Source organism: Quercus lobata, chromosome 8 (assembly GCF_001633185.2).
Source record: "Quercus lobata isolate SW786 chromosome 8, ValleyOak3.0 Primary Assembly, whole genome shotgun sequence".
NCBI lineage: Eukaryota > Viridiplantae > Streptophyta > Magnoliopsida > Fagales > Fagaceae > Quercus > Quercus lobata.
Genome location: NC_044911.1, coordinates 9,906,791 through 10,050,617, shown reverse-complemented (window position 1 = coordinate 10,050,617; position 143,827 = coordinate 9,906,791). Strand labels below are relative to the sequence as shown.

The 143,827-nt window shown below is 35.2% G+C and overlaps 13 protein-coding genes and 2 pseudogenes across 18 annotated transcripts; 5 read left to right on the top strand and 10 right to left on the bottom strand.

Annotated features, from left to right (window-relative positions):
* Positions 1-7,054: 7,054 nt before the first annotated feature.
* LOC115954811 lies at positions 7,055-8,998 on the bottom strand. The gene is made up of 2 exons (XM_031072754.1): positions 8,871-8,998; positions 7,055-7,572 (listed from the first exon to the last, which is right to left on the bottom strand). The coding sequence occupies exon 2, from the start codon at positions 7,565-7,567 to the stop codon at positions 7,118-7,120; it is 450 nt and encodes a 149-aa protein (XP_030928614.1). The 5' UTR covers positions 7,568-7,572; positions 8,871-8,998; the 3' UTR covers positions 7,055-7,117.
* A 599-nt stretch (positions 8,999-9,597) lies between these two features.
* Positions 9,598-16,868, top strand: LOC115955607 (annotated as a pseudogene). The gene is made up of 3 exons (XR_004084157.1): positions 9,598-9,832; positions 9,947-10,021; positions 14,428-16,868. The product of XR_004084157.1 is annotated as a pentatricopeptide repeat-containing protein At1g66345, mitochondrial-like (transcript).
* Positions 10,029-14,071, bottom strand: LOC115956323 (annotated as a pseudogene). Its single transcript, XR_004084295.1, has 2 exons — positions 14,030-14,071; positions 10,029-13,685 (listed from the first exon to the last, which is right to left on the bottom strand). The product of XR_004084295.1 is annotated as a pentatricopeptide repeat-containing protein At5g15280, mitochondrial-like (transcript).
* Positions 16,869-18,771: 1,903 nt separating the features above from the next.
* LOC115955608 (40S ribosomal protein S28-1-like) lies at positions 18,772-21,064 on the bottom strand. Of its 2 annotated transcripts, none has more exons than XM_031073803.1 (2): positions 20,547-21,064; positions 18,772-19,262 (listed from the first exon to the last, which is right to left on the bottom strand). In XM_031073803.1, the coding sequence occupies exon 2, from the start codon at positions 19,249-19,251 to the stop codon at positions 19,054-19,056; it is 198 nt and encodes a 65-aa protein (XP_030929663.1). In that variant the 5' UTR covers positions 19,252-19,262; positions 20,547-21,064; the 3' UTR covers positions 18,772-19,053. The 2 variants fall into 2 exon arrangements, with proteins under 2 accessions (XP_030929663.1, XP_030929664.1); XM_031073804.1 differs by lacking the exon at positions 20,547-21,064 and adding an exon at positions 20,080-20,254.
* A 3,575-nt stretch (positions 21,065-24,639) lies between these two features.
* Positions 24,640-25,188, top strand: LOC115956322 (GDSL esterase/lipase At4g26790-like). The gene has a single exon (XM_031074737.1). The coding sequence runs from the start codon at positions 24,640-24,642 to the stop codon at positions 25,186-25,188; it is 549 nt and encodes a 182-aa protein (XP_030930597.1).
* Positions 25,189-27,587: 2,399 nt separating this feature from the next.
* On the bottom strand, positions 27,588-29,123 carry LOC115958525 (protein translation factor SUI1 homolog 2). Its single transcript, XM_031076935.1, has 2 exons — positions 29,061-29,123; positions 27,588-28,236 (listed from the first exon to the last, which is right to left on the bottom strand). Exon 2 carries the CDS (start codon positions 28,166-28,168, stop codon positions 27,830-27,832), a length of 339 nt encoding a protein of 112 aa, XP_030932795.1. The 5' UTR covers positions 28,169-28,236; positions 29,061-29,123; the 3' UTR covers positions 27,588-27,829.
* A 4,926-nt stretch (positions 29,124-34,049) lies between these two features.
* On the bottom strand, positions 34,050-39,274 carry LOC115954517 (AUGMIN subunit 4). Its single transcript, XM_031072384.1, has 13 exons — positions 39,053-39,274; positions 38,861-38,908; positions 38,643-38,768; positions 37,617-37,958; positions 37,357-37,456; positions 37,020-37,065; positions 36,405-36,498; positions 36,226-36,297; positions 36,030-36,088; positions 35,146-35,214; positions 35,013-35,064; positions 34,560-34,637; positions 34,050-34,484 (listed from the first exon to the last, which is right to left on the bottom strand). The coding sequence occupies exons 1-13, from the start codon at positions 39,185-39,187 to the stop codon at positions 34,407-34,409; spliced, it is 1,299 nt and encodes a 432-aa protein (XP_030928244.1). The 5' UTR covers positions 39,188-39,274; the 3' UTR covers positions 34,050-34,406.
* Positions 39,275-39,459: 185 nt separating this feature from the next.
* Positions 39,460-44,236, top strand: LOC115954538. Its single transcript, XM_031072409.1, has 6 exons — positions 39,460-39,646; positions 39,996-40,120; positions 41,878-42,047; positions 42,628-42,705; positions 43,302-43,446; positions 43,542-44,236. The coding sequence occupies exons 1-6, from the start codon at positions 39,538-39,540 to the stop codon at positions 43,953-43,955; spliced, it is 1,041 nt and encodes a 346-aa protein (XP_030928269.1). The 5' UTR covers positions 39,460-39,537; the 3' UTR covers positions 43,956-44,236.
* Positions 44,237-64,374: 20,138 nt separating this feature from the next.
* Positions 64,375-74,579, bottom strand: LOC115957267 (aconitate hydratase, cytoplasmic). Its single transcript, XM_031075469.1, has 20 exons — positions 74,138-74,579; positions 72,412-72,516; positions 71,870-72,030; positions 71,694-71,786; positions 71,074-71,259; positions 70,647-70,808; positions 70,191-70,335; positions 69,911-70,053; positions 69,748-69,804; positions 69,570-69,649; positions 69,403-69,478; positions 68,590-68,775; positions 68,430-68,497; positions 68,194-68,312; positions 67,536-67,657; positions 66,746-66,844; positions 66,166-66,645; positions 65,123-65,221; positions 64,787-65,029; positions 64,375-64,637 (listed from the first exon to the last, which is right to left on the bottom strand). The coding sequence occupies exons 1-20, from the start codon at positions 74,412-74,414 to the stop codon at positions 64,569-64,571; spliced, it is 2,970 nt and encodes a 989-aa protein (XP_030931329.1). The 5' UTR covers positions 74,415-74,579; the 3' UTR covers positions 64,375-64,568.
* Positions 74,580-84,050: 9,471 nt separating this feature from the next.
* Positions 84,051-84,920, bottom strand: LOC115956320. The gene has a single exon (XM_031074736.1). It carries the CDS (start codon positions 84,918-84,920, stop codon positions 84,051-84,053), a length of 870 nt encoding a protein of 289 aa, XP_030930596.1.
* A 2,767-nt stretch (positions 84,921-87,687) lies between these two features.
* LOC115957632 (NADH dehydrogenase [ubiquinone] 1 alpha subcomplex assembly factor 2) lies at positions 87,688-93,206 on the bottom strand. Its single transcript, XM_031075925.1, has 9 exons — positions 92,856-93,206; positions 92,186-92,242; positions 91,896-91,948; positions 91,085-91,136; positions 90,115-90,180; positions 89,973-90,032; positions 88,728-88,770; positions 88,292-88,336; positions 87,688-88,006 (listed from the first exon to the last, which is right to left on the bottom strand). Exons 1-9 carry the CDS (start codon positions 92,965-92,967, stop codon positions 87,943-87,945), a joined length of 552 nt encoding a protein of 183 aa, XP_030931785.1. The 5' UTR covers positions 92,968-93,206; the 3' UTR covers positions 87,688-87,942.
* A 6,689-nt stretch (positions 93,207-99,895) lies between these two features.
* LOC115958612 (ATP synthase gamma chain, chloroplastic-like) lies at positions 99,896-101,824 on the top strand. Its single transcript, XM_031077039.1, has one exon. It carries the CDS (start codon positions 100,438-100,440, stop codon positions 101,554-101,556), a length of 1,119 nt encoding a protein of 372 aa, XP_030932899.1. The 5' UTR covers positions 99,896-100,437; the 3' UTR covers positions 101,557-101,824.
* Positions 101,825-106,935: 5,111 nt separating this feature from the next.
* Positions 106,936-108,579, top strand: LOC115957480. Of its 3 annotated transcripts, none has more exons than XM_031075727.1 (3): positions 106,936-107,391; positions 107,519-107,576; positions 107,799-108,579. In XM_031075727.1, the coding sequence occupies exon 3, from the start codon at positions 107,810-107,812 to the stop codon at positions 108,386-108,388; it is 579 nt and encodes a 192-aa protein (XP_030931587.1). In that variant the 5' UTR covers positions 106,936-107,391; positions 107,519-107,576; positions 107,799-107,809; the 3' UTR covers positions 108,389-108,579. The 3 variants fall into 3 exon arrangements, with proteins under 3 accessions (XP_030931587.1, XP_030931588.1, XP_030931586.1); XM_031075728.1 differs by having other exon boundaries at positions 107,519-107,645; XM_031075726.1 differs by lacking the exon at positions 106,936-107,391 and having other exon boundaries at positions 107,400-107,576.
* A 16,933-nt stretch (positions 108,580-125,512) lies between these two features.
* On the bottom strand, positions 125,513-127,042 carry LOC115956076 (heterodimeric geranylgeranyl pyrophosphate synthase small subunit, chloroplastic-like). The gene has a single exon (XM_031074535.1). It carries the CDS (start codon positions 126,694-126,696, stop codon positions 125,791-125,793), a length of 906 nt encoding a protein of 301 aa, XP_030930395.1. The 5' UTR covers positions 126,697-127,042; the 3' UTR covers positions 125,513-125,790.
* A 4,928-nt stretch (positions 127,043-131,970) lies between these two features.
* LOC115958553 (3-ketoacyl-CoA synthase 11-like) lies at positions 131,971-135,387 on the bottom strand. The gene is made up of 2 exons (XM_031076978.1): positions 134,409-135,387; positions 131,971-132,937 (listed from the first exon to the last, which is right to left on the bottom strand). The coding sequence occupies exons 1-2, from the start codon at positions 135,126-135,128 to the stop codon at positions 132,152-132,154; spliced, it is 1,506 nt and encodes a 501-aa protein (XP_030932838.1). The 5' UTR covers positions 135,129-135,387; the 3' UTR covers positions 131,971-132,151.
* Between the last annotated feature and the right edge of the window lie 8,440 nt (positions 135,388-143,827).

Genomic DNA, 143,827 nt, shown 5'->3' with positions numbered 1-143,827 from the left:
TGGAGACCATTATGACGACTCAAGCAGCTCATGGACAGCTTTTAGATGGCCTTATTGCTGAGGTTGCTGCGTTGAGAGCAGATTTTTCAGAGTCCAGCAGTGCTTTTCCACCTCCGCCACCGTCTGACTCTTGATGATTGCCTTTGGCAATACATAACAGACAGGGGAAGTAGGGATTGTAGTGTAAGAGCTTTAGGGCTAATTTGTAGCTTCCATAGATTGTATTCAAGTTTTTTTATGTGATTGTCAAGTATTTGTATATTATTATATGTACTCTTCAAGGTCCACAAACATGGTTTTAATTTTATGATAATATGACCATATTCACAATGTGTGATGACTTTTATATCGAATGATCATTTGCTTTCTTTCTTTTTTTCCTTCAACTGGAATGTTGATATGCATATTTGAAGAAAAACTACAATCATTGAAATGATAACAGAAAGGAACCTACCTCGTTATATGCATTATCGATTAGTTATGCAATGGCTACACCAAAAAAATAAAAAAGAGATCATAAAAGTAGATTAAACACATACTAGCCTCTGAGCACGCACGTGCACAGAGGTTGTTCTAATTTTATGGATAATGATTAATTTAAAGCATTGTTCATAATTTGGGATTACTACATTTTCCAAACAAAAAAAAAGTACGGCATTGTGATTCACCGCACATAATACTCATCACACCCATACGTTTTTTTTATTTGTTTCATTCTTTTTTCTTTTTTTTTATGATTGGAAAATATAATAATCCAAAATTACAATAAATGCTGTAAATTAACCCTTACCCAAAAAATTGAAGAGACTCTGAGCACGCGCGTGCTGAAAGTGTTAGGGTTTATAGTTGTATTTGATTAAATTTCCTATGCCGTACTCATACACGTTTATACTTTTTCGATGAACGTTATATAGATTTTTTTTCATAATTAATACCTACGTTTCCTGTTTCTGGTCACTGATTTGTTTTGTGTTTCCACTTCTCCATCCATATCCTTATATTTAGGGAAAATTTTAAGATTACAATGGGGAATTCGTGTGACCCTATCCTTATTTAAAAGCTTAAGAAAATAAGGAAAACTACATGTTTCACCCAAATCCCACTTACTACACATCCATAACAAAAGTGAAAAAGAGTTGAAATTCGAAATATACTTATTTCACCGGTGAAGGAATCAATAATGGTTAGCCACTTACTACACCCCCATAACAAAACTTAAAAAGAGATTAGATTTCAAAGATATCAATTAAATGAAATTAAAACTGAGAAAATGCACATAACATTGTTAATGGAGCAGTAAAGTAATAGTCTATAAAAGAGGAAATGTAAATTGAATTTCACATAGAATTATACAAATGATAAATATAATTTATGTTACAAAAGAAATATGTTTACAACAATTTCTTAGATAACAACCACTTTAGGTGAGGGTTAAATTGGGTAAAATAATATTGAATCTCAAATATATAATATAATAATACCCTCTAAAATAAAGTGGCATGAATTACATTTTAAGAAAAAATACCGTAAATTACATGGAAAACTTGTTTACATATTCCCCATGGAATAAGAGTAGTGTAAATTACTTTAGGGAAAAAGTAGCGTAAATTACCACTTCAAGCAGCCTAATTCCCTTAAAACCAAACACCAAATTGGCCAATGATGAACACAATGCCTCCATCAAATAGGTTGCCAAGGTCCACTTCACTTCTACAACACATCTCTACTTGAGTTCGAATACCTCTTTTTCTTTTTTTTCTTTTTTTAAATCAAACACCTTTTTGACCTTCTAGCTCGTGCTTCGTCCATAACTATCTCAAATAATATACTTGTTCCATAATTATCGAACCAGTAACACAACATTACCGCTAACCACTCGCCATATTTGTTAGTTACTTGAAAATTAAATAACTGGGAAAATACAAAGTTCTGTTAGTTTGTCAATACCATAAAAAACGAATATGTTAAAAGCTCTAACGAAAATCATATTAACAAGAAGTCATGTAATTTACCAATAATAATAACAATAGTATCAATAAAAAAGTAGCTAACCTTTTTCAAGAGAATAAGAAATTTGTTATACATTATTAGGGTTAAATACTAACCACACTGCAATCACAACATAAACAGGGGAAAAAATTGACCTTTGTTAACAAAATAAGCAGGTACTATGGAAAATCACAACTAACTACTTGTCACATAAGGCATAGGAATAATTGACCAATAACAAAGAGGTAGCCTTTGGTAAGGAAATAAGTAGTTAAAAAGCCTCAGTTAATTGGCAACAGAGTTTTCCATAAAGTGTAAAAACATTGATGATGACCTTTGTTGAGACAATAAGCTGTGTAAAGACCCTTTATCATATAAGTTACCGGGCATGTACACACATAAAACTGTAAATATACTATTACGCAATCAGGGGAAGAAGAAGATGTAGAACCAAATCTGTTTTGAAATTCCTTTTCTAAACAAGTTTTTTGAAATACATCATGGAAATATTAATGCATTATCAGAACTCTCAATTTCAATTCAAACACTACTACAGTTTCCTCGCAACTTGTTATGAAACAGAAAATATACATGCAATATAAATCATAGGAAAGAAAATAATTATATAATTACAGAATAAACATTCTTCACCAAGAGGAAGGAAAGCATAGGCAGATGAACGAAAAGAGTAATCAAACCTTAGAAATGGTTGGAATTCGTTCTGCATAGCATAAACCAGGAGCAGTTAAATTCTAAGTTTCCTTGCAACATCAATGCTAGGAAAACAAATAAATTATACAATTAAACAATGTAATTTTTTCACAACAGCGAACGAAAGCATAGGCAGATGAAAGGAAGAAGTAATCAAACCTTAGGAAGCATAAACCAGGACCATTAAAATTATCAGTTTCCTTACAACTTGTTATGAAACGGAAAATAAACATACAACATCAATCATAGAAAAACAATCAAATTATATAATTAGACAACAAAATTTTTTGACAAAAAGGAACAAAAGTTTAGGCATATTAAAGAAATGAGTAATCAAACCTTAGGAATGGTTGGAATTGGTTTTGCAGAGCATAAACCAAGACCATTAAAGTTGTAAAGAAAAGTAAAATCGGAATAGATGGAGAACCTCTTCCTATATAAGATACATAAATAGCATTCATTGAAAAATAGGGGAGCTGTATGTTAAGGTGGCTTAATCAGTGTGGTAACTGCGACCATGCACCGTTAGTTGAGTAGGAGAGGAACAATCTTGGGTTTTGATTATTGTAGAAGGAGAGGTGAACCTAAAAATACACGGGTGTGGGGGAAAAAAATTAATAAAAAAGGAGCACTGTGGAAATTCACCTAACTTCTATCAGCAATAGTAGCGTAATTACAATTGATCCCAGTTAAATTTAGATAGATGGAGGAAAATTAGACACCAATTTCATATTTAAATTGGTGGTCCCCACAAGAATCTAGACACATAACATTGGTAACAGTTATGACCCTCTTCATACAGTGTTTTTCTAGCCTGTATTGACATGACAAGCTCTACTAAATTTTGATTGTAATGCTTGAACCATGAAATAAGGTTATAAATGCACCACAATAATGACTTTCTTTCTACTCCCACTAAATTCCTAGATTGAGTAAACTATGAGTCGCAGCGTCTCAATGTCAAATCGTAAAATGCGAAACAAGTTTGGATCTACTTCAACATATGGATCATCAGAAGCTCCAGCAGATCAACAACTACAGACATACACAGACCACTATGGAGGGAAATGGGTCGGAAAGAAGAGGGATTTCATTAATATGCCAATATACACGTATGAGAGTCTTGGAAGCGTCGGACACATCATGGTCGGCAAACCCACAAAACTAAGTACAGATACAACCGCAATAGAGTTCACCGTAGCAGAACCACCATGGTCAACCCTATACGAGAAGAGGTGTGAGTTGGAGGTGTATTGTCGATGGCACGGGTTACGAGTTCCTAAGGCACGCTCAGCCGAGTTACCTAGAGATGAACCTGCCAACATACTTGCGCATCTTGAACAAGAGAACAATCAAATGCAAAGGCAACTAGACCGTTTTCACGCAATCCAAAAAGCTAGGAAGCATTTAAAGGGGAAGGCGCAAGAGCGAGCCATGAAGTCTATTAATGAAATTACTGCGTTAGATGATGAAAGAGATATTTCAGACTTCTCAGATTCAAGCAATGATGACTTCCAGAAATTTCTACCAACGAACATTAGACGTTGTTGTTAATGTCTACACATTTTGTGCAATACAAAATGTTGTTCTTAACGTCTGACAAATGATGATTATGTACGTTCAACTTTTGCATTACTAAAGAGAAACTGTTCATTAGTTTTCGCTAAGTTTAAATGAAATCAGTTTTTCATTTTTTACCTGCTGTTCTTTGTTGCTACATATGAAAATTTAAACTGAAAATTTCATACATTCTACAATACAGACTCTTCCAAACCACACACACCAACCACTCTTTCACAGAAAAACCATAAGGTTCCTAAAGCAAGGACTCGCCGAAGTAGAGTGGGGCCCAACTGAGACCATCACCGGCGAGGTGTAAAAACACACATTTGTTCAAGATAATACTCCCTTCCAACGTGCATTCTGTGAAACTGGTACTGTATTACATTGTTCTGTTTGTATGTTGCAATGTTTTCAATGGATTAGCTAAGTGTATATGAAATCGTAACTCATTCTTTCCCTGTTGTTCTTTGTTGCTACATATGATTCTTGTGCTTTGGTTGGAAAATGTCCTCTGCTTAGATATGTTGATGTTTCCAATATTCTCTCTGTGTAAATTGGAATGTTACCCACATAACACTCATCACCCAACTTAGATTTATTGCACATTACTTGTAGGAAAATTTAATAGATCCAATACATACAGACTCATCCAAACCACACATACTAACCACACATATGATTCAATAATACAAATAATTCATATATATGACACCATCAATTGCTGTATCATATACCCGAATCCGTGTATCTTAGTTCTGCTACTGTCCTACTTTATATAAATACATTACATACAGACTCATCCAAACCAGGCCAACCACTCATTCTGTCTTCCTCTTTATGTAGAAGAAAGTTTTTTGTTACTTTCGTAACAAACTTTTGTCTGGTTTCATGTTTTATGGGCAAATCAGCTAAGGGATATGTTTCTATCATCTTTATATAAGTCTATTATTTCTAGCTGATGATCTTCCAATTTACAATTGTTATTGAGTGGATATTGAATCTCAGTGGTAGTCTTATCAAATATAAGAACATGGAAGCTTGATTTTCCTTCACATCTAAAAACTAGAAAATAAACATAACAGATAGAATGGTACTCAACGAAATCCTGCCAACCATTACAAAACCAAATGTTGTTATCAACTTTCTTCAATCCCACTTGCCAAATACCACCATAGGGAACAGTGAGTGTAGCTATCATGGATAGCTCAGCACTGTTGAACCCTGACCACAAGTACCCATCCATACTCACGTGAAAATACAGAGCATCCCTTCAAAGTTTATGCATTAATTTTGGGGGTGAGCTGTCCACCATTTCTACTTATACACTTTGCAGTGCTGCATGTGCTGCTCAACAGTGCGTCACACTGTTGAACCCTGTCCAGTCATATCACTTACACGCACATGCGCACACAGATATGCATCCTTTCGCAATGCACCGTTTTCAAGGATGCAGAGCATTCTTGAAAAGTTTATGATACATTTAACATAGCTCGGCACTGTCTCGTCAAATCATGTCAGACAAGGCACAGGAATGCTGAATAGTCTTCACGTGAACCCTATCCAGTCATATCACCTACACGCTTGTCAATACACAAATATGCAGATTTTTGCAATGCACTGTTTTCAATGATGCAGAGCATCCTTGAAAAGTTTATGAAACATTTAATGCAACTCGGCACTGTCTCGTCAAGTCATGTCAGATGAAGCATAGGAATGCTGAATAGTCTTCACGTGAATAAACACACAACCTCCTTTGCAGTACACATCACCTGCCTTCTACTGTAGCATAAGCTATAGCCATATCAAACAGTTGCCTCAGCGAACCACGTGCACCAACAGGTGCCACTGTATAGCCAAGTCATGTTCGCAGTTAGTATGTGCTCCTCAACACCTCACTAAACAATACAAATGTCCAGACATATCATCTTTATTCACGTGAATACTTACCCCTTACATATAATCACATCCACGTGGATATTTACCCTTGCAAAACTTCTATATAAAGTCCTAGTCCCATTTACATCTACCCTTGCAAAACTCCTATATAAAGTCCCACTCCCATTTACATCTACCCTTGCAAAACATCTACAGATACCGATCATAAGTCACATTTTCCAATGTCAATGCGCAATTGGATGCTACCTCGTTTTCCAGATAGCTATAGGAGGGAGAGAGATTCCGACGAGAGGGAATACTATGCCGGACTGCGGCGGGAGTGGGACTTTCGTGTGAACGAGTCCAACGCTCTGCACGATGATCTCGTGCGAATCGGAGCGCCTCTTGTTGATCGTGTCTCACTCACACTATCACGACAAAATATGCATCAATATGAGCGTGCAGTGACAAAAATAAAAAAAGAGAATAATCTCATGATACTCCGTAGGTCCAGGTATCACATGCTACAGCTAGCGGAAGAGCTGGCCGCCGCCACGAACCGGCAACTCACTCCGACGGAATGTAACAATGTCCTTAACTACGAGGACTACCTGTCAGAGTGAATGCCTATGTGGTATGTGTGTTATGTCTAGGTTAAGTCAATAATGTTAGTAGCATTAGTGTTCAATATGCAATGCATGCATATTGGTGATATCGTGTAAGTTACTTTAAGTTTTCTGTATTATGTTGTAGGTGCTTATTGTTATGTTCTAGGTGCTTATTGAAAAACATCATGTGTGGGAATATTTGACTTTTATGCGTTCTGTGGGAATAAACTAGATTACGAATAATGTGCATGGTCCTCACAATCAATAATAAGGTTTACATAGTACAAATGCAACTACAGTGACCCACATACATTTAAAACATAGTTAACAAAAATAGTTAAATAACAAAGTCTAATTACACCACGACACGATTAGTCTTCATCTGACATCTCCACATCTGACTGATAAATGGGATCAGCAAGAAGTGATTGCATGAATTGTGCGTGCTCGTACCACCCTCCCTCCACTGACTCTCGGATCTCGACTTGGGTCCGATATCGATTAAGACGTATCTTCATTCGATTATTTTCTTCTCTTATGCGGTTCAATGCTTTACGAAGTTCGTCAATCGTGTCTCTAGGCATCTGCGATGCGAGTCGCCGAGGCACTGGCAACTTAAAACCAGTCAACTCATCATAAAACATTTGTTGTTCACGAAATAACCAATCCCACTCCTGTCTCATGGTATTGTGAACATAAGCACTATTTCGCAGATTTGGATTGATTGGATAGCTAAACTCATCTTCCAATACCCAGCAACGACCCATAGCAGTGAACACATCGTGAGGCCTATAGAGTTGTGGGTTGCCAGAACCAGACATTGACACTGAATACAATAACATCAACTGATCAAGTTAACACTGTGCATCAATTGTTGGTAAATAATGTAATGCTGCATAAGATGCTACATGACAGTGGCGGAGGTAGGATTTCAATTCAGGGGGGGCAAGCTTAGAAGTCAATATTAACAAAAAAAAATATATATATATATATATTAAAAAACATTATAAAAACAACTATAAGTGTCATACAAAAACTATGTAAACTATATTTAGACATTTAAGTTAATACTATAAAATAAATTGTGGAAATAAATAAATTTTAAAATTATTTAAAATATAGCAATTTACTTGCAAAGTTGTATACACATCTCACTATCTTTTCTTGATTGTTTTTGAAACTATAGGAAAAGTTCGACTTTCTTTTTATTTTACAAACTAATTAAAATTCTAGTTCATAGCATAAACCCACAATTTAAAACTGAAATGTCAACAAATTGAGGACCAAAAAACAAAAAAAAATTGTGTACAATATAGGACTATCGATTGACATAAGAAAGACACTACAATGCATTATTATTATGCTAGGTGTGTGTTATTGTGCCTAACGGAAATTCTTCTAATTAAAAGCTAACAGCTAACAAGTTAAAAGCTCTTGGTGTGTGTTATTGTGCCTAACGGAAATTCTTCTAATTATTTTTGCTTCTGTCACGAAACTTTTGGGTTGTTTCCTATTTTTTTTCCTTACACGGTGTCATTGACTTAGGTAAGCTTGTCATTTTCCCTCTATTTCAGCAGGGCCAGGAAGCTTTTTTCCTGATTTCTGTTTATTTTCTGCATCAAGCAGGGTAAAGCATTCTAAATATTCCCTAATAGTAGTACATATGGAATATTTTTGGACAACTCAAGGGGGGCACTTGCCCCCTCTCCTCCCCCTCCCCCCTGGCTCCGCCTCCGGTACATGACAAAGACATTCATCAATTTGTGTACTATTACATGCTAAAAATTAAATACTAACACTCAAATTTTACCATAAGCATTACACACATAACACGCAATATAACTCAATGTACACACATAACATTTATCACCATTTCTATAGCTTATTGTACGTTTCTTGTAACATCAAACAACTAATATACCTCTAAAATACCATTCAAGAAAATACACATAACACTCATTCAAGAAAATACCAAAGCATAAGTAATACAAATTATTAAATGAAAATTATACTCTAACAAAAAACATACATTATGATTGATAAATTTTTATAATATCTACAACTATACCAAGACAATAATAAAATCCTCAATGTATTTCAAAGAAGAGAATGAGTTAGGTAAACCTGAGATGATGGAGAGATAACACCAACTTCTGACCGAAAATTCTTAGAATGAGGAGAATATCTGAAAATGATGAGGAGAATTGCTTGAGAAGTAGATATAGCAGAATAACTCGATTATAAGAAAACCGAGTAATATTAATAACTCGATTTCCTATTAATCGGGTTCAGCTTCACGTGTGAAAAACTGATGTGAAATGGCGTCAGAATAACATAAAACTCGGTTATATGAGAACCGAGTAATACCAATAACTCGATTATCTGTTATTCGGGTTTTATGTACTCATTTTCCCCATTGACGAGTTATAAACAGTTACGCTGGAATATTTTATTGCCCAAAAGCCAAGCTGGCACACCAGCGTGGCAAGAACCTGGCTACAACTCGGTTTCTTCATAATCGAGTTACTTAAGTAACTCGGCTTTACGGAGATCGAGTTTTAAAACAGGGGCACGCCCCTATATAGTTTTGAAACAGGGGCATTATGCCAAAAATGTTTCGCAGAAAGGGCATAAGGCCAGAATCCTCTAATAATCCTTACATGAGTATTTTTTGAGCCATTAATTTTTATGAATGGACTACCTATTAGCCATTTGGGTCTTCTTTTACGCATCCCACGGATATATCATCCGTGTACTTAAAATTTAGAAATATAAATTTAAGACGTTTTAGGAATATGTTATCACCAACATAGATGCATTAGAACATTTTTTTTTTCCCCAAACGTGTCCCCAAAAAAAACAAAACAACAACGACGACGACGACGACGACAACAGAACAACACCAAACAAACAAAATCAGAGGCAGGGTTCACCCTTAAACCACGAGATACAACAAAAGTCATAGACTCAACCAGCGACGCACTCAGAGAGCACCTAGCCCTCTGAAATCAAATACATTCTGGGTTACAACCAGCAGCTGCTGACACTACTTGAAGTGGCCAATGATGGCAAATGGAGAGAGTGTGGTATTGCCTGTAACAAGCTCCCTCCTTGGTTTCTGCTTTTGGTTGGTACATTACTCTGCTTCTTGTGTTTCTAATTCTTGGGTATTTGGTGTGCTCTGGCTCTCTGTTAGCCAGATGTCAGACTGTTCAGAACTTGCCTTACTGGTTGGTGATTGGTGAGTGATGGTGATTGCCTCAAACAACTGGCCTGTGAGTTAATTTTATTCAGGAATTGAAATTTGTGCATACCCACTTGTGGATTCGATTGTTTTTTTTGCATTATTGTTTGGTGGGTTCAGTTAATTCAGTTGTCTTTTTATGCATGCCCGCTTTTGCCTTGTTTCTTTTGGATTTCTATGCATACCATCTGAAATGATTGTTTGAAAGAACTGTCTGGTGAATTATTTTAATCCAAAATTGAGTTTTTGCACACCCATTTGTGCATTTGATTGTTTTGAAATTTTTGCTGATTGGTTTCAATTTTAATTCTGCATATTTTCTTTAGGATTTGGTTTCTCTGTAACATTTATCTTTCAGGGTTTATTTCTTTTCTTTTTTTGGTTGTAAAAGTGTAAATCTTTACATAACCTCTTGTGAACTTTGTTTTAGAATAGATTATAACCTAGAAACTTGACAGGCTTCGTAGCTGGTTCTCTAGAACTCTAGAAGATCTTCAGTAACATATTTCATTGAAGTTTCTATGTTTATATAGGCACGTGTGCTAGGTGGTTGAAGAAATGACTGAACAGATTGCAGCTATATCAAATGATTTTTTTTTATTGGCAATGGCATCATCACCAATGACAATGTAAAACATATTGCAACAAAAGCTAAACACTGAACACATGAAGAATTTCGTCTTTGTTAAAAAATTAGTATAATACACTGTTCCATGCCAACTGGCTGTAGGAAGGTTTCAAAACTATAATGCACTATTTTATAAGATCAAATTTTGGGGTCTCACCAAAGCTGACCACCTCAGAAAAAACTCAGCCTATTGACATCATAACTGATCATTCTGGCCATGACATGGAATGGAAAATGAAAATTGACGTTTAACATTTCTGAATAAAGTTAGAGCTTTCAATTAAGACTGGCGAACTTGATCACCTACTTTGCAATAGCCTCAGATAACATCCGAGTACCGGCACCACCGAATGCAATCTTAAAATTTAGACTAGTATGAGGTTTGTAAGCACAACCAACTTACAACATAAAAAAAAAAAAAATGAATAGCACTCAAAATCCCAGTTTCATGTTTGCCGAATTACCCCTTGGCGTTGGAACCCCTTTTCCCAGCAAATCCACTTACAGAAAGAAGCCTTGACAGAAAGCCCTGGTTGCTGTCGCAATTGTCCTTGTCACTGAAATTGCTTATAAGGGACCAGTGTGTCTCAAGGTCTGACTCATAACCCCTTTGTTGCATCACTTGAATGAACTCTGATGCCTTATTGAGATTGTCTTCTAAGCGATACCTATTAATTACAGAGGAGTACATCTCCCTCGTTGGACTTTCACCAACCTGAAGGATAGAAATTAGAAAATCTTCAGCTTCTGAAGTTCGACCATTTTGGCTGAAGCATGGATGAGCATGCCTGAAGTGTTAATGCTCTACTTAAGATTCTTACACAACATTTCAGTCTAAAAATCCATAGCTTCATTCAATCTATTCTGGGTACAAAAACCTTGAATTACTGAATAATAACTAGTAGAATTCGGAACATTTCATTTCTTCAGCATTGTGTTCATAAGATCAACAGCCTTGTTCAGTCTCCCATACCAACAAAAGCAGTTAATTAGATTATCATAATTGATATTGTCAGGAATTAGGCATTTCTCTACCATCCTGTCCAACAGATCTTCTGCTTCTTGAAGCTTACCATGGGAAAGAAGGCCCCCAACAATTGCGTTTTGGATGCTTGAACCATGAACCCAACCTCTTGATTCCATTTCTTGACTCAACTGCAAGGCTTTTCCAAGATCACCAACATTACACAAGCTGCTAATTACTGCTCTCAAGCTCCGATTACTAGGTCTAATTTCATTAGAAATCATCATAGACAGCCAGTGCACAGTACTCGATACATCTTTACACTCAGAAAATCCATACACAAGAAAATTATAAGTGACTTCATTGGCTTGCAGTTCCTTCTCTTGCAATTCATCTAATATTTTATTTACAAGTGAACTGTTCCCTGTTGCAGAAAGAGAGCATATCAAAATGTTGTAGATGATGAGGTCATTTGAATATCTTTGTCCAAGCATAAGCTCCTTCAGACTCAACGCAGGAAGGACCCTACCCTCCAAAAACATCAAGCGCACCAAATTCTAGTAACTTGAGATTGAGAGGCCTAAATTTTTTCTTATAATAATACCAAGTAGCTTCTCAACTTTCCTCATGTTTTTCACTTGATAATGCCCTTGTATCAGCATGTTATAAATTTCTGCATCTGGAAGTAGCCCCTTCAAAAACATATCCTGGAATAGAGTGGATACTTATTGAATGTTGCCTGTCATACAAAACCCTTTCATTAGCGCACAATGTAAAGGAAATGTACATTTACCAGTTCCAATGCAGCTCTAAAATTTCCATGACCGTATTTCTGCTTCTGCATTACTAGTGAGTTAATCAGGTATCATGGAATCTTCAAGAACCCTGGCGACTGTTTTATCATACTCATCCAGGTCTGTATCTAAGTAGGGACCATTCCCAAGATTATAGAGAAACTCTGTTTTAGAAAATCCTGCATCATTGTCCCTTTTCAACCTCACAGCTGATGGATTTAACCCCAAGACCATAAATGCTTTGGAATGTGGATCCTCCAATGAAGAGCGCTGAAGAAAACCATGGCTAGCTATCTTGCAAACCATCATTTTCACTTCATCAAATTGTCTACCTTCACAAAATCCTGCTAATAGTATTCTGAAAGTTGATGCATTAGGTGGTGTCCCCTGATAAACCATTTCGTCAAGGATGTCTTGGGCATGCTTCCACATGCCTTCCTTAAGAACCCCACTGAGAAGAGCATTATAGGAACATATATTAGGTTTCAGGGATTTAGTCAACATTTCTGACATATAGACGAAGGCATTTTTCAGTTTCCCTTCATGACAATTCCAACCAATCAAAATCCCAAAGGTTATTTCATCAGGATTGAAACCCAAATCTTCCAATTCTCGCAAAAACAAGTCTGACCTTTCTGTGCCTGAATTGCTACATACACAATGTATAACCTTATTACCAGCAATAACAGTTGGGGCACGCTTCATCTCAGCAAAGAAACTCAGCAGATCCTCAAAGTCCTTCTTCTCACGGTACCCATGAGCAATTTCATTAATAACTAGGCTCCAAACTAGAAACCACAGCCCTCTTGACAAGATTTCTTCCTTCTTGAATCTTTCCATCCCTACAAAGTAGTCTAATGACATTCTCCAAACTAGCTTTCTCTGCACCACTCAAATTAACATTCATCTCCAACATGTCCCAACAAACTTGATATGCCAATTGAATTTTCTTCTTTCGAACCAAAATATCAAGAACACAACAACGCATCATAGATGGCACTAAACCCTGCCCCCTCATTTGATCATACACAATAATAGCTCTTTCTAATTCATCCTCACCAACATAAGCTTCAATCACTAACTGAAAATTTCGTGACTATCCAATGAAATTCCTTGACTTTCAATTTTACAAAGCAAGAATTCAGCTTCCCTAAGCATCCCCACATGGACAAGCAACAAGGCCATGGCTTCACACGACCGAGGGAGATGCTTAAAAACCCTTATACTGTTCATTGGCCCACTTAAAAACTTCCCACAATTCGCGATGCTGGTGCAAGCTGTGATTGCTGATATTGTATACTGGGTTTTTCTGGTGCAAAAATGTGAACTCTAATTAAAATTTTAATAGGCTCTTTGCTGTTTGTGGAGGATCCCTGTATCAGTTTTTGATCCTTGTTATTTGTTGCTAGGTTGTAGCTCTTGCTTTGTTGTTTTTGGATGTTTGCAGCTAGTTGCTGCGCTGCTTCTTGCTATGTTGGTCTTTTAAATAAAAGTTTTCTTATTCATAAATATATATATATATATATATGGAAAAAAACCAATTCCTCTTGGGGTGTGAGATTTGATGAATTTCTACCGTGCCCAATTTGTAGTGTACCCTAGGAGTTTTGGATATATGATGGAGAAGGCCAAGGGGCCCTTTGTTATAATAACTTGGAGATAAAACTCAGAAGAAACTTTCAGTCCCTTACTCATATCTGTTCGCATTCATTGAGTTTATATATTGTTGGTGGACAATTTCACCATTTTTCTATTCCTGTTTTAGATGGATTTCCTATGCACAATAGTATTTTTGTGAGAGAGAGAGAGAGAGTCATGACCTCAAAAGTCCCTAACATGTTACTAGTAAAAAAAAATTCCATAGTCATATTAATTACTTAATAGTGAAATATTTTTATTGAATAAATTTAAAAATTCTGCTTTGGAAGATGTAGTTTAGTAGAGGCTATGTCAAATAATAGGAGAATGATTCATACAATGTTTCCAAAATCATTGTGGTAAATCTTTGACTTGTTGCTTGAATCTTGATTCTGACTTAATATTTTTGGCAGGTTTGTGTACTTTTAGAGGAAAGAGCAATACTGTAGTGCATACTCCGTCTCACCATTACTTTTTCATCATAACAGAAATCAAACGTTGAAGTTTTGGTTATCTGTCAGTTTTTGCCGGATGCTGTGCATCTAAGTGGTGTTTGCCCAGGGTAAGATGACTATCCTGAGATTGACAATGTTAGAATGTACTACCTCTATGCTTTATCGATTTCATTGGTAATGTGCAGAGACATAAAAAAATTGCCTCTTAATTGAATCCATGATAGCAAAATCATGCTTTCAGTGCGTCGAATTATACCATCCTTGGTTTCCATATCAGTCAAGAATTCCAGTAGCCTATGTGTTCATAGTCCTCAATCAGTGGTAGCTAAATTCATTCATGGTTGTACAGAAGCAAACATTGATACCGTAGTCAATTCCATATGTGGTTCATTCAGGAAGGGCTGTAATTGGGAGATTCTGACTCAAAATTTTGATTCTGTTCACTTAAATGATTTGATTGTTGAGAAGGTACTGCTGGAATTAAAGGAACCAACTGATGCAAAACGGGCTCTAGCTTTCTTCCATTGGTCAGCACAAAGGAAAAATTTTGAACATGGGAATTGGTCTTACTGTATCACAATTCATATTTTGGTTGAAGCACGACTGCTTACGGATGCTCGAGCATTGCTTGAATCAGTTTTGAAAAAAAATGCAGGGAGCCATTTGAGATTTTCAGTTGTGGATTCTCTACTTAGCAGTTACAAGATTACAGTTTCAACTCCATTTGTGTTTGATTTGTTAGTACAGGCTTATGCTAAACTCTGAATGTTTAAGATTGCTTTTGATGTCTGCCGCTATTTGGAAGAACATGGCTTCTCTTCAAGTCTTATAAGTTTCAATACTTTAATTCACGTTGTTCAAAAATCTGATCAAGTCCCTCTAGTTTGGAAGATTTATGAGCATATGATTCAAAATAGAACGTATCCAAATGAAGTAACAATCCAAACAATGATAAGTGCATTGTGCAAGGAAGGGCATTTGCAGAAATATGTCGACATATTGGACCAGATTCATGGTAAGAGATGCTCTCCTTCAGTAATTGTTAATACCAGTTTGATCTTAAAGATTTTAGAGGAGGGAAGAATTGAAGATGGTATGGTATTATTGAAGAGAGTGTTGCAAAAGAGTATGATTCTTGATACAATTGCTTATTCACTAATTATTCATGCTAAAGTAAAACTTGGGAATTTGGAGTCAGCGTGGAAAGTGTATGAAGAAATGCTAAATAGAGGTTTCCAAGCAAATCCTTACATCTATACTTTGTTTATAGGAGTCCATTGTAAAGAGGGAAGAATAGCAGAAGCACATTGCCTAATGAAGGAGATGGAAGATCTGGGTTTGAAGTCGTATAGTGAATGTTTTGATCTTCTCATTGAGGGGTGTGCTAAAGCAGGAAAATTGGAAGAGAGTTTAATGAATTGTGAGAAAATGTTGGAGAGGAGACTTGTTCCTGGTTGTTGGGCTTTCAATGAGATGGTAGGAAAGCTCAGTGAAAATGGGAATGTGGAGCAAGCCAATGCAATGTTAACTATTTTGTTAGATAAAGGATTCCTGCCTGACGAGATTACATATTCTCATCTGATTGAGCGTTATAGCAAAAAAGGTGAGTTTCATGAAGTTGTCAAACTCTACTATGAAATTGAAAACAGATCACTGTCTCCTGGATTATTGGTCTATATGTCAATGATTAGGAGCCTTTGCCTGTCTGGGAAAGTGGAGGAAGCAGAAAAATATTTGAGGATTATGAAAGAACGTTCACTGGCCCCAACTACGTGCATTTACGAGACATTGATTGCAAGCCACTCTAAAAAAGGTGATAGAACAAGGGCTCTTCACCTTCAGGATGAAATGTTTTCACAAGGACTGAAGCCTAGTTGTTCGTAGCTTTCTGGTTAAAGTGCAGAGAACATTGAAGACTAGTGTCCACTCAGGATAAAGAGTAACTCCTATTAACTTTAAAAAGCTTGCTCTAGCTATTCTTAAACTATACTGCTGACCTGGATCCGAATTGCACAAGCTCAAGTTGTTCATGTAAGTACTACAGGTGGAAAGGATCCCATTAACAAAGAGAACGCTAATAAACACAGGAAGGATGGTTTTGGCAGTACCTGATTGGACTTGTGCTGGCCACACACAAATAGATGATTCTTGAGTCCAGATAGGTGCTGATCATCTTATAACTTTTTTCTCTTTTCTAGGATCTCTATGTCCATGTAATTCCTTGATCATAATTTAGTGAATTCAGTTTTGCAAGGCAATGGATCTTATAATCTATTGGTGCTAATCATGCAATTTGATACTAAGAAATGGTGATCCTATACTAATTGATTCAGTGGCCTGAAAAAGAAGAAGAAATAAAACACGCTTTGGTTATATGTTTTTGTTAATGCAGAAGTTTTAATGTTGTTGTTGGGGACAAGCGTTTACTCTTTCCCTAAGTATAAACGGATTACACTTTTGGTACATAGAAAATAATTATGGCTGCAATTTTCTTTTTGGTATGTAGTTCAATTACAATTTACTTATTTTCTATTCAAGTCAAAGCTCAGCTTACAATTTTGTGTGGGATTTCCAAAATGCATATGGTCAGTTGCAACTTGCAAATGAGTCCTAATTCACAATTTTACTTAAGTAAATTACAGTTTCTTTTTCTTATAAGAGTAGGTGGAGGCTGAAGTCATGAACTCAGTAATTATAATGGATGAGTGTATAATTTCCCAATAATTAGAATAAGCAAAATGGAGGGACTTTTTATGATTCGCATCAAAGCCAAACACTAAAGGTTAGTGCAATTTTTTGTCCTTGCTTGGGAGTGTGGAGACAAATTTTTATAATACATTAACAATTGAAATCGTTTTCGATTTTGTTTTTGTTTTTGAGAATGATTAACAATTGAAATCATGTAATTCATGTATTCCAAATTATTCATGTATTCCAAATTACGAAAGAAAATGCTATATCAAACAAAGAAGTTCAGAAATACAATATTTTCGGTGATTTATTTGTACTTTTTTTTCTTCATATCTTTAATTTTTTATTTATATAAATAAAATTCTATGGATAAAAATTCATGCATTTCCCTAATCCCAATTATCCACCACCATATAAAAAGAGAAAATATTATTTCACACTTATTTACCTTCATTATTTCAGACATATATATATAATTGACATGCGAATGTCCACTTTTTGACACATTAAAGTAGATGTGAAATAGTAGATGTAAAAGAATCAAAACCAAAAGAGAAGATATTACTATGAAATATCTTAATAGGGTGCTACTATGTTTACATCCAGGTAAGGAAGACATACTAGTCGCCCCCTAACCATTTTTCAATTACCCAAAAAAAAAAAAAAAAAAAAATTCCTAACAAACTCATTGTATATTCTCTTATAGGATGCAGGACCCTGCCAGGTTTCTTGCTTTTGTTTATAAAAAAAGGAACTTTTCCTGAGGGTAGGACCTTTGAGTTTAAACACTTTGATATATGCACACATTCCATCCATCTGGCACCAAAAAAAAAAAAAAAATCAAAACTTATGTGGTCGGCTGATGCTAACTTTTTTTTTGGTACTCTAGAGAAAAATTTAGACACTAATCTGACAGCAGTGGCGTAATTCTCAATGAAGAAATGGTGAGTACCAATTGCGGCCTACAACAATGCTCCTAAATAAAAAAACAAGCTGATAAGTTAAACACAATATAAGAACAAAAATTAACATCTGTAATAGTCTGTATTGACCATCAAATCAATTGCCAAACCACCAATGTGAATGTCATAAAATATTTCCATCTTTTCAATTCCATCGTTGATGACCATATTAAAAGACCTAACCTACCAAGGTGGCCATAGGCCCCTCTTAACAGTTCTATATAATCTGTCATATTCTTACATATTTATTAATATACACTCCAGACACACAATATTCATAATACTCCAGACACACAATATTCATAATTCTATGCGCGTCCACATTTTTTAAGTATGTCCACACTCGACACATAAAATGCATAGTGTATAGATGATGCACACTAACAAGTGTGTAGCAATCAATGCCCAGTTTTAAAGGCCTTGCATTGACAAGGAGATTTTATTTTCACCAAATGACACAAAATCTCCCTCCCATTATAGGATATCATAACAAAGATAGACTCACAGCACCTGCAAAGAATATAACAGCTAGACTACAGCATTTTTTTAATAAAAAAGTTACTATCACAACACAGTTTCCATTGTATTAATACATCAAATCATATCTATACGGCAACTCACCTGTATTGGCTATCCTAATGATCATACATATAAACTAAGCATGCATTCATATAATGTGTTAAACTTGTTATTGCTACATCTTTAGATTACTCTTCGGTGAAAAAACTATCATACCAAGCTCATAATTAGTTAAGCCTAGCTTACCTGGTAATGTAATTGATATTTAGAAATGTGCCATTGAAATATTGAAATGTGAAAGTAAAATACCAAAACTATTGAGTTCAATGCAAAATCTTATTCAAGACAGACAACCTAATGGTGGCATTAGCCTAAACATTTGAAATAACTGGGTGGCCAAATATGAGCCCCCTCAACGCAACCTTCTTGCTTCCCTCTCAGACTCTAGTAGGGCGAGGATGTCCCCTTCCCTGACTGGTCCCTTGACGTTCCTTGTAATTTGCCGCTTGCTTTCATCCATAAACTGCACTCTCACCTGAGTCACCTGCCCTCTTGATCCTGTCCTCCCTATAATCTTTATCACAGTTGCATACTTCACGTCAGAATTCATTTTGCCGCTAACTGCCAAAAATGAGAACATGTAACTATCAATATCTAATGCATTAGAAAGACATGCATTTTTTAAGAAAAAGGTAGATAAGACACAGAGAAAATTGCCAATGAGCTATGGTTCAATTGACACTTCCTTCTCCCTTAATAATGGTAAGGGGAGTGAGGCCGTAGGTTAAAAATCCACTAGTGTGTGTGACTTACTAAACAAAGACAGAAAACTAGATCAACTTATTTTACATACACATTATTCTGGTAGGCTAATATCTTTGGAGGAAACACAAAAAAAGGGAAAAAAAATATTTTTACTGTTGCATTCCTACATGCCTCAAACGTTTATCCTTTGGCTATTAATCAGTCTATATTGCCAATTTTTTTTCATGTAATTCGCAGTGCTAGGTTGTTCTACCTATTTTTTGTATATAGGTATTATGGTTTTCAAAATAACTTCAATCATGGCTTTTGGATTGCCCTACAAAGCAACTATATTCATAAAATCAAACACAGCATAAAACAAACACATATAGCTAGATAAAAACATGTCTACTTTTACAGCAGAAAAAAATAGAAGAGGAAAATGTTATCTTGATCCGACAGGTAATTTCTCTAAAAAGAAAGAAGAAAATATATATACAGTTTTGGTATTAAGGGATGAAACAAAATGCAGTGGAAACAAAACAAAAAAACAAAAGACCCAATAACAATGTCACACGTGACCTTTCGGTAATGATATATCAGGGAAAAAAAAAAAGACTGGTATAGAATTAAAAGGAGAATAATAACATGGTGATGATGGATAAACTAGAATGAAAAAGAAACAATGTCGTACCTTGTTAACACACACAAACGACAGAGCTTCTGTTCCTTAGGAGAGAGGAGAGGAGACGAGAGACTAAAACCCTAAAATGTTTGTACGTTTGGTTTTATAGGTGCAACTCTGCTAGGGTTGGATTTTTTTTTTTTTTTTTGGCTAAAATGCAAAAAACACTACTGGGCTTGGATCAATTGCAAAATTACCTTAATAGGGGTTTTTCAATTCTTAAAACTTTAATTATTTATGGGCTTGGATCCATAAGAGCTAATCTAATGAAAGTAAATCCATTAAAAAGAAGTAAAATAAGCACATTGACAAAATCAATCAAATAAAGAGCAATATTCATTGACAAGATAGATATCAACGGAAAAAGTTAAGACAACCTATCTGTACAAATCACCAAAACCCCCCACAAAAACAGAGAAATGAAAGAACACAAAACCGATACTCATTGCCTACGAAGAGAGTTGTCGAGAACCAACCTCAATCGGCTGCCACCGCCTTTCGAAATCCATAGCCACCAGATCCCTCTTCCTTTCCTTTAGCAACATTTTCAACTTGGTTGTTTTGTACTCTCTTTTTTTCCCAGATCTAGAAACACATCCACTCAAATGCCCCAAATTTCAAACCCAAGCCAAATTGTCAAAGCTTTTTCACATCCCAAATTGAGCCCAGTCACCAAGACAACCTAGATACAACCAAAAACAGAGGAAGGAAAAGTAGAAATAAAGGCATAGAGAGAGAAAGGGGAGGCCAACGGTTACTAGTGGTGGTGGTGGCGCTCAAGGGTTCGGCCATGGCTGAGACGAGAGAGAGAATCCGAGATAGCAGAGAGAGAGAGAGTGAGACGGAACTGGTTGTGGAGGGTTACAAATCTGGTGGCTGCGGTGGTGTTTGTGGTGGTGTTTTTGTTTCTTGGATCGAAGCATGAGAAAGACTCAGAGAGAGAAGGAGTGAGACAAGAAGAAGAAGAAGAAGAAGAAAGAGAAGAGAGCAGCTTCAGACGGAGTAGAGACTAGAGAGAGAAAATGGAGAAGTTAAAAAACCGAAGAAGGGTATTTTTGTCTAATAAGTATCAAATTTAACTTTTCAAAAACGTTTTAGCTATTACTATTTATTACTATCGGGCACTGCAAAAAGTTAAGGTATCTACTTTACCTATTTATACTGATCTATTTTAACTTTTAATATAATAAAATAAATAATTATTACAATAAAATAATACATCACATTATAAAAAAAATCATAAATATTCTAAGTAATATGAATACAAAATAAAATAATTTATTTATTTATCTTTGAACTACAGTACACAATTATCTTTAGCTATGCATTGTAATTGAAAAGTCAAATTTTTTGGTTATAACTTCATTGCTACAATTTCAAATAGCTTTTTAGTGGTACTAAAAATAATTTTTTAGTTTTTTAACACCACTATTACAGGTGCTCTTAGTAAAAATAACTCCACAGTGTAGTTTATTTATTTTTAATTTCCTTCTTTAAAAGGTGCTTTGCAGCACCTGTTAACAGGACGCATAAAATATATGCAAGATTTATACATTTTAATACATAAGTGATTACTTTTTTTTTTTTTTTTGAAGTGAATACATAAGTGATTTTTAGCTAACTTTTAATTTTTATTAACAATAAAAAACATTTAAATATTATTGTCTTTTATTTTGGTATGTAAAGATGCTGTCCCGTTGTGATAATTGTCGTGCACTCAAATTCTCTAATCACGAAGATATCAAAAAATTTTACGAAAACTTCAAATACAAAATCGCTTTTACTTGAGCAAAATTAATTGGCCAAAGACATCTTCACCCACTCTCATATTCAAATTTCCTAGGTTTTGTAGTTGTAAACTTGTAGTTTGCAAAGGCTATGGTGATAGAGACCAGACTTGCGCTGCGATTGGGCACCTCAAAACACATGTTCCATTGCTTCTTTCTTCAAATTACTTAGGAATCTCTGTGGACGATAGTGGAAATCTTTTGATTTAGACTTCACAGGTCTTTAGTATATTTTCCATGCTAATTCCTATATCAATATCTCTAATCCTGCACACATTTCCCTCGGGCTATATTCTTGTTTTAACATTACATAAGATAATGGATCGTAATTGATGGAATGTGTGTGTTTCAAATGGTTAATATTTAAAGTGAATTCTAAATTTCTACGATTAGAAATTTGGTAGTAAAAAAAAAGAGTAAGAAGTAAATCAACAACTCTCACGTTACTAAGCGGCTATTTCTTGGAGTGACAAATGATATAATTGCCTTTAACACCTCATTGAGGTGGGTGTGGCTCTTGGTCCACATTCAGCCAAGTGGCCAAATCTTAGCCAACCCTTTTATATGATTGACAACCAAGATGCATCCAAGTGGTGCGATGCTTTCGGTTGAGTTGCGAATTTGTAACAAGGAAAAATTGATAGTAGAAAAGGAAAGAGCATGGAGAGATAGAGAGTGAAGAGTGAGAATAGAGAAAGGCTATTATAAAAGGTTATTCTAAAATCCGTGTGAAAGTGTGTCCAAAAAATAGAGGTAGACAGTCACTATAATCTAATTTTAGGCAGTTATTCAACCCGAAAATCACTTCACACTTAATTTTGCTTCAGTTGACATGAATCGATCTTTAAAGAGAATGCATTTGTGTGATTTTATAACTCTGCAAGATTATTCTTAAACTTATTTTAATTTTCTTTTTATTGTAGTGACTATTTGGATTAAACTTATTCTATTGGCAAAAATAAGAATTCGTGCATACATCAAAATTATTTCCTAAAAGCAATTGGTCCACGGGAGCTTATCTTCCATTCTCGAGGACTATTTGCTATTGAAGTGGGGCGGATTCAGTGGGACCTTTGAGAGAATTTTTTTTAAAAAAAAGAAAAAAGAAAAAGGGAGAAAATAAAATTAATATAAATTTTTTTATCACATTTTAATTTCAAAATATATATGATAACATTTTCTGTCCACTCAACAAACCAAATAATTTCTATGCATATTTAAGTGGAATAATATTATGGGTTCTAGTTAGATCAATTGATAAAATATCTATTTCTGATGGTTGAATAAGAAATCTGAGGTTCAATCCTGCCTACACCAAAAACCAATTTGTGTCTTGATCAGATGATAAAAGTGGAATAACATTGTGTTTTAGATTTAATATAGACTAGTGGTTTAATTTTTTTTTCTAAACCTTAGGTTATTAATTTGTTAATTTCATAAGAATTTGTTATTTTTTTTTAAACTTCAAAGTTTATTTTGTTGCTTTTGAGTGGAGTTTGTGGTATGCATTTATGTTAGAATCTATTCCCATCTCCCTTGTGTGTGTGTGTGTGTTTGTTTCTCAATATATATATATATATATATGGGTTAGGCTAGGTCCAGTGTCCGGTAGTACTGGACTCGTTGAGATGATGATATGTGTTCACTTTTAGACACGTGTCACCATCTGACCGGATCCAGTGCACTAAATGCACTAGACATAAACCAAGTCCTATATATATATATATATATATATATATATGTGGGTTAGGCTAGGTTCAGTGTCCGGTAGTACTGGATTCGTTGAGATGATGACATGTGTTCACTTTTAGACACGTGTCACCATCTGACCGGATCCAGTGCACTAAATGCACTAGACCTAAACCAAGTCCTATATATATATATATATATATATATATATATAATGAAAAAACATCCCTAAAGTCAAAAATGAAACTGAATCCATTATCTTTGGTTCTTCAATTATTCTAGTTTCTTAAGTGGATGGAAAATGATATTGCACATGATAAAATATTAATAACCAAATTGACAAAAGTCAACCCATTAGTGTTGTATTAATTATTGACTCACATAGCCACACTTATCTATACATAAATAATACATACTTACTTTTTTCTTGAATTAATAACTTTATAACAAGTTATTATAATATGATAATAATACACACACATATATAACAAACCTTTTGTATCTTAATCATTAAATTATACTATATTTATACTATACACACACATTCACAAAAACAACATTATGACAGAAATTAAAATTAATAATAATGCACACAACCAATGTCAGACACACACTCACACACATATAATATAAATTTATAATAAAGAAAGAGATATTCACAACTCACAAATACTCACTCTTTACTTTTAAAAGAATCTAGTTTTCATCGTTAAAAAAATTAGAATGAATCTAATAAATTATTTAAGGGTATCTTCGGTGTAAAATGGAATAATTATTAATAGTCATTTTATCATTTGGTACAAAATATTTTTTTTTAATAGTTGTGAATTTGTAATAATTATTCTTTATTGCATGTAATTGGGTTTTAAATTAATATATTTCTAAGCTATATTTTATAGTCAAACTTATGAATAGTTACTGTCATTATGATTAAGTTTCTTAATGGTTTTCTACCAGTTTCGGAAATATATATAGACTGCTACAATAGAATATAGTGTATTCAGTTACATGGTTAAAATTACTAGATCAAGTTTCATAATGAGAAATTTGTGGTTAGCTATAGGTTTATTCTCTTTATTACTTGCAGTCTGTAATGCCTCTATGGAAGGAATTGGAGTACTACAAGGAATACCAGCAGGACCTGAGAGGATATCTTGGCAACGAGATTGCTAACGAGGTTCTGGGTGAAGCACTCTACCTGTTAAGCATTGGAACCAATGATTTCCTAGAGAACTACTATATACTTCCAAAAAGATCATTAGAGTTTTCCATCGAGGGGTACCAGAATTTTCTAGTAGGTATTTGTGGAAATTTCATCACAGAGCTCTACAATCTTGGAGCTCGGAAGCTATCCATAACTGGGCTTCCTCCAATGGGGTGTTTACCATTTGAAAGAACCACAAATATCTTGTTTGGGGGTGACTGTATAGAGGATTACAATAATGTGGCCGAAGATTTCAAAGAAAAGTTGAAGGGAATGATTGTAAATCTGAACAAGCAGCTTGCTGGAATCCGACTGGTGCTTTCAAACCCTTACGATATTCTCTTAGAAATGATTCAGAATCCAGAATTTTTTGGTAAGCCTTTTGTTATTCCTGCAATCATAACTGGTTTGACACTGCATGATGAGAATGACATATAGGTCCAGTAATATAATCTCATCTCATCAATTACCATAAAGGGTACAAATGACTAGTCTAGTAATGTAATCGGTTTTGATGATCCAATCTGGTAGAACAAATATCTGGCATTAAGCAATCACATGGTCAGTGGTGTTATTAAATCCTTACCAAATAAGGGAACAAATGTAACTATTTTTAATTAATAATAAAGCACACAGCCAATGTTAGAAATACACACACATATAATATAAATTTATAATAAAGAAAGAGATATTCACAACTCACAAATACTTATTCTTTACTTTTAGAGTTGAAGATACAAAGATAGTCAAATAGAGAAGAGGGATGATATGAGATTCATGAGAGAGAGAGAGAGAGAGATGTGATATGTGATATTGTTTGGTTTTAGGATGGACTGATGTGTGTTGTTATTTGGTTTTGGGCTGAGCTGATATATGGTTAAGGTATGCAAAAATCAATCTCTCAATCAACTGCACAAGAGGAAATTCACTATTTAATTGGATCAATTAAAATTTATAATGAGATAGTTCCAATATTGATAAGAAAAAGATGAAACGTAAAGAGAGATAACGGCCATTAGAGTACCAAAAAAAGTAAATATGAGTATTTTGAAGGCTTTTGTCATCCCTATCCTCAAAGAAAGTATATGTCCGTCTCACATGGGTTGTATGCACTAGTGCCTACAAGATTTTTGCTTACAAGATTTTCGCCTATTATGAGTTTTCTAGGTATTACTTCTCCTTTGTTGCTTGCGTGAGTCCAATCCAATTCAACGCCCCACCATTCCAGACTTTTGCAATCTATGCCTAAGACATTCATTACTACTTACAACTCAATGCGGTAACCTACATACAATAAATTTCACCCACTTATTAAGATAATAAGTCATTTTTGTTTTCACTTTAATACCACCACCGCCACAAACATGGATATATATATTTTTTTTTTTTGTAAAATAACACTATTTTTATAACAATTTCGTTAGTTAGAATCGTTTCTAAACTATTTAGAAAATTAACATCTTGAATCTTTTAGACTCGAGTTTATTGTAGTGACTCGAGTCTGATGTGCTGGTAGAGCTGATGTGAAAAATTATCTACGGGGAACTCGAGTCTTTCCTCAAAACAAAACAAAATAATGTTATCACACACACCTTCATCTCCTTACACTCACAACTTTAGCTTCAAGTCTCACCTTCTTCATCTCCTCATGCTCATAACTTCAGGTCTTACCTTCAATTTTTCACAGGTCTTCACTACTCACAAGTTTGTATAGCATCCTTCCAAGTCTCACCTTCAAATCCTTCTAGTTTGTGTTCACTCCTTACATAAACATCTCAGCAGGAAAACCAAACCCAAACTCAAACCCAACAAACACATCAATTGGAGCCTGTAAAACCAAAACCAACAAACACACCGAACAAACACACCGATCGGAACCTAGAAAACCAAACCCAACAAATGCCCCACCACCTCAACCCGATCATAAACTGCAAACCCAAACCCAACAAACTCATCTCGATCAGAACCCACCTCCAATCATAAACTGCGACCCTAACAAACTCATCCCGATTAAAACCTGTAAAGAGAGGGAGAAAATTCATGGGATTTGATTTGGGGTTTTGACTAAGAAAAAGATAGGGAAAGAGATTTGAGAAAGAACCTCAGTGGCTAGCTTTGGCCTTGGAGGCCTAATTTGGGCTTGATCTAAAGAATAGGCTAGATACTAGAGAGAAGAAGAGAGGTTCAGAGGCAAAGAAACAAAGAGAGAAGAGAAAAAAAATTTGTCCATGAAGTTTTTATTATTATTATTTTGGTTTTGTTTTGTGGAACTCAAGTTCTGCGTGTATTTTTATTCCACATCAACTTTGCCAACACATGAAATTCGAGTCTTAGATACTTGAGATATTAGTTTTTTAAATAGTTTGAAAACGATACTAACTAACAAAATTGTTAATGCTCTGCCAACACATGAATTAGTTTTCTAAATAGTTTAGAAAACATGCTAACTAATGAAATTGTTAGTACGTAGAAAAGATGCAGAGCATAAGAGAGATTGTTTTTCAAAAAAGAAAAAAAATTGGAAAACAACCTATAATAAATAAGCATTATTTTTATTAAAATTTTCCGCTAGCCAAAAATAATTTTCTATTAACAACTTTTTTTTGTATCACCAAACAAACATAAGATTTTCCAGCAAAACAAACAGACAAAAGTTCGTGTTAAAATGCCAAAAAATCCCCACGAACATCAACCTAAAGTCGTAAAAAATACTTGCGAAAAAAATAATTTTGTTTGTAGACTTGCTAAAATGCTAATACAAGAAATCGACAACCACAAGCTAATATAATATTCCGGGCGAACAAATAGCAGCAACCAACACACCACAGAGAGAGAAATTTAAAAGAAATAGCATCCAATAAGATTAATATTGTAGGTTTATCATCCCAAACAACTGAAATCCCCATAAACTTAAAATAACAAAGCAATACCTAATACAAACTAATCTAAATCAATAGCAAACTAATATATGAGGGGTCAAGTAAACCCCACATATATTTATAGCCAGTACCCAAAATAGGTATTATTAGCAAACAAACCCACAAACACCAATCATAATTATTATTAATACCCCAGATCCTTAAAAGCCATGAATCTTAATCTGGTCCTTCTGCACAATCCCAGCCTGAACAAGAAACTGAGACACGTTTTTGCGCTGATCACCTTGCAGTTGGACAATCTTGCCTAGTGCCTTGTCCTGCACTACATTCCCGTTACAACAGAACTGTTTCTTGATGTCCTTGAGGATCTTGTCGTAGCTAAAAGTCTCCTTGAGGCCTTGCACAGTGGTCAGGCACTTTTTCCCATTTCTCTGCTGGATACGTATATGAACATACCCTTTAGCTCCAGGAGCATCCGAGTCTTTAGCGTCAGCAAATGGGTCGAACGCTGTGGGAATCTGAACTTCTAGATCAACCATGTACGTTTTTTGATGTGAACTTTGAAACTTCCAAGAAAGCTTCTCTCTTTAGCGCAAGTGCACGAAATCTGAAATTGATTAACAATATACATAGTCAATTGCTATTGCTCCAAGAAACAATACCAGAAAATAAATCCCACAATACACGGCCTTAAGGCTCTTAGATCTAATTTAGTCCCCCTTTCAACAACAACAACAACAACAAAAGCCAAATTTTAGCCCCAAAACTTTGAATCCTCACCAATCTAATCAAGCTCATTTAATGTATTTATTTCCGTCATTCTATTTAATCCAAAATCACCCTTTTGTGAAAGATTACATTTTTGGATTTCAGATGGGCATAGCATAGTCAAAGTATGGAGAAAACATAAGATCAACCACATATATCTAAACTAAAATCTACACATATATATACATACATATCACCAAACCCTACCAAACTTGAATTAGAACAACCTAGGCCTTATCGCCACACACACATCTATGTCTTCATATTTCTTCTTGTTAACAATATTCACGAGAGAGAACAAAGGATCATCATAATACACACACACACAACCTTCCAAACAATTTATATGCCCCACTTGCAATATTTTCTTCACAATTTATGTAAACCCCACGAAGCCTATCGCAATAAGATCTTGTTTCCTTTGATTATACGCATGATGATATATATATATAAAACCCCCCAAAAAAAACAAACAAGCAAATAACCACTTGGTTCTAAACAATAATTGCAGCGCTAGACCTTAATATCACACTAACAATCAAATAAAACAAAAGCCAAAAAATAACCCAGAAATCATTGAAACATACACACAATTTCACAAACATATAAGGCAAAAAGTTAAGAGAGAGAGAGAGTGAGAGAGAGAGAGAGAGAGAGACTCACATGAGATTGTACTGATTATGAGAAAAACCGAGGAGGGTGCGTTGGGTATATATAGTGGTTGGGTGCGTGTGAGTTTTTCTCCTTGGCCGCCAAGTCTAATAGGTGCTAACTATGGTTACCTAGATACGGGGGACCTTGGATTTGGAAAAGTTAATGTCACACGTGGATGGTGGAGATGGGATGTTGGAATTTTTGGAGGGTTCAGATTAGTTTGACGTGTGGATTATATTATATTTTTATATTTTAATTTAATAGTATTTGGGTTAGGGAAGGAAAAATGAAATTCCTATGGAGTGCGTCGGTTGAACGCACCAGATTGGCATATATTTTGTGAGAAGATAAAATTGGGGTCTACAAGAACAATCCAGATTCCACCAGGCACCAGAAATAAAATAAATAATTATGGAAAGAGAAACAACGCGTTGTGTGGCTGCGTGCCAACCAAATTGGAATATATTTCATGGTTTGTGTTATTATTATAGTAAGCCTGAATTTTTTTTCTTTTTTGTTTTTGAGGTGGTGGTAAGCCTGATTGTCTTTCTCAAAAAAAAAAAAAAAAAAGAGCCTGATTTTATTGGTAAATTTAAATGAGTAATGTCAATTATTATAGATAATTTTTTAAAAAAAAGGTAAAGGAGGTTAAATTTGTTTGAGGAAGTAAAGTGGTTAATTGATACTATTGTTATCGTATACTAAACATAATAGGTTTCGAAAATAATATTAAAAATAATATATATATATTTTTAATTAGAATACACACTTAACCTTTAGCATTTAGGGTGTTGAAGAAATTATTGTATAATTTATATTTTTGGTTAATATTTTATGTAAAAAAAATTAATAAAAAAACTCATTTAAACGCATATTCGGAGAACATTAGCCAACTTGTCCGTGAAAGGCAAATATTCTTAGCAGCTAAGGAAAGGTGTAGTGTACACTGTACAGAGTACAGACTACAGTGTACTTGTTCATTGATTCAACCATGAAAAGCAAATATTCTTAGCGGATAACTGATAAAATAAATATGCTTATAAAATAAATAAATAAGAAATGCTATATCTGTAATATTTTAACAATAAATTATAGATGATTAATTATTACTTGTTGTTTCTGGTGAGGCAAAAAATGTGTAGTTGTGAAGGAAGATTTTTTTTTTTTTTCCTTCAAATTATTCTTTCTAGTATTTGTAGAAGGACAAAATTTAGCTATAGTAACTTAAGTGTTGTTCCTTAGATTCTCTTTTTAAAATTCAGTTATGTGGCTACTTAACTAAAACATATACTTCCATCCTATGAGTAAAAATTCACATGACAGAATCTTAAAAAGAAAACATAAGGAACAACACCTAAGTACTGTACCTAAGTCCCGCTTATTGTAGAATATATTCTAATTTTTGTTAAGGCAAATATTACGTCTCTCTCTCTATATATACACACACACACGCAAATATTACGTCTCTCTCTCTCTCTCTCTCTCTACACACACACACACACACTAACCTTTGAGCACATGCTCACGCATGTGCTCAGAGGCTCTTCTATTTTTTTGAGTAAAGATTAATAATTTGCATTTATTATAATTTAGAAATATATATTTTATTTTTCAAACAAATAAAAAAGAAAAACTTTAGAGATAACAATAATTGTAATTTTTTTTTTGAATGTGAAGGGAGAAAATTCTTAAATTTTAGAATTCAAAATTAAATTTGTTATTTGACATTTATGACTTCATTTCTAAATGAAGTTACCCTTCAATGAGAGTATTTTTGAATCATATAAAAGTCTAATTGACAAAAAAAAAATCCTCTTATATATAGTATAGATATACTCCCCCACTTAAAAAAAGTAAAAATGTTTTTATTTTGTTTGTAATAAAATAAGATATGGAATTACTTACCATAGATCAGCCATATATATACCATAAAGATTACACTATTCAGTGTTACACAATATTTTCTAATTACTACTTTAATATGCTATGCCTATTTGAAATCCAATATCTTTAATAATATGCACTGAACTCCTTCTCCCCAAAAAAAAAAAAAAAAAAAAAAAAAAAAACATACTATAAGTACATAGCTTTTTCACAACTATTGGTATGGCTTACTATAAGTACACAACTATTGATATTGAAATCCAATATCTTTAATAATATGCACTGAACTCTTCTCCAAAAAAAAAAAAAAAAAAAAAAACCTTACTATAAGTACATAGCTTTTTCACAACTATTGATATGGCTTAGTTTATGATGTATGTATAATAAAAATGGTGTTAATAGTAAGTCTATATAAAAGTATTGTAGTTTTAATTAAAACTTGACACCTGAACAAGTAGTGAAGAATTGTGAAAAATATTTTGTCTTTAACATTGCTCAATTAATTGACCTTGATTGTGATGTAAACAGAAAGTAATCTTGTAAGAAAGATTAGTAGATTATATATTAAAGGCTTGTTTCTTTCTTATTTTCATTAGTGTATTCTAATTTTTTTTAATTTATTTATTTTTTTTGCTCTTAAGAAAACAAGTCTGAAAAGCCATAAAATAGATTTTCCTAATTTCACTTTACATGCAATTGAGAGATACATTTATTAAAAAAAAAAAAAAAAAACTAGAAAGACGGAGCTCGTATAGAGAGAGATCTAAATAAAATATATGCAAGATTTATACATTTTAATACATAAATGATTACCCTTTTTTTTTTTTAAGTGAATACATAAGTGATTTTTAGCTAACTGTCAATTTTTATTAACAATTAAAAAAAACATTTATATATTATTCTTTCTTTTATTTTGGTATGTATAGATGCTGTCCCGTTATGATAATTGTCGTGCACTCAAATTCTCTAATCATGTAGATCTCAAAATTTTTTACTAAAACTTCAAACACAAAATCGCTTTTAATTGAGCAAAATTAATTGGCCAAAGACATCGTCACCCACTCTCATATTCAAATTTCCCAGGTTTTGTAGTTGTAAACTTGTAATTTGCAAAGGCTATGGTGATAGAGACCAGACTTGCAATGCGATTGGGCACCTCAAAAACACATGTTCCATTGCTTCTTTCTTCAAATTACTTAGGAAACTTCGTGGACGATAGTGGAAACCTTTTTGATTTAGACTTCACAGGTCGCTAGTATTTGCCATGCTAATTCCCATATCAATATCTCTAATGCTGCACACATTTACCTCAGGCTATAATCTCGTGTTTAACATTATATAAGATAATGGATCGGAATTGATGGAATGTGTGTGTTTCAAACGCTTAATATTTAAAGTGAATTCTAAATTTTTACTATTAGAAATTTGGTAGTAAAATAATAATAATAATAATAATAAGTGAGAAGTAAAATCAACAACTCTCATGTTACTAAGCGGTTCTTTCTTAGAGTGACAAATGGCATCATTGTTTTTAACACCTCATTAAGGTGGGTTTGGCTCTTGGCCCACATTCGGCCAAGTGGCCAAGTCTTAGCCAACCCTTTTATATGATTGAGGACCAAGATGCTTCCAAGTGGTGCGATGCTCATGGTTGAGTTTATTTGTGAATTTGCAAAAAGGAAAAATTGATTGTAGAAATGAAGACAATATGGAGATAGAGAGTGAAAAGTGAGAATAGAGAAAGGCTACTATAAAAGGTTGTTCTAAAATCCGTGTGAAAGTGTATACAAAAAATAAAGGTAGACAGTCACTATAATCTAATTTTAGGCAGTTATTCGACCTGAAAATCACTTCACACCTAACTTTACTTTGGTTGACACGAATAAACCTTTAAAAAAATGCAGTAGTGTGATTTTATAACTCTGCAAGATTATTCTTAAACTCATTTTAATTTTCTGTTATTGTAGTGTCTATTTGGATTAAACTTATTATATTGGCAAAAATAAGAATTCGTGCATACATCAAAATTATTTCCTAACAGCAATTGGTCCACGGAAGTGGGGATTCGGCAGAACCTTCCAGAGAAAGTAATAAAAAGAAAAAAAAAAGCGAAGGGGACAAAATAAAACTTATATAAATTTTTATCACATTTTAGTTTGAAAATATATATAATAACATTTTCTGTCCACTCAACAAACCAAATCTAACAGATACCAAAAAAAAATTTGGTATAGCAAATCTAATTGACCAATTTGGTTATTTCTCTAACTTGAGAGATTAAAAATTTTCAGATAAGAAAATGGATCAATTTAATAGGATAAATTGCATCAAATTTCCCGTAAGCTTTATCAAGATTTCTTGCCATATAGGACGTTGTATGCATGACACTTCACCTAATGCTTTCTCTTTCGCAGCTGAGGATCTTATTATGGATTTTTTTTTTTTTATATATAACTGAAAATCTAGCGAAAACAAGACTTTGTTTTTATTTGAGATTTAGGCGTCTGGAGGACTAAAGCCATTTTTCATTACTCAAATTAATTAACAACTCATTAGCACATTATAAAGAAGTAACATTCATAGTAACCATACAAAAAAGTGCATGAGATTTTCGATGAGCTAGCCTATTTATTGGGTAAAATCTTTCTATTAACCTTCTATTAGTGGAACATGCACCGGTTGCAATCAAGTAATGCACCGGTTGCAATCAAGTAATGTGGAAGAACTATTAATTGGACTTGGAAAAATAAAGGTTCAAAGAGTAAACTTTACTAGAAAAGTTTGGACTATTCCGCTTTTTTCTTTTCTTTTTTTTTAATAAAAAAAATTTCCACTTACAACGATGCATTCTAAGTTTGAACCATTCATGCATGTGAATCCATGTGTTTTGGCATCAATATTTGAAATTCATGCTACTCAAGAAAACACGGACGTGCTTCTACTTTCACTGGGAGATTTAGGGAGTGTTTAGAATATGCACTTAAAAACATGTGTTTGTTGTTTGAAAACATGTGTGAAAATTAGTGTGGATGAAAAAGTGTGTGAAAATATATATAATATTGTTTAAAAACTGAAAACATGTGTTTAAGTGAGTGTACCAAACGGGACCTAAAATTCTGAGCAGGAAATCACTTCTTAATTCAAAAAGTCAGCCGTACGCTGGCACCTGAGCAAATGTGATGAAAATTTACATGTGCCTCCTACGAGCACATTGGTTCTCAGTCAGAAAGCCTCCCAACCTGCTGTTGATGACCAATCCACCAGGTTCAAAGCACACGTAGAAAGGCCAAATCATAAGCTATGATACATTAAAGAAACCGTAAATGAGTTCTTTTTTATTAACATTGACTACATGACACAACACAAAGCTGGCTGGTAAGGACAATGAATTGGATATGCGCCATTATACATCAAGATAGTATTTAAAGAGGGTGGGGGAGAAAGGGGGTGGGGGTTAAGGGCAGTAAAAGTTCATGCTGTTTGGTGATCTGGTAAGCGTTTCAGGTCCATCTCAACTTGGTGGATCGTCCATTGCATATTTTCCAATTTCTGTTAGGAAATCATGACATATTAGAATTGCCACAGGAGCCAAGTAAATCACAGCATACAACATATTGATATTACCTTTACAATATCATGGTACTGCCTTGCAATTGTATCAAAGTGAGGATCTACACCTTGATACTCACGAAGACGTGTAACCTAGAAAAAAAAAAGTTGAATCAATAAAGAGAGGGACAGGAAAGAGGGTCAAACCATTTAGGTACAGTTTTGCATCATAGGTTCCCCAATTGAATTTAACCACATGGCTGTATTGATCAATGCAACAAAAACAATGTCATCTTTTTCAAGAACAATTAAATTCAACTATGTAATTCATGGGTCAATTCAACCACATGGCTGAATTTAATTGAGGGACTTAATGTATAGCACCTAATAAATTGCACCTAACTTTGACCTAAAACAGATTATGATAAGGGGGATCAAATAGGAGGCATGCCATCATCAGACACTGGCTTAGCAAATCTTCAGAATGATACTTGGATTTGAAGTAAGAAAAGGAACGGAGGAACTTACTGCTTTATTATATGCAATTGAAGCTTCTTCTGTAGCCTCAAGAAGATACTTCCTAAAATAGACTCAAACTATTAACAATTTTCCCTCAGCCAAACTCGGCACTTGCAATCAAGAAAGTATTTTTATGTAGTACCTTATTTTATGAAGTGCTGGTATTGACTCCTGAGTATAAGTTTCAAGCAGGAGAACATTCTCCAAAACCCTGAGAAGTGATGGCAAAAGTAACATCTATTAGAACAGGGACTTGGGCTGGCAAAAATTACTGTAATTATGAAGTAGTTTTTGTGCATATAAAGCAATCTGCTTATCCATAAGAGTAACATATATTATATATACAGGAGAACAAATGAATACCATAATGACAAATATTGGTGACTGATGTTTGTGTTCAGTATATTAATCAAACCACCAAAGTATGCTGAAGGATCACAAGCAAGTCAGCAATAAATACCAAAAAAATGACTATAGATTCAATGGCTAAAGTCCACAGACGTTGGCAAGTGTCAAATACTGCAAAGTTGTATAGAAAGAAAGCTGCAATGTAATCTACAGCTATACAGTTTGTTCCAAAAAGCTCTGCTAGGCAATCATATTGTATGTTCATATGAATCACAGTGTTATTTGAAATATAAAAGGAGTAGAAAAAAGATAATCCATCTCTTGTTTCATAAGTGATCATCAAAAGAGTTGCATTAAGAATGCCAGTACAAGGGATCTGAATTGCACCATCTTAGTTGTCAAGCAACACTTTGATCCAAAAAGCTCTGCTAGGCAATCATATTGTATGTTCATATGAATCACAATGTTATATGAAATATAAAAACAAGTAGGAAAAAATAATTTATCTCTAGTTTCATAAGTGATCATCAAAAAGCTTGGCAGCATACATATCATTTAGAATCAAAAGAGTTGCATTAAGAATGACAGTACAAGGGATCAGAACCACATCATCTTAGTTGTAAAGCAACACTAATGGCACAAAACAGATTTAAAATTACAGCAACTGGCACAACAGACCTCAATTTTGCGCTCATGGTCTCACACCTTTTGCAAAGCCATGTTTTTTGCAGATCATCCTTTAAAAAAAGTGAAAATACTGTAAGTTCAAGGTCAATCCAAGAAGGAAAAGAGAATCTTATATAAACAAAAACAGAATAAACTAATACCAACAAAACCTAACTATTGAAGATATTAACAAATTTGAAATACTTACATATTTATGTTGATGTTGTAACTTCAAATCTTTAACAAGCTTAATAAGAACTCCAAGTATCTGCTCTAAGACCTAGTTAGGGCCCAGAGAAAAAGGGTCAAAATCATCATAGAAAAGTTTTCCTAGTAAAAAAGGTGCATGAAAAAAGTCAACATTATATAAATCTCTCATTCACATACATTATAGTATTCAGCACATTTTCTATCTGCAGCATAGAGATCCTCTCGCAAAGCTGCTTCTTCCCTTTCAATCTCCTCAATTATCAACTTTACCCTGATAATAGTGAAAGTAAGATAGTGCAGTAAACTAAGGCCTATAATGTTTCATCAGCTCTTTTCGCTGGGTATTCTCTATCTTTCAAGTTCCAAACCATTTGTCTCTCTGACTATATTTTATTTGTTTGTCAAAGTTACTTTCTTGTCAAACAAATTTGAGAGCAGCCAACAACTTCCCCCCCCCCCCCCCCCCCCAAAAAAAAAAAAAGAAACACACACACAGAGAGGTAAAAGTGACCCAATATTATCTTTAAAAGCCAATTTTAGCTACAAAGCTTCTGTCACCGTCTTGTTCAATAAAGAATCCAAAATTCAAGAAAGTAAACTGTTGGGGACCTCACATATATTCAGGCCACATTACATTTTCCTGAGAGTAGAAGCCATCCCCTAACAGGAATTTTTTTTTTTACCAATAGAGCTAAAATTACATGTAAAACAATACACTAAAAATGGATAGCAGAAAAAATCTCTTTAGTTAGAAGAGAATGCTGTAAAGAATTGTATGAGAGTAGCACAAACCTTTCTGGAAGCCGTGAACTTGAAGTTTGATGCCCAGATGATGAGTCTGCATCAACACAGGCAGGGTAATGAGATGCACATAATCATCACAAATGTAAATATACACACATTGACACTGTGCATCAAGCTGTTAATACAGCCATTGTCCTTGTATAGACTATAATGGAAAGTCCTCAGTCAACAGTTTAATTCACAGATCACATCTGTTTTTTCACATGGATATATAAACGCTACTTATCACCAAGAAATAGATCAGAGACACGCATGTCATGAGGATATGCATGGGCTATTTTGGACTTATGTGAGAGAGAGAGAGAGAGGTACTAATATAACCTACCAATGTCATCCATTACAAAGGCATCGGCCAACTTTTCACATTTAGCTTTTAAACGAGCCTCAATCTCACGAGAAAGACACATCTGATATTCTGTCACATCCTACAATTTCAAGTCAAAGGAAGTTCTAAATTTCAATTTCCAATAAAAAGGTTGACATAACAGAATAACATAAAGAGTCGATGTACAGAGCTGAGAAATGAGAAATGACAAAAGAAAAACATCACAACTGTTTACACGCCTTCCAAATAGGGTATCATACCACAGATAATGGTGTTCTTTGAAGTTGAGTTTGCCATAAATAAGCAGGTGTGATTCCAAGATAGCGATTAGGAACACCGCCAACTCCAGGTTCCATTGCATCACCAGCACTAAGAGCATTATTTGTCATACTAGCAGTGCTATTTGCAGTTGTGTAATTCATTGAATTTGAGCTTGAGCTGATTGTGAAACTGGTAGCTGTACTATCAAGGGAGCTTCGTGACATTATACTGAGTTTTTCAATGTCATCCTCATGGATTTCACCATCTTTGGAGATAAGAGGAAGCCTCAACTTTTGAGCTGCTTCTGCAATGACCATTCGATGCTCTAATGTCTCGTATACCTAAAATCAGATACACATCATGTTCATGTCAATTCCACACATGGAAATTCCATGTAAGAAGAATAACCCCATTGTCTTCTGTACACATTGGTATTACACACATCCACCATAATTAAATGGACCATCATAAAGTAATGATGCAAATAATGACATGAAAGAAAATCATTCATGAAAAACCAAAACCCACAACCTCTCTCTTCTTGATTTGTTGATTGTCCTTCAAATGCAATGCAAGTACATAAGAATAAATTATCGAATCTCCAAAAAGCTTGAGCTTTTAGGAAATGGTGAATTTTATGCTTCAATAAAAAATTTAACACTTTCCCTCACGTGTGAGCCTAGACTCCCCTTTAACTAGAGCTAGGGTTCAAACTTAGCCTTTTAGGAAATGATGAATTTAATTCTAACACAAATACAAATAAAGTAGCATACTTACTGATTTCACAAACAAAACGACACAATTTTTATCTCCCAATACAGATAATCCATATCAGATTCACAGAATCCATATCCAATCCTAAAACACTACTTCACAATACAACTTCAATTTCCTATCTACTGACAACATAATACACCAAATTTCAAAACAAAATGAACTGAACATTATATATATATATATATATATATATATATAGTATCTGCATTGCTCTCTAATAAGAACTTTCTAAACTATAAAATCAAAACCTGAGGGGAGTTTATCAAGCCGAGCTGCGGGTATAAACCCTGAACATCGCGAATTCCTCCCAGATTACCCACCGAAACTGCCTGCTGATACTCCTCCACCATCGCCATCGCCTCGCAATAGATCGCCTACTCAAAAATCCACCACCAAACCAAAATTATTTCAAACACATTTAAACAAAAAAAAAACATTGAAAAAGAAAAGCAATTAAAAACCTAACCATTGCTTCCAAGTATCGCAACCTTTCCCTTGACATTTCCTCTCTTGCCTAACCAAGCCATTCAAGTTTCAATATCAATTCAAAAAACATGAATTTTCAAAAAAAGGAAACGAAACGAAATGCAGGCTTGTGGGCATAATTTGAGTACAATTTTCTGAGCAACCAAACAAGAGAGAAGGAGAGAGAGAGTACGAGTTGGAGGTCGAAGAAGGCGGGTTTGGGAACGAGAGAACCATCGGGAGCCAAGCAATGGCGTTCCAGCTGATCGATCACCTGTGCCACGTCAGCCGGCAAGTTTTGCCCTCCTCCTCCTCCTCCTTTCACCATTGTAGTGTACGAAGAAGACGGTTTCAGATCCCAGAAACGGTGTCGTATCTTTCACACTTTAATACAAGAAGAAAGAGTAGAAGCCTATTACAGTGTTGCAACCAATAACGATTCAAAATTTTCAAAGCCTTAGATAAATTTACTAATTTAACCCCTTACATAACGGGTCAGGGCTGTTTCGTATGAGGAAATAAATGTAATTCTCTTATTTTTTTCAATTTAAGCCACCTTAATTAATTAATTTCAATTATTGGATTTTCAAATTAAAAAAATCGGCTTCTTCTTCTCTTCTCTCTTCAAATTCGTAATATTTCTCTCTCTCTCTCCGATTAGGGATTTTTGCGGTTTTGATGGAAAAAGGAAAAGCTATAAATACCGTTACAAATTCCTTGGAGAACCTAGATTTGAATTCTAATTCCAATCCTTCGAGGAAAATCACCACCAATTTCCAATCCTCTAGTATGTTCTCTCTCTCTCTCTCTCTCTCTCTCTCTCTCTCTCTCTTATTTCAAACTAATAATCATAGCTTCTTTCAATTTATATGTTCTGTTTGGTTGCTGAGAAAATCAAAGAAAGTAGAACGGCATTTTGATAGCTGTCCATTGGTTTGAAATAGAAAAGTTATTATTATTACTTTTTTTTTTGCATTTTAAAAATTGTTTTAGGATCAAATAGAATGAAAGTCAAGGCATGGACATTTAAATTGAATAATTTACTGAAATTTAATGATTCATGTTACTCTCTGTAGCACGCTAAAACCGAATTTTTTTTAGTATTTGTTTGAACTTATTGAGTTTGTTCATAACAGGATTACTCGAGAAGAAAAAGACTCCGACTTTGGTTAGCTTGTGCCTTGGAGTTGTAGGGAAGCATTTGGAAGATGTAATTGAAGACTTGGATGAGATTGCCATCAATTTTCCCGCAGATATTAAGGTTGTTTGACAAACTATTCTCAATTTTGTATTTCTAATATGTTTGTAATGAGTTTAGCATATATGTTCTATATATGTATGAATGAATGTATGTATGTATGTATGCATAGGTTTGTGTAAGCAATAGGGCTTCAGTCTGTGGAGGGATGTTTTATGTAATGGGTATATGCAAACATCACTTTCAAGTACATGTAGTGTCTACATGGGAGTCCCACATTCATGTACAGATAATTTTTACTGTCTTTGGCTTTTGGCTTTCTATTGTACTAGTAGTGCATGCAGAGAATTTGTGTTTTCGGGGTGGGAGTGTAGGAAAATTAAATGTTCGTTTGTGCTTTTGATATTTCCCTTCAATCTTTGAGCAAAGACGTGTTTCTCAAACTGCTCAATCATATGTGCTTTCCCTTCACTGTTATGAATTTATCTACACCTTAGGAGATATTTTAAGTGTGTGTGAAAGATATGATTAAACAGTGTAATAATTTTAGACTTGAAATGATATTAGTTGTAATATAAGATTGTTGTCTATGCAAAACCATGAATATTTAGTCCCACAAGAATCCAGAGTATGTTGTGGAGAGAAGAATGTGAAGGATGATAAGATGGCAATAATTGGGGACAATTCTAGGCAGATGGAATAAATATTTATTATGTTTATATGCTTTTGCATGCCTTAAAACGTTGCCTGTACAGCATATGAGCCAGTCCTATCTTGGTAGGGCACGTGCCTTAAGTGCATAAGTGAAGATTTCATATTTCTAGCGAAAGGGAATTCGAAAGGCAAATAAATTATAGGATTGTAGATTGAAGTGGGTTACTTTTTAGGTTTCTAAGACTAGAAACTCTAGCGGGAAAAAGTCATGCACTCATATATAAAGGCCTTGTTTCTTTGTGCTTGTTTTCTTATTATATAACATAAAATTACTCACAATGTTGGCAGAGTTCCATGTGCTCTTCAGCCACTGGCAACCTTATTCTGTAGGACTTAATACCTGGGGCTGTATTACATTAAGGAAACTTGAAATGAGAGAGAAGAATGAACATAGTAATGTGAAACTGACTCATGTATATGTTATTACAATAGAAAACTTTACACTTCAGGTTAAAACCAAGACCTAAACTATATACCATTAAAGATTTAAGTTTGTAAATTGTAAGATTTGTAGCAAGACTAACTTCAAGATTTGTGAAGTTGTTGGCTCTGAAAGGAAAGAGGCTGAGTAAGTCACACTTGACTCCATTAAATGAAAGTCATAATTGATAAGTTTAAAGATTCTTGCTAAGATCCTTATAGCTCAACTAGCACCTCATGATATTTTCGACGGAGACATTTGGGCTTCAAATCTCCCCTCCCCAACTGTTGTAACTATCAAAATAAGTTTAAAGATTTCCTAATTTGTGTGTGCTACATCAAGTCTTGTCACCTTGATGAATTCGCTTGGTGAACCTCTTGTTCTATTGGTACATTACACACGCACCCAATGGGTCTTGAACCCTCGACCTCACTTTCCATCCCATTATTATGGGAGGAGGAAGTGCCAGTTGAGCTATAGCTCATTGGCCAATTCACTCAGTAAACATATTGAACTAGGCTGGGTTTTTGTTTTTGACAATCGTTGCATCCTCAAGGTTTTCAATGTTGCATATGTACAAGTTTGACATCCATCTAGCCAAAAAAAAAAAAAAAACTCGGCATCCAAGTCTAATGCTTAAAATCCTACTGCTCATTTATAATTTCTTCTGATATCATTAAAGCAGATGGCAATGGCAGCAATGGCCAGGAGGAGGAGGCTGCTAAATGATGATGTTATCATCTCTTTGGCCGATACTTCCTGGGAAATTCTTGACATTTCTGGTTCAGATGTCTCTGATTTTGGCTTAGAAAAAGTGGTTGAAATATGCAAATCTCTCCGAGCTGTGGATATAAGGTACAAAAATTTGAATTTTCTCAATATAAATTCATATCTGTCACATTATATGGACCATCAGATATATGGCATGAATAATGGTTGAAATTGGTTGAAATATGCAAAGGGAATGACCTTATTTATGTACTTTAGAATTGATCCTTGTTAACTTAGTATTTTTTTCACTTTACATTAGACCATTAGAGATATGACAAACTGATGTGGACAAATAGACTACAAATGGAACGTATTTTATGTATGAAGTAGATGACTTTATTCTCAAAAATCTATCGTTGTCAATAATATCATGAGTTGTATATTCTTTGTTAACAATCTCAGTGATAAGTTATTAATCACAGTGGCTAATCAGTAGAGATGGGCTTTGAGAAAGTGTAGGTCTCACCAATATCTATGTACTCCTTCATGACTTCCACTTGATCAAATTAATGAATTGTTAGATTTTGTTTTCTTTATTCTCATATACGTTTAGTGTTCATTTCACCTTCTTGATTCATAATGGGCTCAGTGCATAGTATGCCATCAAATATCTATTCAGTTTGGGAGGCTTTAGTTAAATTGACCTGGTTTTGCTTTTTTGCAGTCGGTGTGATAAAATTACCACCACTGGTTTTTCTGAACTTGTGCAGAATTGCCATTCAATAGAGACACTAAGATGCGGGTACACTCTTGTTCTGTAACTTTTTAAGCTTTTAGAAGTTTCAGTTTGGCTAATTCTAAAGTCTGAGCTTCGTTGCTGAGCCTTTGATTATTTGTGTTGTTTTAGGATGCAACTAAATTAATTGCACTTCTTTTTCTTTTCATTTCATAACAACTGAGAGTAGAAGGTACTAATTTTAGTTGATCTTGGTACCTGTTCTAAGGTGCATTGATGCTTAAATCTGGTAACAAGATCTGCTATAGTTTTTTCAAGAAAAAAAACTCTAAGCTATTTTATATGTGGACTATATTGGATGAAAAATGCTTTGTTATTACGTTGGTGCATCATGAAACTTCAAAAAAATAGAACAAAAGCACTTGTTTTAAGTTCCTTAAGGATGCGAGAGAACTCACATTTTTAAGATTTGGTTGATGCCTCCTACAATATGGAATTAGCTTCATGAAATAAAGATCTGTGATTAATTTTGTAATCATAAAACTTTTGATTTGAAATCTTCTATTTATTTCATCTGGCCGACTTGAGTTGGCCTAAGATATCGGATTTTGACTAGGGGTACAAACCTACTAACAGGTTATGAACTGAAGTTAATATTGCAGAGGTTCCCCAAGGAGTGACTACACTACACGGAGATGCTTGAGCATATTCAAACCAAAGCTGAATGATGTGAATGGTGATTCATGGGAGGAACTTGATACCATGGAAATTTCAAATGGTGCAGAGTCATTACGCTGGCTTGTGTGGGTATGACTTACTCCTGTATGACTCTTTTCTTTGTCCACTGTTTGCCAGTTTTTTTCCCTTCCAAAACTATTCATATACTTTTTTTTTTCCTGCAGGAAAAGATTGATAGAGATTCTTTGGAGATTTTGTCCACCGAATGTCCCCGCATTACAGTAAATCCCAAGTCATCACCCTTTGGTTTCAGAGGAGCTGCAGTTCCCAGGGAAGCATTACAAGGTATCACATTGGACGATCATGTTGTCAAGGATATTGATCCAAAAACATGGGCAGTGTGTGGGTTCAACCCAAAGACTGTCTCTACATCTCATTCAAGCCCCACTGAATTGTCTGTTGCTGAAAAATTTAGACTTGCCTTTGTGGAAAGAGACACTCGGTTAGCCCCAAAGCGAGCAAAGAATGCAAGGCAACATCAGCGCCGTGCTGAGAGGGAGTTGATAATGGCAAGTACAAGGGCCAAGGCAGTAGCTCTGGCCTCACAAGCGAGCAAGTCTCTAAAGAGTTGGAATTAATGTCCTTACGCACAAAATGTTATATTATGTTTTATTACTCTGTGATGTGCCAGCTTTTCCATTTCTGTTGCTTTTGATTGTACAATGACATTGATTTTGATGAAAAAGTGCGGGTTTGGAGATGGAAGTAGTTCGGAACAAACGTGTATGCTGGCCCTTCATGCCATATGAGGAAGAGGTTTTAATTCTCCTGCTGTATTTAGTTTTGTCATCAAAACACCATGTCAGCTGTATGATGAACTAAAATCTTGCATTTATACCATTAATATAGTTTTCAAGTATTCAAGATGTTCAGCCAATTGCCTTCCTAAAGAGAGAAGTATTCAAAATGTTGATCCAAGGGGTGTATCTCCTCAACCTTTCACTTGGTAAAAAAGATAAGTATTCAAAATTTATAGTATGAAAAGTGGCAGAACTTTTTTTTTTAATAGGTAAGAAAAATTTGCATTAAAATGAAACTACTCCATCAAAGAGATGAAGTAAGCTTAGGAAACATGTACAAGCAACAAAGGAAAACAAAACAACTTATGTACAAGAAGAAAGTGAATCTAAAAACAGCAGAATGAATTTCATAGAAGTGGGAAATTCCCACGCACAAGACTAATCAAACAAAATGGTCACAAACAAAGTTAAGAGCTTATCCCCAAATAGCATCGAATACTCAAATATGATTATTTCCCTCCCTCCAAATAATCCACATCACACAATGTGGTACCAAATTCCAAACATTTTGAAGAATGCTTCACCAACCAATTCCTCCAACTAGTCAGTAAGTCAATAACTCTCTTAGGTAGAACCCAAGAACCACCAAAACATCTAAAGGGCAAAGATCCATAATTGACATACCTCACTATAATGTAGGAGCAGATGATCCACACTCTCCCCATCACTTCTACAAAGGCAACAACAAATCAACAATCCATAATAGTGAAACCTCTTTTCCTTAAATGATTTGTTGTGAGAACCTTCCCCCATGTAGTTGTCCAAACAAAAAAAGACATGACGTGGAGCCTTCACACCCCAAATACTCTTCCAAGGAAAAAGTAATAGAGCTAGATCCCCTCAATAAACCATAAAAAGATTTTATATCAAAATCCTCCTTTGAACCCAAACACCACCTCATCTTATCTTCACCCCAAACCACAAAAAGTACAAGGAACAAAAAAGAAAAGAACAAAAGAGAAAATTAAATACAAGAGAGAAGAATACTAAAGAACAGAGAAAGGGAGTCACTAGATGTGAGTCCCCAAACCCGAGACCAATTAAACAAAGAACCACTGAAAGAAGCAAGCAATTGGACTCTCGAACTATCCACATCCTTAAACGTTTGCCTATTATGCTCCCTCCATATACACCTCATCAAGCACAATAGAACTGAATTCCAAATGTCTAATGAACTTCCCCAATCAATTCCACCAACCAAAAAAGAATATCCAATACTATTCTTGGTAAGACCCACGAAACTCCAAAAGATCTTAAGGAAAAACACCATAACTGATTAGCCTTAGACAATGAGAAGTAAATGATCCAGAGTCTCTCCACAACAACGACACATGGCACACCAGTCAACAAAAGAAAAACCCCTACTTCTTAGATTGTCATTTGTAGGTATTTGACCCTAAGATACGGTCCAAACGAAAAAAGAAACTCCCTGAGAGGCCTTAACTCTCTAAATACCTTTCCAAGGAAAGACTACGGAGGAGGAACCTCGCAACTCATTATAAAATGAATGGATATCAAATTTCCCATTCTTCTTCAACTTCCATCTCATGCGATCCCCACTTTTAGTTGAAGGGATATTAGATTCCTAAACATGGATGAATTCCACCACTAAATCCAATTCCCGATCATTCAAATCCTGAGTGAAACAAGCATCCCAACTCCTCTCCCCCCACTCCCTGTCTTGTCAAGGAAATCTTGATAAAAGCCCCTCTATTAAGGAAAATCTAATACAAAGCGGGGAAAGTCACTTGAAGAGGTTGATCCCCAAATCAACAATCTTGCCAGAATCTCAATCTATTCCCCACCCCAATCTCAAATAGATAATGTTGGCTAAATGCCTCCCAACCCATTCAAATACCTCTTCATAAACAACAACCATGCACACCCCTACCCAACTTAGAAGTCCATCTCCTCATTCTTCCCCAAATCTTGTAGCTACCACCCTCCTCCAAATCCATGTCTCCTCAATCCTTTTTTTTTTAATATATATATAAATAATGATATTTCATAAATCAAAAGCTCCAAGTACATTGGGAGTGTACATGGAAAGGATTACATCAAGAACGGAAATTACAATGATCAAGCATAACAAAAAAATTAGAGCAAGAAAAAAAATTGAAAACAGAACACCAAGCAAATAAAGAGTGGAGGAGCAGAGATTTAATTTTATGAATCGACCGTTTTGCCCTCTCAAACCATCTACTGTTCCTCTCCCGACAAAGACACCATAACACATAATGTGGGAAACTCACCATAGGTCTATATTGCGCTGTCTACCAAATGGACCTTGCCAAGAAGCATAAATTTGCAACACTTTGAGGCATCACCCAAATCACACCAAAAAGGCTCCAAACCATAGACCATAGCTCGAAAGCAATGGGACAATGAAGAAGAAGATGGTTTACCAACTCCCCACTTCTTTTATACATATAACACCAATCCATGATGGGTACACCCTTATTCCAAAATCAATCAAAGATCAAAATCTTGCCTAAGGCGGCAATCCAAGAAAAGAAAGCAACTCTAGGAGGGATGTTTGAGTGCCACACAGGTTTCCACAGGAAGAGGTTGTCAGGGGTCGAGAAAAGGGATAAATAAAACTCGCTAACCTTAAAACCCTTATTCTTTGTCGACTTCCAGCAAAGTTTGTCTTGCCCTTCACCAATAAAGGTCATAGAGTGTATAAGATTTCAAAAAAATCAAATTGTTCCATCTCCTAATCTTAGGGCTCTCTATAGAATCGAAGATCCCAAAGTAGTCGCTGATTAGGAAAAGACATGACATCCGCAAGATAGGAATCCTTGTTACAGCTAAAGCTATAAAGTTCTGAAAATGCCTCCCGAAGAGTACAACCCCCACACCACAAGTGATGCCAAAGTTTAATTCTACTACCATTGCCAACTTTGAAGATGATGGATTTAGAGAAAGCTGGCTAGCCTTGTCTTATAGCTCTCCACAGACTAACACCATAAGCAGCTATTACTTCTTTTGTACACCACCCACACCAAATATTCCCATACTTGATCTCGATAACCCACCGCCAAAGGTGGTTTGTCTCTATGTGGTTTCTCAAATTCCGCACACCCAAACCACCAGACTTCAAGGGGCTACACACCTAGGCCCAATTAACCAGATTGAATTTGTGGGACTCATCAATACCAACCCATAAAAAATCCCGCTAGAGTTTCTCAATGCAATTTGCAACATCCATCGGAATAGGAAAGAGAGATAGGTAATAAGTAGGCAAAGTTGAGAGAGTGCTTTTAAGTAGAGTAACCTTACCACCTTTTGATAAATACAATCGCTTCTAGCTTGCTAATCTTCTCTCCATTTCTTCAAGAATAGGGTTCCAAATTGCCCTATCCTTAAATTTAGCTCCCAACGAAAGTCCTAAATAAGTCATTGTCAGTGAGGACTGCCTACACCCTAAAATGGCCACTAGCTCTCCCACATTTAACACATCACCAACCAGAACCAATTCGGATTTAGCTAGATTAATATGCAACCCTACCACAGCCTCAATGACGCTAAAATCTCCCTCAATTTGCCAATCTAAGTAGGTAAAGCATTACAGAAAATTAGGGTATTGTTTGCAAAAAGGAGATGAGTCACCATTACGAGGGTATGAGATCTGGGACCCACAGTGAATCTGGAGATATAACCAACCAGAACAGCCCCATCTAATAGCCGACTTAAAGCTTCCATCACAATATAAATAAAAACGGAGATAGTGGATCACCTTGACGTAGTCCCCTATAACTCCCAAAGAAATCTTTAGGGCTACCATTGATCAGATTGGAAAATTTGACCATGGAAATGCAAAAAAAAAATCCACTTCCTCCACTGCTCAGAGAACCCACATCGCTATAGCATATACATGAGAAAGTCCCAACTTACATGATCAAATGCTTTCTCCACATCCAATTTACATAAAACACCTGGAACTCCTGCCTTCAGTCTACTATCCAAGCATTCATTAGCAATTAAAACTGAGTCCAAGATTTGCCTATCCGGCACAAAGGCATTTTGGGTTTCAAAAATAATCCCCAAAATAACCCATTTTAGCCTATTAGCTAGCACCTTGGATAGGATCTTATAAATGCCACCCACAAGGCTAATAGGTCTAAAGTCTCTCATGCTAATAGCATTGACCTTCTTTGGAACAAGAGCAAGGAAGGTGGCATTAAGGCTTTTCTCAAAAACAGTTTGGGAGTGGAAGTTGTCAAAGAGCTCCACAATTTCTTACTTTAAAAAATCCTAACAAGATTGAAAGAAAGCCATTGAGAAACCATCTGGCCTCGGAGATTTGTCACCATTGCAATCTTTGATAACACCATAGACTTCCTCTTCTTCAAAGGGTTTGTCTAACCAGGCTGCATCCTCTCCAGAAATCCTAGAAAATTCCACTTCATCAAGGAGTGGTCTTTGCCCTTCATTCTTGGAATATAACTCTTTGTAAAAGAAGGAAATGCGAGCAGCTATGGAACTTGGATTCGATGTCAATTCACCCTCCACTACCGGATTGTTGATGGTGTTAAATCTTCTATGAGAATTTGCAGTTCTATGGAAGAACTTAGAGTTTCTATCTCCTTCTTGATTCCAGAGCACCTTAGACTTTTGTCTCCAACAAATTTCTTCCATAAGGGTTACCTTTTCAAGCTCAGTGCGAAATCGATCCTTCTCCAATATCTCCTCATCTGTTAGAGGATGGCAATTGGCAATTAAATCTAAATCGTTTAGATCTTTCCATAACTTGCGCATCCTACTTTCCACATTCCCAAATTCCTTCTCATTCCATTTCTTTAAATCCAGCTTCAAAGCTTTCAGTTTGCTTGCCATCCAAAAGCTTGGAGAGCCTCAAAATGTGTAGGATTCCCACCAGGATCTCACCTTGTCCACAAAACCATCTATCTTTAACCACACCTACTATCCCTTTGAAAATTCCCCCTTTCTTCAAGGATTGGGAAGTAATCCGAAAGCAACCTTTGGAGTTTTCTTTGATGAATATTTGGAAAATATTCTTCCCAATCAGAAGATAGTAGAAATTTGTCAAGCCTAAAGCATGAAGCCACCTGTTTAGAATTTGACCAAGTAAATGTACCCCCTTCCAAAGGCAAATCTACAAGACCTTGTTCTGAAATAAAATCTGAAAAATCAATCATAGCAGTTGTGAAGGGACCTGAACCAGAACGCTTTGATGGAAATCATACTACATTAAAATCACCACCTAAGCACCAAGGCATACTCCACCAACTACGAATTCCAGCCAGCTCCTCCTAAAGCAATTGCCGATCATGGGCAGAGTTTGGATCATAAATACTAGTAAAAGCTCATTCAAATTGATCCTCTACATTTTTGAATTTACATGAAACAAAAAATCGACCTACTACTTCATCCATTTTTTCCATAGTCCTTCTATCCCACATCACCAAGACTCCCACAGAAGCACCAATAGAGCCCAAACAAAGCCAATCTACATGCTGGCAGCCCTACAAACTTTGTATCTCTCTTCTAGATATGAACTCCATTTTTGTTTCCTGAAGACAAATAATATCAGCACCCCAACTTCTGATCATATTCCAAACCCGGAGTCTTTTTCTCTATCATTCTACCCCCTAACATTCCAAGAGATTATTTTTACATTCATTGAGGTACCACTAAATCCCGATCGCTAACAACATTGCTTAAAGCAGAGTCCTCAAAATTCCAAGAGCTTAGTAAACTCTTCAATTCCTTACTGCCTTTGGAACCCAGTTTGTTACCTTTCTTTCAAGAGCTCTCCCCTTGCACAACAGATTTCTTCTTGGCCTTTAAGGCTAAAAACAGCCCAGTAATTTCCGCTTCGAAACCTTCCAAGGAAGTCCCCACAAATTTCCTGAACGCTTTAATTCGACTGAGAACCCAAGATGATAGGTTTGTGGAAGCACCCTTCACCTCCAAATGGACATCAGGTTTGACCATGGCCAAAGTTTGTACAAACAGGGGCTCCTCCATTGCTACCCCTTGAATTATATTCTTTTCAGTGTACCACAACTCGCACTCCGAACCTGAGACTATAGAGATAGTATCACATTCGTCTGCCCAGCTAACAATGCGCTTTTCTTCCTTAAAGGTGTTGTTACCCTAACCCACGTCTCCTTCATTCTCTGAGAAATTTGAGATGCTCCCAGAAGAATGGTAAAGAGAGAGAGGGATTACAATCCACTTCCCATCACGTTGCTCTAGGACCCAATTATTAGAATTGCCCCAGGTGCTCTCCAAATCACCAACAAGATCCTTTATTGAAGGGCGAGACCCACCATGGCCATTATCAAGCTGACCCAGTGCCAAATCCTTAGATAAACTACCCGACAGAGGTCTCGAACCCAAATCAGCTTGCGAAACCACCTCCTCAACCGATATCGGGAGCTTGTGGTTCACCACAATAGCATTTTGAGAACCTTCGTGCTCTGGGATCGTAGAATTGGGACCTACTGAGATATGCACTGGCTTGCCATACACGGAGGCATGTTTATCTTGAGCTGGGAGGTCTATCGGCATCATGTCTGAGGTGATCCTGGTCTTTGAAGCTTCTTTTGTGAGTGGTTGAGTGACTGAGTGAGTGGGAGAGGATGAGTTTGTGGGTTGGGTAAGGGGTGAAGTGTTTTTGGGGTGGGTAAGAGGTTGAGTGAGGTTCTGCGGCTTGGGTTATGATTATAAGTTACTGATGGGCTTGGGCTGCTGTTTGAGTTTAGCATTGTGAGTAGGTAAAGCCAACGTATTGGACTTAGGAGCCTAGTAGTTATTCCCCTTTCCTTTAATAGTGTTACCCATTTCATTTAAGTTGGGCTTTGTCATGATCTGGTAATTGGGCCTATTGTTCAGAACTTTATAGTCCACTTCTCTAACCTCTGATGATACCATATTCCACTTCCCATCGTTTCCACGTTCGACACGTAGGAATAAGTCTAAGGTCAACGTATTAGTTTTGATTTCCCATTAACATTAGACATAAATTCAGCCCCAATCTTTGCCTTTGCCTTCTTTGAATACAAATCACATTTATCACGGTGAGGATAACTAGAAGCATGGGTTTTCGAATTTTGAAAAACCGCAACTTTCTCATTTCCTTTAATATTGCCGCCGGGCTTGTTATGTCCACCACTGTGATTGTTCTATCCAGTAGCCACCACAATTGGCTTTAATTGTCTATGCTGTTGTCCCTGCCCAGCAAGGGAGGCTGGTTCCAACATTCTCCTCAGGTGCAGACCAAAACCCCTCCATCCACTCCCCATCCTCCCCCTCTGGTATCACAATATTGCCCTGTCGTCGGCCATGAAGAAGTTCAGAAAATAATAGGAACGTGCTGTGGGCATTGGACCCCATCTGTAGAATGAGGACTTTCTCCCCCTCCCTCATAGTTCTCGCAAAGTGATAAGAAGATTGCTTAGAAAGCAATTCCTCCATGTGAAATAACAATCTACGAGCACTTTCTCTTCCCATTAAAATAGAATGCAACAAATTCCCGCCCCTCTCAACAATCCATAGCATGAAAAAAGACCCCCCTTCTTCTATTGAAAACTCAAAATTTTTGGATTCAATGGATAAAAATGTTGAACCACCCATAGCGGATAAACACAAAAACAACCAACCAGCAAAGTGAAAAGCAACTGCAAAATGTTACCCTGAGAAACGAAAAAAAAAAAAAAAAAAACACAATGTAGCAAGCAAAAATCTATGCCTAATTCAAGGTAGCCAGGCCTTGTTTGTGACTAATCCGAGGTAGCCAGGCCTCTACAAGTTTTACTGGGCATTGCTCATGTGTGATTAAGAAATGCACACACGCATATACAAAACTAAGTTGATGCATACTAAATTAAATTCTTACCATTATCCCAAATATCTAAGGCAATAAAAAGCTTACAAATCAAATAAAACTCTTCCAAATGCTACATGGAACATAATAATATGCATACACCAATATAGTCTGGCCTTGCCTTTGTCACTCCTAACATTTTACTAGATACAAAAACTTGTGCATGTTATTAAGAGTAAAACATTTTTTAGGACTATATTTTAGCAAGGTCTTATTAGGGGTAAACTAAATGAAATAAGACCTTTATATCAAAGAGTGCTCGATTGAGATCAAATACCCACCATAGCCCATTTCCCTAATAAGGCTTTATTGAAGGCAGTCATTTTCCTTATTCCTAAACCACCATTAGCCATAGGTGCACACACTTTATCCCAACCTACCAAATTTGACCTGGACACACCCCCTATACCTACCCAAAGAATGAGGAGCCTTTCCTTTTTTTCTACTGTTGATTTATTAGATTTACACAATTTTTGTAACTGATTGTTTACTTGATTATATTTCCTACATACTTAGGTGACTCTTTTTTTTTATTTATATAATTTTATTACTTATTAAAAAAAAAAAAAAAAAATTCCCTTTGCATCTTCTCAATCTTGTTAGCCACATGAGTAGGAATGGTGAAAAGCAATAAAAAAAAAATAGGTAGGAAGATTCGATAAAGTGCTCTTAAGCTATGTCAATTTGCCACCTTTTGACAAATATTTGGTCTTCCACCCTACCAATTTTCTCTTAGTCAATTTTTTGATTAGCTAATTAAAATAGCATTATTAGTAGCATTAGCTGTGGAAGCATGTATGATATATGGATGAAACCTCCTTCTCATGCATGAGCATGCTGATTTAGTTAATTAGAAGTGAAAATGAGAAAAGAAAAAAAAAAAAAAAACGGTGGGGGAGGGGTGGGGGGGTTAAGCTAGTCATAATCTCTATTCAACCATGGGGGGGAAGGATTTATGTTTGCCTCAACTATACTGTATCTCAATATAGTTGGAATTCTTCATAATTGTTTTTATAATCCAAATCAATGCTCTTGATACATGGTCATGAAACATACACATACAATTCAATCCATGCAATTCAAAGCTAAATTATGTTATAAAATTATACCTTTATTCATCCTTGCTTTCCTCCTCTCCATTTTTTTCCTCCTTGTTCTTAGTGGAAGCAGTAGCTTCCTCGTTCACAGTTTCTGTCCTAGATTGTGAACTAGCTGCAGCACTAGTACTGCCCACCTTTGGTGTTGGGGCCGGTGTATTACACCCTAGATGGGCTGAAGAAAGAAACTTATAAATAAAATTATTTTGGGAAATTTGTTTCTTTGCCCCCCCCCCCCCCCCCGGTGCGGGAAATTTAACAATTTTATCTTTTGATTTCCAAGATTGTTTGTGTTTCATAAATCCCCTCTTTGTTGTCCCTGTCCTCGGTGATGGATGAGCATTGGTCATGTGGCTTGTCAAATCAACAAGCTTCTGGAAACGTGCACCGCATTTTTGGAAAAAATTTGACACGGTCTTCACAGAAAGACAAAAATTTAGTATACCCATAATAAAGTAGCCATTGGAGCTTTGTTTCTATATTTTGAGTTGAGACAAAGATACTTAGAAGTAGATCATCAATTGATACTTCCTTCTCCCATAATACATGTATAAATTGCCAATAAAAAAAGTTGTTAAAGGGTTCAAACCAGTAGGTTCAAGAGGGGTCAAATCTCACATGCTTACACCAAATCATTAGCTGGTGAAAAGAGAAGATCTACTAAAAGAGAAGGAAAAAAGAAGTATACCTTGTTGTGTGAGGGAGAAAAAGGAATTGCAAATTTGATTTGTCTTGGGCCCAAATCTCAAATCAAGAGTGAAACGTCTATCTTCTCTTTTGACTGAGTGGATGCAGGGGCGGAGCCACATTGCCCCTTGGGGGGGCCGTGGCCCCTGCAAAAAAAAAAAAAAAAAAAAAAAAAAGTCCACCAACCTATATAGAAATTTTAATTGGACCCCCCAATGATGTACATCCGGCCCCCCCCCCATTTCTGTTCAATTCACTCCCAGCCCAGCATGCTCCAGTTTCAATTATAGGCCTCTTTCATCTTCTAATAAAACAAAACATGGCCCCCTTATATTTAAATACCCAAAGGCACTACCCAACAAAATAACATTTTATCACCCATTCTCAATCTCAAAATCAAAACCCTTTCTTTTGCTATTCTTTTTAGAGAGGTGCTGCGTCTACAAAATTTTTATTGTATTTTTACAAATCCTAAGTGGTTAGTTGTTATTGGTTCAAATTTGAACCTAACACAAGATTACTTTTTTGCTCCAACAATAACAATCAGTAACAACCTGCCACTTAGGATTTGTTATAAAAATTGTGAAAATATTGTAGACATATCATTTCTCTTCTTTTTATTCTCTTCTTGTCTTCTGTGTACACGCCACCGCCCACTCCACTGGTACCAGTAGCCCCCAAACAAAACAAAACTTCAGCTTAGCCCTCCTTTCAAACTTAGTCCTCACAATCCCAAAAAAAAAAAAAAAAAAAACCTGACCATTATTTTCTTTCTTCTTGCTTTCTTAAAATAAATAATTCAGAGAGTGAGTTTTCAGTTTTCTTTTCTTTCTTCAGCACTACACCTTCATCTCTTTTTTTAGTGTTCTTTTTTTTTCTTCTTCTCAACTATATACGCTTACTTAAATATTTACATGCACTTTAATTTTTCATAGATTTTTAGAGAAATATATGATTGAAGGCATGGGGAGGTATGAATAACATCCATATAATTAATAATAGGAATGATGATAGGTTGATTGTTTAAATTACAGTGGGAATTTTGTTTTTTTCTTAAGTACAAATAACATTCATATAATTAAGTAAAAATTTCTAATTAAGAGTTTATTTTTTAAGTTCTTTTCAGGTTAATTTTTGTCATATTCTTAAAGCTTAAAGAATTATGAGCAAACGAAAAACAATTGATGCATTCTTTAAGAAAAAAAGATGTTAGCAATTCAGAATTTAGGACATCTATGGTTGTAGAAACAAATGTGGCTGTAGAAATAAATATTGATACTTCAATGCCTAATGAACACCCTTCCAAATGTTCAAGAATTCAATCTGAAGAAATAGATCGTGATCCAGGATCATGTAAACAAATATGTGAATTTCCTATCAACAAACAAGATGAATCCGACGAGCTTATTTCAAAGAAGGTCCATATCAACCTAAAAATAGAGACTGTCCATACAACAATGATAATCATCGTCGTCGAAAATCGGCCCCTCCATGTAAAAAATCCTGGCTACGCCCCTGAGTGGATGTATATAATTCCAACAAGGGTGGCAATTCTAGTATCACACAAAATACCACAGTTTTTGCCATACCTATTTTTTGGGAAATTTTTTTCTTTATCCCCCCCACCCCTTTTACCTCGCGCGGGAAATTTAACAATTTTACCTTTTGATTTCCAAGACTGTTTGTGTTTCATAAATCCCCTCTTTGTTGCCTCTGCCCTCAGTAGGACTCAAGGACTCCAATGTATGTGCAAAGGCCCCCACCAACTCTACCTCCCATTCATTAAAACCTCGTCAGAACCATATATTCCAATTTCATTACTCACAACTCACCACGTGGCGAGTTTAAAAAAAGGTGGGTAAAATATTGTGGTACTAGCATTGCTCATTCTAGCAAGGTTGGCATTATTTTGAGAAATTCTAGTACCACACAAAATGCTACAATTTTGCCACAACTATCTTATGTGTCAGATTATGACTGATTGCCTGTCACTTTCACATAAATCCACTACTTTTTATTCACTACTCACAATCTGCCATGTGGATAATTATGGCACATTACAAGAAAAAATTTCTATTGCAACGAAATTTTTTGTTACAATAAACTAGAAATTGTTGCATAAATCCTTATTGCAACGAAAAAAATTTGTTACCCACTATTGCAATAAAATTTGTGTCAAATAGGCTATTACAACAAAAATTTCATGTCAATAGCATTTTGTTGCAATAAATTTTCCGCAACAAAATATTTTTATTATTATTAAAAATAGTTTATTGCAAAAAAAAAAAAAAATATATTGTTGCTATAATTTATTAATTGCAACAATATTTTTGTTGAGATAGGCTATTGCAACAGTAATATTTGTTGCAATAAATTACCTTTGAAAACTTATTACAACAAATCTCTTTGTTGCAATAGGTTACTGCAATAATAATTTTTCTAGCAAACTTATTGCAACAAATTGTTTTGTTGTCATAGGTCACGCAACAATAATTTTTAAGCTCTTATTGCAACAAAAAGTATATATATATATATATATATATGTTTATAGCCACTATAATTTCTTTTTCTTACAATAACTTTGTTGCAAAATAGCTTTTTTCCTTTATGAAATTTTATAGAAAAAGTCCAATTGAGAAGTAGATAATAGAGAAGGGAGAGTTGGGGCTTGAACTACTAACATAGAGCAATATTACCACTCAACTAATATTTTGAACCCTCCTAGGAACCCGTTTGGTAAGAGATTTTTAATAACATTGTTGTTTTGTGGAAATATGTGTGGATGAAAAAGTGTATGCAAATACGTATAATATTGTTTAAACACTGAAAACTGTTGTTTAAATCACAGTAAGGTCAATTCATGCTTATCTAGCTATCTTGAACTAACCTTATTCACACAACTCCTTATTACTGTTTCTATCATTGATCTTGCAGTTGATAGTGTTTGTTGCACATGATCAAGTCATGTTATACTAGAATAATTCCTTAATTTGTTGTGTTTTCAATTTGCTTCTATGCTCCATCTTGAGGGGGAGTGTTGAAATATATGAAGCTATGTTACTGAGGTTGCTGAGATCAAATGCAAGCTAGAGAGCTACAGGTTGCTGGAAGTGAATACAAGCTGAAGGCAATAAACTACGGTCGTTTCGTGTAATCTTACATGTAAACTACTTGTAGTTAGTCAGTGATTTATTAGGAAGTCTGTTAGTGTTAGTGACACTTGTTATTTGTTCATTGGTTGCGTATAAGTTGGGATTATTTAGATAATCAGTTAGTTTATTAGTTGTTGATTACTGGTTCTTTGTATAAGTATATAAAAAGATTGTTGTAATTAGTTCCAGAATTGAATGAAGCTTTTCATACAAACAAAGATATTCTCTCTCTCTCTCTCTCCCCGTTTTGTATCTCCATTGATAAAGCTTCAATCTTTCTTGATATAATATCAATATTTTTCTTAACAAATTCATTCGTTCTAGTCTCTTTTATTTGCTTCACTATATTTGAAGTATTATTATAGACGGAGAAAGATATTAAAGAAATGAAGAGAAAAAAAACACTTAAGTTTTTGGATTTCCAAGCCAAGCCAAACCAGTAGGTTCAAGAAAAGAAAAGAAAAGATCTAACCCTTCTGATCTAACCATTCACGTGCTTACTTTAAACTACTAGCCACGTTATTGTCACTACCAACATTGCCACTACCAACGTTGGCACTTGGCACAAAAGGGATGATATGAACGTGAATGGCATGAATCAAACTCATCAGGTAAGGCCAAGAACAATATAAATCACCTATTTAATCCAAAATGAACACTCCAGACTATGTTTTCTAGGGACAAACAGTTTTCTTGAGACGAAAAATGCTCTAAACGTGAATTATCCAAGGGGCCAGTGAGCTATGTAGCTCAATTGATCCAAACAATAAGTCCAAATCCTTGAGAAGAGATATATTGCAAATCAGCGAAAAGAAAAGAAAAGATCTACTAACAGAGAAGGGAAAAAAAGAAAGAAATATATTACCTTGAGAAGACTTGATGTGTGAGGGTGATAATTTTAAACAGGTTTTGTGCTAAACTTTTTCCAATTAAGAATTATATGACTCATATTTAAATAATAATAAGTAGTTTCTTTTTTTAGAGCCCATTTGGATAGGCGTTTGTACAGAAAAAAATGCACGTTTTTGGAAGAAAACGCAAAACAATATGCATTTGACCTCACGTTTTTAGCAAAATATGTTTTCCAAAACGCCAAGAAATCAAGTTTTAAAACCATGCCTCCAACTAGCTTTTTATGAAAACGCTAGTTTCAAACTCATCACTCAAAAGCAACATAAATGTTTTAGAGGTCACAATACCTAAAATACCCTCAAGTATTTGCTTAATAACAAATTTATCAATCTGTAAAATTCTCACCGATGTCTGATCTGACTCTCCAATGCTTGCAACTTTTTGGCACAAGTTATTTTACTGGAAAGAAGATCATGTGACACACTAGAAGCTGCGAGAATGAGATCAATAGTGAACTCTGCAAATTATTTGGTTGAGAAGAGACCCAGTGCTCTTTCTCTCTCCTCTATTTGGTCTCTTCACTTTCTAGACTTTTTACTTCTCTTTTTTGAGGTTGATATTGATTAACAACATATTTAATACTATTACTTTATTTAGATGTCATTAACTCTGTAGTGGGGGGATTGTATAATAAATAATAACTAGTCGCTAACCCGTGCGATACACGGGATAGTTAAATAAAAAGATAATTAATCAACCTCATAGTAAAAGAAAAGGCTAAAAGAACTATTAAGAGACTACTTTGTCCATCAAGTAATCAACCCAAGTGGCATTGTAGCTCATGAACAAAAGTCATTGTTGCATTTCATGGCTACATACTTGCTAATAATGGAAATTACCTATATAAAACTTGAAAAGGGTCAAATGATAATATGGAAAACATTCCATAAATAACTTATTGATGACAGGTATAGAGAGGGGACTAATGTAAGTCATCAATGGAATTTGAGTCATCATCTCATTGCAAATGGAATATAGCTCTATATTAAAACTAAAAGTAAAAGTTCAATAATTCTTTTTCTCTAAAACGTTATAAAAAACTATAAGTAATTTATATCAGTTTCAAATAAAAACCACTTGAAGAATCAACTACTTTAAATCATTATCTGAAAGAGCAGCGACATAAAAACTTAAATAAGTCTCAAAGATGAAGTTCTTCGAACATATTTCAGCACCAATTTCCAAGTTCAACTCTATGTATGGCAACCAATTACTCACCCCGGTTGAAAGCACAATGTTTAGAAGAATCTTCCAAGTATCTTAGTCACAATTTTCATCCACCTCCCTAGATCACTAAACTATATATCTACTAATCTACATACCCTAACTTCAAATACTGAATACAAAGAAAGAGCCAAAATTTGTCAAACGGATTTGTGTAGCGTATATAAACTTAATTTGTTCTACTGCCTTTTATTCACGAAAATAATATAGAAGAAATAGAAAGAAAAAAAAATTGTTAAAAATGAATGCTTCATATCTTCCACCATACTTGTACTTACACATACTAATAGTTATTTTCGAAAACTTGTAAAACAAGTGAATGTACATGCCTAGATTCAGCTGCAGAACCTGAAATACCAAAGCAAACCTCTATAGATAGTGTAGCACAAGATGTAGCATCAATATTATCCTAGCAATCTAATTATCTATTTGATCCATTGGTTGTAGTGGTGGGCCATTGAATTTGTGAACATCTGTAGAGTAATTACTAATCTCTTAATAAATTTAAAATCTGATTGGATTCGTCATGATTTCAACCATTTTGCTGCATTACTTTTTCTAAGTGTAAAATGTGACAAACCTTGCAATGCATGACTTATATTGCCACTATAACATTATATTTTAAAATGAATATGATTTGCATTTAATCTTTTAATACTGGACTAAATTGATCTCTTAGTTGCTTAACTATATATTATATCTGATTACAACTAACCTAATGAATATTTATATTTGCTAAATTATATGGTATAATCTGATTACAACCTCCTTAGTTTAGTTGAACTGAAAATAGTCAAAACACTAAAATTCTACAAATTTAAAGTATATGCAACCCAAAAAATTAGAAAGCAAGCAATCAACACCAATCCAATCAAATATGGTGATGAAAAGTTCTATTCAAGCATTTCTTTGAACACTTTCAGGGGAGTTGAGAAACCAAAGGGAAAAAAAGAGTTTCTTAGAATTGAGAAACCAATTAATATAATAAAAAAGAAAACTGTACTGGAAAAAAGAAAAGAAGTTACACAAACAGTGTGCAAAAATACTAAATAGACTTCTTCATGTTATTGTCTTAAACATTAACAAAGAAATTTTATCTTCACTCATCCTATGATTATCCACTTAAAGCTTTTTTTTTTTCTTTTGGTAGCAAATCTAAGTCATGGATGTGTACGGGATAGAACAATATAGTACCACTTTAAAAGGCTTAGACATAGAAACTTACCCCAAGAGGATGAACTTCTGATGGAATCATTGATTTCATAACTTCTACTTCTAAAAACCTTTCTCATGGACATGCAAGGCCCCATATTTTTGGGTTTTACATGTTGCCAAAAAAATAAACATTCTTAAGGAATATTATAGAAACAAATCATTTTGATCTTTTGCAATTTAGAATCACTTGGAAGTGATTGTTTCTAACATTAAATTCAAAAATCATAAAATTATACATAGACAAATTGGATATTGTACTTCCATAAGGATAGACTTAATCAGGAAATTAGAAATCTAAAGCAAGAAGTTCATGGACTTAATCGGCAAAACAGATCTCTGAACTTGGAGTTGCAACAACTAAGGCAACTGGTGCCCTAAGTACTAGAATCAGCAGAGAACATTAGAGGTTTATCTTACAAACCCCATATATGCTTGTTTTACTATGACGGTCACCTTTTTAGCACACATTCGTTAGTTTTGTTTTTGCTATGCATATGTAACCAATTTGCACCCAAAAATCTGGGTTAATGGTCAATTTCTTTTAGTCATCATCTCCTAAAGCCCATGCTAATCAAATAACCTGTAGTTAAGCAAACTGCCTATTAGGCTAATTTCACCTCATGTATTGATAGCCACAAAATCAAATCAGAATCAAGCAGTTCAATAACGGAACAAAATTTACAAAACCCTAGTTAAATTTCTAGTCCCTTGAAAATCCATAGAGATTTTACTCAAATCAACAAATAGTTTTACAGATTCGAACACACACACACACACACACAAAGTCGAAGCACTCAGTATTAATCGATTGCTAATTAATCGAATCGAACCCTAGGTTTGATAAAGAAAAAAAAAATCAACTTTATGCGATTTTGATCGAAAATCTCAAAAAATAAGAAATAGAAGAAGAAGAAGAAGAAAACGAACCCTAATTTTTTGAAACAAAGTTCTAATTCAACCATCTGATGCAATATGTATATTTTTTAATGAAAAAATGCAGAAAATTTCAGATCCAATGTGAAATCGTATAGATTACCTGAAAATACGCTGAAATCGACGAAGAGCGAGCAAAGCAAGCTGAGATAAAGCTTTAAATTGAGCGAATGAGCGAATGGGGATGCCTTGTAAGGGAGAGGTTTGAGGAATAAAGAGAGAAAGGGGAAATGGCAGAACCTAAGACAAAGCGGAGAGAGAGAGAGAGCTCAAAAGTTAGGGTTTCGGGTTTTAAGAATGCGTATAGGTTAGAGAGAGTGAATGAGTGAGCCACATAAAAGACTGAAAAAGATAAAAATTTAAAAAAAAAAAAAAAAAAAAAGCGAAATTTAAAAAATAGAAAAAAAAAATTTTAAAAACGAAATTTAAAAAATAGAATAAATAAATAAATAAATGCTGACGTGGAAAATTGTGGGAGTTTCAAAAGTTTCGGTTTTATATATATATATATATAGATAAAAAGCTTTGTAGTGGGGCATAGCCACACAGGGGAAGTGATGGTATTGGGTAACTGTGTTAACATGTTTAGCGAGGACTACATTTAAAATGACAGTATATCCTTATCATCAAAATTAAGTCATTTTTGGCAATTTGCACTCAACAAAAAATTTATCGTTTTCGAACCGCAATTTTTACAAATTTTACCAAATGTTTAATCATGACTTTCAAAATTGTTTTCACATTTTAAAATCACTATTTTTTTAAAACACAGTTTCAAAACAGCCAGCCTGTCTAAACAGGCCCTTAGTCCTTAATCCTCACACAGGTCTCGACGCTTGAGGTTATCTCCTTTTTATTTTTCTTTAACAAAAAGAGGAAAAGTAAAAATTGTGAAATTAAATTTTTAAATAGCAGTTGAAGAAGGAGAAAAATACCCAAGAATAAGAGAAAAAAAAATCAACTAAATATACTGCTGGTAAGAAGTTAACACTATTTTTTTAAGAAACGAATACACACACAAAATAGATGAAATGAAATCCAACACAAAAACACACCATAGTGGATTAATATTTAAGAATATCAGGTTCGATATATATATATATATATATATAGGGCAAAACTTAGATACAGTACTTTAGGTACTGTTTCTTAGGTACCCCTTTTAAAATTCTGCCACGTGTCCAATCACTTAAGTTTGTAAACGGCGTTAACCAACCATATCTTCCTCTTCTTCTTCTTCTTTTCTCCTGTGAAAGCCATTCAAAATTCCAGAAAACTCCAAACCCCAACTTCTCACACCTAATCTATAATATTGAGATACAAATCATCCTACAATGCTAGAGCATCCAAAACCTACATATCCAAAAAAAAAAAAAAAACCCAAAATTTTTAGTCTGCATTTTGTTTATTCTGTTCTTGTAAGACCACTGTTTTATTGTTTCATCTTTTTTGGGTTGGACGTTGTTGCTAAGTCCAGGGTCCCATTGTATACTTCTTTTCTATTTATAATACAAAATTCTCTCTTTTTTCTTTAAAAAAAAATCATAAATCCCACAAACCCAGTTCACAAATTCCAAATCCAAATCAACCCAGCCTTCAACAAAACCAAGTCTAAAAGCGCAAAATTCGACTTAGATCTACTGGGTATGAGCTGATCTGAATAGATTGCTCTTAATAGCTCTGTGTGTTAGTTCAAGTTTAAGAGACACTCTGTGTTGTTGCTCCGTCCTGCCGCTTCACCTCCGTGTGTTAGTTCTTAACAGCTCTGTGCTACCGCTTCAATTGCGAAAATGAAGAGGAAGAGGAAGAGGAAGAGGAAGATAGTGGGGTTAGGGTTCTCAAAGCTGATTGAATGGGTGACATTTGAACAAGTGGAATCGTACATAGAGGATTTCTTTTAGCAAAACTTTTCTTTTTCTCTGGAGAGAGAGAGAGATTTAAGGTTTTTCTTGTTTTTTTCATGGCAGATTGGGTTTCAGCAGAACAAGAAAAGTAAAAAAGAAAAATACGGATGGCCAACTTAACGCCGTTTGCAAACTTAAATGGCTGGACAGGTGGCAGAATTTTAAAAGGGGTACTTAAGGAACAGTACCCAAAAGTACTGTATCTAAGTTTTGCCCATATATATATATTTGCATGCGGGTGTCTTTTGAGGAAGAAAATTGCAGTAAAAATTTCTTTTTAGGATAAACAGTAATTACACAATTCCATAATTTTTATAATGACATTTGTAGCTCCAAATTTACAAATATTAAAATAATAAAATTGAAAACATAAGTCACCACTACACACACATGAAAAAGCCTTTAATTCAATATATATATAAATATCTAACTTAGTTAAGCAGGAGGCTAGGAGCATCAATTCAAAATAAAATAAAAAATATAAAAAAATCCAAATTTCTAAACGTTAAACTGGCATTGAAGACAGCTAATAATGAAATCAATAAGAATAAAAATAAAATTATTTTTAAAACTCGTACGTGTCAATATATAAATGAAACAAAATATCAAATTAATACCATTTTTTTTTTTTTTTGAGAAGATCAACTAACAAAATTAGATGTTTGTGCAGATTATTATCCAAGAATTATAGTATAAACATAAAATTTCCAGAGCATCGTTCACGGTTCACCAAAACATATTTATATAAAGAGCACCAAATACAAATTATAAGCTATCCAAACTTGTAACTTATAAGCATTTAAAACATAGATTTGTTTCAATTTTATTAATTATTATATGCTGGATCTTTATCAAATTGTTTAATCTACTAAAACTTGTTAAATGCTATAACTGCGCATTAGGGCATCCATACACACAAGTATGAATCAACAGGAATCATGGCCTACATATGCAAAATTCGCAGGACATTGAAGTTTAAGATTCAAAACTTAATAAGAAATTCAAATCCATGTGAGTTTGAACTACACCTTAGAGACTTGTTTTCATGATACTGGCAAAAAATAAAAATCAACTTATGCACACAGAAAAAAATATTTATGCATATGTATATATATATATATATATATATATATATAATTACTCATATAGTAGAACACATAATCAATCACACAACTTTAATGCACGTGAAACTCCCCTGAACCTTTAAAAACGGGAAGAAAACAATGAACTTTCCTCACAATTTTATTGCAAACATCATCCCAGCTAAATGGAAAAGGGGACATAAACTAACTGGTGAACTCAGAGGCTGTGGCCATGATTCATGACATCTCTAAATGTGATTGCCCCTAAAAAAAATGCCCGGGGGAAGAAGCTTAGAAGGTGTGAAACAGTGAATGCCAAAGCTCAATTGTTTACTCTTTGCTCAGGTTTCGGATGACATATGGAAGAATGCCGCCATGATCAAAATATGCCAACTCCACCTGCAAAAGCAAATTGTATCAAATTCAAATACTGAACAGATGTGAGCAAGTATAACCCCACTAAAAAGATGATTCTTCCATTAACAACTCCATTCATCTTTCTGTATATAAGACTAATCAATAATACGAACTGAGTTTGGAGCAAGTACCTCTGTGTCAAAGCGGACTGTGCACGTGAAAGATTTGCCAGTGTCAGTTGTCACAGTAACATCTTGGCCAGGCCTTATCTCACTGATTTTGCTTGGAAGGTCTATTGTATAGCGCTCATGACCTGTCAATCCTAGTGTTTCTACATCATCACCAGGCTTGAAAGAAAGTGGAATAATTCCCATTCCAACCAGATTGCTGCGATGGATTCTCTCAAAGCTCTTTGCAATCACAGCTTTCACTCCCTAATACAGAAAAGAAAATTGACTTTTAAGAGACCAAATAAAGCGACATGCACCATAGGCAGATAGCAAGCAAAACATAAAATTTGCACTCACAAGTAGTGCTGGACCCTTGGCAGCCCAATCCCGAGAACTGCCACTTCCATACTCTGCTCCAGCTAAGACAATCGTGTCCTGCCCAGCAGCCTTGTACTTCTGCAAATAGAACATAAGTGTTAGATAATATAGCATCAAAAAGCAAGCTACATATTCTGCACAAGCCTGCATGCTTAATGTTCGCCATAACAACATAAAATGGAGAGGAAAGGCCATTTGGCTTTAGCCTAAATGGCTCTGCCCCCCTTAGGAAGGATATGGATTAGATTAACGGGATTGAATCCTGCAGAGTGTGCATTAAACTACCAGGCAAGAGAGAGAGAAATGGAGAGGAAACATTGAAATGAAAAACAATGAAGAATTCACTGATGGCTCCAAAGGACAATCTATTTAATAGCAAGTGCACTGTACTAGACCTATCCCCAAAAGAGGGGAAAATAAGCATACTGCATACTTGCAAATTTCATGTGTGACTCTTGCTTATCCAGAATAAATGAACATCACATCTCAGATTCTAATTTTCCTTAGATCGTGTGATGTGATTTCCAAAGGACCAAAATTGAACGTTCACTTTGGAGTTTTAATATGCATTGAGTGTAATTCCATGTTAATTCAAAATAACACAATTTTTTTCCTGGTAGTAAATGAATGAGCCACAAGCTCTAAATCTGCTAAGCAACTTCACCACCAGAGACAAACAAATCCTGCTAGCATAGATATAGAAAATTTAGTTTTTTCACCAGAGGCCAGTATTTTTTTTTTTTTTTTTTGATAAGTAATAAATTTTATTTGAATATAAAACCATCTAATACACAGGTAGTGCACAAGATGTAGGTCATATCTAGGATTTCAATGTACAAAAATCAAAAAAATCAAGAAAATCAAAAAAGTTTGAACAAAAAAACTTCCCTGAAGCCAATGACCACACAAACAGACACAAAAAAGGAAACCCAAGTATATGAGTATAATGTGTATGAGCAGGAATAGTAAATTTGATAGAATAAAGGATGAACTGCAAAAAATATAGATTTCATGGGACTTACCATTGCTGCATCAAACACATAAAGCTTCTCTCCTGTTGGGATGTGAATTGTCTTGGGACCCACTTCTCCATTCAAGAGCTTGTTGACAAGACGAATATTGGCAAAAGTACCCCTTGCCATGACTTCATCATTGCCGCGACGACTTCCATAGGAATTGAAGTCCTTGTAATCAACCCCACGCTCAAGTAGATACTTTGCAGCAGGGCTATCCTTGTGGATACTCCCTGCTGGAGATATATGATCAGTGGTTATACTGTCACCAAATTTGAGCAAGCAAAAGGCATCTTTTACTCCATGAGGACCAGGAGGGTCCATAGTCATGTCATTAAAATATGGTGGCTCATGAATGTAGGTTGAATTTGGATCCCAAGAGTAAAGAGTTGAAGAGGGGACCGAAAGCTGATTCCACATGGGGTTCCCCTTTGTGATAGCCTCATAAGTGCTCTTGAACATATCAGGCAACACACTAGTTTGGACTACCTAAAAACGAATAACATTCAACATTCATTGGGGCTCAATTCTTTTATTCATTTGACCACAAATAGTTTCTATCACAAATATCAAAACTAAAGACATCTACCTCTGCAATTTCTTCATTACTGGGCCAGAGGTCTTTGAAGTATACACTCTTCCCATCCTTCCCTGTGCCAATTGGCTCTTTGTCAAAGTCAATGTCAACCTGAAATCATCAAAAGGTTGTAATGATTGAGATTTAGCACCTATACAAGAAAAAAGAAAAAAGTAATCTTTTCAGGTATGGTGGGTGTGGATTTGGCTGGTGTTTTATGAGTGTTGGAGAGGAGAGACAGAAGGGGGAGAGGGAAGAAGGGGATGTGCTGGAAGAGAAACTGGTTTAGAAATAATATCAGAAAAGCATGCGATCTTGAAAAGAGTTTATCTGCCAGGAGTTGGGATTCCGAATTATATGTATACCTTTCTGTTTCCATTGTTTGGAAAAATACGGTTCTTAGTATTATAAATGTCCCATTTTTCCACAAGTCTGAATATTGCTAAAGCTTAGTATATAATATTATCCCAAATTTGAACATGGAGACATAAGCAAGATGGAGTACCATCCAACTCTAGTCTTGAAATAAGTGTATAGATGGCATCAGATATGTTTACAAATCACTGCATGGTACTGAGGCAATGACTCATCTGAGTAACATTTTTATGCATAATTTGAAGAATGACAACATAGTCACTTCATGTTCAAATTATTCAGCTGTGTAGCTGGACTTCATATTCATGAAGAGGCCCTACTAGTCAAGTTGTCTATCACGTGCAAGATATCTCAATTGCATTCAAAGGGGGCTTCAAAACATGGACAAGGAAAAAAAAAGTCTTTTACCACAAAGTTATGCACATACCGTGCCAGCAAGTGCATAGGCAACAACCAAAGGAGGTGAAGCAAGATAGTTAGCTCTCGTTAATGCATGCACACGGCCTTCAAAGTTTCTGTTTCCAGACAGAACAGCAGCAGCAATAACGTCTGCAAGTATAAATGAAGAGGATTATAGAGAAGAGAAATATGAAATAGATTGAAAACCTAAAAGTACAAGGACCTGAAAGTCAAATGAAAAAATTAAAACTTCTAAGGGAGACATCAAAATCGCAAAATCCCAGATTGACACTTAAGATAGAACAAAGTAAAAGAGAAGCAAAATTCATGTAAGAGCCAGAAAAAAGGCCAATAGGAACATTGGTCACAGGTTACGAGAACAGGCATTATTATGCAGTAGTAATATATGTACAAGATATTTTTAGTGAAAAAATAAATATTTAGAGAGAAGAAGAAATAGAGAGTGAGGACTTCTTCAAGGGAACCTGACCTCCTACACAACTAGTATCTTAACTGAAATATATCTAATGATATTTTATTGATAATTCTGCAGAATTTATACACACATACTCATAGAGCTTCCAATTCATAAGGTTTAACAGCTAAATTCTTGACACAAAACAAATATAAAATTTTCATATATTCTTACTGAAAAAAGAAAAGAAAACATGGTTCAAGGTAAATACCATTATCTGAAATTGCAGAAGCGACTGATTCATCAAGTTCCCCAGAATTCCCAATACATGTTGTACAGCCATAGCCAACAATATGAAAGCCTTGCTCATTTAAGTACTTTTGCAGACCACTACAAACACACCAGAAAAAGTATTTCTTCATTGAAGATATCAGGCACCCAAAAGAATAATTGAGTTTAGTTTGGTAATCAGGCAATCAATAGAAGAACTGGACATTGATGGCATACCTCTTGAGCAGATATTTAGTAACAACTCCAGAACCAGGAGCAAGACTTGTTTTAATCCATGGTTTAACCTAGTTCATAAATGTCATAATTACATGTTAGAAAAATATAATTATACCTACCACATATGGAATAGAAAGTGAATCTCAGAAGCCAAACTGACCTGCAAACCTAGTTCACAGGCTTTCTTTGCAACAAGACCAGCGCCAAGCATGACACTAGGGTTTGATGTGTTTGTACAACTTGTAATAGCTGCAATAACCACACTACCATGCTTAAGTTCAGCAGGTTGTCCATGGAATGAAAATTTTACAACCTTATCCTTTTCCTCTTTTGGTACAGCAAAGCCCTGCAAGAAACCAAATTATCACATATACAGGCACAAGAAACAAATCAATCCCACTCCCCCCAAATAAAACTGAATTAGTCTCACATCAATACTTGGAATTAGGTATCTATGCAATGCATTTTTGGTTCCACTTCCAGCAAGATGTCATTCACAACCTTAAATAAGCAAAGTCTAATAATTTATTCATTTCAGGTTTGATGACTAAATTGCAATTCCAATTATCTAAAAATTGCTCCTATTAGAATGCGAAAAAATCATGGAACAGAAAACTGCATGCTATTGAAACTAGACCTGATCATGCAATGGGCAGCCCGCGTGGCTTAGTAGAGCTCATCTGCCAGGTGCGCACGGGCTCACATTTTAGGACCTACGAACTAGGACAAGCTTAAAAAACAGTGCTGATAAGATTTTGGGCTGGACTAAGGCTAGGTGCTCATAAGCCCTGCCAGCCCAAGAACACTCTCAACAGACAACAGGGACAAGCCCACTTACAAAATGCATCTTTAAAAATAAGAATTGGCTTACGAACTGGGCCAGGCTGGGCATATTTTTCAATCTCATATGCATATAACCAATAAACCAGGCCCAGCCAGGTTTTGAACATGATCAGGTCTAATTGCAACCCACCTTAAATCCAACTTGGTTGTCAAGACATGCATGCCAGTCAGCCTTCATCTCTTTCAATGAGACCCGGTCATGAGGCCTGTTCACAAATAATAAATCATGGATTAATAATGAACTCAAAAGATGCAAATAAAAGAGAGGGGGTGGAGGGAAGGCGACATAAGGCATACCGCTTTGGTCCTGAAACACAGGGTTCAACATCTGCCAAGTCCAATTGCAGATAAGATGTGTACACTCTTTCTTGTTGAGGCTGGATCACCAAAAATTGTCTTGTTAACCTCGGATCTAAGACTTCCATCTTAAATTTAATATCTATTAATGAAGATGACCAGAAATAGGAGACCATACCTCATTATAGTCAACAAACATTTTGTTTGCACGCAAATATGTTTCTATCATTGACACCTATATAAGCAAAATAATGGTCACACCACATGATATAACTTCACTTAGCACCAATATCTTTAACACAACATCACTCAAATCAGGTGGAGGAGGAGGAAGATCTCACTGTCTCATCACTTCTTCCAGTTAATTTAAGGTATTGCAATGTCACATGATCTACAGGGAAAAAGCCCATGGTTGCCCCATATTCAGGAGACATGTTAGCAATAGTGGCCCTATCAGCCAGTGATAATTCACCCATACCCTCACCTGTATGCATATGAAAATGAGTTAGAGCTATATACAGAATAAAATGAGGTCTTTTGACTGGAAATTTTAATTCCTACAGATAAGGAGACTAACAACTGAAATTTCTACCTTTCACATCTCCAAAATTATTAGCTTACCATAAAACTCAACAAACTTGCCAACAACACCATGCTTCCTCAACATTTGGGTCACAGTTAAAACTAAGTCAGTCGCGGTAACACCATTATGCAGTTTTCCCGACAACTTGAATCCAACAACACCAGGCAATACCATGCTCATTGGCTGTCAAATTTGCAATATACAAAGTTGAATGAAGACACAAAGTCAATTATGCTTTATGCACATTTCCAAAGAATGGTAGCAAATGCCTTGTTGGTGAGTGCTAATTCAAAGACAGTTGTGACCATGGAAGAAGGTTGTGTATTTTAACAGATAAACCTAAATGGGTTTTTTTTTTTTTTTACAAGTATAGTGAACAGATTAATCTTTTTCACCAATGCAAATGTCCCAACAATGAAGTAGATTTACTAGATTGAACAACACTTTTTGATTCAAGTTAAAAGAAATTCCCTTCCAAACTCAGGGCACTTTACCTGCCCAAGCATTGTTGCCTCAGCTTCTATTCCTCCAACTCCCCAGCCTGCAACTCCCAACCCATCAATCATAGTTGTGTGGGAATCAGTACCCACCACACTATCAGGGTAGAGAGTGCCATCAGTGTTAAAAACAACCCTTCCAAGGTATTCCAGATTAACCTACGATTGATCAGAAAAACATAGTTCCAAATATGTCAATGTCAATTAACAAAGTGACTCGTTTAAAGCAAGCAAGGCCTATCTACAACGGCTCAAAGGCAAGCAATGGTGGTGCACCACATGTTTTGCACTCAAAGAATAGGGTGCATATTTCATGAAAGTTGCAACCTAGCATCTTAAGCCTATCTTATAGCACCACACTGAACACTTGCCAAGCAGTAAAAGTAGGATTTTTTATGTGAATATACAATGTCAAATTCCTTACCTGGTGAACAATTCCTGAACCAGGAGGAACGACAAGCATGTTATGGAAAGCAGATGATCCCCACTTAAGAAAAGCAAATCTCTCCTTATTCCTCCGAAACTCATGTTCCATATTAGCCTGTACTGCATTTTCGGATCTAGCCACATCAACTTGAACAGAATGATCAACAACAAGGTCTACTGGAACCTGGATGCAAATATATGATGTTAAAATGAAATCCCCATGAGTCATATGAATGGACAAGCCGTAATGTATAAAAAAAAAAAATTTATTTAAATGTACTAGGATTATACAATGCATTTTCATCCACCATCAACAATCATATTAATTTTCATTGTAATGTAACGTCAAGGACACAAACCAAAAAATCATCAACATCTGAGGCAGTTTTAAATATCATCATTTAGAACTGAGAATAAAAACGAGAATTACCAATGATCAAGAACAACAGCTACATTCATCTGAAAGCTAAACACTTCCATTACAGGAATTTAATTCCATCTGATGTTGGAATAAAGACTAAAATTGACACATTGATGGACTCAGAACCTTGTAGGTAAAACTAATTGGTATCCAACTATGCAATAAAATTTATATGGAAAAAATGGAGATTCACAAACCAATGGATTGATCTTGTTAGGATCCGCACCAAGCTTCTTCATGGCATCCCGCATGCAAGCAAGGTCAACCACTGCCGGTACTCCAGTAAAGTCCTGGTAAACACAACACAACCCTTACAAAGTGGACTAAAGTAAATACTTCAAGCTAACACAATCACAAAAATCATTCTATGAACCTGCAAGAGAACACGAGCAGGCTTGAAGGGAATTTCAACTTGCTTTGGAGATGTATTCTCCCAATCAATAATCTTTTCAACATCATCAACGGTAACTTGGAAGTTGTCACAATTACGTATGGCAGATTCCAAAAGAATCCTTATAGAGTATGGCAGCCTGTCTGCAATTCTCCAAAAGGTCAAATATGACTTTATCAAAAAACTGTAGAAACAACAACAACTTAAACAAATACTGAATTTTTTTTTTATTATAAGTAAAACAAATACTGAATTTGATATTAGCAGGAGGCAAAATAATAAATCCCTTTAAAAATGGAGTGAATATGATTCATAGAAGGATAATATTTTTACCCAGGAAATCGCATAAACCTGTTTCTCTCCATTAATATACTTGGTGCCAGATAGGACAATAAACAGGATGTTCAGGAAAAAAAAGGTGGTTTACTAATAGAATCTAGAATAAAATTAAAGAATGCTAAGCTAGAAGAATACAAACAAAAGAAAAACAGTATAGTTTATCTCCGTAAATTTAATGTACATACCAATTCTGGGATCATTCAGAGCCGGCAAACTATAGAATTTCCCGAACTCGCCACCTCCAGGCTTGGGAAGACTGGTCAATATTTTCTTGAAAGCATGTTCAGTTGCTGAATAGATAGAATGGAAAAGAAAATGATTCACTGAAAAATTCTACCCAGACATTCTAAATTCATAGTAGAAACCCTCAATTACAGGCATCAAACAAATTAACCAAATGATTAAAAATTCAATCTTTTGAAAAAATAAATAATAATAATAAATATCTCCACACTTTTTCATTTAAAACATGCCAAAAAAACCCATTTTTTAGCCTTACATTCCAAACTTCTAAAAATAATTTTCTAGTTTAAAACTGGGATTTTTGGCCTCAAGAATCTGTTCCAAACATACTCATACACAAAACAAGCACTTACTTACTATTTAGGTAATGTTTGGCATCTCTCTTAGAAATGCATTTCTCATATTTCAATAAAAGGAAGTGCATTTTGCAATTTTTAGTGCAGAGTAAGTCGGTCAGGTGGTTTAGGAAGGCATGGAAGGCTGAGGTGGCGATTGGGGCTTAGGGATTGTCTGGTAGTTGTGTTAGTGGGATTTGAGACTGTGAGTATAGGTGGAGAGGTGGTTTTCCCAGAGTTAATTTGCTTTGTTATTACAATTTCACAATCAAATTCTTTAATTTTCTTCACCAATGCTGGCTTTTGTACATTCATCACGAATTCACTATTGAATGCTTATTTGTGATTTCCTTGATTGAGTTTTTGCAAATTTTTCTGTTCAATGTGTTATTCATGCTGGTCAAGGAAGGCAAAGGTGAGCTAGGCACCTGGCCAATGCGAGGCAACACTAAGGGCACCTCTAAGGCGAGCCACCTTCACTAAGGCACTCACCTTTAGAGTGAGAGTAAGGCAAGTGCCATAAACCATGAAAAAAGGTGTTAAGGCAATTAATATACCTAATTTCTTCATGAAACTCAAGTCAAAAACACTTGATTATATATAAATGATTTTTTAAGTTCTACATGTATAATAACTATATTTAGAATTTTTCATGGCTCAGAGAATACAAGGCCTTGGCTCTTGGCAAGTGTAAAAGTTTTGGATGAATAGGATTGATTGTTATGATTTGGAGGAAAAGAGGGATTTTTTGTTTTTTTTGTGAGCGTGCGTGTTGGGCCGTGGATGCATTTGGGACTTGTATTGGGATTTTCTTTCTATTGCTGTTGAGAATGAATGTTTTTAATTTTGTTGTCTATTTTTTTTTTTTAATGGAAATTTAGACAAATATGTTTGAAACAGAACAATATTTTATATTTGTGTTATGGTTCTTATTTTAAAAAAAATTATTAATTGAGTAATGTTTTCATAATAAATTAGTACGTAACAACAACAAAAATATGTTTTCTCTAATTAGACAAAATTTTAGCATAATACCAAACCTTAACTATTTCCTCATAACCCACAAACACTGACACAAATACATTATATCATACATACATACATACATACATACAAAACTAAAAACAATTTAACAATTTGGCCGAACATTATTTATTCGCACTTACCCAGAAAGCGATTAAAATACTTTCACGAATGATGACTTTTATATAATAAAGGCATGTTTGTTTGCTTTAGCTTAAAATCCCAAAACGCCACGTAAACAAACACGTACTTATACATACATACATGCATATACCTATACATTCAGAAGCAAGTAAAAAGAAGAGAGTACCGGAAGTTGAGAGATTTCGGTCGAGAACCGGAGCGGCGGTTCGGGCCTGGGCTCGGAGGCTAACGGAAGATCCGCATCCCCGCCAATTCACGCCGTGGCTCCACCGCGTCGTCGCCGACCACCTCAGCGACCGAAACGCCTTCGTCGATAAGAACCTCTGCTTCTGATTCGCAAACGACGCGTACGCTTGCGAAGACGAAGAAGCCGAGGCTGAAAACAACGACGACGAGAATCGCAACCGCGGAGCTCTGAGCAAGGCCGACGATGACGTGGCCATGTTTACTAGGCTTTAGGGAAACCCTAACGCCGTCACTGTGTGAGAGAGAGAGAGAGAGAGAAATGAAGGTTCTGCAATGGTGGTGAGGTGAGGGGGTTCTGTTATAGAAGGAAAAGGAGGAAGGAGGGGGCTTTATGGGCACAGTGGCATTTCTGTATATTTGAATAAAAGGTGTTAGTGTGGGGTTTATCTTGGCCGGTTGATGGGATTATAGAAGGAATTGACGGTGCAGGATTAGGGTGGGGCCCATTTGATTCGGTTTGACTTTGACGTTTATAAACTATATTGCAGTATTATAATCCGCGAGTTTTCTGGAATTTGAAGGATTTTTCTTTTCTTTTTCTTTTTTTAATTTTGAGGAATAATTATTTGTCCTATCATTCACTTAGGCCGTGGGCTGCACAAGTTTAGAAAATTTTGAAGTTTTTTTTTTTTTTTTTTTTACCCCAGTGTTTTCTTTAGAAATTTCACCGATAAAATATAAACTCATAACTTGTTAACTTTTCTGACCACGAATGATCAATCAAAGGTAGTGGGTTCTTGTAAACAAAAGGAGAAAAAAAGTATCTACAATTTATAGTTGCGTACATCAATATATTGTGAGATTGGGTGTATCCCTATAATTGATAAAAAAATAATTTGTTGGATATATATATATATATATATAAATAATGTCTCATACTAAATAATAATGACAAGAGTGAATTATTAATATAATATAGTTGACCTAAACTCATAGACTTAAGTTTTTTTTTTTTTTTTTTGGGAGAAACCAAACTATCAGTAGCCTGGGCTTTTATTCAAATCAAACAAACATTAGTGAATGGCAAAAATTACAAGAGGGGACAATGTCCGCAGGAAGGTTTTCTAACCAGACCTGTGGCTCCCAATTGTTCTTAACATTTTTTGCTAATGCATCTACAACAATATTTCGGTGTCTAACATTAAAGATAAAGTTTAAAGATTGAAGAGTAGCAGCTTGGGAGCGAATATCCTTGATAATGTGGCCATAAGCCGAGTGCTCAGAGTTGTCTTGTGAGATGGCATGGATCACCTGAGCTGAATTGCCTTTGAAGGTGACTTCCTAAAGACCTAGTTCCACTGCAAACTTCATAGCTTGTCGACAAGCAAAGGCTTCCAACTCAACCACTATCTGAGCTAAGGGAACTGGCATGGATAATGCACCGATAGCCTCCCCACACCAATCCCGAATGATGATTCCTAGGCCTGCTCGGTTGCAAGATTTGAGTATCGCGGCATCGAAATTGGCTTTAAACTTTTGAGCGTCAAGTGGGCACCATTGCTGAGACAGAGAAGTAACAGTGGTAGTTGGTGTCGGGTCTAGGGAATTAAGGAACTCCTGCAAATAACTTCCAACCAGAGAGCAAATTCTATTGAGGGGCTAGACTGATAAGTTGAATTGCAATGCATTGCGACGGTTCCATAGCATCCAACCAATGATGATGAAGATCTCGGACCTATAGTCATCCCTAAATTGCATGAATCTGTCAAGGAGATCTTGGAAATCTGGCAGATGGGCATTGGCAGAGTGAAGGAACCAGGATAATGAACTCCAAACGGAGTCCAGCTTCGTGCATGACCATAGAGCGTGTAAGGTATCTTTGGGTTGGGCTTGGCATGCACTGCAGATTTCAGTCGTAGAGATGTGTCTATGATGAAGGTTGGCCATTGTTGGCAGAGAATCGTTGCACGCACGCCAGGCGAAGTGCTTGATTTTGTTTGGCACTCTAAGCTACCACAATCGTCTCCAGAACTGCCTTTAAAGCTCCAATGATAAGGTACCTGCACTATTAGTAATATTACATGAAACAAGAAGCTTATAGGCACTCTTGGTTGTAAACATACTGTTAAAACTAATGCCCTTTGTTCAATGCTTGAGGATGCATCTGATGAAATTAATGCAGGACAGCAATGTAAGAGTGGAGCAGCACCACTTGCACACAATTTCAGCTACAATCAATGCAAAGCAGAGGCATAAAAAACAGAGCATCAGTGGGCTTGCAAGGATGTGCTAGAGACCATTGAAGCTGTGTCTTATCATAAAGTGTTTATACATAGTTTTGGAGATCATAATACACGTGGCTTGTAGGCATTGGTCTGTCTTGTAAATGCTATAATACCTTTGTCTAGTTTAGAATTGGTAGAAACTAATTTTGCTGAAAATTAGGGACATAGTTACCTGAGACGTGTATATGTATAGAATAACCTTAATGTATTGGGATCAAGGTTATCAATTCCGTACTGGCCAACAATCCGGTACGCTCGAACCCCCTATTTCGTACCGAAAAAAATACCGACCGTACTGGCCAATTTCGAGCAATACCGGCCGGTATAGAAAAAAAGTTTTTTTTTTTTTTTTTTAAGTTTTGTAATTTTTGAATTTTTGTTAGGACAGAATGGTAACTTATTTGCATTAACTTATTAGTATTATTTGTTTTCTTAGTATACAATGGTAACTTTTAAGCTTTCTATTTTATTTTTTTTCCCTTTTAATTGATACTAAAGTCTAAAACCATGAATAATTAGTTCTGAATTGAGGAAATGTTTTATGGTAAACTTTTATATTTATTATAATATATATATACACAGACACATACATACATATAAATATATATATATATATATTTATTTATTTATTTATAGATATAAAAAATAGCGGTAAACCCGAAACGGTACACCGGTATTAACCGGTGTCCGAAATATATCATACCAGTGGCCAAACCGGTATGGCCTCCGGTACGGTATTGACATCCTTTGGGATCAGTTTTTGTATTACATTCATTTTCTGAATCAATAGAGTTCAACTCTTCTATTTTAGAAAGAAAGTTCCAGATTTTATATGGTATCAGAGCACAACGAAGACAACCTCAAAGCTTCTTCAATGGCGTCCTCTGATTCAAGCAACCAATCAGATCAAATCAACAACGAATCTGATCCAATCAACAATGAATCAATTCCTAAGAATCCATACTTTCTCAGTCCAAGTGAGAATCCAGGAAGTGTTTTGGTGACACAACCACTACTTGGAATGCAAAATTATCACTCCTGGTCAAGGGCTATGATCTTAGCTCTCACTGCTAAGAAGAAGATAGGGTTCATCAATGGTAGAATTCCTATGCCCGATCCAGAATCTCCTCTCTATGAAGACTGGCAAAGCTGCAATACAATGGTACTTTCTTGACTTATCAATTCAATGCATGTTGATGTATCTAGTAGTATAATCTACTGTGAAACTGCTAGAGATATGTGGTTAGAATTGAAAAACTTGTTGTCACAAGGCAATGGTCCCAAAATTTACAATCTTCAAAGGGAGATTTCTCACATCACTTAAAATCAATTGTCTGTGACTGAGTATTTCACAAAATTTAAGAGATTATAGGATCAATTGTTGAATCTTGAGCCTTTACCAGATTGTAGTTGTGGAGCAATGAAAACCCTAAGTTCTACTCATGAAAAAGCTTATGTGATGCATTTTTTGATGGGTTTGAATGAGAATTTTGATACTCTAAGGACTCATATTTTGATGTATGAGCCTCTTCCTTCAATTAGCAAAGTTTATGCCCTAGTTCTTCAAGAAGAGTCTCATAGGAATATTGGACATGGAGGATCATTTGTAGCAAAACCAGATTCTGTTGCTATGTATGTCAATTCAAAAGGCAATAGTTCTGGAAATGCAAATTGGACTAAGGGAAACAACAAAAAGGAAAGGCCCTTATGCACACATTGCAACATGCTTGGGCATACCATTGACAAGTGCTATAAAGTTCATGGATATCCACCTGGGTATAAGCCAAAGGGAAAATCTAATGCTAATCAAGTTTCTTGTGATCAAGGAGCTATGGTTGAGCATTCTTCACTTGGATCAGTTCAATGTCCAATCACAAAGGCTCAATGTGAGCAACTATTGGCTTTCTTCAACACTAATTCTAATTCTGGTGATAAGCATAAAGTAGCTACTGTAAGCAGTGGTGATGGAGTGCCAAATGAATGGAGTTACTGGTGTGGCTTCTTCAGTTGGTGTTCCTGCTGGTACTGGTTTGGCAGCCACCATTTCACATCCATCAACATCCACTTCTTATCTTGAGACTATGGCAGGTATGACTTCAGGTTTGTCCTTTAATTCCAACTTGAAGCATTTAGTTTTCTCTGCAAAACTTGTCAATAAAGATATGTTTTCATCCACTGATTGGGTCATAGACACAGGTGCTACTGACCATATGGTGCACTCTGTTACTTGTTTTACTTCTATAACTTCTACTCTAAACACATATGTGAATTTGCCTAATGGTGAAATTGCCTTAGTAACCCATATAGAAACTGTCAGAATTTTAGAAGCTCTCATTCTATATGATGTACTTTGTGTTCCAGCCTTTAGTTTTAATCTCATATCTGTCAGCAAGTTAGCCAAATTTGTTCTATGTTGCCTTATTTTTCTTGGTACTTTCTGCTTCATCCAGGACCTTGCTCATTAGAGCACAATTGGTCTGGGTAGAGAGTACAATGGTCTTTACCTGCTGGAAGAAAGCAAATCCATTTCTACTTCAACTTCTGCAGTGTTTACAATCAATTCTGTTCAGCCACATGTTTGGCATCTCAGATTGGGGCATTTGTCAAATGCCAAATTGGCTTTGATGAAGATAAATAAAATGCCTCTTTATGGTTATGTAAATAATTTTCATTGTGAAATTTGTCCTCTAGCAAAACAAAAACGATTACCTTTCAATAAAAGTGTTCATATTTCTGAAAATTGTTTTGATTTAGTGCATTGTGACCTATGGGGTCCTTTTTCAATAGCCACCATTGACAATTGCAAGTACTTTCTAACCATTGTAGATGATTGTTCAAGGTCTACTTGGGTCTATTTGTTGAAGCACAAGTCACAAACACAGACTGTTTTAGAGCAATTTTATAATCTAGTTGAAACACAATTTGGTAAAAAGATTAAAGTTGTGAGGACAGACAATGGGACTGAATTTTTTATGAAGGATTTCTTTGCACAGAAGGGTATATTGCATCAATTAAGTTGTGTTGAAACCCCTCAACAAAATACTATTGTTGAGAGGAAGCATCAACACATCTTAAATGTTGCAAGATCTCTCATGTTTCAATCCAAGTCACCTTTATATCTATGGGGGCATAGTGTTTTAACTACTGTCTACTTGATCAACAGAATCCCAAGTTCACCATTGTCTCACAAAACACCTTATGAAGTCCTTTTTGGTCATGAGCCAACTTATAATCACTTAAGAGTGTTTGGTTGCTTATGTTATGCATCTACTCTTTCTCATGCCGGATCTAAATTTGACCCTAGAGCTAAAAGGTGTGTATTTTTAGGGTATCCTTTTGGGGTAAAAGGTTATAAGGTCTATGATCTTTCTAGCAAGTCTGTTTTCATTTCTAGGGATGTAATTTTTCATGAGAATATTTTTCCTTTTGATGGTACACATGCTGCTCTTGTTGATCCTTTTCTTTCAGATTTAGCCTTCCAAGGTACTGATACTTCCAGCACAGGTACTAATTCTTTTGTTGCTCCTACTTTCATACTAGATTCACTTTCTGATTGTTCTAGTACTTCAGTTTCACCTTCTGTCCCTAACTCTGTTGATCATTTTGTTGAAACTTCTAATACCTTACTTGATGATGCACCTACTGCTGATTGTTTTCCTTCTCAACTTCCTTTAGTTCCTTCAGCTGCCTTACCAGATCAGACATGTACATCAACACCAAAAGTACCACCTGTACCTATCAGAAAGTCAACTAGGACTTCAAAACCTCTAGCTTACTTGGAAGATTATTCTTGTGCTTTAGCTTGCTCTCCTACTTCTAGTGGTCCTTATGATATTAGTAGTAGTCTTACCTATGCACATCTTGTTCCCAGCTATCAATCTTATGTCCTGGCAATTAGTTTAGCTCCTCAAAAGCCTCAAAGCTTCTTTCAAGCAGTCAAAGATCCACTTTGGAGAGAAGCTATGGATAAGGAAATCCAAACTCTTGAACAAAATCATACTTGGGATCTAACTACCTTGCCTCCAGGTAAGATCCCTATTGGCTGTAAATGGGTATATAGAATTAAGTTGAAATCAGATGGGACTATAGATAGATATAAGGCAAGGTTAGTTGCAAAGGGTTATACTCAAAGGGAACGTCTAGATTTCATTGAAACCTTTTCCCCTGTAGCTAAAACAGTTTCTGTCAGGGTAGTTCTTGCTTTGGCAGCAGCTAAATCTTGGCCACTTCATCAATTGGACATAAACAATGCTTTCTTTCATGGTGATTTGTTTGAAGAAGTATATATGTCACTCCCTCCTGGTTTTCACAGTAAGGGGGGGTCTACATCTACTGTACCTATTGTTTGTAGGCTTGTTAAGTCACTTTATGGGTTAAAACAAGCCTCTAGACAATGGTACACTAAGCTGTCTTCAACCATTCAGCAACTTGGTTTTGTTCAATCCCAAGCTGATCACTCATTATTTGTGTATGCCAAGGGTTCTTTGTTTATTGCATTGTTTGTGTATGTGGATGACATGGTGATTATAGGAAATGATCCAAACTGTGTGGCAGATTTAAAGTCAGTTCTGGATGATAAGTTTGGAATAAAGGACTTAAGGTCACTCAAGTATTTTTTGGGACTTGAAATTGCAAGGAGTGATAAGGGAATTAGCTTGAATCAAAGGAAGTTTGCACTTGAGATTTTAAAAGAAACAGGAATGATGGGTTGTAAGCCTTTGAAAACACCCATGGAGCAGCAACTTAAGCTGTCAAAGGGTGATAGAGAGCTTCTAAAAGACTCAAGTCAATATAGGAGGTTTATAGGCAAGTTGATGTATTTGACTTTCAGTAGACCTGACATTACCTATGCTATAAATAGGTTGAGTCAGTTTCTAGCACAGCCTAGAGTTCCTCATATGCAGGCAGCCAATAGGATATTACAGTACATTAAAGGAACTCCAGGCCAAGGGGTGTTTTTTCCTTGTGAATCAGACTTGCAGCTGAAAGCATATTGCGATGTTAACTGGGCAGGGTGTCCAGATACCAGAAAATCACTTACAGGGTATTGTGTCTTCTTTGGGGATTCATTAATATCATGGAGATCAAAGAAACAATCCATGGTTTCAAGATCTTCAGCTGAGGTTGAGTATAGATCTATGGCAACTACAACATGTGAAGTCACATGGTTGTTATATTTGTTGAAGGATTTGCATGTGCAACATGATAAACCTGTTCTATTATACTGTGATAACCAGGCAGCACTACACAAAGCTACAAATCCAGTATTTCATGAACGATCTAAGCACATAGAGGCTGATTGCCACATTGTTAGAAACAGAGTTTTAGATGGAACAATTAAGACCTTTCATGTGAGTTCTAAAAATTAGCTAGCTGATGTTTTTACTAAAGCCTTGGGTGTAGACAACTATGTCAGATTGATCAAGAAATTGGGTTTAATTAACATTTTTGCTGCTAACATTGAATTTCTGCTTGAGGATGCATCTGATGAAATTAATGTAGGACAACAATGTAAGAGTGGAGTAACACCACTTGCACACAATTTCAGCTACAATCAATGCAAAGCAGAGGCATCAAAAACAGAGCATCAGTGGGCTTGCAAGGATGTGCTAGAGACCATTGAAGCTGTGCCTTATCATGAAGTGTTTATACAGTTTTGGAGATCATAATACACGTGGCTTGTAGGCATTGGTCTGTCTTGTAAATGCTATAATACCTTTGTATAGTTTAGAATTGGTAGAAACTAATTTTGCTGAAAATTAGGGACATGGTTATCTGAGACGTGTATATATATAGAATAACCTTAATGTATTGGGATCAGTTTATGTATTACATTCATTTTCTGAATCAACAGAGTTCAGCTCTTCTATTTTAGAAAGAAAGTTCCAGATTTTATACATACCAGATGGAGTGAGCCTCCATATGATTCGATCAGAAGGTAGCTTAGTGCTTAAGGGCATGCCACAAATGGCTGAAGCTTCATGGGGTCGAAAAAGCTGGTTTACCATATTAGAGTTCCACACTTCTAGGGCAAAATTGATGAGGGAGCTCACTTTGGTCCTTGGAGCTACAGTGGGAAGAGGTAAGATGACTAATTTGTTGGCTTGGACCGGCAACCACTTATCCTCCCTTATCCTAACAGAATGTCCATTCCCAATCCTCCAAACCATCCCTTTCCGAATCACATCTCTAGCACCTAAAATGCTCTTCCATGCATAAGACCCCATGGTGGAATCTTTAGCTTCAAGGATTGAACAATCTGGAAAAAAACGTGATTTAAAAACTCTATGACATAGAGAATCTGGATTATTAAGCATGTGCCACACTTGCTTTGCCAACAAAGAGTCATTGAACTTTTCAATGTCTTTAAAACCTAACCCTCCCTTCTCCTTGTCTTCACACAACCTTCCCCACTTCACCCAATGCTCTTTTTTATTCTCCCCGTTGTACCCCCACCAAAATTTCCTAATGAGAGTTTCCAATTCCTCTATCAAGCCTTTAGGGAGTTTGAAGCAACTCATAGTATATGTAGGAATATCCTGAATGACTGCTTTGATTAATACCTCTCTACCTGCTTGTGAGAGTAGTTTCTCCTTTCATCCTTATAATTTTCTCCACACTCTTTCTTTAATATAGACAAAGCTTTGCTTTTTGGCACGCCCCACCAATGCTGGCAATCCTAGATATTTTTCATACTGGCGAATAGCTAAAACTCCTAGAAGTTGTTGAATCCAAGTTTGCATGTGTTGTTGAGTGTTCGAACTGAAGAAAATGTTTGTTTTATCTCTATTTATTTTCTTCCCTTAATCTCTTTCGTAGACTAAGAGTAAATCAAGGACTTTCTGGCATTCTTCCACCTTAGCCTGACAAAAGAGTACACTGTCATCTGCAAAAAATAAATGAGAAATCTATGGGCCATTTACAAATAGATACTTCTCTAATGTCACGATTATTTTCAGGTTTTTTAATAAGTCCCTGCAAACCCATGGCACAAAGAAGAAACAAATAAGGTGATAAAGGTTCACCTTGTCTAAGCCCCCTGCTTGGCTTGATGTGGCCCACAGGTTGACCATTAAGGAGCATAGAAAAGGAAATTGTACTCATACAAGATGTGATAAAGGAAACCAGCTTGTCCGAGAAGCCCAAATGCTTCACTACCTTCACCAAGAATACCCATTCCACCCGGTCATAAGCCTTGCTCATATCAAGTTTTAGAGCCATAAAACTCAATTGGCCTTGGGTTTTTCTTTTAAGGTAATGCAAAGTCTCAAAAGCCACAAGTACATTATTAGTAATAAGTCTACCAGAGAGAAAAGCACTTTGAGAATCAACTATCACATGGGATAAATTTTTTTTCAAATGATTGACCACCACTTTAGCAATTAATTTGTAGAAAACATTACTAGTTGATCTAAACTCTGATACTCTTTTCAGGTTTTTTACCTTTGGAATAAGGGAGATGAAGGTAGAATTTAGAGATTCATGAACCATACCTAAGTTTAATGCGTTTAGGACAATAGAAACAACATCCTTACCAACAATATGCCAATAAGTTTTGTAAAAAATGGGAGACATACCGTCAGGCACCAGAGCAATGAGGGGAGCCATTTATTTGAGAGCTAGAAGTACTTCATCTACCTGGTATTCACGGCTTAAGGCAGCACTTATGTCCTCTGTGATCGCTGGTTGCAAGCCTATGAGAATTTCATCAAAATGACTCGGATTTGAGGTTGTGAACATGTCTTGGAAATAAGATTCCACCACTTTGCCCATTGCCTCTTCCTCTTCCACCCATACTTTGGTCCCATCTTCCAAGCCCAAAATTTGGTTGTGTTTATTTCTTTGGTTTTCTCTATAGTGAAAATATCTAGAATTTTTATCACATTCCTTCAACCAAGCCGTACGAGACCACTGTTTCCACATGCATTCTTCCTTGCTTTTCAATTGTTCAATCTCAGTACGTAGCATTTGCACACGGGAAGGGTTTGAAACATACCCACCCGATTCTTCCATTGCCTTCAACTCCCTTAATTTTTTGGCTAAAGAAGTATAGACGTGCCCAAAAGAGTTTTTGTTCCAGGCTTGCAAATTGTCTTGGACTGAACCGATTTTTTTGTTGAAACCCCATACCAAAGAAGCCAACCTTGCTGGGTCCCATGAATCCTGAATCACTCTTTCGCATGAACCATCCTTAATACACATAACCTCAAATCTAAAAGGCCTACCCCTCCTGTAGAATCGCTTGAACTCTGAATCCGTGCATAGGTGTATCGGTTTGTGGTTGGAATGTAAGGCATCCAGGTGGTGGATTCGGGAGGTGGGAAATCTCAACATCCAATCCACTGTGGCTACACCCCTATCCAAGCAGATCCAAACATTGTGAGCACTATGTCTCCTATTGCACCATGTAAAGGGGTAACCATTAAAGCCCAAGTCCTTCAACCTACAATCATCCAATGCATCTCTAAATAATTGCATTTGTCTTTCAGGTCGGTCAAGCCAACCAAGTTTCTCTTTACCCAACAAAATTTCGGTAAAATCACCTATACAAATCCAAGGAAGAGTGTAACGACGACTTAAGGCCTGTAGCAAAGACCATGAGTTTTCCCAGCTGGCGATGTCGGGGTCACCATAGAAACCCGTAAACTACTAGGCGTCATCAACTCCATGGTCCACAATTGCATCAATATGGTTCTCAGAATAAGACCGGACATCCACTAAACAATCTGCTTTCCAAAGTAAAGGCAAGCCACTGCTTGTGTTTACCCGAGGGACTACAAAAATGTTAGTAAACTGCATCTTTCTTCACCCAACAAAATTTCATTAAAATCACCCATACAAATCCAAGGAAGAGTGTAACGATGACTTAAGGCCCGTAGCAAAGACCAGGAGTTTTCCCGGCTAGCGATGTCGGGGTCACCATAGAAACCCGTAAACCGCTAGGCATCATCAAATCCATGGTCCACAATAGCATCAATATGGTTCTCAGAATAAGACTGGACATCCACTGAACAATTTGCTTTACAAAGTAAAGCCAAGCCACCGCCTGTGTTTACCCAAGGGACTACAAAAATGTTAGCAAACTGCATCTTTCTTCCAATTCTTTCCAATGTAGTTTTCTCAACTTTTGTTTCCATCCAGAGAACCATTTTGGGATCTTTATTACTCACCATAGCGGCAAGCTCGTCTTCTGTTTGTAGGTTCTAAAAGCCACGACAATTCCAGCTAAGGTAACTCATTGGGTTAGGTGGGACTGGAAACCAGTCTTCACTTGATAATTTTCCTTGTGCTATTTTATTGACCCGTCCATCTGCTAAATCCAACCCCGGCCTCCTTTCTAAACTACCTTGCATGGGAGTAGCATGCTGCTTTTTGTTGACCACATGGACTAGCCTCTTGAAAGACTTGAGTGAAACAGGGATGCTTGGGGAGCCTACCATATTTGTACACTCACGTAGAGGAGATTGTAAATCAACTAATGGTGCATGGTTTTGTGATAATGGTCAGAATACTTGGGAAGTTCTTACTAAACCTAAACGACCATGCATGAGTGGTTGTGACCAAAATTATCTAGTAGAATGTGATGGTGAGCTCTTCTCGGTATTTGTGGGTGATATGAGAAAATGGGTACAGGTTTTCAAATTGAATGAATCTAAAATGACCTGGATCAGAGTAGAAAATTTGGGAAAGCATATGCTTTATTTGAGTTGTTCATCATCCTTTTCTATAATGGCAAAAACTCCTGGAATGGAAAACAAAATTTACTTTCCTATATTCTGTGGACAAAGCATGGTCTTCTTTTCACTAGAGACAAAAAAAAAGTTTCATTCCTTTGAAGGTAAGGATGTTGATTTTTATAGCTCAAGGGAAAAGTTATATTGTGGCTGGATTGAACCTAAGTGGTGCTAGAGAATTCTAAAGAGATCATTCAGGCGGGAAATTAAATGCCCTAGCCTTTTCATTGTACTATGTCCTTCTGTTCTTATGTTAACTACGTACGAGTAAATTATCGTTCATGGTAATGTTTCAGAGTTAATTTTTATTTTTATTTTTAGCTGAATGTTAACTTAAAATATGTTCCTTTTCTTTTGAATTTGTTTTGATTATAGAACTAGAAATTATTAGCAACAGATTTTAATTGATCTTATTAAAAAGTGAATTTTCTCTTGTGCAGCTGATTGAAAGATTAAATCTTGCATATCCTAATTGCATATTAGCCTATCCCAAAACCAAACAACAACACATATCAGTCCATCCTGAAACCAAACAACAACACATATCACATCTCTTTCTCTCTCTCTCTCTCTCTCTCATGAATCTCATCTCATATCTCTTCTTTATCTAACTATCTTGACATCTTCAACTCTAAGAGTAAAGAGTGAATGTTTGTGAATATCTTTTCTTTATTATAAATTTATATTATAGGTGTTTGAGTATGCATTTGGTACTGATTGTGTGCGTTATTATTATTATATTTTTGTGAATGTGTGTGTGTATAATATAACTATAATATAATTTAATAATTAAGAAATATAAAGAGTTTGTTACACGTGTGTGGATTGTGATCATGTTAAAATAACTTTTTATTATTTTTTTGTGAGAAAATTTTTGTTATAAAGTTAATGACTCAAGACCAAAAAAAAAAAAAAGTAAAGTTAATGAAAACTTTTAGAGCATACGGTAGTAAATTTTTGTTTTACATATATATATATATATGGGTTTTACTAACATATATCTTTAAGGCATAAATTAGTAAACCATTTTATAAAACTTTTTATAGAAAGATGAAAAAGTTGATAACCTTTTTAATAGCTTTTTTAATTCTTCATTAAATGTTTCCAAAAATGAATGATTAATGTGTACTCTAAGAGCATAACTTAACAGGACCATATATATATATATATCAATTTTTTTTTTTTTTGATAAGTACCAATCAATATTAAAAAATAAATTTTATTCTTGGTTTTTGCATGATAGACAATAAAAAATTGGAAATCCTTTTTCTTTTTTAAAATTCGATTATGAGAGGAATTGTTTGTGTCGGAGGAATATGCATCGGGCATCTGAACCTCACAAGCGTATGAATCCCGCCAACTATGAGTACTTCTCCCCTGGATAGCTGATTTATTTATAAACCAGCTTATAAACTTAAATAAATAGGCCCTAACACTTATGAAGAAGGAATCCTACGACCATAGTTTCACATTGGAAAAAGAATTAACTTATTCGTATATTATTGAGAAAATTTTGGAATATAGTTTCACATACACAAATAAGTTCTAATCAACAAAAGTCTGAACAAAACTGATTCATTTAACCAATGAGATTAAAGAATGTGATTTTGCTGTGCTCCCTGATAGAATCTCCATGAAACAATACTGGGTTAAATGGTAGTGAAGTGAGTTGAACAAGGTCATTGAAATTGGCATGAAAAACAAGTTATTATTGCTTAGGCCATGAGGATTGGTGTTGGTGAGTCCCTTTCAACCATTGCCATCGTTCATGTTGGTGGTTGCCATGTGCCTGGTCTAAACGACTGCCCAGATCCTATTGGCTCTGACGACCTGGAAACAAATCAACAATGCAGAAACATTTATCATTGGAAATTTGTTGCATAAAAAACATGGCCAGTGAAACTTCCTTTTTTTTTTTTTTTGGGTGATAGATAACATGGCTAGTGAAATCATTGTAGTTAAAGATGTAGCATTAAGTTCTAAATTTCATGTGATTGCTTTTGATGGACACAACAAGAGCATCAACAAGATTTTTGTCTCCTCGTTAATTCATGTCTCTAAGGTCTTGGCTGCACCATGCATGCACACATCAGGAACTAAGACTAGTGAACTTACTGTGGTTCTGGTTTTTCCTTCTCTGCTGCCCTCTCTTTAGAGTTACTGTAATTGAAACATAAGATATGAGATATAGGTAATAGGTTGCACAAATAGAGCTTATATTGTTATATGCTGAGCATAGAATATTCAAAAATAAGATTCTATTTCTTCTATATTTGCTTTGAAACATTATCTGAAAAAATTATAAAGTAAGAAAATAAAAAGGAAGTATGAGTTTTGAGGCAGACCAAGTGAGAAAAATTAGTGTTAAAAAGCAAATTAGGGGGTAAACCACTTTGTGCAACCATAAATTAGGAAAAATGAGTTGAGAGACATATGGGAAATACAAACTAAGCTAACTGGCTGCATTACATAATTGCTATAATGCTTGACCAGGGCAGCTTTTTGTTATTTTATCCTAGTATAGTATAAACAAAAATATGAGCACACCCACCTCATGCCATCCATTGCATCAGATGCTTCCTCAACTTTGTCACCTTTGAAAACAACCAACATAATTGGAACATTGTAAGCACCAAACCATAAGTTTAATTGAGAAGAAAAAAAATCATAAAAATAGTATAATTATAAATTTAAAAAAAAAAAAAAAAAAAAAATCAGTTTGAGAAAGAAATTTTATACCTTCAGAAATACGAAAGTCAGTTTTATGCTCTAGAGAGCCAATAACACTAAGAAATGGAAGTCGCAAGCTCTGATAGAAGCTTAACTTGCATAGATGATTCAGATCATAGTAACAAAATCCTACCACTGGGTCCTTTATGACTGCAACTTATACAATTCAACGTTTTTTAAGGACGTTTGACTCTTTGAATCAGTTTGGTTCATTGGTATGTATGGTTCAAGGTTTTGGCTGATGCTTCATATTTGGCTACTTTTTACAGCAGTATGGGTTGGGGGAACCACCTTACTTATCTTCCCTAATAAACTGGTTTTTTTTTTTGATAAGTATCTTCCCTAATAATCTGGTCCCATCAGATTACTAATTTTTTATCTCTGAAAAAGAGTCCATTACTCTGTTATCTTTTCTTCTGAAACTTGCATTCTACTTTTATTGATAACAATAGCGATCACATTTGCTAGAAAAAGACAAAGTGATAACTGCATTTTTTTTATAAAAAAAATCGCAAACCACACCATTGTATCATATAAGAAAGTTGACAAGGAATTTAACACAACAATGTGGTTCTGTATGACACTAGTTTCATCTCCTGACTTAATTACACAGGTAAAATGGACTTGTAAGATTTGACACGCTATCTGGCAAAGAATACAAAGTGCACAACATACCAATGGGCCAGACCTATAGGCTGAAGGTGTTATCTAGCATGTCCTATTTCTGAATAACAATTTTAAAAAAATGCCCACATACATGCATCAGGACACAATTACAACATTATTTTGAGTGGTGAACTAGGAAACATGCATGTGGAATTGCGTACGAAATTGCATGCAAGTTCACTTGGGAGTCCATCGTGACAACAATTATCTATATTTCAGAATATGTCTATGACTTTGACCAGATCACCATTATAGAATGTTTTAATAACAAAGCTGATGAGTTGATATTACATTGAAGCGTTGGTCTGGGTCATTTTAACACAATGACGCAGATCCTTGATGCTGTTTACTGAAAGTCTTCACTTAATGCAAGAGTTTTGTTTTGTGAAGATTACAATACCTTCTGATGCAGTCGGAAATTGCCGAATGAAACTTTTCAAGTCTGGACCTCCAACTTGACCTATATATATGTGGTATAATTATCAGTTATTAATAAATATTTTAATAGAATTATCAAAAAAATATTTTTATAAATAGCTAACCAGTGCTGATGGTTTTGCATGTAGCCCCTGCTTTGGCTCTCTTTTCCTCCTCTTCTTTCTTGAGAACTTTGTGAAATAATAAGAATGCGGGTTAATGTCTCTGTATAATGCTAAAAAATGATAATAAAGCAGTCCAACTTAAAAGATCTTGATAGCACTTCTTCACTAAACCTTTCACAATAATATAGTCATTGTAAAGGATATGATGTTAGGAGAGAGCAGAAACACATTAAACGAAACAAAGGGGGAGAGAGAAAGGGGGTGGTCGCAGGGGATAGTTGAGTTTTCATTATATTAGCGCCTTCTACGTATTGTACACTTCTACTAAAAATACAGTCCAGTTCTAAGATTTCTCCCACATTTGAAGCTTATGGCACCATTATCATAGATTCAAAATAATTTAATGTTGGTGGCTTTAATATCTATGAAGCAATCATTTCTTATACTATATAAAAATAGGACCAATATTCAATTAAATATAAAAAATTTATCGTAATGAATTTGTTCCATCTTTTATCTATAGCACTAGAAAGCAAGAAAATTACCCAATATGTTCATAAAATAATAAGAAAAAGTAGATGCTTTCAGTTTTCAAAATCTTGTAATCAATCAATGAGTAACAAGGAAAAAAAGGGTTTCTAGCATAGTTTTGTAATTGACACTATCATTAGAATTTCAGTTTTTTGCCACTAACCAGAATTTCAAAGGCATTTTTTCATGATAGCCAATTTCAAGATTTTCATGCCCTGTTCTAAAATTTGAGTGACACTTTCAGGAAAATTGCAAATCCAAGACAATTTTGGCAAAAAGCTTACTCTGTTAACCGTCAGTCATATGGAAATTAAAGTATTAAGGCTTTTTTTATTAACCATCAGATAAATGATCACAAAAATATTAAGGAGATCGTTTGCTAGAAAGTAGCAGAAGCAACAAAACAGAAGAGTCAACTGATATTAGAAGTAACCCATACGAGCAACATTCAGTCTAACTTGTTCACGCCTAGCTTCCAGTTCCATCATTTCCTGAAGAGGGGATGAACAGAATTGTCAAATATAGTGTAGCATTACTAAAAAAGAAACGTCTCTTTAAGCAACTAGAAAAGGTGTCTATGTCTAACACACCAAGGACATCCAAGTCACAAATTATTGTCACTGGAACTTTTTAGATGGACCAGAAATTGGGAATAGAATTCTATGGTAATTACTAAGCACTCTTCTTTTTCTCCAAGCCAAATTTCTAGGGTCCATGAACACATTCTTTGGATTTTATGGCCAAGGCAATAGGATCTAACATTACATTTATTGAGGGGAGAGTAAGTTCAATTACTTTTTCCAGGATCATCAATTTCATCTAAACGTTAATCTCTCAAGAGGCACCAAAGAAAGAAAAGGAAAGAAATAAATGAATGCATTTCAGAGAATAATTTCAGTCAACTTGCAAGCAAAATTTTGAAAAGATAACATGTCAGTAGCAGGAAATTCAAGCTAGTCAAAATTAGCAGTCATCAGTAGGCTGCTTTTTCCAGATAATTTTTGTGTGTGTGTGTGTGTGTGGGAGAGAAAGAGAGAGAGACACACACGCACACACACACAAAATCACTCTCTAGGTGTACTCTTCAAAGCAAGCTATTTAAGAAAATGTTCCCCCTTTTTTGTTTTTTACCCTTAAAAATAAAAAGGGTAACCAATATATTTGTACATCACATTACATTAGGAACTGAAATCTTACAGATGTGTCATTGGTCTTGTCAACTTCAAGACAAAGGGTAGTTTCTAAATTACCTCAGCGGTTGGAGCGCTTTTGCGCTGCCCATTCAGCCAACATACCCATTCAACTACAGCAAGCAAAGGGTAAACAACCATTAATTAAACAAACAAATGTAAGCCTTTCTTGCACCTAGTTTCCAATTAAAACATACATAAGATTTTTATCTATTCAATTATAAATTGTGAGCAGTTGTTCTAGTTTAACTGATCAAACAAAGACAATACCTGATAGTGATAATAACTAAGCACACAGTAACCAAGAATTTGGAACTTAAAGGAAGTAGAGCTTGCCTAAAACCAATTACCTGGAATGGAAGTTGGGTCCTTCTCTCCCTTGAATACCACCCATCTTTTCTCTTTCACTAGCATATCAATAAATTAACAGAATAAGATTTGCACATAGCAAGGTGAATTTAACGGTATAATAATAGACACAATTGAATTATCACTACAGGTACGTATCTTTTGAGCTAATCAGAGTATCACACACTCACAATATAAAACCTTGACTTCATTTCACCTCCAGAATGTAAGATTTTAATATTTGCATTGCATACACAAAGAAAAAAAAAAGACCTAAATCATCTCAGCAAAAACACTTGTACAATATTCATTATCATAACGGAATTGACTTTCTTGGGTCTGGGGTTATAGTAAAATTTACAACTACAAATATCGACATTTTCTATTTCCCTGCATTTTGTCAAACACCAAGTTGGCAACTTCAAAGATAGAGTGATGGATCACAATTAGTTCACACCTCAAGAAATTTATTCAATTTATGGAAAACAAAGACAACCCAATTGACAAATACAAGTATACAGCACAGTAGAGTCCAGTCCACAAGTAATTAATGCAATTGGAGCAAAACCCATGATACAAAAGTGCACACACATAGTGAATAACAAATACCGAAATCCCAAAATAATGAAAAAGCGACTAAAGGATTGAGATTGAGACTTGAAACCCACTTACTGATACCATCAATCTCTTCTGTTCTGACGAAGTATTGGTTGCCCGCTTTGTCCATCCCCATCAGAGACCAATTTCTTATGTACCCAACAATCCTAGTAAATAGCTTCGACATCTCTTACTGAAAAAAATAAAAATAAAAATTCAAATGAAACCCACTGTTGACATTGTCTTCGTCTACCGAGAATGGCAAACAAACGGTGAAAATGGACGCTAAGACGTGTGAAGTAGGAACTCTATGAATGCTACAACAAAGTCGTTTACTGGGTTATGGGAAAACCTTGTTTTTCTTTTTTATGATAACATAAAACCTGGGTTTTATTTTGTTTTGTTTTCTTTGGTCTTAAAAAAACTGGGTTTGGCAAAAAAGTTTTTTTCTTTATTCAAATAAGTAATAACATTGGAAAAGGTACGTGAGATAAAGAGGTTCAAGGCATATTTGGTACATGCATTTAAAATTTTAAAATTAAAAATTAAAAATTATTATTTAAAAATATGTGTGGAAATATGTGTAGGTGAAAAAGTATTTGAAAATCACTGTAAATTTCTTTAAAAAACTTTTCCTTCACTCTCCGTGTGTGTTTGTTAAAAATACTTAGTATTTAAAAAAAAAAATTGTTTTAGAAAAAGTAGTTTCCAAATAAATTCTTTTTCCATTCATATATAATTTTAGTCAAAAAAAATTTTATTAGAGGGTTTGACTTGTTTTAATAATAAATATAGATAATATTATAATTTGCCATGTAATGGGTTGGAAATGATAACTTCAAATATGTTTAGAACTAAATTTTGTGCAAATTTTTCCATTTGAGCATGGAGAGTTGTTATTTGTATAATTTCTTTCACACAACCACAAAGATTATCTTTATTTAAGCCAATAATGCGTAACTTCAGTAATTATATTAAAAACAATATTTGTTAAATAATACATATGGATAGTATTATAATTTGTCACATAATAACTTGAAAAAGATAAGTCCAATTATGTTTGGAGCTAAATTTTGAGCAAATTTTTTCATTTGTCTTGAATTAGTGAGCATGGAGAGTTATTATTTGTATAATTTATTTCACACAACCACAAAGATCATCTTTATTTAAGCCAATTATAATGCATAACCTCGGCAATTTTATATATAAAAAATAAAAAACATTTGCATCACTTGATTAAATCTATTAGATTTTAACAAGAAGATATTAATACAATATTAGATTTGTCATAAACTTCAAATTTAGGGGGTTAATTAGTTTTTGTTGTTGATAATTTAATAGTATAATAGAAGATAAAAATTTGAACCTTAGACCTTTCTATTAAAAATACCAGGAGGTATTAATTGAAGTATAATTACAAGGTTGTTGATGGGGTTAATTGTTCAATAATCACATTAAAGCTTGAGGATGTATTTTTTATTAAAAAAATAAAATCCTTAATTTATCAAGAACTTAACTATTTGTTTCAACCTTTTTTTTTTCAAAAGAATAAAAAATAATAATTGAATTTTCTGGGCTTAAGCTCCGGTTACTTCAATGCCAAACATCTTTATTTTATTTTTTCTTGGAAAATGATTTATATTTCTGGAAAATTGATTTGTTCCTTGTGTTTTGGTTGCAACTTTAAAAATCTGTCAGAAAACATTTACTGTTATTTGAATTATTAAGAAAAATCAATAATATATTTTGTAATTTCAAATCATTATATAAATACTAGTCTTATTACATAAGCTTCACACGTGTGATGAGATTTTTTTTTTTTTTTTTTTATATTTTGGATAATTTTTTTTTGAGAAAACTTGGATATGTTTGTTTTGAAGACATGGATTAGTAGGAGAGTGTCCTATTTTGTAGGCATTTCAAGTGGAGTTTGAGGTATAATTTTACCGGGTTGTCCTCAAGTTTTTCCCTGTTCAACGGAAGGTTTAGGGGTATTTCTGAACCATATAAAAGTCCAATACAAAGAAGGGAATCATATTGTATATAGTGTAGATAAAACTTTAATACACAAAACATAACCCGAATAGAAAAACATGTTTTTAATTACTTTTTTATTGTTTTAACTTTGAAGTCATTAGCAACCCTCAAGTGGGGAAATAAATCCAAATTTTGAATCTATACAAAAATTTACTAAATTAAAGTGACTAATTTTAAAAAGGGTTAATTGGAAAAAAGCTAATGTAGTTCAACTGTCGATACGAGGAAAGAATCAGGGCAAAGAGAGAAGTTACTATCAAGAGAGCTTTTGTGGTGTGAATTTTATTGGCAGTGATTTGTTTAGTGTGCAACATTCCACAAAACGTTTTTCACATTTAAGAAACTGAAAACATTTTTTGTTTAATTGAGCTTATTTTACACTGATCACCAATAAACAAATAAACAAACTCAATTCAAGTTTTGAATGTTGAAGGTACAAATCTTACACTTAGTAATTTGTGTACGCAAAATATATAAAATTGTGTACATACTTATAAATTATTTATGTTAAATGTACAAAATTTTGTATATTTATTGAAAAATTGCTTACATTGAATATAATTGTGTATATTCTTTGAATATATATACTTGGTGTGGGGGCCTTTCTATGTTGATGGGTTTGGGCCCGTTTGCCACTCCAAGGCCTGTGGGTTGATGGGTAAGGGAGTCGGGACTAGCCTTTTGTGAGTTACACTACAGGCCAGCTTGTGCGCAAGCCAAGCATGCCCAACGTTGAGACAACCAAGTGATGGTATGGTAGGCTGAATATAGTAGATATGGTTGAGATGGTATAACTTTCTTGCACTACAAAGGTCACTTCAGTAGAATGACTCCTATAATAAAATATTTTGAATGAAAGGGTTATAGCAAAATAGCGAATCCAGCAGAAAATAACTAATACCACAGACAAGATAACTAGTACAACAGAACAGCTAATACAGCAAATCAAATAAAAAGGAGTTACTTTAGAGTAACTAATAGAGACTAATTAATACCATAGATAAAATAACTAATACAACAAAAAAAGAGTAAAAGATACCACGACAGGAAACATTGTAACACAAAGAGAAAGAATAACAATAGAGATGTCAAAGAAGCTAAAGATTGCTTAGCAAGATTGGATCCAAAAAGGGAACCGAACCCTAATACAGATAACCTCGTCACAACCTTTGCCGTTGAAGTTAACCGTGCTGGAGAAATGGCCTAAATGGTCATGGATTTCAATTTCACAAAGTTTCAGAGAGTGGGAATGTCATGAGGGAGAAAAAAAATGGTCTACTGATGCATGCCCTTATTTTTGCCATGTGTTCTCTCTTCCTTCTCTCTTTGTTTTACCACTTAGTTTTCTTTTTAGTTTTTTGGTCTTCAATTTCTCTCTCTTATTTCTTTTTTTTCTCCTCCTCTTCTTCCTCTTCTTTCTCTCTCCTTTTTCCTGGCTCCCTTTCATCCTTTTTATACCTCTCAATTTTAAGGGATTTCTCCCTTTCTAAGGTTTCACCAACCGTTTTTGGTATCTTATGGGAATCTCTCAAACTTGCCCACTAACCCATTAGCTACCCGGCTACTACCTCTGCTTAGAGTGTGCTTGCTGCATCACTCTTTATTCCCAAACAAAATTCTTTGTTTTATTTCTCCCCTCTCCTCCATTTCTGCCTTACCTTCAATGGATAAGGACTAGAGGCTCTCACTACACTTACCCCTATGGCATGCATCAAGTGGCCCTAGCCGTGCTTACATTTTTTGGGCGAAATGCCATCCCAGCAAGGCATTTCTCCCAAAAGAAGCCTCGGCAGGAACCTCAAAATAAATCTCTTTTCTCCCTACTGCTAAACCACACCCTTTGAATCCCCTAACAAATGGCTCATCTCTCAGGTATTGGCTAGGTACAAGTAGGCGATGCCTTGACCTTTGTATACGTTCCACTACCCTCTGGTTTGTCTTCATTTATTTCCATGTCGTTCTTATCATTCTTACATTGTCTTGTTCTACTACAGGGATTGGGTTCATGTCTATCCTCTACAGCACGGGAGATGTGTGGGTTGGGCATTGTAGCCTCCCTTTGTTCCCCATGGGCTAGGCATTGCTTGGGTAGAAGCTCTTGCCCATCTAGCCCATTGGACTTCTACTTTTTGTAATTCCTTTTCTTGCCATACTTATGGGCTTGTTGGTTGTCATTTTTGCCACATTGGCCCATTGGGTTTACTACTTCCATTCTTGGGCTTCCACAGCCCATTTGCATTGCCTTTATCTTTGATTTATCCCATGGGCTTGTTGGTTGCCATTCCTGCCATGTTGGCCCATTAGGTTTATTCTCTCTTTCCTTTGGCTTTCTTGGCCCATTTACATTGTCTTTACCTCTTATTGATCTCATCAGGGACGAAGCTATTATTGGACTACCCCCCCCCCCTCCCCCCCAAATTTTTTTAAATTTTTTTTACTACATATATAATCTATTATTTTTAGCAATTTGTTTCAATAAAATTGCTCTTTTCCCCCTTAACAATATTATTGATATTTTTAAAAGCTAAAAAAACCTCAAAGTGAATTCTAATTAGAAGGGGATTTCTAAGCCAACTTAAGGCAAGACACACATATAATAAAAGGGAAAAAACAGGGGATTTCTAAGCCACTACCAAAAAAAAGAAAAAAAAGAAAAGAAAAGAAAACCTAAAACCTAACTTACGGCAGAAGAGAGAAGACCTCAAAATTGAGGACTTGGGCAGCAACACTGCAGCAGAACAACAATGTAGTAGAAGCAAGACTCCACCACATCCGAAAATAGAAGAAGAGACTAGAAAAAAAAAGAGTCAAAGAGAGAGAGAGGTAGACTCTGACTTGACTCCATCTTTGATCTTTCTCTTTCAATCTTTAATAAGGCCAAAGTTATATATATATATATATATATATATATATATATATATATATATATGGTGGTATGGTGGTTAGGTGGTGTCTTGTCTCTAGTCTAGTGATTAACAATTGTGAACTATGTAAAACAACACAATGCCCATGTGATGTTCGGACAGTTCTGTGCACTTTAGTGTAGATTTGTAGTTTTGTTTGGTAGTGTTGTTGTCTATTAGTGTCTTTTAAAAAATTTGAAAGATTTTTTTTTTCAGGTAAATAATTAAAGATATTATTTTCCACTTTAAAATTTGTTGGTTATTTTTTGACTACTTGTGTGCATGGTATTTGTTTATTGTGTGAAATGATTATAGATTATTGACCATATAATAACATGATAATTTCAAATTATATTTTATTTGTAAATTATGAAAAAGTCCACTACCATATTTGATTTTTTCAAAAAAAAAAAAAAAAAACTTCAAATGGTTTAGAAGCTAATAATAGTGGTGCAACATTACCAACTACTAATGTTGAGGAAAATTTAATGTCTTATTTTCATAAATAATTGCATTGTAATATCTTAAAAAACAATAATTTTGTGTATTTTTCTTTGTTGATGGTTTATAAAATGAATATTTATTTAGAGTTTCAAATTTTTTTTTTTTTTTGTTTATACTTTTGCCCCCCAAACTTCAAGTCCTGGCTCCGTCCTTGGATCTCATAGGCTTGTTGACTACCATTCCTGCCACGTTGACCCATTATGTTTACTACCTCTTTCCTTGGACTTCTTAGCCCATTTACATTGTCTTTACCTCTTATTGATCTTATGGACTTGTTGGCTGTCATTCCTACCATGTTAGCTCATTAGGTTTATTACCTTTTATTAATCTCATTTTTCTTATTATTGGGCTTCTTCTGCCATTGTACCATTTGTCAAAAATGGGCCTCAACACTTGGAAAGCTCCCAATTAAATCATTAATTAGTATAAGAAATAATTGCATTTGGTTTTGAGTAAAGCTATGTACATATAAAATTTGAAGACTTGAATTCGAGTTCTTACCCCTCATCTCACATGAATTTTATATTTGTAAATTAACCATCACGTTAAGAGTGCGGCATGGTACACTATTTTTTTAAGTGTTGACAAGCTTGTCACGAAGTACATTACCTAAAGAAGTATACCGATCAAAGTCAAAGTCATGTTTTCTTTTGTAAACCTTTTTACTTTTTAAGTAAAATTAGGTAGTTTGAGCAAAATTCCAAAAAATTACCCTTTCTAAATTGAGTTATTAAAACGGTTTGCCGTTTATATCAGCCAAAATAGGAAATTAGTACCATTTGCCAAACATTATAATTAGTAGGCCACGTTTTCAAACTATATTTTTTACCAGTATCTCGAGTCTAAGAGACTCGATTTAGGGTCTATAAATTGAGTCTTAAAGACTCGATTTCCATGGTCTGATCATGTCTGACATTTTTTTCACGTGGCGACCATCTGGAAATCGAGTCTGAGAGACTCGATTTATAAGAGCAATTTTTCAGTGTTGTAAGAAAAGTCCTTAAAGTTAACGTGGGTAGAACTCCTAATAAAAATAATAATAGAATGTCGTCGTTGATGTCATCCATTACAACTAACTGCAAATTCTTTCATGGTCGAAACCCATTTTTCCTCTACCATCTTCCACTCTCTTCTCAAATCAATGCCATGGAGACATTTGGCTAGGGATTTTCAAGCTTCACATCACCACCACTACTATTGTTCCATGCCAACAGCTCTAATCTGGTGCCAAACGTGTTTGGGTCTTTGTTTTTGGGTTTGGATCTCTATTTCTGGGTTTGGGTCTCTATTTCTTGGTTTGGGTCTTTGTTCGTGCGACCCCGGTCGCAGCAGCGTGACCTAGGCCACGCGAGACCCAGGTCTCTCTGGGATGTTTTTTTTTTTTCTTTTTTTTTTTGAGTATTTATGGGAATGACAAGATAAGAGACTTGAGACTTAAATTTTTTTTGGTAAGATTCGATTTACAGGTGGACGCCACGTGGAAAAAGTGCCAACTCAAACCCGATCAGAACATGAAAACCGACCCTCAAAGACTCGATTTATAATCCAAAATTGAGTCTCTTAGACTCGAGATGCTAGTAAAAAATATAGTTTAAAAACATGACCTACTAATTATAATGTTTAAAAATTAGGGTTAATTTTCCATTTTCGCCGTTTGTGTCTCACCCTAGCAAATTTTGTTAGTATGCTACTTTTCGGATCCTTTCTCCCTAGATCCTCTCCGCAACCAAACGCTTCTTACAGCCCCTCTCATTGACTGGTACGTACAGACACAGACTGTGGATCAGCTTTGCCGGGGAGATTACGCGACCAGTCCTCCACAGTCTACATTCTGGTAAGCCCCTTCAAATTTTCCTAACAAATCACACTCTTTTGAAACTTCAAAGCTCAATAATCTATCTTTCTCATAGTACTTCAAGCTAAGTTGCTAAAACCCTCACTATTCCCCCCACAACTTTCTTTTGCACCAACAACTGGTTGTTGCAGTAACCCACAAAGTCCAATTTTTATTAATATAGCCCATCAAAAGCTGTTGAGTTCTTCAATATAACTATGTGGGTCTCTGCAAAACCTTCAATTTCTAACATGGATTCACTTTCGTTTTGCTAAAACCCTCCCAATAGCAGGTTTTGCAGTGACCAAAAATCACATTCACAAAATCAAATCTTTATTAATATAACTCACAAAAGACTGTTGCTTTCTCAAATATAACTATGTGGGTCTCTGCAAAACCTTCAATTTCTAGCATTTCTTCACTTTCTTCTCAATTCCACCAAAACCCATTTCTCGTTTTGCCCCATATCTCACTCTCATTTAGTTTACCTCAGTCTTCACAAACAACCCAAATTTATTGTGGTATCCGTGAAATTCGAGAGCGAATTAATACTATTAAAAATACCCAGAAAATTACTGAAGCTATGAAGCTCGTGGCGGCTGCCAAGGTTCGACGAGCTCAAGAGGCGGTCATCAATGGCCGACCCTTCTCGGAGACCCTTGTAGAAATGTTATACAGTATCAATGAGCAGCTTCAATCAGAGGATATAGATGTTCCTTTGACAAATGTTAGGCCTGTCAAGAAAGTTGCCGTTGTGGTTATCACTGGTGATCGAGGTCTCTGTGGTGGATTCAACAATTTAATTATCAAAAAGGCTGAGGCCCGGATTGCTGAATTGAAGAGTCTTGGATTGGATTACACTGTGATTAGTGTTGGAAAAAGGGGTAATTTGTATTTTAAGCGGAGGGATAATGTTCCGGTTGATAGGTTTATTGAAGGATGGAGTTTTCCTACAGTGAAAGAAGCTCAAGCAATTGCTGATGATGTGTTTTCGCTATTTGTTAGCGAGGAGGTTGATAAGGTTGAGCTTGTGTATTCTAAATTTGTGTCGCTGGTTAAGAGTAATCCTGTGATTCATACATTGCTTCCATTGTCACCGAAAGGAGTAGTTCGTGATGTGAATGGGAATTGTGTTGATGCCATGGAGGATGAGTTCTTTAGGTTGACGACTAAGGAGGGAAAATTGGTTGTGGAGAGGGATAGTGTGAAGGCAAAGAGGGAGGAGTTTTCACCGCTTATGCAATTTGAGCAGGACCCAGTTCAGATTCTTGATGCCATGATGCCTCTTTATTTGAATAGTCAGATTTTGAGGGCATTGCAGGAATCACTGGCAAGTGAGCTCGCAGCAAGGATGAATGCCATGAGCAATGCCACAGATAATGCAGTGGAGTTGAAGAAGAATCTTTCAATTGCTTACAATCGGGAGAGACAAGCAAAAATTACTGGCGAGTTATTGGAGATTGTAGCAGGAGCTGAGGCACTAAGACACCTTGATTGATCTTGATTTGTCATATCGTGTACTTTGTTTATCCCATAATTCTTTTTTTTAAGAGTATTGTAACTTGATGTGCTAGTTACACCAAATCATTAGTTAAGTAAATGATTTCTGTTGTAAAGATAAACTGAGTTCTTATCTGCTTCCACAACTAGAATGTGGAATTGAGTCAAATATGTTAACATTGTTGTTCCAGCATTTTGTTACCTTCTCTGCTTTGTATTACTTCGCTCCTTTTCTTATAAGTGATTGATTAATGCATTGTCTATAACTGTTATGAGTTTGTTATTGGAATCTGTTTTGTTTTGTTTTTTATTTTTTTATTTTATGCAAGGTAGAATTTCTACTATAATCTAATTTAAATGTATATATATGTGTGAGTCTCCCTCCTGGAGATTGTTAGGCTTTGTGGAGCCTAGTTTTGTTTGATTCGGTTTGAATACCTAACCCAACCTGAATAATGTTGCGTGGTTTTTAATGAGAGATTTTCTAAGGTTTAGTCCATGGAGTGGAGGCTTGGCCCTCGGGAAAATTTTTTTGGCCCGTTTTGTGTAGAAAACGGAATTTAGTGATTAGGGTTTGGTGTGGTTGCCGTGTTTTTAAGAGTGAGGAAAAATTGTAGCCGCACCTTGTATTTCTTTTTTTTCTGATAATATTGAAATCCCTGCAACTCTGTGGACGTAAGCAAATTGTCGAACTACGTAAATATTGTTTTGTGCGTGTGATTGTTTTTCTTTGACATGTGTTTTCTCTATTTATTTATTTATTTATTTTTGTTTCTCACAAGTTGGAAATTCGGGTTAATTCCTTACAGAGACTTGAACCCTGGTTTTTGCCTCTGCAATACCCTATAAGCATTTATACTTGTGAGATGATCATCACACCAAGAATGCGTATTGGTGGAATTTGTTAAAGAACGAGAAGGAATGATGATATTTATAGTTTATACAGAAAAGGAGGAGCTGGAAAATTTTAAATACGACTCCTTAGACAACTCGTTACTTATATATGGGAGAGGCGATTACAATAGGAAGGAGAATATTCCAATTGTGACAGCTGAGAGGAACAACACATCATCTGAATATTCCAAACAGCACAAGAGTACAACACAATCCTCTTCTAGAAGAGTGCTCCTCATACAGCACAAGAGTACAACACAATAATATCTCTTCAATTCTCTCAATAGAATGCAAAGTATTTTTGTTTTCCTTAATATATACAATCCCAAAAGGGAATTCTCAATTGAAGTTTGTAATTTGAATTTTTGTTGAGGTGATTCTTGATAGGCATTCCTTTCCTATGCATCTGGAGTATTGGAAGCTAAATTGTGGATCACTACCTCTGTATAGCCAAGAAGAGGAGGGGGTGGGGGGCTGCGTAAATGACCCGTTTCAGAAGACTGGCTTAGGACGATCTTTTGGTAAATTAGGCTATCTATCTTCCGCAAAGATAAATCATTTTTGCATGATTATTCAGTATCTGAATATCAAGTTAGCATTTTTTTTGGTTTGTTTATAATAATTCACTGGGTCAATTAATAAGCACTGTTGAGCAGCAGTCCTGTCCATGTTTAATGTTTTCTTTTAGAGATATGGATCTTGTGATAAAAATCGTTGATAATTTTTGGATGTTGGTTGTCCTTCAGTGGAGGTTTAAAAGCTTCCATGATTGTAAAGTAATATGCTTTGCTTGTGAATTTCCTTTTGTAAATTTTCTCTCGTGGTGATTGGTCTATAATTTGAGCTGATGTGAGGAACTCAAAGGAAAACTGGGCTTCTTTGGATGTCAGGGGAAACCTCAATCCTAAAAATGGTCACTTTTAGGAATGGTAACAAAAAAATGTAGTCTCAGAAGATTCAATATAATATTTTGGTCACTCAACAAAGAATTCTACACTCCCCCTTAAAACAATAAAGCCAAGCCAGTTGGCTTTATTTATGTGGAGCATTAGCATTGGAGAATGCTAATGCCAAATCTAAGAGAAATTTGGAATTTTAAGCTCCAAAATCATCTGCATTGGAGAATGCTAAACAGCAGTATTGCAAATTTTTTTGAAATACTGCTACAGTGCAATTCTAAACATAGAATTGCACTGTAGCAAGTATTGTAAAAAAATAATAATATTTTATCTAACTCTCTCTCCTCTGACTCTCATCTCTCGTCTCTGTCTCTCATCTTTGTCTCTCCATCGCTGAACCAAAAACCAATACCACGGTGAAACAGCCACCCAGCACCATATCACGCCAACCCAAAAATCGAAACAGCCACCCGCAACCCAGCACCACAGAGCACAGCCAACGATCCACGACCACCCGCAACCCGCAACCCATATCACGAATTCGCAACCCAGCACAGCCAACGATCCACGAGCACCCCACCCGCAACCCACAACCCATATCACGAATTCGCAACCCAGCACAGCCAACGATCCACGAGCACCCGCAACCCATATCACGAATTCGCAACTCAACACAGCCAACGATCCACGACTGCAGAGCACAGCCACCCGCAACCCAGCACCACAGAGCACAACCACCCGCAACCCATATCACAAATTCGCGATCCACGACCCACGATCCACAACCGGAGCAGTGCGAGTACGAGCCATGATCCATGACCCATGAAGTTTTGGGTTTTATTGAAGCCGAGTTGTGAAATTTAGGATTTTTTGTTTGTGGGTTTTGTTGATTGATGCGTTTTTGGTTGATCTATGAAGTTTTGGGTGTTTGAGTTGATGGTTATTGTTGGACTATTTCACCACCTCGCCGGAAATGAAGGCTCCGGCGGAAGTTACAGAGGGAAGAGAGCTTTTTTTTTTTTGAGAAACAGAGGGAAGAGAGTTGAAAATGAGAGAGAGGAGAGAGATGGGAGAGAAGATATAATTTTGATATATATTATTTTATTTTGTAAATATATTATTTTAATGAGTAAAAGAGGAAAATAGAAGTTTGGGATGTGGAGGTATTGTAAAATAAGATGGTATAATGATAAAGTGAGTTTTTAGAATGGTAAAATAGAGTAGCATTAGCATTTTCCAATGCTAATGCTGAGGCAGCACTCAGCATAAAGGAGAATTTATCCCTTGTGAGAGGTTGGGAGCCATTCAAAATCAGTCGTGTAACAAGCCAATTAGTGAATGTTACGTAATTCAATTTTATACTTTTTTTTTGGTTAGAGTTTATCTCACCGACCTCCCATATTATATTTACTCATTGGCTTGTTATATACTAAGTGATTTGATTTGTTTCTGGAAAAAAAAAAAATTTTGGCTCATCGCTTAGCACAGATCCCATTTGTGTCATAGAATTCTATTTTATGTCTTATCTCGGTATGATTGGATTTCATATATCTGTAGTTCAATGGTGATTCAGAAGTTAAAAGTTACATTAGAAACAAGCTGTTCTCTAGACCCACTAACACTATGAACGAATAGAAATGAGCTTTGGCAAGAGTTGCGCATAGTGGTAACTGTGCTTCGCGGTATCAGCCATATATAATAATATACTTTATGGATCGGCCGCCTCTCTAAAGCACTACACAACTGAAGGATTCAGCGTCATCGACATGAATCTAGCCTATCTTATCAGTGTTCATTACTCATTCATTATAAAATGACTAAATTTGACAATCTAAAATTCAAATTCAATATCCCATGAACTATAAGTGAAGCAAAGGGGCTTACTTTCAATATGCCATGTACTACAGTTGTTCACACTCACTCCCATTTTTACTCACATACTAACATCTCAATCATAATGGTATATGATTCATATGAACTTAGTCTACAAATCTGCTTGTCTTTTTTTCTTTTATATAGGTGGCGTCCTACCGTGCTTAATATTTGCTATTTTGTTTTGAGTATCTTTCTGCCTCACATCACTTGTACAATGCTCATGAGTCAAAAGGTGAAAGATTACATTCTGAAAAAAAATTGTTTTTTCAGAGTTTCAGACCCTACTATAGGTACTAATGAATATAAATGAGTTATAGCATGTGGTGCGCATAAGCAAACGTGTGCATCATTCATTATTGTCGGCTAAACAGTACCACAGCACAATGACCCCACTGCATGCTTCAACAGCCGCCTCTCTAAGCCAAAAGCCATGCCTGAAATGGCTCTATTTCAGCCTCAATAGAATGAATCTTGCCTATCTTGTCAATGAAAAATTATAATTAAGAGATACTTTGCCAAAGATTCTCATGCATATTTTTATAAGAAATCTGAGCGGTTGAATTAGTGACAGCTTGAACAAAAATCTGATTGGTTTGTCATGCTAAAGTTGATTTGGTGTTTTTGTTTTGTCTTAGCATTGGCAATTTGATGGTCGAATACGTTGAATGACGGCTTCCCAATTGTTGCATGTGGGACACATGTGCTGGACAACAGGAACTTCCAAAGTAGAATTTCCTTTCAATAAGCAAATTTGTCTTCGCCCAAAGAACTTATTTTTCTTCTTCCTTGTAATTTTGTCATGATTGAAATGACCTAAAATCCACAAAATTTTCACACCAGAAGTTTAACTTTTCTATATTTTTTCTATATATTTTTTTAAAAATCCCCATTTTTATTTTTTACTATATCAAGGGAATTTGAACTCTAAATCTCTAATCCCTGTAATAGGGCCTAATGCTATTATATCACATTACCATTAGCACGTCTACATTGTTTTCATGGGAGAGATAGGAGTATTATATTTTTATTGTATGCTTTACATGCAAATATTCAAAAGTATCATTTTCAAGTGAGTGCAATGCATTCTTCTTTTCTCTCTTATTTTTATCATTATCCTTTTGTGTTGCAAATTTGACCTGACAGTAACCAATGTATGTGCTGTGAATATTAAGGTGGGTATGTCATCATTCTGCTTTGTCCCGATTTAATCTAGTAGCGGTTTTCTTTAATAAATTACATGACCTTAAGATTATCCTAAGTAGACATTTCACATTAATATATAGATATAATGTTGGTCTAGTTGTAAACTTAGCCCAAAAAAAGAGGTCATCCAAGAGTTCGGTCATTTTTTATATACATCACTATAAATTTCTTTAAAATCTTTTTTCCTCTCTCCATGTGTGTTAAGAATACTTAGTATTCTCACCAAAAAAAAAGAAAAAAAGAAAAAAAAAACTTAATCCCTTCTACTTTCTTTCAATGGGAAAATTAACTTTTAACACATAATTTTTAAGTACTTTATTTCCTAATTGCACATGCAATGGCAGTCACAAGTAGGCTTAAAATATATAGAAGAGGGGAAAATTTGCAAACCAAATCTTGGAAGAAACTGTCAAATGATTTTAATGTCATTATTTTATTAAGACACGTTTACTATTTGCAAGTGATTATAAAATGGGATACAGATGAATCTCCCATAGTTGATAGTTGATAGTTCTATTCTCAAATGTACTTAGAGAAAGGCATCAACTCTACTCACTTGACCTGAGTTGTTCACATCTTTCTTTCCTTTTTCTTTCAGCATTTGATTTTCTTCTTATTTTTTCTTTTGGTCTGTTCTGAATTCTGATTGAAAGTTGGATTTTTCTGCATGAAGATCCCAATAGATTCTCTTGGTAAGATTTATAAGGGAAGTCAGTAAAAAAAACACAGAGGATCTTGTTCACTGCCCTTTCCTTCTTTCGAAAAGTTAGGCTTACCAAGAGACTGCAATAAGTGAAATACTTAATAGATGAAGGCTCAACTTGGGAGATCTCTAAAAAGACAAACTGTCAGCCTGTCTTATTCTCTCTCTTTTAAGGCTTTGCATACTACCCTTGTGTTCCTGTGGGTCTTTGGTTTTCCATAAAATCTAATATTATTGAGACCATTTCAAACATATTGAGGTAAGTCACTAAGAATTTGCATATAGAAGAAACAACCAAGAAAAAGAAAAATAGAGAGAACTAGGAATAATAAATAAACCCACTTAAACTGTTTTCCTTGAACTTACTTTCCTTTCCCATGTTGCAGATATCCTTGCAGAATCTGAGGCAAGTTCTGATTTTGGAGGCTCTTCATCCATTCAGGGGTAGATTCTAGTTTTCCTCAACTAGTTTCCCCTATATTTGAATTGCTTTTTTCAATTATTTTTATGCAGGTTATCCATTAAATTAATCTTTGAATCTCTCTATTTTTCTCATTCAATTTATAATTTTTCTTATGTAAAACAATTTGTAGAAAATGGAGAAGACCCATTTGTAAAGAAGCCACCTTGAGATGTTTTTTTGGTTTTGATTTTTGGGTTTTATAGGCAAATCATCAATGGAGAATGGTAGATATGGTTTATACAGGCAGAGCAGTGGTCTGTGGAGGTCCTTGAGAGATGGAGACTTTGAGGAAGAAGATGTTTGGGCTGTTCTCAGAGATAGGACAGATTCGACTTCCATGATTGGCAAATCCAAAGAACCTTCTACTTCTGTTCCTAGACCACTCCCAAGTGCTTCAAGAATGATACCAAGGGCTGCAAATAGTAGTAGTAGTAGTAATGGATCTTCTCATGAACCCAAAATTGTTCAGCAATCAGCACCTGTGAACATTCCTGACTGGTCAGCGATTTATGGAAAGAAGTCAAAAAAGGCCTCTAAGAATTCTTCATGGCATGATGATGATGATGATGATGATGATCATGGGGTTATGAATGATGCAGGGGACAGTGATGAGGATGAGGATGAGTACAATTACAAGTTACCCCCACATGAAATTATTTCTAGGAGGCTTGCAAGAAGTCAGATATCTTCTTTCTCTGTTTTTGAAGGTGTTGGGAGGACTCTGAAAGGGAGGGACCTTAGCAAGGTGAGGAATGCTGTCCTAACAAGAACTGGTTTCCTTGAATCACCTTGAGGGGCCTATGAAATTCCTTATGCTATTTTACTTTTTCTTTCTGTGATTCTATGTACAGGGGCTTGTGGTGGTTCTTAGTCTTGGAGGTTGTATTATATGTGGTTTGTGTTTAGGGTATGAGAAATCTGAAATCCCTTCTAATGTAAAAACATTAATTGGTCCAATTTCCAATGGTTCCTTTCCTTTGATAAGTTTGATAGTTGTGTTGATGGGTAAATTAAGTAATGAAAAGATATTTACAAAACTATGACAAGAAGTTACCAAATCCAGATGCAATGCTTTACATGATTAGGAGTACATATAAATTCATCAAAAAAGGAGGAGTACATATAAATCACTAAAACACAGGCCAGTGGTCAATTTAGGATATTGGCACGATTTTGCTAGTGCACATTTAAGAGCACTTGCATCAAGTTTCCTATTTTAGGGTAACGATCCAATCTAGGGAGAAAAGCCCAAAAACACTTCCACATCAAACTCTATACTGGTTTGTTCATTCCCTAAACAATTTTTTTATTCTCTCTCTCTCTCAACAATGGCACGAGGCACATAATAATCCCAATCATTGTTCTCCTTGACCTTGAGGTCTAGTGTCAAGGCTCTGCGCGGCTCAATGGCTACGATGGCCAACATGCATGCTCTCTCTCTCTCTCTTTTTCTCTCTCTGTTTGCTTGTTGGGCAACAATGTCACATGGCTTGGCGGCCGCAATGGTCAGCATGAGGAGACATCGGTGCTTTGGAGGATCTGGCACTGCTAGTGCTGGTAGGATTGGACCGTGTTTGATGTTTTTGCCTTTCGAATTGGATCAGTTACGGACAAATTTTGGACTTAAGGAGGGAAAAGTAAAAAATAATGAGAAATAATATTTAAATAAAATAGAGTTTAAAAATTAAAATAAGAAATCTGACGTGAATGTTTTGAAAAATAGTTAGTTAAAATAAGAAAAATATATTCTTATTTTTTCTTATTTTAAAATAGGGAAAAAAAACTAAAGAATTTGATGTGAATGTTTAGTGATATACCTAATTTTACTTCATTTTCCTTCTTCTTCTTTTTTTTCTTCTTTTTTTATTTATTTTTTTTAATTTGAAGTTTATTTATTTAATTTTCTAAAAATAATTGTTACAAGTGAGATGACTTGAATTTTGACTATTCTCGTAAGAGAGATCATTATTAAATTGCAAGACTCTTTACAACCTACCAAACCTTGTGTCATTGTTGCTCGAGCAATGTTTGTTTTAACAAGATGACAATGATGAATATCTATATCTATATGTATTAAAGGGCAAATGCGCTAAAACACTGAAGCTACATTTTTTTTTTTCCTTTTAAATATTTATGTAAGCTTTTATATATATATATATATATATATATATATTATTATTATACTGAAACAATAAATTTCACAATATTTTCATAATTATTGACGTGTCAATTTCTTACAAGTTGAAATAAAATAATAAAATATGAGACTGTGACCAATCGCAACTAAAAAAATAAATTTTTTGAGAAAATGTTACAACACTTATTGTGCAGTGCTTTTGGTTTGTTCAACTAGCACGATAGCTACAGTTCCTACAATAGTGTTTTTTTTGTTTTTTTTTGTTTTTTTTTTCTTTTAAATATTTATGTAAGCTAGTATATATATTGTTATATTGACATAACAAATTTCACAATTATTGAAGTGTCAATTTCTTACAAGTCGAAATAAAATAATAAAATATGAGACTGTGACCAACCACAACTAAAACTAAATGTTTTGAGAAAATGTTTCAACACTTATTATGCAGTACTTTTGGTTTATTCAACTGGCATGGTAGTTACAGTGCCTAAAGGTTTTTTTTTTTTTTTTCTTTTTCTGCAGGTATGCCAGTTGGTTTGAGCTTTGTTTTTGTTTTTGTTTTTTTAAGATTTTTATATGTTTACTTTGTACTTGCAATGCAAGTTTACATTGTAAATATACAAAGTGATTAATATTATACACATTTGCACAAAAAATGGTAAATATTGTACAAATTTTGTAAATGTGTACAAAATTTGCCAATTTTTTTTTGTGTCTACGATATAAATTTACTTTGTAATTAAGTACAATGTATACATAGAGATATTATGAAAATGTTGTGACGCATGTGTCAATTCCTTATGGGTCAAAATAAAAAATAAAAAAAATTATATCGAGCTCTAGCACAACTAAAAATGTCGTGACATTTTGTTGTTATTACATTATATTCACAACTATTGAGGTGTACGTTATATGTTAAAATAAAATAATAAAATATTGGACTGGGATCTATCACGATCATATACGAATCAGATTAACTTTTTATAACATAATTATCAAAATTCTTAAAATTAATGTCTTTTTTTATTAATGTAAATTTCTATATATTTTAAAACTTAAATGATTTATATATTTATTTTGTAATACAAATAAAATCTAAAATTGATTCTAATCACTATTTTTTTTTTCCATGAGTAACACGTACCTTCCACGTTCTACCCTGACTAATATAGGCTAAAGTTTAGAAAGTGGACCGAAATGCATTGATCATTTCACAATCATATCATAGCTAAAAGGCTAGGATAGGTATCAATTGAAAACCAGAATCTCTAGTATCTATCATGATCTGATTTCATTCGAGGTTAACGAATTTTCCACGAATTTTCCACCCCCCCTTTTAAGGTGACTTTTGATTGATGCTATACTTGTGGAGTGAAATTAAAATCAGCAACTTTTTGGGCTTTTGAGATTAAGAGTCTATTGCTATGAGTTTACTTGATTGGGAGGACTATTCATGTAATAACATCTGGTGAACCATATTTGGGCGTGCTTAATAAAGATTCTTCTTTTACCTTTTCTTAGTTGATTAAAGTCATTGCCTCTACACTATGATGGTGATGGTTCTGATTATTAATTTATAAAACTCTCTCTCTCTCTCTCTCTCTCTCTCTCTCTATATATATATATGTGTGTGTGTGTTTTTCTATTTATTTTTTTATTTTATATTAAGTTATTAACTCAACAAAATGCGCTTTTGCCTTAATGGAAAGAAGTCAAGAACTAATAAAATAAATAATAATAATAATAGGATCAAACTTATTCTACAAACTGGTTTGAGGAAGTTCAAATAAATTGGTTATGTCGATCCCCCCCCCCCCACCCCCCTTTTTTTTTACACCCTGAAAAAAAATAAATAGAAAAGAAAAAAAGAGAAGAGGCTCAATTGGAATTATCTAAAAATTCATCAAGAAGAAGTGTGCTTAGAAAGAAACTAAAGGCCACCAAAATACATTGACAAAAATTTAGAAGAGGGAATTTTGAATATTTTGGAGAGTATTAATATCTTCTTTTATAGTGTATTATATATCAAATGTTTTTGATGATGAACATTTCTATGTTAATATCTAAGTATTTTGATTGAACATAAAAAATATGGCATTCTCATGTCATGAGAAATTTTTTGAATTTATTAGAGTATAAGATTATTTTATAACGGAATGTCTTATTGCACACTTAGTCCATGATTTTCAATCAATGTGGCAGTATGTATAGAGTGAGTGTGTAATAAGAAGTGTATGATTATCATTACTCATTTTATAATATAAGCTAGTTAGTCTGGCATCATATAACTTACTTAACAAATTGCTACTAGTGAGCAGTAACGCAACTGGCATTCCATCCTTAGTGTTAGAGGTGGCATATAGCCACAAGTTCAATCATGCTTGGATGAGTAGTTACATAAAATTAAAGATTAAAAAAGCCACAATATGCTACACATTTATATTCGTGAAAATGCAACAAAACCAATTTATAGAAGCTTTCTATGAATAATTTTTTTTCTTAATAATATTAAGTTGCATGATGCATCTATAACATCTAGAGTTCAAATTCTCTCTTTTCTATTGTAACTATCGAATTATCAAAAAAAAAAAAAAAAAAAAAAATCTTATTCTCGCTGGACTTGGGCTCAATGTACAGACTAGCCATGTCCTAAAGTTCAGCTGCTGTGTTCGGCCCATAAAGCACCTACAAGAAAGCCTTAGATAAACTAAAACAATCTGTATCTAAAAAAAAAAAAGAAAAAAATTTGAAAGTTGAAACATGAAACATGAAAGAGACATGCCACCAACTTCGTTTGTATTATTACCCCTTAAACAGAAGAGTGCAACAAGTCTCTTTCCATTCATATATATATTTTAGAGAAGCTAAAAGCTACAAAACAAGCTTCACTTAACTTTCTCTACCTTTAATTGTGTTGTTAACTGCTTAATCAGTACACCATTTTTGACCCTCGACCGTAAGTGCTTCTTTTTTGTTTTGTTTTCATTCCCAGACATCATTAGTTGCTAATTGGGCATTTTTCTATTAATAAATTTCCTCGTCTTTTGTGAGAAAAATTGTCAATTAGCGATTTGGCTGCTACCAGTTGTTGTTCTTGTTAGTCTTGTACCCCACCCACAAATGCAAAATAATATACTTCTGTAGCAATCATTTCCTCATGGGCTATACCGCTATAGCATTCTAAAGTCCCTTTTTTTCTCTCTTTTTCTAGCTTCCTAGTTGGCCTCATTGAATTATTTTCTTTGAATTTTTTAATTTTAATTTTCTCAGATATTCTGAGAATCACAAATAATGACTTAATCAGAAACGTAAGCAGAACTGAGAAACAAACTCACGAAATTATAGAATCATGTGAGAGCGTTATCCCTAAATGTTTATTCGTGTCACCTTTAGCTAATCAATCCTAAGATAAGACCGTAGCTTTTATCTTTGTCTCCAAGGCAAAAGTTCAAGAACCTTCAAGAAAGCATTCATTGCTAATAGAGAAAGAAACAAATGATTTAATGGGAGAGCAAAAGTCGTGTAGTGAAAAAGGCTAGAAAAAGCAGTGTACTACTGCGATGTGTATTTTGGAAAATTACTGTGTGCTTCTAGTCGGTGAGAGCATTATCCCTAAATGTTAATTCGTGTCACCATTGACACTGACGAGGAGCATATTGACGAGGAGCGTTATCTCTTACCTTTCTTTTCTTAATAATAGGTATCGGAGATTGTCCATTGACACCGACGAGGTCAAGTTTCAGCTTCATCATTAACTATTTTATGTGTTTGATTGTGATTAATTGTTTGTAACTTTTATATAGACCTATTACTTTTTTTCCATTACTCATAGTCTGTCATATGAATAATTATAACATTTAACTTGATCTAAGAATTTTTTGTGGAATTATGACGTGCATAGGAGAAGCCACAGCTACCGACTTGGTGAATCAATTAATAGTTTAATACTAAACTAGTCAGTGGGAGCGTTATCCCTAAATGTTAATTCGTTTCACCATTAGCTAATCAATCCTAAGATAAGACTAAAGGTTTTATCTTTGTATCCAAGGCAAAAGTTCAAGAACCTTCAAGAAAGCATTCATTGCTAATAGAGAAAGAAACAAACGATTTTGTGGGAGAGCAAAAGTTGTTTAGTGAAAAAGGCTAGAAAAAGTAGTGTGCTGCTGCGATGTGTATTTGGAAAAATTACTGTGTACTTCTAGTTTTATTGCCGTATAGAATTTCATAATTTTTACTAAACTATGATTAGTTATCTATCACTTTTATATAGACCAATTACTTTTTTTCCATTACTCATAGAGGGTGTTTGGATTCAGATGAATCCTGCGTCCAGTTTTGCGTTTTGCTTTGTTTTGTTTTTTTTTTTTTTTTTTTGCCTGCATTTGTTGATTTTGGGAGACAAAATGTACTGTTGTGAACAGTGTATGTACTGTTCATGTACTGTATATACACTGTTTATGTATTAAAAAATATTAAAAATAGGTCCCACAGTACTATTTACACATTTAAAAATTATTTTGTTACAGTGTTTTCAGTTTTCAGTTTTAGCAACAAATAAACTCAATCCAAATGGACCCATATATGAATAATGGTAACATTTTACTTGATCTAAGAATTTTTGGCGGAATTAATAAGACGTGCACAGGAAAAGCCACAGCTACCAACTCGGTGAATCAATTAATAGTTTAATACTAAAGTAGTCGGCTTGCATGGGAAGTTAAGCCCAAATAAGCTTTAGCCCAATAGATCAGTTTGGAAAACAAGCCCATTAAGTCGGACTAAAGTAAAGCCCAAATTGGGCCTTCTAATATGGGAAAGCTTTGATCTAATGCCTTTGTGCGCTAAACCTTTTTTTTTTGGGTGAGAATCTTGTGCGCTAAACTTGATATTTGACAAAAGTTTTGGATACGTGGTATCCGCATTATATTAAATTTGATATATTAGAGCATTGGATCCAAACCATAAGTTCTCATAATTACAAAATAAACACTTTTTAAAACAGCTCACACAATTAACCCCACAAAATTTTTGAGAGATATTTATAATATACTGTTAACTCCATAGTTCGAACTTTTTTTCCTCTAGACCCTTAAACACTTTGTATATAAGGAGGTGTCAATTCAACTACAAGGCCTTGAACCTCCCAAAAAAAAAAATATCTTAGCGGGTGAAATTGTTAAAATTTAAAATTTCTTACATATGCAACTGACATATAAAAACTTTCGCAAATCTCAATGGGGAAAATTTTCTTTTTCACCCCAACATTAGTTTATCCTTACTTGAATTTAGTCCTATAATTATTACGCCTCACCTTAACTCTCTTTTGACATTATTAATTACTTAATGAACAACCATCATTGTGTACAACATAACAGGACATAGGCCCTGTTCATCAAAAAAAAAAATAGCACATAGGCCCTCATAATTTTTTTATTTTTTATTTATTTTTAAAGACATAGGCAGCTTAGCTGTATCTGCCAAGGGAGGTGCTGTGAGGGATAGTGAAGAATTGGAGGTAATGGCTTGTCGCAAAGCTTTGGAATTTGCTATAGACGCTGGTTTTATGGAGGTGATACTAGAAGGTGATAATGCCCTGGTTATGAAGACAGTTTCACAGGCTCAACCAAACTTCTCTCGGCTTGGATTGATCTATGAAGATATTTGGTGCTTGGCTGCAGGTTTTAGATCCATCTCAACTAGCTGTGTTAGGCGTAGTGCCAATGGTGTTGCTCATGCTTTGGCAAAATTTGCTAGGTTATCTGATAATGATATTGTATGGATGGAGGAGGATCCTCCCCCTGTTGTGGATGCTCTGTATTTGGATTCTAGTATTTTGATTTAATGAAAGTCATTTGGTTTCAATTTCAAAAAAAAGAAAAGACATAGGCAACTTACCGTAATGCATCATTGTGCTGATGGATTGGTAGTTAATAGTTAATTATGAATGCTTTTCAACATATTATTCATTATGCTGGTGAGAAAATAGAATATTTAGTGGCTGTTTGGCTTCACTTTTTTGATCACTCAATTTTCATCATTTATCACTCATAACTCATCACTCATCACTCAATTTTTCACACCCGTTTGGCATCATCACCCAATTTCCATCACTCAATATTTTTCACACTATTTGTGGGCCCATACCTGTCAGCCGATGCAGCTTTTTTTTTTTTTTTTTTTTTCAGTACCCAAACTCACTGAAGCTAAAAATAAAAAAATAAAAACCGAACTGAAGACCGAACCAGTGAAAAAAAAAAAAACCCAGAACTGAAGACCGAACAAGTGAAAAAAAAAAAAAAAAAAGTCAAAAGGTGGTCAAAAGTTGCGGCTGTGGGTCCCTCCATGTGTGTTTATTTATGGAAATGCCATTGAGTTACGAGTTATGGAAACTGAAAACAGTCAAAATGTGTTTTCAGTTTCCATAACTCATAACTTAAAAATCAGAGAATTGAGTGATGGAAACAGAGTTATCGTTTGCCAAACAACCTTTTTGCTATGGGTCCCACCAGTTTGAAGTTATGAGTTATGAAAACTGAGAATTGAGTTATCAAAATTTGCAATCCAAACAGCCTCTTAGCATCTGTTTTTTTTTTTTTTTTTTTTTTAATACTCATTTTATGCTTTAAAATTTTACATTTTCTATTTTAACATATTATTCATAACTTACCTAATATCTTTTTACTTTTTTTTAAATTTTAATATACAACACATTAAAATAATATAAACTGTCAATAAATATTATAAAACCAACCCATCTCTCTCTCTACTCTTTTGTTGAGCTTCTCTCTCTTTAAATTAGAGAATAAATAGAATAAAAACAATTCACTAAAACTTGCTACAACAACTTTTTATAAGTAAGAAATTATTGTAATGAAGTTTTAAAATTTTTTAGTTATAAACACCTAGGTAGAAATTTTTTTCAGTGCTTTTTGGTTCTAAAATAACAATGTAGGGGCTTTTACACCCCCAATGCTAATACTTCAATAGACCTTAAACAAACTACATAAATTCTATGTCGTCATGCATTAAGTGCTTCATTCCAATACATTTTTAAGGGACCTATGGCAGTGTTTTTCAAACACCAATATAGGTCTTGGTCTTATAAGGGCCTATAGCAATGTTTGGAAAGCGCCACCATAGGTCAGCCCGGAAAAAAGAAAAAAAAAAGACCTATAGTGGCGTTTTCAAACACCACTATAGGTCCAACAATTTTTTTTTTTTTTTTGAAAAATACGAAATATCTCTCTCACTCTCTAACTCTCTTGCTCTCATGTCTCATGTCTCATTTTTCACTTTGTCACTCTCTCTCAACACCCACGCTGCCGACCCACCTAGCCCATCCACACTTGGAACAACCCACCCTAGCATCGATCCCGCCGCAACATAAGCTACCGACACTAAGTCATGAAGCCCAGCCCTTCCTTCCCAATGCCAATTAGCCTCTGGCCAACCCAAACCGAGGCCAGTTAGACCCTTCCCCTCCCCTTATCTCTCTCTCTCTCTCTCTCTCTCTCTCTCTCTCTCTTTTTTTTTTTTTTTTTTTTTTTTTTTTTTTTTGTTCTTTCTTGTTTGGCTAGAAAGAAAATGGAGGAAATGATGAACATTTTGAATGAAGTGGATATTTTATTATGTTTGTATATATGTCTTGATTTGGATTTGGGTTTGGATTTTGAATTTTTTGGATCTGTGCTCGTGTTTATGATCTTATGCTTATGTTGAAATCTAGGTTTGTATTCTTGGATTTGTGCTCTTGTGTTTATGATCTTGTGCTTATGTTTAAATCTGGGTTTGTGTTCTTGAGGTTGTGCTTTTGTGTTCCTTAAATGGATTTGGTGTTGGATTTGAGTTGATTTCATCAAAGGAGATGGGATTTTATGGGTTTTGTGTTCTTGTATTTTGAAGCATGTTGTGTTTGTACCGTGGGTATGTGTTTAACTTTTCTGGGTTTGTGTTTGTATTTTGTTTTATGTTTTAATTATGTTTTGTAATTCTTAATTTAATTAAAATTGAAATTTTAATTTTTAAAATTTGAAAGCATTTAATTTTAGGCAAAAATCCAAAACTAACCCTCTAACTTTCAGGCTTTGTCATTTCAGTCCTCTAAGTTTCAATTGTTATTAATTCAATATTTCGTTATATATCCATTTGTAGTCTCCATTAGGTGAGCCAAAACGACGCCGTTTTGACTTTTTTTTTTAATATAAATTTTGTAATTAAAACAAAAAAAGAAATTGTTATAAAAAAAAAATTAGGGGACGTTCCCCTTACTTGAAATCAAAACACACAAAATTGAAATACAATGAGCAGCCTTAACTAAGAAATTTGGGGGAAGAAGGGAGAAGTCTGGGTCGGCAGCAGTGAGTCTGAGATTGAGAGACTGGGTTTGAGAGAAATGAGACCAAGATTGAGTGAGAGAAACTGAGATTGAGTGCTAACTTCTAACTATTGAGCATGGATGAGAACGAAGAGGTTATAAATGAATATAAAGGGGGCAAGCTTCGGTGGGTTTCAAAGAAAAACACAGCACCAAAGCATTCAATTTCATGGTACCCTTACACAGAGGAGAATAGGTATTGCAAGCTCACTTTCCATAAGTCTCATCGAGAATTTGTCACTAGGACTTACATTCCTCATGTACTTCAAGAAGGGAAGGCAATAAGGGTGAGAAATCATCAAAGGAAACTGTACGCTAACAATCCCAGCCAAAATTGGGAAGGTTACGAAGCACGCAAATGGAGCCACATAGCTTTTAAGTACCCATCATCTTTTGATACTTTAGCCATGGAATCAAAGAAAAGGACAATGGCAAGGCCTAGAAGTGTGGCTATCTTCTTTATGGTCCTCTTGGAACTGGTAAGTCTAGCATGATTGCTGCCATGGCCAACCACTTGGAGTATGAAATCTATGATCTTGAATTAACAATGGTTAGGGACAACCTAAACCCAGACCCAGACTTCTCCCTTCTTCCCCCAAATTTCTCAAGTAAGACTGCTCATCGTATTTCAATTTTGTGTGTTTTGATTTCAGGTGAAAGAACAATTTCTATTTTGTTTGTTTTGATTTCAGTTAAAGGTTTTTTTTATAATAACAATTTTTTAAAATTTTTTGTTTTAATTACAAAATTCATTTTTTTTTTTAAAAGAACTAAAACAACGTCATTTTGGCTCACTTAACAAAGACCACTAACTGATGTCTAACGGAATATTGAATTGACAATAATTGAAACTTAGAGGACTGAAATGACAAAACTTAAAGTTAAAGGACTGAAATGACAAAGGTTGAAAGTTAGATGGTCAGTTTTGAATTTTTGCCTTAATTTTATGTTTCATAATTTTCTTTTATTGGTGGTTATTGGCTATAGTGGCGTTTTGAGACGTTGCTATAGCCAATTTTTTAATAAAAAAATAATATAAGGATTCATAACAGCATTTTAAAAACACCACTATAGGGTATTGACCTATAGTAGTGTTTTTGTAAAATGCTACTATAGGTTTATAGTTATGGTACAATAGTGAAGTTTTGTGGCATCACTATAACCCAAAGGGACCTATAGTGGCGTTTTTAGGACCTGTAGTGGTGTTTTTAGGACTTATAGTGACGTTTGAAAAATGCCACTATAGCCCTTGTTTTTTGTAGTGGTATTATCCAATTCTTTCTTTAAGAGCATGAGTAGTTGGATATAAAAACTTTCCACTCTAGCTTGTTGTAAGCAATAATTTGATCTCCACTTTTTTATCTTGTTGTTTTTTCTTTGTCGGCTAATTTAACTTCACTTATTGATCTTTGTTAATGTCCTTGAAATAATCATAGACGCATAGTGTTATTTAGAAATATTAGAAGTCAAATAATTGTAGGTTTAAGTACTTATAGAGCAAGTATATTAACCTTAATTTGTCTATGGTTAGCCTAGGGTTACTCATATATTCTAGTGTATAAACTCTACATTGGGTTCATTATAACACAAATGCTTGATATAATATGTAGCCATCATGGGCTTTCTTACTATGGACGTAGTCGATAGGCTGAACCACATAAATTTTTGTGTGTGCTCTTTCTTTCATGCTTCCGTCTATCATTCAATTATCATAGTGAGTATCTCCTTTGAAGTGGAATGATAATGAAGTTCTGAAGGTTGTCTTATGGTGAGGGTTGGGAAAATCTTGATAATGATAGGCTTACTCCTCTAGGTGATTAAGAATGTTTCTCCATTTACAGCACAAAAAATTTGGTTATGGGGCAACCAAAATTTTGTGGGTAGAATCTTAGGATAGAGAATTGTTGTTGCAGCTCCAGTGTCAGACTTCAAATTAACTTAGCTACAATTTACAATGAGTTTTGTCTGATTATGCATGAGATGGTGGGGTTCTAGTTTGTAGTGACAAGTGGTTGAAGAGGTAAGGGCTTGGCTGAGCCAAAGCATCTGTTGGATAAGGTTGTTGCAGCGAGTAGTAAATACGTTTGACATGCATGGATAAGTTTGAACGAAGCTGCTTCAGGATGTTTCTAGGATCTCCTTTTTTTTTTTTTTTTAATTGTTGAACATACTTAGTCCCATTCGTCTCTTCATTGGAACCATTCTTCATCGACGTCAGCTTTTGGGTCATGGTTAGCATAATAGGGGTCATTGTGACCAATGAAAGGATTTGGCATTTCCCAAGGGTCTTCATGTGGCCACTATTGTCTATAAGCTTCTAAAGTGCTTGGTCCTGTTTTGGATAAGGTTCTCGTATTAAGGGATTCTGCCTTTGTAAGAGCATTCTAACAACATGCCCAAGTAGTGTCTATGTGTAAATGAAGGGAGTCATCTAGGTTAGTGAGCCAATGAATTTCTAGTGGGTGAAAGATACCTTCTACTTGGATATCCCTTTTTGAATTGAACTTAGCAATCATGGATCCTATAGTAATTTTGTGACCAAATCTTGGATGTTTTGTGATGGGATACATTTTCCAGTTCTTCCTCTACAATTACTGATATCCCTAAACCCTCTTTTGACATTTCCCTCCGTACATCTACTGCAAATAGATTAGACTACCCGTATGAAATCTCTAATGTATTCGAAAAAAGTAAAATTCCTATTACTAACTTTCCCATTGTAAATCCTTACACTGTGTTTAATAAACCCCAACCTTCATTCAAAAAATCCATAAAAAAAATTTATTGGTCATTCTCATTCTTCTACCGTAAAAGAGTATGTCCAAGTTCCAAGTTCGATCAATTCAATATCCTAGCATGTGAAAATGAAAATTTCATCACCCTTACTCTTCCTATAGAATTTGTAATTCCATGGCAAAAACAAAGATACACACATTTTCATTTTGGTGTTGTAAGATTAACACTAACTTTCCACGAAAGAAAGCAGCTCCCTACAGTCTCTAGCATAGTAAAATGTGGTTATAGGAACTGTCCAGAACACTTTAAATGCGGGAATAGTTTTTGTTACACTCTTTCCAAACTTCAATATGCCTCTCAAAGACCCTCGTTTTTGTGATGCTCTCAAGGTGCAAGTTCAAATTACAGGAGCTTTCAAGTACAAGACACATATGCAACTACACTTCACTTTCAGCTTGCTTACAGGCTTCAAAATCATGCCTTTGATATGGCAGTCCCAGATATGGCCCAAACTAATGATGCCTTGTTAATCCAAGTTGATCTAGGAATGACCCCATGTGTTCATTTGTCCCAACACAACTTACAAGAGACCAGATGACTTCCCTTTTTTCCAGAATCATGGATTACAAAATATGAGACGCTTCACCAAGCAGTTAAGCCAGTCCAGTCTAACAACCCTTTCTTTATTAGGAAAGAAAATGGTCATTGGATAGTCTTCTATAGAATTTTTGGAAGTATCTCAGATGGGAAATACACTGCTGCCTCTCTTAGAGCATTCACATTAGAGCATTCTTATCAAGGTGAGTAAAATTTTTAGCATATACCACCCCAAAACCCAAAATTTTAGCTTTTAACAACTCATTTTACAATTCACCCAACATCAAAGATTTTATATTTTTTACCATTTCATTTACATATTCTTTTTTTTATTATTTCTTTATTCTTCAACTATATTTCTTTCTCTCTCTTCCTCTCTGTCACTCTTAACCCAGCAAACTTGACAATCTCAAAGCAGCAAACCCATACCCACCCCATCCACAACCACCGGAAAAAAACACCAACCACCCATACCCACCTATCTATCCAACAAACTCACACTCTTCCATCTCAACCCAGCAAACCCATATCCATCCCAACCACTACCACTGAAGAAAAAAAAAAAAAAAAAAGGGCCCAGCCACTACCTTCCTCTTCCAAATCACAAATCAACCACCATTACAATCATAAAACCCAGATTGATGAGAAGAAAGAAGAAAGGCAGAGAGGCAAACCGATCACGCTGCGTGAGCAAAACACACACACACACAAACCCACCTCAGTAAACCTCCACAAAAGCAAACCCATCACACCGATCCACTACACCACAACCCACTACGACCCAGACCCATAACCCAAAGACCCACGCCAATCACAATCCGAAGTCATAAACCCACAACCCAGAGACCCACGCCCATGCCAATCACAATCCCACAACCTGAGACCCATGCCCACGCTGATCACAAACCCATAACCAGACCCATGCCGATCACAATTTGAAATCACAAATTTACAACCCATAAAATCAAATCACCCTGTCATCAAGCTTTACCTCCATATTGGCGGCAACACTCCGAAGGCGTTTGGGCTTTGAAGTTCCTAACTGACAAACCTTGGAGGGAAGGAGCTCAAACCGTGAACCCGAGAGAAACAGAGAAGCTATGGGAAAGAGGAAGAGGAAAGTGAGAGAGGAGAGAGAAGAAAGAAGGGAAAAATAAAAAACAAATACACGCACAGTTACCGTTGGAATAAAAAAATAATTTTTGGTTTAGGATTTGTGCTACAATGAGGTTGTATTAATACAATCTCACTATAGCAGTATCTCAAAATTTTTGAGATTTGAAATGTTTGATGGAGTTGGTTTTTGGGTGTATTGGTGCTAAAATTTAGCATATGGCACTTTTAGCATCCTTAATGAGAATGCTCTTAAAGATGTGAAAAGTGCTAAAATGCTATTTTATAACTCAAAACACAAAAACATGCTCTACATCAAAAGGGTCACATCTCAAAAGTTTTAGCAACTTGATACAGTAAGGTGCTACAATTAACACCTTACTGTAGCAGGTTGTTACATTCTTTTTTACTATTATTTTCTCTTTCTTGCACTCTCTCTCTCCAGGTCTCTTTGTCTTTTTCTCCCTCTGCCTCTTTGACCATTTTTATTTTCTTCTTTTTTACTTTGTACTTTGTTGTTCTTCTTCCTTTCATTTCTTTTTTCTTTCTCACAACTCAGGCGATCCTCTTAGGTGAAACTGTGGCTCACAACGCTTCACTAGATTATGGTGTGTGATTTTTGGTTTTTTATTTATTTTATTTGAGATTATGAAGCAAATAATTTTTATATTTTTCTTGCCCTTTTTATTTTATGAAAGCACTTTTCTGGGAAATACCATTATTTTTGCTTTGCTTTCAGTCTATCAGTCTTGCTTGTGGTGTGTGTTTGATTAATTTGGATCTAAAATTAGTTCAACAAGATGATTCTTCTTCTAAAATATAATAACAAAACCAATATATGTTTTTTTATCAGCGGGTTCACTTTCAGTGTTTTCATTTTGTGATTTTGGTTGTTTTGTGGGTTTTGTGCTTTGATTTCGGTGGGTTTGGTTTGATTTGTGATTTGGTGGGCTTCTAGGTCTTTGTTGTGATTTGATTTTGGCTGGGTTTTGGCTGTGGTGGTGGTTGTGATTTGATTTTGGCTGGGTTTCGTCAGTGGTGTGTGGTTGGAGGTGATGAGCTTGAAAACCTTTGGCCATGGAGGTTTAGAAGAAGAGCTTGGTGGTCAGCCATGGAGCATGGGTTTGAGAGCAGAAGATCAGAGAGAGGGAGAAGGTTCTAGATCTGTTGGGTTGAGAAAGAGAGAGACAAAGGAAGAGAGAGGAAGAAAAAAAATGAATAAAAAATAATAAAGAAAGAATATTTAAATAAAGTGGTAAAAAGAAAAAATAGAAATTTTGATGTAGGTTGAATTGTAAAGTGATGTGTTAAATGTTATAAAGTTAGTTTTTTAAATGTTAAATGCTAAAAAATTTTACAATCTTTAATGAAAATGCTCTAAGCAAATTTTTAGATAAGCTCATAAGAACTTCATGCTTTATTCATTTCTTTCTATAAGAACATGAGTGTTTGGATTTAAAGCTTTGCACTCTTACTTATTGTAAGCAAAAATTTGATCTCTACCTTTTTATCGTCACTTATTGATTTTTTTTTTTTTTTGGGGCTAATTTAACTTCAATTATTATTATTATTATTATTGATAGAATTTTTAACTTCACTTATTGATCTTTGTTAATGGCCTTGAAATAATCATATATGTGCAGGATCACAAATGGCATGTTATCAAAAAAAAAAAGAAAAGAAAAAAGGATTACAAATAGGGCCAAAATTGGAAATTAAGACTGTTTCTCAAACAATATAATTAGTAGTCACTGTTTTCAAATTATATTTTTTACTAACATCTCGAGTTTAAAAGGCTTGATTTAGGGCGTATAAATCGAGTCTCAAAGACTCGGTTTCCATGGTCTAATCACGTCTGATGTGGCATTTTTTTCACGTGGTGACCACCTGGAAATCGAGTCTCTAAGACTTGATTTATAAGCCCACTTAGCCCTACATATTCAGCCTCCTAACACTTCAGCTCTCTCATGTACAACCCATTCCCCTCACCCTACCCCCCACCTTCTCATCAGACCATGTCAAACCCCCACGCCACCACATTCTCATACACAAAGCCTCACAACATCGAGCACACAAACACAGGGACGTAACACATACCCTCTGTTTTGCACACACTAGCTCACGTGCTTATCTCCGCGTCCATGCGCCATTGTGTGTAGGTCCACGCTCCACCACTGCTGTAGATCGTGGTTGACCCGTCAGGCTTTCAGCCTCTACATCCACCTTTTGTGGTTCATGCACCATTCAAGGCACTCTTAGCTTGTAGATCGGAGAGTGGTTGTTGGGTTTGAGAGTAGAGAGACTCAGTGACACCTTGGTTCGAGTTTAGAGCTTGGTTTGGGTCATGGCTCGGAGTTGGATGACATGCAGAGAGATTGAGAAGCCACCCTCGTGGTGATGTTGGCTGTTTGTCTCGGAGGAGCAAGGAAGCTCTGCATCTTTAGATCAGAGAGAGGGCTTGGGTTTAAATGGAAAGTTCGAGGTTGTATGAAAAGGGTCTAGGCCAAGAAAGTATTGAGAAACCAAATCACCATCGTCTGTGGTGGTAATGTGGATCAGAGATGGTAAAGCTTGAACTTCAGCCTTGAGAGATTCAGGGGTTAGAAAGAGCTAGAGGAGTTTAGCTGAATATGCAGGGTTAAGTGGGCTTATAAATTGAGTTTTAGAGACTCGATTTTCAGGTGGTCACCACGTGGAAAAAATGTCACATCAGACGTGATTAGACCATGGAATTCAAGCCTTTGAGACTCGATTTATAGGTTCTAAATCGAGTCTTTTAAACTCGAGATGTTAGTAAAAAATGTAGTTTGAAAACAGTGCCTATTAATTATATTGTTTGAGAAACAATGTTAATTTTCAATTTTGATCTTATAAATAGCAAGTACGAGTTCTTAAGAGAGAGAGAGAGAGAGAGAGAGAGAGAGAGAGAGAGAGAGAGAGAGACCAATCACATCAACTTCTTGGAAGAATAGAAAGGATAGATATTTCATATTTCATAATTATAAGCTCACCACCGGACATATAAAAAGCCTTTATGGACGACTGTCACATGTGCTGCTTTGTCTTTACTCCCCTTCGCTCCTCACTTCAAACATCAACGTCAAGATTCAAAGACCTTTTAATTTGTCGGGAAGCATTGATAAAAAAAAAAAAAAAAAAAATGTCGGGAAGCATTATTATGGCAAAGAACTTGAGTGGCCAACTTTAGTGAAACAATCACATCAAGATTCAAAGGCCTTTAAACATTAACAAAGCTAGAAATTGCCTCAACCTTTCCTCCCTTGAATTCCTCCAATTCCTTGAGTGCCAAATTTCTGAATTCTTCCACCACTTTCATTAATCCCTTTTCTAATTTTCCAGCCCCATGTAACATTCCTTGAATGGTTCCAACATAGAGACCAAACCTTCTTAGCTTCTCTATTTCCTCCTCACTTCCCCCTCCTAGTATTGCCCCACACGCAGCCCCACACGCGTGCAACTCACCTTCCTTTTTCTTGCACACTTGCTCAATCCACCCTATGTCACATAATTCCTCCCCCTCCGATTGAGGGCATTCCAATTCATAGTATTGTCCCTCTACCATACCTTGTGAGCCTATGGCACGTGCAATTTCAATTGTCACCCGCAAAATTTGGTCCGAGTTGTTTTGGGCCGGGTCATCGGATCTAGCTAACAACTCAAACCCAAATGGTAACATGCCATCCCCCAAGAGAAGCTCTATGTTTGGGCCGTAGGCGTGGTGGATCGTGGGCCTGGACTTGGGCCTGGGCCTGTCAGTTAGCGGAAGTTGCTCGTGAGTGAACGAAGCCGCCTGCATCAGGTGGAGTGTGGAAGCCGCCGCCATGGCTTGGTCTCGGTGTCCGCCAACGAGTTCACATGCGGCAATACACAAGGCCGGGGCAGGGTTTTGTGGGGCTGCAAAAACCAAATGGTGCATGGGCTCAAAGACTTGAAGTGGAGGCCGTAGTGGAATGGCTTGCTTGAGATGGGCTTCAATTTCGGCATTTATGGAGGCCCAATAGGATTGATTTTGGGACATGGTGACCATCATAGACCTATGTGGTAAGGATGCCCGGGTAACACTAGATCTGGAGAGAATATGGAATGTTTGATTTCCATTAAGGTGGAGGAAAGCTCTAGCCATAGAATTGAGGAGGATAGAGAAAGAAGATACAAATAGTTGATGTTGAAGTGAAGCTGATTCTTCTTGGAATGGGTTTGGTGGATGAGAGAAAGTTAAAATACAAGGATGGTGGTGGAGGTGCTCTGCCTACATATCAATTTATTATATCCGTATCTTTGTTTGGTAGCTATTGCTATTGGTTTTGTTTGGTGCACTCGTGAAGGAACTTTACTGGCTGGAGCCCATGAAAATAATTTTGTCCACAAGTCTTTATAGGTTAGAAATGCGAAACATATGGTACTCATTTTGTGTCCCCATGAAAATGTAGTTTAGTTAATGCAATGCATGTGTTACCCATGCGAGAATGATAATCGGTACGCAACAAATATTATTCTCAGTTTTCTATCCAAAAAAATAGTATATTATTCACACTAGGCTTGACTTTCTTGTTCTTGCCTTCTTGGCAGTCACTCAGGTGTCATTGTCACTTCTCCTTTGCCTATGTTTGAGGACTCGAGACTATGAAAAGAAGTTCTCAAATTAAATTCAATTACGTGGTATTGTCTTTAAGAGAGGATAACATCTTAAAGATGGGAAGCACGAGTTTGAATTTAATTAGAAAATTTTAAGTTACATCATTTAAAGAAACGCACTTAAATTTTAGGGTTAATTGATAGGAGGATTTTAGTTTTTATTTTTAAAACAATATAAAAACAATTATTAAAAAATTGAATTTGAAATTAGTTTTCAGATAGTAATTTTTATATTTTACATGTTTAGTTCCTACTTTTAAGAATAATTTTCAAAATATTAAAAACAAAAAATAATTATTTAGAAAACTACTTCTCTTTTTTAGATTAATTTTTTCTTGGAATGGGTTTGGTAGATGAGAGAAAGTTGAAATACAAGGATGGTGGTGGAGGTGCTCTGCCTACGCATCAATTTATTTTACACATATCTTTGTTTGGTAGCTATTGCTGTTGGTTTCGTTTGGCGTACTTGTGAAGTAACTTTACTAGTTGGAGTTCCGAGTGTATTTGGTAGAATAGTTTGAGAATTATTGTTTGGAGTTTTTTGAAATACGTATGGATAAAAAAATATGTGAAAAAATGTATAATGTTGTTTAAAATGTGAGTTTGAACTCACTCACCAAACATGCCAAATTTTGTCCACAGAAGTCTTTATAGGTTAGAAATGCGAAACTTATGGTACTCATTTTGTGTCCACATGAAAATGTAGCCAAGCATATGTTACTCATGCGAGAATGATAATTGATACGCAGCAAATATATTCTCAGTTTTCTATACAAAAAAATAGTATATTATTCATACCAGACTTGAATTTCTTGTTCTTGGCAGTCACTCAGGTGTCAATGTCACTTCTCATTTGCCTATGTTTCAGGACTCGAGATTATGAAAAAAAGTTCTCAAATGAAATTCAATTACGTGGTATTGTACCATCGTGTTTAACACCTTTTCATGTTGTATTGGTCATTACTGCACATATTTGAACTTTTTTCTTTCTGATGGGAAGCACATGTTTGAATTTTATAAAAAGAATTTAAGTTACACCATTTACAGAAATATACTTAAATTTAAAGACATGATTGGCAGGGGGATTTTAGTTTTTGTTTTTAAAACAATATAAAAATAATTTTTTAAAAATTGAATTTGAAACTAGTTTTCAGATAATAATTTTTATATTTTACATGTTTAGCTCCTACTTTTAAGAACAATTTTCAAAATATTAAAAACAAAAAATAATTGTTTGGGAAATCATTTCTATTTTTTTAGATTTTTTTTAAAAATATTTACAAAAAGTAATATGTAGAATTTGTAGATTACTTTTTTTGTGTGGATAATGATAAGGGAATAGAGTTCATCATGCACTTTTTTTTTTTTATAATGATAAATTTCAAATTTGAAGGGTGAAAATTCTTTTTGTGATAAAGATAAACGAGTTTGGTCAAATATGTGGGGTTCATTGTTTTCAATTTATTTACAACTATGTCATTAAAAACATTTTCTATATCCTGATAGCACCCTCTTAGCTATTTTCAAAATTCTGTTCTAAACCAAGAAAACAGGATATAGTTTTTTGAAAATTGTATTTAGAAAATCTTAGTTAAATAATAAATTCAAGTGTGCGACTCATTATTTTATGGATTGCAAAACAAAAAAACTATATTTAAATACTCTTACCAAATAAACCCTTAATTTTATAGAAGTGGGTTTTGGGCATCACAAAGTTCTAAAAAATTGTCTTTAAAAGAAGATAACGTCTTTCATGTTGTATTGGTCATTAAAAGCTTTACAGATCATGTTTGAATTTAATTAAAAAAATTTAAGTTCCATCGTTTACAGAAGTGTACTTAAATTTTAACTTAAAGTTCTAATTTTTTTGTTGTTGTTGATGAATATCTAAAAATTTCCTAAGTGGTGAGAGATTGAGTCTATGGATTTGGATCCAAGCTATTGCACACTGCGTGGTGCCCGGATCTCAATCTTGGGTGTGTTTCTAGAGTTTCCTAAGTTGTGGGAAATTGAGTGATTGACACTGTAACAAATTAAATGTTTGTTTCAAAACCTCCCTAATCATTTTATATTATTTGTAATTATAAGCTTACAAACAGAAGTGTTTTGAATAAGAATTATATGCTTACAAACAAAACTTCAAAGTTTATAGAGAGTTTCAGTTTACTCAATTCGTAAAATTTTTTGCTGTCGAATAAGAGATTTGAGGTTTGAATCTCACTTACAGTAAAAACTGATTGATATCTTAGTCTAATGATAAAAGCAATCATAATAGAGTGAACACCAAATTAAAATTTTTTTTTGAACGCTGGGGAGACACAGCCCAATCTCATGTAACACAAGAGAAGATGAATTAATGAAGTAATAACTTTCTTAAAAAAAAGAAAAAGAAAAAAAAAAAGAAAAAGAAAAAAGTAATACCATTTTCTTGGAAATATTTACGAGGGCCCATTTTAGGAACAAAATTATAGATATGGATTGGGCCTCGTGGAGATCCAAAACTTCCTATTTTCCATTTTTTTAGACTCTGGAGAGACGGGGCCCAAAAGGTCAACTCCTTGATGATACTGAGCCCATAAAAGATTAAGAATGTTAAAAAGGATGGGTAGGCCATGAACCATGTAATACATAACGAGATAAAAAATGTAGTAGTGTCATTTTCATTGGAATGTAAACAAGAGCCTGTTTTGAGACCAATATTATTGATATGGGTTTTGGGCCTTGTGTAGAGCCGAGACCCACATTGGAGAGCCGAGACCTAATAGGGTTGAAAACTTGATGATACTAATCAAGGCATGGCTTAGGATAGGATTTGGATCTTATAGATTTTTTAGGACAATTAAAATATAGAGTTCCGAAAATTTCATTAATCCATTTTAAAATGAATGGATTTGATTTTGTTACAGTATCCATAACTTAAATAAATATAAATATAGTGACAGTCAACATTTATTTAAATGTAAATAATGTTATAAAATGATTAAAATTTAATAAATTTATCTCAAAATGAATGGATAGGACAATATCCTATGTAGCACAAGACCAGTATCAATAATTTAAAGAAATATAAATATAATGATAGTCAATATTTATTTAAATATAAATGGTGTTATAAAATTTAATAGACTTATCTCAAAATGAATGGATGGCAACGAGTAACTTAGAAAGCACAAGGCAAGAGTCTGCAGTTGTTAACACCTTAACGGTAACTTAAAGAGTTTTGTTACTTAGTCTAACTATATGTATGGGAGTCGTGTGAATTTCATATGTACCATAACAATATTCTATAGTGGACTTGTTGAGTTGGGTTTGACCTAGAGTGTTTTTACCATTTGGGTTTTCATTTTGTGAACATATGCTTGTCTTTGAGTGTGTCTAATACTTTATTTTTGATGCAACTTTATTGAGAACAAGATAAATTCAATACATCTTGAGCCACAATTGACTCAATCATATTCTCTATCTAAGTTACAAAACTGTCAATTCCCTTGACCTGTTAAGTCAAGATGTGTGCTGATTGATTCTCATGACTCTTTATATGTAAAATATGCACTGATCTAAAACCTTGTAGCTTTTAATTATCCAGGAAATGAGGTTATCAATGGCAATTGATGGGCTGTTTGAACCTGTCACAGCATCAGCCACTAATTTTGAACCACCTTCAAAAAATTACATCTCTTACTCCAACGTCCCAAGAAAAACTTACGCCCTCCTCCATGGCCTTAGCTTCGGCTTCCAACAGTCCTAGCGGTATAGAGTCTATACAGTATTTTTTTTTGCTCAAGGCTGCTTCATCAGCGATCCTAGAGATATAGACAGTTTGTGTGCGTGTGTTTATAATTAACTACCCTATTGATAATTGAATTAATCTATTAAAATTGGTAGTTAAATCTTTGTAGGGGTTTAGACGCATCTCTCACGTTTTCTTGCGTTTGGCTACAGCCTAGAGGTAAAGACAAAGTTAACATGTAAATTAACAATAGAATAAAATAAGTGATGCCAAGCCTTTTGTGCTTACTAATATTTCGTAGATCTCTTTCATATGGTGTTCAGTTAATTCTAAAACCCTATGGCCAATTCAGAAAAAAAAAAAAATGAAACCAACGAATGGGCAGTGGGGCTTCTCCCAAATTGAAATTAACACAAAGGGATATAAATAAATAAATAAATTAAGAGGAGATAATAAATCCTTAATCAAATTCATGCATTAACTAATAAAACACAAACAGTATTATATTTTTTTTAAAGTAATTAAATTCAATATAATTTTATATTTAAATTTAATTAAAAAGCTTAATCTATGAAACTAAAAAACTGTACCGTAAATTTCACCCTAATAATAATATATGTAGCACATGATAGCGCTATAATGATAGTAAATACTTATTATTTATGTTGTACACATAAGACACATATATACATAAGATTGGAGTAACAATATATAGCTGCAAGTTAAGGCACATAGCTACCTTTGGACTGGGGGGGAGGGCATGCATGGCGCCCCCCCCAGCACCAATAGCGTTTAACTTTTATTTTTATTTCTTTATTTATTTTTATGAGTATTCTTATTAAAATTAAATTTTTTAAGAGTATTACCTTTGGTCCAACAGTTCTAAAAAAGAAGAAGAAGAGTTTGGTCCCAACAGCCCACCAAATCACCTGCTATCTCTCTTCCTCCCTTGTTATTAATTAATTCTCTAATATGTACCTTTTCTCTTCAAAAACCAAATTAATTAGTTGATGTATACGTGAAATTAGCACATCCAATCAAGAACAACTGTATGACAATTTTAATTGTAGCACATAGAGCCTAAATACGTATACATTATTCTTTATGATATATAGATATAAAACACACATGTAGCCAGACAAATTATAAAAAAAGAAGACGAACACAACAGAGATACATGCAAATTATAGCAATTCTTCCTAGGAGGAGAAGTTTAAGTAGCAATGGTTGCCACTTGAGGCACGTCAACAGGGTACTCATGAATCTCATTCATCCAAACATTACTCTTCTCTTTAGCTGGATCAATGGTTCGTAATGCCTGCCACACAGCACTGTTACACTTGAATCCTGATCCGAACCCAATTTGCCATACCCTATTGCCTTTCTTAATCCTTCCCTTGGCTTCGGAATAAGCCAATTCATACCACAGAGAACTACTAGAAGTGTTCCCAAACCTATATAGAGTCATCCTTGAGGGTTCCATGTGCCATTTAGTGAGCCCAAGGTTCTTCTCTAACTCATCTAATACACCCCTTCCTCCCGCATGTAAGCAAAAATGCTCGAATGCCAACTTAAAGTCTGGGACATATGGTTTTATCTTCATTTGAAATATCTTTCTTCTGATTAAATTCATGACAAATAGAAGTTGTTCAGACACAGGCAAGACCATTGGCCCTAATGTTGTGATGTTGGTTTTAAGAGCTTCACCAGCCACAACCAATAGGTCTTTAGAGAGTAAAAGGCCAACTTTTTTGTTTTCATCTTCTTTTTGGTAGACACAATTATGACACTTATCATCTGCACCCTTGTGAGTACGTAAAGTGTGAGTGAGTTGATACTTAGAACAACGACGATCAGAGGGTCGGTTTGATAAGAGAATTGCAGCTCCACCCATGCGGAAAAGACAATTTGTGATGAGCATTGAGTAGTTGTTGCCTCGGTAATACTGGCAAGTCAAGATTTCCAAGCTCACCACTAAGGCGTAGGTGTTGGATTGTCCCTGTTGTGAAGAAAAGGGTTAAATAAAACTTTAATATATTTCACAACGTTTCCACACACATAAAGGTGTTAGTATTTCATATATGTGTGTGTGAAAATGAAATAATAAATATTAGATTCGGTCTTTCTCTATTATTGACCAACATGGTCTCCATGCTTTCTCATTTTTTGGGCGGCATTTTAGCTTGGAGAATGATAGGTGAGACACATACAAAAGTATTTGTTTGTGTAATTAATTCAATGTGTAATAAATGAGTAATAATGGAAGAGAGGAACTCCCCCTTTTTTTTTTTTGGCTGGGTGAAGAGAGGAACTCCCCTCTAATTTTATTAATGGCACTCCGTCATTCGAGGTAGATATTTTATTTCTGAATTTGACATTACATAGTGTTACATTATTAAAATTTTAATTAATGTTATACTAGATACACTACTAGATTTTAAAATTTTAATATAAATCATGAAATAGAGTAATTTCAAGTAGAGAGCATCTTAATATGGTTTTCATATATATCATAATATTTGTTAAGATGTTTTACATGCCATTACAAATTGAGTCAAAATATCAAATTAAATTAATTCTCAATTAAAATTAGTGTTTATTAACCACACTAGTTGTATTATATAAGGAAAATAAATAAAAATTGATTAAAAATAATAACCGAATGGGATTAAGTATCATTAAAACAAATAAGAAAAATGTTTATAACATTGTCTACAGAGTTAATATTAATGTATCCTCAATAAAAACATGTAACTTGCTTACCACTTGGCATTGGCTGTACCCCTAGACCTGTGATAAGTAAAACTGTATGGTAAAAAGCCTAGTTGTAGTAAGTTCTCAGATCTCAACTAAAGTTTTTTTTTTTATTTATTTATTTATTATAGAAACACACACATATAGGAGAAGGTAGATAAGATAAAAGGAATATATTCATACACCAACGCCAAAACTGTATGCGGCAGTTAGTATTGCGAAACAAGTGATAAACCCATTCTCAATATCACACCCTACCGATATGGGATGACTTGACAACACAAAGTAAATTTTTTTTTTTTTTTGAGAAACACACATATATAAGTGCTGTATAAATGTATAATAATTGCATACTTCAGTTTTTCTGTCTAAATAATACTACATATGTGTCTATCTAAAAATAAATACTACAAATGTGTTAAGAATAATATACAAAAGTACATAATGATCATAACTTTTGTTTATATTATAGACTTAAATAAAGAAGAAATTATTATTTACAGACCCCTTGTATGCATTTTTATATTTTTTTTAACCGTGTTATTGTTTCTAAATTAAAATCATAGATGTGAATAGAACTGGATGTGATATTAAGGATATGAATAAGAAATAAAATTAAAAATTTTTGCATAAAACACGTGCAAATAATATGTATATATTTGAGAAAAAAAATGAAAAATTGTGCAGTTGTATATGGTATGTATAATTGTATATACCTGTAGCAAGCGTTTGGCAAGATCTATAGAAATTAGTCCAGCACTGCAGCCCATTCCACCAAGATTATAGCTCAAAATGTTCCCTCTAAGCTTGTACCTGTTAACAACCATGGATGACAATGATGGTGTTGGATTGAACAAACTGCAATTCACAACAAGAATCCCTATATCCTTTGTCTTCACTCCGGTTTTCGCCAATAACTCATCGATCACTCCAAACATCACCATCCCTGCCTCCTTCCTTGCTTCATCGAAGCTCATGTTGATTGGGACCTCCAACAATGTTTTGGCTATATATGTTTTTTGACCATACCCTGACCTCTCCAAAATCTTCTTTTGAAACGCCAAACTTTCATCCGTGAAACTCCCAGTAAGCTTAGTCGCTTTCATGAAAGTTTCTTTGCTACACATTAGAGTTTGGTCGGGCTTGTAACAAGAAAAATTTACTAAATAAACTTTTCTTGGACGACTCATCAAGTAAAGGGTTGCTAGGATAACTACAATCACGATGCATAAAGTCACAACTACAAGATTGGGCATAGTGTGGTTGGAGAAATGGACCAAATCATCCATAGAAAGATGAGTCAAAGCTATGGTACTGAGTGGCACAAGTAAGAGATACATGGCATTAGAGATTAAGTAGTGATAACCAAACTTCACGTACTTAAGTATAATAGAATTTGATTTCTTGTTTTGGTTTTGTTTCTTCTCACACTCCATTGTTTAACACAAACGCAAACTGACCAAATCTCTCTTCGTTTTTGTGGGTTCAGTGGCCTAGAAATGAAACTCTTAGACACTACTTAATTTGCAAAATTAGAAATTACTCGAAGAACCAAGCAGTTCTTAGGTTTAGAAGAATTGCTTCAGATTTGAAAAATGGTTTAGGAGAAAAGAGCAAGAGAGTGATATATGCAAACTTAGATGGAAATGTGTAGTGTTCAGGACGCGGTTGGAGTAATGTGGGAGCCTTTATAATCATTAAATAGCGCGTTACACCCCCATCTAATAACAAGAATAACGTTAAAAGATACAATAAATTTTAGTGTATATATCAATGTGCTGTATTAAAGGAATTGTCTCAGAACTTCTCCCTCTGCAAATAGTTAAAAACAGCCAAAAATATTAAGGAATTGGGACTGCCAGCCGCACCCAATCACATGCTCATTAATACCCTATTTTCACAAAAGAATGGGGCTTCTCAACACAAGTGTGTCCAACGTATTCCTAGGTCAATGAGAGTTTTCAATTGAAAGACGAGTTAGAGCATGGGAAAAAGAATACGACTTCTCAGCACGAGGTGTGTCGAACGACTTCATGGGTCAGTGAGAGTTTTCAATTGAAAGATGAGTTAGAGCATTCCGGCCCATTGGCTAATGCAAAATCTTGTAACTAACAAATCACTTAAAACCCATTACATCAGCCTATATCTATTACTGTAGCAATGATAAAGAATATTGTAGGAACATTCATTTGATTATATATTTTATAAGCTCTCAATTTTCTCATCTCTCTTAATCAGATGATAGCTTCTCTCTCTCACCTTCTTTCTCTCCTCTCAAAAGAAGAAAATAATAATAATAAAGTATGTGGAAGAAAGAGAAAATATACTGTTTTAGTGTGATAGATTGTAAAAAAAGGATGGAATATGAGGTGTGTTTTTAAAGTATTAATGTAAAATAAATAAAAGTGTGTTTTGGTAGTGCAAAATGCATCTATTTTTAAAGAAGCCAATGAGAATACTTTTATGGACTTATGGTTTTTTATTTGGGACAATTATTATAATCTCTCCTAAGATTTTCTGTTATTATCTCAACTTCCATTTAGTTTGGAATAAATCACTCAACTTCCCTAAAATACAAACTATTTACATTGACTTCCACTGAATAGTTGAGAAAGGTTAAAAAAAAAAAAAAAATCCTAAAATAATATTTTAAGAAAATCTTGAAATTCCTATTAGAGGGGGTGTCGTGGATGATAATTTAAAAAGTTGAGGATGAAATAGGAAATTCAAGATTCTTTAAAGCCCCTCAATCATTTAGGAAATGTTAACGTAAATAGTTTGCATTTTAAAAGAGTTGAGTGTTTTATTTTAAATTAGAGGAGAGGTGAGTGTAGTAGTGAAAAATCTCAAGGGCAGCAATACAATTTTCCCATTATAAAAATCTATTGAGGCACATTGGTATTGGAGAGTGTTGATAGGGAGTTTTACACTAGATATATCATTAATGAATTTAAGGGGGTGTTTGGTTCATCAATTTCCATAACTCATATCTCTGTTTCTATAACTCATAACTCAAAAATGGTGGGACCCATAGTTAGAAGTCCGTTTGATACCACCATAACTCTGTTTCTATCACTTAATTATTTGATTTTTGAGTTATGAGTTTGTAAGCGACTAAATTTCTCGGTTTGGAAATAAAATCGGAAAGTGAAAATAGTTTCACAAATGCGAATTGTTATTGATGATTGTGTGGTACAATTCTCTGTGATTACAAAAGATTGATCCTCTGATTCGATCTCCTTAAAAGACTTGTTGATTGGATTTGTAGTAATGTGATTTTGATTCGAACACCCAATGTACTTCAATTTGGCTGAAGAATGGATTGAAGATCTTTGGAACAGAATTATAATGAATATCTGGCTATGAGCTTGTTAGAAATTCTTTGTTCTTCGTGTTCTTTGTGTTCTTCGTGTTCTTCGTGTGTTCTTCGGGCGTTCGTCGTCTTCGAAGGTTTGTTGTGGAATTCTCCGGGGCTTTAGAGGCTTGAATCCGTGGAGCTTCACTGATTTGTGGTTGTTTGAGGTTTCTGGAGGCTTTTGAGCTTGATTCCAGTGAACTTTGAGATCTAGGCAGATAGTTTGGATGATTCTGCTTCGAATGTTCTTTGTATTTGAAGATTTGTGGTGGAAGTTCTTCGGGGCTTTAGAGGCTTGAATCCGTAGAGTTTCACTGATTTATGATTTGTTGATGTTTTCGAACCTTTGAGCTTGATTCCCGCAAACTTTAGGATCTAGGCAGATGATCTGGATGATTCTGCTTTGAATGTTCTCCGATTTTGGGGTTGAAGTTCTTGAAGTTCCTGGAGGCTTCAGGGCTTGATTCCAGCAGAGCTTTTTCCCTTCTGAATCCTGGTCCTCTAAATGTCTCAGGAAGGCTTCTATTTATAGGAGTTTTGGGGTGGGTGAGCGACACGTGGCGGAGCTTGATTGGTGACACATGTCACAGCTTGATTGGTCCGCTTAAGTCATCGCTTACACGTGCGAGGTTGCTTGAGTCATCGGTTGCTTGAGTCATCGCTTACACGTGCGAGGCTGCTTGAGTCATCGCTTACACGTGCGCTGATGCGTGATTAGCTCTTGCATGACATTTGGCAAATTTCTGTTGGCTTCTGAATAGTGATAGCAAAACCTAGCAGCAATATATGGTGTTCTGTAATTGGCTGTATTTTGTGGACTTGGTAATGTGACGTGTCAGCTTGTGATAGGTCGGGAATTTTCCCTCTCTACAAATGCCCCCTCGAGACTCGTTCATGCACACAGTTTCAGAGTGTGGTGTGGGAATGAGTTTCAAAAAAATGGATTTTTGGTACTTGACTATTTAAGTGAAGTAGTTGAAGGTAGTGGAGCTGTTGAAGGTGGTGGAGCTGTTGAAGGTGGTGGAGCTTTCAGAAGGATGAGATAATTTCCGAAGAGTAGACCTACCCATATGAAAGGCTTTGATGAGACCGAAAAAGGGCCTGCAAGTATTTGAACGTACTTGCGTGATGGAGCTTTCTTAGCAGAGATTAAGTTGAAGTACTTTCAGGAGAGTATTTTGGATCGTTGGCGGCGATCACAAGATGTTGAAGATGGGGAAGATGAGAGAATGGTGGCTGGGTACAGCATGCAGGGTCATGGTGCTAGCCTCGTGTTCTTAAGAACTTCTGGTGAAGTTATTTCAGAAGATCACGAAGAAGACGGAGATGAAGCAAAGCAAATGGGCAAAGCATACACCACCATGGTGCTGGCCCTGTATGCTGGGACCCTTCTGGTGTAGATGTTTATGGGAAGTACACCTTTGAATATGGGGCTGACTGTGTGTTGCATGGGGTCCGGCGGTGAGTCATAGAATGTGCCTGTGTAATAGGACCATGCCGACGGACGTTAAGTTGAAGTAATTTCAGAAGAGTACTTTCTGAAATTCTTCAAGCTGATTTTAAGTTGGAGTAATTCCAGAAAATGAGTTTTGAGGTACCAGCAACAATGACCTTTGGGTCCCGGAGTAGTGGGGACATGGAATAAGGCTTTGATGACCATTTACCGGCACCAAAGGCTGAATTCTGATGAGCTGGCACCTTGGAGGTTGTTTTAAGTGTTGATGGAAAACAATTTGTAGGATACCCCAACACTTTTTTACCATCTTCATTTACTGCCATTTGTTGGAAAAGCACAGAAAAATGAAAGATGGAGCTAACTTGTGAACCTGGTTTGGAAACCAAACAAGTTGCTGTTTGTTCTGAACCTCTACCTTTGCTGTAAGACCAAACAACTTGAGAAGGACTATAGAGTTCCCAAAGCAGTTAGGAAGCTCCTTGAGCTAGGGTACGAGAGATTCAGTTGGCCTTAGATCTCCTGATTAGGTAGATCTGAGACTACAAGGAACAATGATATAGGCTATGTTATGAGAAATTTTATGGGCAAACGTAGTTGTTAAGTGGAGAAACAAAGTTTGTTTGGATCTCAAAACTACAATGATGTTGTAAAGAAGGTTTCGACCGAACCATGAGAAGGTTGATCTCAAACCGATTATGAAGCAAAATTGGTTGCTAGGTGTTGAGAATGATGAGGCCATAGTGAGAAATGGCTATGTAAAGAAGGACTCGAAAATCTGAAAGAAGCAACTCTTCATTTCATAATTCAGTGTATTTTTTTTTTCTTTTTTTTTTTTGGATGATTTTTTGATGAACCCGACCCTCCTATTTATAGTAGGGAGATGAAGAATGGTAGGTAGGTAGTTAAGAATGGTAGTTGAGAATTTTTGGTGAGAATGGTAGGTGAGAATGGTAGGTGGAAACGGTAGGTGGAAATGGTAGGCACCGAACGGGAATGGTAAGTTGGAGACTGGTAGGCACCGAACGGGAATTGCAGATTGAACTAATGACCTAGTGTAATTTTAAGACACACTTGTGAGAGTTCATTTGTACTTTGAAAAAGCAGTCTTGATGAAGTTTGGAGAATAACCCTGAGGGGATCCCAATTAAATGGATGAATCTTAAATTTTGACCTTAGGAGCTTAAACTTTGGACACCATCAGTACTTCAAAGATGTGGGTTTGATTTGTGATCACCAAGTCCAAAACAAATAAGTGGATTTCAAAATCAGAATTTTTGTGACAGTCCGAATAGGACAAGCTTTGCTCGAATGTCTTGATTCTTGGTCAAAGTTCGCTTCAAAGCCAACAGTTGTAGAATCACACTATTTGAGCAATTTTGGATTCTCAAATGACGAAATAGACCCCAAATTTGGAATGTACACGAAAAGTTGAGCAAGGCAAGTGTGGCTTGAAAATTTTGACTTTAGGTTGATTTCAACATAAAAGTCAACTGTCTTGGAATTTGAGCCATTTGTGCAATTTTCGAGTCTCAAATGATGAAACGGACTCCAAAATCGGAATGTACACGAAAAATTGAGCAAGACAGGTCCTTCTTGAAAATTTTGACTTTTGGTCAAGATTCTGTGCAAAAGTCAACTTATTGAAAATTGAACAGTTTGCACAATTTTCGAGTCTCGAACAAAGAAATGGATTCCAAAATTGGAATGTACTCGAAAAATTGAGTGGGACAGGTCCGTTTTGAAATTTTTGACTTTTTGGATAAGGTCAAAGGTCCATTTGGTCAAAGTATTTTCTTTCTCACTTTCTTTCTCTTTTTTTTTTTTTTTTTAATGCGATTCGGATCCGGGTCGGATTTTCGGGTCAAACCAGGTTGGTCTAGACAAACGGGTCAACCGGTTGTTGGATGATGACGTCATGGCGAGTGCACGCGTGCGAGAGAAATTCCGGCGCGTGTGAGCGCGTGAGCAGATGGGGCAGCGCGTCTTGCTGAAAGCAGCCACTGCCGTTTTTTTGGTAGCGCGTGGCAGCGCGTGTTTAAGTTTTTGGGCCTGAGATTTTCAGGTTTTGTAGTTTTAAAGCCGTAAAAGACCATGGTTCAGTCAGATTTCCAAAATTATGGACAGATTTGCACAGATTTGAAGGATTAGGCCGCGGGTCGTCGTGAGTTTGTGGCGGCGCATGGAGGCGGATGCGGCCGTTTCTGGGCTTGAAATTTTTGGGTTTTGTAGATCATGGGCCGATGAATCTAGTGGTGGCACCTGTTTTGTGAAGATTTTCTCAGATTTGTGCAGATTCGAACGAAAAACTTCGCGAAACGTTTGGGAGTTTGTGGCCGCTCGTGGCGGTGCATGGTGGCTCCGTTGCTGAAGATCTTCCTGGGTTTTGTTCATCAAAGTCCTTAGAAGATTTCTGTGGGTTGATTTTTTGTGAAACCTTGTCAGAAATTGTAGAAATTTAGAGTGGAAGACCGCAGACATTGTTGAATTGGTTGCCACTTTGGTCTACATTGGTGCTTGCCGTTCTGACAACGCTTGACAATCCAGGCAGGGAGTGGTTGCAGAGTAACTACTGAGTGTCTCTGCTGATCTCAAGGAGTTGGTGGCAGTTGGCTCCATAAAGGAAGAAGCTTCTGTGGATCCCTATATAAAGCCACTCAGGCATGCACTAACTTGTGCAAACATAACCTCTAAAAAGAATACGTAATATTCTGTATGGTGAAACCATGCACGCCCTTCTTTTCTTTTCTTTTTTTTTCTTTTTTTTTAAATTTATTTATTCATTTTCTATTATTTGATAATAATAATAATAATTTTTTTTTTTCTTTTTTGTACACAGCTATCATGACGCTCTTTTTTAAAGATTCGAAGATTGGCGAAGAATCAGCTTTGTTTATTTATAGAAAAAAAGATGGCAAGGATGCGAAGGCTACGACTTTGATTGTTCGTCCACCCATAATTGGGAGATTTTCAGAAAAATGGGGTCAGTTTTGTGAAATGATCTTTGGATTTTCACAAATTTGGAAGAGAAGGCCGTGGGTGACAATTTGTCTATGATGACTTTTCCGTTCTTTTTTGCAGGCGGCTCTGACAAGGCGGCGCTTGTATTTTGACTTGTGAGTCTTGAGGTAGTTGATGAGTTACCGTATGCTGTATGTTATCTTGCATTTCAACATTCGGTGCAGATTTCTTTGATTTTCAGTGCATTCGGGTTGCAAAGGCTGACTTTAAACATTTTGGTGGCAGCATTTTTCCTCTTTTTTTTTTTTTTTTTTTTTTTTTTTGTCTGTTACTCAGAAATTCTCTATTATAAAGCCACCCGGGTTCATTAAAGACAAGCGCTTGCAGTGGGTAGTATCTTTAAGGGTAGAGAAATTAGTAGAGAATATATAATATTATATTATATATTATATTTTTTTTTGCTTTGTTTGTACTAACAATTTTTTTTTTTTTTTTTGACAGGCTAGTGACTGAAATTGAAGCAAACATTTTTTTTTTTTTAGACGTGCCATGAGATTTTCTTCTGATAAGTTCTTTGTTGTTGCTTGTTTTTGTTATGTAGCATGCTTTCCTTGGCAATTGAGCTGCACCAATACTTATCTTTTCAACGTAGCCATTTCAAGAGTCTTTGCAACGTAGCCGTATCAAGAGTTTTTACCATGAAGCCATGCTAGTATCTGTCCTTGTATTGAAGCTGTGCCAACATTCAACTTTGTCATGGAGCAACGTCAACATTTCATTCGTGCCTGCACTTGTATTGAAGTCATACCATCATTTGCACTGAAGTCGTGTCAACATTCATCCATGCCATGAAGCTACGTCAACACTTTATTTGCGCCGAGGCCATGAAGTCATGTCAACACTCCATTTTCGCTGAAGCCGTGCCAACGTTCATTTTTGCCATGAAACCACGACAACACTTCATTTGTGCCAAAGCCATAAAGCCACGTCAACACTCCATTTGCGCCGAGGCCATGAAGTCATGTCAACACTCCATTTGCGCCGAGGCCATGAAGTCATGTCAACACTCCATTTTTGCTAAAGCCATGAAGCCACGTCAACACTTTATTTTTGCCGAAGTCGTGCCAATATTCATGAAGCCATGTCAACACTCCACATTGCCATTGAAGTTATGTCAACACTTTATTCGCCGAAACTGTGCCAACATTCATATAAAGCAATTTTCAGAGACAACATCACTCGGACATCAAGGGCGTATAGCACTGTAGCTAGACCTCAAGATTTCAGAGATGCCAACAAGATGTTGAAAATGCAAGGAGATGCCAAAACTTTGAAGTTTCAAGAAGAATGCCGCCAAGACTTTGACATTGCATGGACATGCCCTTGGAGGAGAGAAAATGCAATACCAACTTCAGATGCCAGAGGAAGGTGACATTGTCCAACTTTTGGAGACATGATATGAAGCTGCACCACTCAGAAGGGAGATGATGCCATACCGACTTTGGATATATAATCTACCATCATTCCGGAAGAAATTGATGTCATTCAGATTTCAGAGACATGATGTGAAACAACACCACTCAGAAGGGAGATGATGTGGTTCTAATTTCAGAGTTATGAAGTGGCACAACCTAGAAAAGAGACGATGCAGCCTAGAGATGGAAGGTACAAGGAGATGCCCCCAGAAGATAAATGATACAAAGTATTCTTCAGAGATGTAGGAGGATGGCCACAGAAAATGAACAACGCCATGAAGACCTCATTTCAGTCTTCATTTTCTACTGCGTCGATCTTTGATCATCCTATTGAGCAATGCCTTACCAACCGAAAGGACCTTAAAAGCGCCTTGATGACTCTTGGAAAACTCCTCAAGTTTGACTGGCGATCCTTCTTCTTTTCATGTGACTGAACTTAGTGACAAGTACTAAGCTGCCTACGTACCCCGGAGAGGGATCAAGTCATCACGTAGTTCAACAGATTTTTTTTTTTATGATCTTTTTTTTTCTTTCTTTCTTTCTTTTTTTTTTAGTGCGTGACTGAACTCAGCAAAAGATACTAAGTTGCCTACGTACCCCGGAGAGGGATCAAGTCATCACGTAGTTCAAATGATTTTTGTTTTTGATTTTTTAATTTTATTTTGTTTGTTTTTCTTATGTGTTTTTGCAAAAAAGGGGGCGCAGTGTGTAATAGTGGGTATCACCACTGATCGAACCCGAGATGGCCTCAAGGGTGACATGGGCGTCCAACCGCTACGCCACACTCGCAATTGTTGACATGGAGTGGGATTAATTTCTCCTTATTGGTACGCTTTGAAGGGTAATGGGAAGACATCATGTACTCTTGCAGCGCTACAGTGGGTAGTTTAA

Excerpts from the sequence above, each read along its gene's own strand:
- LOC115956322 (XM_031074737.1), top strand. The coding sequence starts at position 24,640 with ATGCCTCTATGGAAGGAATTGGAGTACTACAAGGAATACCAGCAGGAC.
- LOC115958553 (XM_031076978.1), bottom strand. The coding sequence starts at position 135,128 with ATGGAGTGTGAGAAGAAACAAAACCAAAACAAGAAATCAAATTCTATT. Across the intron at positions 132,938-134,408 it reads TTGCCAAACGCTTGCTACAG|GGACAATCCAACACCTACGC; the intron begins GTATATACAATT and ends TCTTCACAACAG.
- LOC115955608 (XM_031073803.1), bottom strand. The coding sequence starts at position 19,251 with ATGAATTCTGACGTGAAGTATGCAACTGTGATAAAGATTATAGGGAGG.
- LOC115956320 (XM_031074736.1), bottom strand. The coding sequence starts at position 84,920 with ATGCAATTATTTAGAGATGCATTGGATGATTGTAGGTTGAAGGACTTG.
- LOC115954517 (XM_031072384.1), bottom strand. The coding sequence starts at position 39,187 with ATGGTGAAAGGAGGAGGAGGAGGAGGGCAAAACTTGCCGGCTGACGTG. Across the intron at positions 36,298-36,404 it reads AATGTGCTGAATACTATAAT|GTCTTAGAGCAGATACTTGG; the intron begins GTATGTGAATGA and ends GGCCCTAACTAG. Across the intron at positions 36,089-36,225 it reads TACAACATCAACATAAATAT|GATGATCTGCAAAAAACATG; the intron begins GTAAGTATTTCA and ends CTTTTTTTAAAG.
- LOC115957267 (XM_031075469.1), bottom strand. The coding sequence starts at position 74,414 with ATGGCCACGTCATCGTCGGCCTTGCTCAGAGCTCCGCGGTTGCGATTC. Across the intron at positions 70,336-70,646 it reads AGGCAACAATGCTTGGGCAG|CCAATGAGCATGGTATTGCC; the intron begins GTAAAGTGCCCT and ends CAAATTTGACAG. Across the intron at positions 69,650-69,747 it reads TGTTTGTTGACTATAATGAG|CCTCAACAAGAAAGAGTGTA; the intron begins GTATGGTCTCCT and ends TTGGTGATCCAG.
- LOC115958525 (XM_031076935.1), bottom strand. The coding sequence starts at position 28,168 with ATGGTTGATCTAGAAGTTCAGATTCCCACAGCGTTCGACCCATTTGCT.
- LOC115954811 (XM_031072754.1), bottom strand. The coding sequence starts at position 7,567 with ATGTCTGGTTCTGGCAACCCACAACTCTATAGGCCTCACGATGTGTTC.
- LOC115957480 (XM_031075726.1), top strand. The coding sequence starts at position 107,510 with ATGTTGCAGATATCCTTGCAGAATCTGAGGCAAGTTCTGATTTTGGAG. Across the intron at positions 107,577-107,798 it reads GGCTCTTCATCCATTCAGGG|GCAAATCATCAATGGAGAAT; the intron begins GTAGATTCTAGT and ends TGGGTTTTATAG.
- LOC115954538 (XM_031072409.1), top strand. The coding sequence starts at position 39,538 with ATGGAAAAAGGAAAAGCTATAAATACCGTTACAAATTCCTTGGAGAAC. Across the intron at positions 42,048-42,627 it reads CTCCGAGCTGTGGATATAAG|TCGGTGTGATAAAATTACCA; the intron begins GTACAAAAATTT and ends GCTTTTTTGCAG. Across the intron at positions 43,447-43,541 it reads CATTACGCTGGCTTGTGTGG|GAAAAGATTGATAGAGATTC; the intron begins GTATGACTTACT and ends TTTTTCCTGCAG.
- LOC115956076 (XM_031074535.1), bottom strand. The coding sequence starts at position 126,696 with ATGGCTAGAGCTTTCCTCCACCTTAATGGAAATCAAACATTCCATATT.
- LOC115957632 (XM_031075925.1), bottom strand. The coding sequence starts at position 92,967 with ATGTCGAAGCTATTTACTAGGATTGTTGGGTACATAAGAAATTGGTCT. Across the intron at positions 91,949-92,185 it reads GGACCCAACTTCCATTCCAG|TTGAATGGGTATGTTGGCTG; the intron begins GTAATTGGTTTT and ends TGCTTGCTGTAG. Across the intron at positions 88,771-89,972 it reads ATTTCCGACTGCATCAGAAG|GTGACAAAGTTGAGGAAGCA; the intron begins GTATTGTAATCT and ends TTGTTTTCAAAG.
- LOC115958612 (XM_031077039.1), top strand. The coding sequence starts at position 100,438 with ATGTGGGTCTCTGCAAAACCTTCAATTTCTAGCATTTCTTCACTTTCT.